This window comes from Maylandia zebra, linkage group LG11, assembly GCF_041146795.1.
Source record: "Maylandia zebra isolate NMK-2024a linkage group LG11, Mzebra_GT3a, whole genome shotgun sequence".
Classification (NCBI taxonomy): domain Eukaryota; kingdom Metazoa; phylum Chordata; class Actinopteri; order Cichliformes; family Cichlidae; genus Maylandia; species Maylandia zebra.
This window is the reverse complement of record NC_135177.1, coordinates 36,644,894-36,786,781: the sequence shown is the minus strand read 5'-3', so window position 1 is coordinate 36,786,781 and position 141,888 is coordinate 36,644,894. Positions and strand designations below refer to the sequence as shown.

The 141,888-nt window shown below is 44.2% G+C and overlaps 8 protein-coding genes and 1 long non-coding RNA gene across 13 annotated transcripts in view; 7 read left to right on the top strand and 2 right to left on the bottom strand.

Moving 5' to 3' along the window:
* Positions 1–10,456, bottom strand: part of LOC143421167 (synaptotagmin-11-like) — a 12,987-nt gene extending 2,531 nt beyond the window's left edge. The window contains exons 1-4 of the mRNA XM_076890322.1: positions 10,152–10,456; positions 2,599–3,539; positions 678–798; positions 1–370 (exon numbers count right to left, since the gene is read on the bottom strand). The exon at positions 1–370 is cut by the window's left edge and continues 2,531 nt beyond it. Coding sequence (XP_076746437.1) covers positions 60–370; positions 678–798; positions 2,599–3,539; positions 10,152–10,185 — 1,407 coding nt within the window. The 5' untranslated portion in view covers positions 10,186–10,456 and the 3' untranslated portion in view covers positions 1–59. The remainder of the gene's footprint in view (positions 371–677; positions 799–2,598; positions 3,540–10,151) is intronic.
* A 21,527-nt stretch (positions 10,457–31,983) lies between these two features.
* On the top strand, positions 31,984–40,423 carry LOC143412294 (methyltransferase-like protein 27). Its single transcript, XM_076890321.1, has 5 exons — positions 31,984–32,172; positions 33,469–33,597; positions 33,989–34,124; positions 34,936–35,028; positions 40,047–40,423. The coding sequence occupies exons 1-5, from the start codon at positions 32,056–32,058 to the stop codon at positions 40,283–40,285; spliced, it is 714 nt and encodes a 237-aa protein (XP_076746436.1). The 5' UTR covers positions 31,984–32,055; the 3' UTR covers positions 40,286–40,423.
* A 195-nt stretch (positions 40,424–40,618) lies between these two features.
* Positions 40,619–50,264, top strand: LOC143421166 (uncharacterized). Of its 3 annotated transcripts, none has more exons than XR_013100915.1 (8): positions 40,619–42,514; positions 44,755–45,129; positions 45,209–45,484; positions 46,127–46,217; positions 47,322–47,376; positions 47,666–47,784; positions 48,347–49,257; positions 49,328–50,264. XR_013100915.1 is itself a non-coding variant. In XM_076890320.1 (8 exons), the coding sequence occupies exons 2-8, from the start codon at positions 42,463–42,465 to the stop codon at positions 48,402–48,404; spliced, it is 1,026 nt and encodes a 341-aa protein (XP_076746435.1). In that variant the 5' UTR covers positions 40,619–41,846; positions 42,415–42,462; the 3' UTR covers positions 48,405–50,264. The 3 variants fall into 3 exon arrangements, 1 of the variants encoding a protein (XP_076746435.1); XR_013100914.1 differs by having other exon boundaries at positions 49,298–50,264; XM_076890320.1 differs by having other exon boundaries at positions 40,619–41,846; positions 42,415–42,514; positions 48,347–50,264.
* A 1,811-nt stretch (positions 50,265–52,075) lies between these two features.
* On the top strand, positions 52,076–65,850 carry LOC143420905 (uncharacterized). Its single transcript, XM_076889551.1, has 7 exons — positions 52,076–52,421; positions 63,506–63,880; positions 63,968–64,231; positions 64,511–64,601; positions 65,210–65,264; positions 65,441–65,568; positions 65,793–65,850. The coding sequence occupies exons 1-7, from the start codon at positions 52,370–52,372 to the stop codon at positions 65,848–65,850; spliced, it is 1,023 nt and encodes a 340-aa protein (XP_076745666.1). The 5' UTR covers positions 52,076–52,369.
* Positions 65,851–68,642: 2,792 nt separating this feature from the next.
* On the bottom strand, positions 68,643–70,110 carry LOC143421165 (uncharacterized). Its single transcript, XR_013100913.1, has 3 exons — positions 69,982–70,110; positions 69,154–69,190; positions 68,643–68,829 (listed from the first exon to the last, which is right to left on the bottom strand). It is a non-coding gene; the product is annotated as an uncharacterized LOC143421165 (long non-coding RNA).
* LOC143412453 (uncharacterized) lies at positions 68,643–73,847 on the top strand. Its single transcript, XM_076890319.1, has 6 exons — positions 68,643–68,724; positions 69,942–70,316; positions 70,405–70,668; positions 72,444–72,528; positions 73,263–73,300; positions 73,557–73,847. Exons 1-6 carry the CDS (start codon positions 68,673–68,675, stop codon positions 73,562–73,564), a joined length of 822 nt encoding a protein of 273 aa, XP_076746434.1. The 5' UTR covers positions 68,643–68,672; the 3' UTR covers positions 73,565–73,847.
* Positions 73,848–78,001: 4,154 nt separating this feature from the next.
* Positions 78,002–90,708, top strand: LOC143421164 (metaxin-1-like). Its single transcript, XM_076890318.1, has 8 exons — positions 78,002–78,121; positions 82,821–82,890; positions 82,976–83,055; positions 85,099–85,191; positions 85,274–85,456; positions 88,006–88,082; positions 88,492–88,649; positions 90,075–90,708. Exons 1-8 carry the CDS (start codon positions 78,041–78,043, stop codon positions 90,308–90,310), a joined length of 978 nt encoding a protein of 325 aa, XP_076746433.1. The 5' UTR covers positions 78,002–78,040; the 3' UTR covers positions 90,311–90,708.
* Positions 90,709–94,016: 3,308 nt separating this feature from the next.
* thbs3a (thrombospondin 3a) lies at positions 94,017–118,735 on the top strand. The gene is made up of 23 exons (XM_004571094.5): positions 94,017–94,488; positions 98,730–98,936; positions 103,598–103,851; positions 104,467–104,569; positions 104,732–104,758; positions 104,848–104,930; positions 106,317–106,368; positions 106,452–106,600; positions 107,021–107,158; positions 107,863–107,937; positions 108,587–108,739; positions 109,604–109,714; positions 109,869–109,976; positions 110,054–110,213; positions 110,433–110,551; positions 110,951–111,003; positions 112,197–112,378; positions 112,908–113,086; positions 113,373–113,421; positions 113,505–113,701; positions 113,868–114,040; positions 115,758–115,897; positions 117,499–118,735. Exons 1-23 carry the CDS (start codon positions 94,407–94,409, stop codon positions 117,558–117,560), a joined length of 2,856 nt encoding a protein of 951 aa, XP_004571151.1. The 5' UTR covers positions 94,017–94,406; the 3' UTR covers positions 117,561–118,735.
* A 2,586-nt stretch (positions 118,736–121,321) lies between these two features.
* On the top strand, positions 121,322–134,098 carry LOC143421163 (hemojuvelin-like). 3 transcript variants are annotated; one of them, XM_076890317.1, is made up of 6 exons: positions 121,322–122,161; positions 122,562–122,807; positions 126,146–126,196; positions 129,264–129,383; positions 131,883–132,421; positions 132,792–134,098. In XM_076890317.1, the coding sequence occupies exons 4-6, from the start codon at positions 129,305–129,307 to the stop codon at positions 133,413–133,415; spliced, it is 1,242 nt and encodes a 413-aa protein (XP_076746432.1). In that variant the 5' UTR covers positions 121,322–122,161; positions 122,562–122,807; positions 126,146–126,196; positions 129,264–129,304; the 3' UTR covers positions 133,416–134,098. The 3 variants fall into 3 exon arrangements, with proteins under 3 accessions (XP_076746432.1, XP_076746430.1, XP_076746431.1); XM_076890315.1 differs by having other exon boundaries at positions 131,877–132,421; XM_076890316.1 differs by lacking the exons at positions 121,322–122,161; positions 122,562–122,807; positions 126,146–126,196 and adding an exon at positions 128,348–129,123 and having other exon boundaries at positions 131,877–132,421.
* Positions 134,099–141,888: the final 7,790 nt, after the last annotated feature.

Sequence of the window (141,888 nt, the reverse complement as noted above, 5' to 3'; positions counted from 1 at the left end):
TCACTGGTGGAGTCCCAGCCAGTGGGTGGTGTCGGCTGGTTTTGGGCGGTGCTCCTCCCTCAGTACTCGCTCAGGTTGTGCCATTTGGAGATCTGCCGGCGGGGGTTTTCGCACACGTCCCTCCAGTGGGAGGCTCCAGAGGGGGAGGGGCTGTGGAGGCCGAGCAGGAGGCGACCCAGGACCTCGTTCTTGGTGGTCCGGTCGAAGTCGACCACCAGGAACTCCACAGAGATCTCGGGCAGAAGCTCGGGCGGGATGTCGTAGATGAAGGACTCATTGAAGACCGGGTTTAGCGTGCACTTCTTCACGTGGGTCTTCTTCTTGGCGATGCGCTTACGGCCATAGAAGACGTTCACCTTCACATAGGGGTCTGAGGACAGAAGGAGAACGGTCTAAGATCAAGCTTCGATGTTTGACAAATATCCTCTTACATCAATATAAGAACAAACAACAATTGCACAGCAGCTCTATAGCATGTTGTTTATCAGGGGGTGTTTGGATATGCGTGGATAGTTTATGAATAAATCAATCAATTCAGGTGCTTTAGGCCGACTCGCTCCATGCTGCATGTTCCAACCACAACATTGACTGTGCCTCAAAAAACAGAAAAATATCTTCTAAGCAAGTCAGACTGAACGCTGAGCGTCTTCCTGCTCTCTGTCCTGCTTTCTACTCACTGGCTGACAGGCCGGTGATGTCCATCTTGGGGAGGTGTCGAGCCTTCAGGACGACCACGCTGAGGCGATGAGACACCGGCTGGTAGGACAGAGACGCCAGCAGCTCTCCACGACTCTCGCACTAAAACACACAACAGAGGGAACAAAGTTAGCGTTGTATCCGGGTGACTGTTTCTTGTTTACGGTGTTTTCTCTCGTCCACTGCTCGCATGTTTGACGATCCAACATTAAACTGATAAGAGACGGAACAACAGCGAGGCTGTCACTGACACAGACTGAGCAGCTGGCTGCCATGGTAACGCAGAGAGCAGACAACAGGGTCAGTTAGTCACGTATGTAAAGTGCCAGGACCACTGCTGTCAATCATGAGTGCAAACACTAACAGGAAGCTTTAGCCTCATGTGACTTCTAACTCTGTCATTTAGGATGGAAACAACCAAAAACAGACCCAACTGTGAACATGATTTTATATTTATTAGAAACTGAGAACTTTATTGGTTAAGAAAAATGGGCTGGACATCACGTCACTATTATGTTGCTGCTTCCTGCTGCATATGAGAGTCACTAACTGTGACTTCAGCTGTATACAAATACAGTACATCAGAAACGTCTTGATGCATCTCCATCATCCAGGAAAGTAAATGGCCTGTATTTGTATAGCGCTTTACTAGTGCCTAAGGACCCCAAAGCGCTCTACACATCCAGTCACACACACATTCACACACACATTCACACACACATTCACACACACGTAGCGTTTTCAGTGGGAGAAACGTTTCGTCACTCATCCAGGTGACGTCTTCAGTCTCAGTCAGCTGAGACTGAAGACGTCACCTGGATGAGTGACGAAACGTTTCTCTGAAAACATCCAGATGAACAGACTCAACTTTTGGAGATTACATCAGAAACATATTTATATGAGGGCACTGTTTCAGTGCTGATCTGGGATAGGGCTGCCACAAACGATTATTTTGATAGTCGACTAGTCACCGATTATTTTTGCGATTAGTCGACTAATCAGATCATCATCCATTGGACATACAGCGTACAGCTTATTGCACCAGCAGCATCTGCTCTTATATAACTATCATTAGCTTACAGCTTTAAGTGTTTAAGGTCTGTGCTAACTAAAAATAAAGACAAGATGATAGTTTATTACATTTTAATGAAATGTGCAGATTGTTTCGGTGGAGTTTAATAAACTCAGCCGATTTACTCAGGAACAAATAAAATACTGAAAAAAGCCAAACAATAACATTTTTAAGTTATCTAAGTGACTCATATATCATGTTTAACCTGAGTAGGGCGGTGGGTTTGAAAACGATTTGCCGGGAGTCCGGTGTTCTCACGGCGCTAGTGACCTAGCCCCCGGCTAGCTATCGAGCTAGTGGGTAACAGACGTCTCCGAAAACGTCGGAGCGCTTTTGAAAATATGTGGTGTCCTGATAAACTGAGCAGATATTTGAGGTTTACACAGCTACATTCTCGCCTGAAAACATGTTAAACGTTTATTTTGTGACCCAGAAAGAATAATAAGAGTAATATTAAAACTAACTAGCTGCCGCCATTGTTGGAAACTAAGCTGGGCTGCGCTATGAATTCTGGGACACAGCTGCTTCTTCTTCGTCGGAGTTTAACGGCAGCTGGCATCCTTGTACATGCAGTGCTGCCATCTTCTGTTTCAGTCCGTTATTACACTCTTAAATCCTGCTACTTATTCCTGCTTTTGTGATCTTACAAAGCTTCAAACGACGCGTCGACTATTAAATCAGTCGTCGACGATTTTGATAGTCGACGTAATCGTGACTAGTCGACTAATCGTGGCAGCCCTAATCTGGGATCAGACTAGAAGTCTGTTCCACGACTGTTTCAAATACAACTACCATTAGTTTTATTACAGCTGCAGCAAAGCCTCGCTCACCTGCATGTTCCTCTTGGTGATCTGCTGGCTCAGGTGGACTCGGCCCGTGCTCGGGTCCACGCCCTTCAGCGGCACCACTGCCTCCCCGATGACATCATCGCGGGCAAAGCGGTCAAAGCTGAGGACCAGGAAGTGCAGGGTGAGCTCAGGCAGCGAGCTGTAGGCCACGCCGTAGAAAGTGAAGGTCTCATCAAACAGTGGGTCCAGGGTCTTCCTCAGGACGCGGGTCTTGACGCGGTGCTTCTTCTCGGGGAGGATGGTCATCTTCACGTAGGGGTCTGAACTACCCGCCTGCTCGTCCATGGCGGGGAGGCCCCGGGCGCCGACGATGGTCACTACCAGAGCCTTCTTGGGGAAGTTGTAGTCGACGGTGAGGCTGATGGAGCCCAGGCTGGGCTCGGGCTCGGGCTCTGAGGAGGCGGGGGTAAAGGGGGACGCCGTCTTACTGCTGGTCTGGCTGCTGCTGGCTGAGCTGCTGTCCAGGCAGCAGTAGTCAGCACGGACCGGTAAAGCCCGCTCCAGCCGACCCTGGCCGTGGGCGGCGTCTGCGCCGGCAGGAGGGACCAGGTGACTCATCTGCAGCTGACCGGGGACATCCAGGATGTTGTTCTCAGCGTCCACAAGCACCATCCCCCTCCCGGCGGTGCCCGCTGTGGTGCAGCCTCGCTCTCCGTCACGGTCGGAACGGTCGGCACGCCGGATGCCGCGCACGATCCTTTTGCTGCTGCTGAGGGATTCTGGGTAAATGCTGATCCCCTTTAGCATGTGGATAAACTTGTAGGGCGGATCCTCCGAGTCATAGTAACGGTCCCCGTGCAGCTTGTAGCGCCCAGAGATTCGGAGGTAACGGCGCTGACAGAAGGACCAGAGCAGCACCAGAACCACCACGACCAAAACCAAAACACCAGCCCCCAGGAAGCCCGCCAGCACCGGAGACATGGCTGCGAGAGAGAGAGCGACAGTGGAGTGAGTCAGACACAACAGGCTGCTGTTCAGTCAACACACAAACACGCAGTTTATCCCAGTGTGACGCCATTTGTAACCCTGAAGTCTGCCATCCACCGCACAGCAGGGTCCAGGACTTTCAGAATAATCCCTCACTGGGAGAACAAACTGCAGTTATCAGGAGGACAAATAATTAAAAACACTAAACCGAGTAACCAAATATAACCGAACGCTTTGCCCAATTAACATCTGTTTGTGGGCGGAGCCAAGAGGACTTTTGAATATCGAGTAATCGGATACGAAGTAGTCGTCTTATTAATCAGCAACAGTAAATATTCAAAACAAATCTTAAATAAACTGTTAATTTTTTCCATTTTAGAAATCGCAGTACTTTGAGTGGTTTACATAACGTGCCAGCGTAACGCTTGTAGTGTGTTTATGTTTATTTTCTCAAGTGCAAAAATAATTAAATAATAAAAACAGTAATTAAATATAAAATGAGACAGAAAATAGTCTTTACTCTGTATTTTGGGAGGCGTATCACTGCCTCGTGTATGATGTAGTAGGGCTGGGCGATATGACCCAAAATTCATATCTCGATATTTTTTAGCTGGATGGCGATATAAGATATATATCTCGATTTTTTTTTAAAGCCATAAGTTAAGAACAAAAAGAGAGTTCTTAGTCACACTGTGTCCCAGATGTCACACGGGCACTTTTATTTACATACAGCGTAGATGTACATGAAGAAATTACTCAAAAATAAATTATCAGCATTTATTAAATAATCATGGTCCATAAATAAAAGAAAACAATGTTGTTTTTGTGCATAACAAAAAGCTCACAATTGTGCAGTCAAAATGTAAACTAATAGACGCTGAGCATAATAACAAAGAGACAGATTTCACAGCTGCACCACGTCTCTGAACAGGTGCCGTTTGTGGTCCTTATACACACACAGTACGTATCACTCCGCGAGGCTCCTCCCCGGTAGCCATAATCCTCCGACAATCCATCAAGCCGTGCAGCTCCGTAGCTTAGCAAAGTCATATTAAAACATTTGACAGATTGCTGACCGCTGTGTACCACATAAAATCGGTTCGCGGTCAGTAAGCACAACCAGAATTCATACATAAGGCGCGCTGTCGATTTTTGAGAAAATGAAAGGATTTTAGGCCGTGCAGCACCTCCTGGCTGCATGTCGTTAGCGCGGTTAGCTCGTTAGCGCGGTTAGCTCGCTAACACGTTGACGCCGTCCAGCCCCACGCACAGTAACTCGCTAACGGAGATTTTCCGCTTTCATCTTGTCATTGCCTGCAGGTGAAGCTATGGGGGAGGCGGAGTTGTGTTCAGTGAAGGAGAGGCGAGGCCGAGTAACATTGTGTAGAGACAAAAGTGGACGAAAGAGAGGCAAACCTGCGGCTCCACAAGTATAATTATAACGTAACATAGACTATATCGATATAAACGATATTGTCACATCTTATATCTCGTATGAAAATATATCGATATTTTTAAAAAACTCGATATATCGCCCAGCCCTATGATGTAGCTTTACTGTCTTCATGTGTGAGTCCTTGTGTGTGTGAGATTTAAAGGAGCATGTGATGACTGCAACAGTGTGTAAAACACATGTTGAGACGGTGTGGATGTTAATAATTAATGTTAATAATACTTCAGTGTTGCACTGACCCATTTGTGTTTTTACTTTATTTACTTAGATTTTATAGAAATGATAATCTGCAGCGTAGTGCCCCCCGTGCCCTCCTTTAGACTCTCCCCTGCTCGCTTCAGGTTCACTGACAGGAAGTAAGAAAGCTGCCGTCTGACTTCAGCTGCCCGATTTGAAGCTAAGTCAAGCTACGTTAACAGTTGGTCTGCAGACGCACACTTTTATTTTAACTTCTGTAGTTAGCTAGTTAGTTATTTGGTGAATCGCTGCAGTCCTCACAGAGACCGTCAGTGTTTCCCTTCCATATAATCCAAATCTAAGAGGTGGAGATATTCGAGCACTGGGACCACCAGAGAGCGCAGACTGTAGCATCCTACAGCAGCTAGGGCAGCGCAGTCGGTGACAGCATATTTAAAAACAGTAACACAGAGTGAAGTCACCACATCGACTCTCCGAGGATCTCATTAGAAACATCTGAGCGGAGGAAGAGCAGAGAGGCGGGGTTTGTGGAGCTCTTTGTTTGCTGGGTATAAAAGAGTATTGTTGTGAGTCACACAAGGGCACACTGATGCTACGCGCGCGCGCGCGCACACACACACACACACACACACACACACACACACACACACACACACACACACACACACACACACACACACACAGTAGCTTTCCCAGAGAAACTGCACTGATGTACTGACTTGGTATTCACTGAATGCTGAGGTAGAATTCAGTGTGCTACCCAGCAGCTAAAGCAAAACGTAGCGAGCTGTAGCTTCAATATGTCGGTGATCAGGCCGGACGCAAAGCATCCACAGAGAGAGGACGCAGTTAGTAAATGTCCATCCCAGAAAACTAGTGCGAGAAAAACCTTTTCAATTGATCCACTGAGTCACTGGGATTCTTGGAAAGCTGCAGGGAGCTCGTGTTTCTGCCACTTTACACACTGTTCTCTGAAAGTCCTCATGTCCCAGAATCTCTCCACCCCAGGTGGAGGATGCAATGTTAGCAGAGTGTATCCACCTCTCATTGGAAGGCTCCAGACTCCTAAACACTGCCACACAGCCTGAAGCAGCCCCGTAGCGCGAGGCTGCCCTTGGCATTTCCACAGCAGCCAAAACATGAAAAGCAACCTCGCTGAATGAAATAAACACACAACCGCAGAACAAAAGCCAAAGAGAGGTGAAAAAACACACAAGAGCAAGAGCAGAACTGAGGTGAAGAACTCCATCAAATCTAAGAAGCTTCATTAGTAAAATCTATTTACTGCAACTTCACCAACATCTGCTATTGTGTCTCCATCACAGCTCAGCAGAGCTGCTCCAGAATGAATGACCTACTTTGTTTGGCTCCTATAGGCTTTAAATTGTGATGAGTAACCAATCAGATTCTTCTGCAGGCGGGACACTGCTGCTGGTGACAGAAACGGCTGCGTCAGAACCACATCAGCGCGTGTTTCAGTCAGATTAAAGGAAACAACGCTAAATAAAATATGAATAAAACAATAAACTGCTCGTGTTGATGAAGTGAACTGTGTGATTAGCTGTGGTTACAGCGTTTACAGCTTCACGCAGTCTGTGCCTGGTACACTGTGTCACACACTTGAAGCCTCCCTGTTTCCTCTTTGCTGTCAGTGTTTTGACTCATATGCAGGTCTGACGTGTTTCTGCTGCTGAGGTGACGGACACAGAGTCGCTGCTCAAAGTGTAAAAGCTGCAGAATCAAAGTCCAGAAAATCCTCCTTCCTGTTTGTTCTCGCTTTTCATTCAGACTCCATCAGATGATGTCATGTTTTGGAAAGAGCTGAAAGCAGCTGAGCTCGCTGCCTGGCAACTCTGGGACACACACACACACATGTTGGGCATTCATATCTTGTGGGGACATCTAATTGACATAATGCTTTCCTGAGCCACTTACCCTAAACTTAACCATAACCCCTCTGCAACCCTGACACTAAAACCACATTTTGAGTCTCAACAATGCCTTCAAACTTGTGGGGACCACGATTTTCGGTCCCTATAAGGGCTGTTGGTCCCCTAAAACTTCCAATTTTTGGTCCCCACAAAGATATGAATACACGCTCCTGCTCACACACACACACACACACACACACACACACACACACACACTGAGGAGAAGCTCACAGTCTCTGATCTGCTCGGTTTATTCTCAGCAGTTTAAATCATCACTTAATGTGATTTCTCACGGAGTAACCAGTTCATCTGTAACCTGTGTCTGTTCTGACCTTTGTCTCTGACTGATTACACTCGATTACAGGAAAAAGTGTCCAATAACTGTAATTGCTCACATCCAGATATTTAATGACTGGAGGATACGACAGGAAGTCCGTGCTGCATGAGACGTATTCGTTTGTCTGATTGTGGAAAGAAACATAATCACAATTTTTCAGGTTTAATTGTGATTATTTAACATATCGATTCACTTAAGTAAATGCAACGAACTTACTGAATATTAAAGATGTGTCTGTACACTTGAACAATACAGATAATAAATAACACAGTGGGAGTTTTTTGGCCCAGATGGACACAGAGCGGCGCCTCAGGTGACCTGCAGGAAGTGGGAGCCACGGGGAAAGAGAAAGAGAGCTCCAGTTAATTAACAACTAACGGGCACCTGAGCTGTGCAGCGCTGAGACCCCCTGCTGACAGCTACAGACAGCTGTCTGCACAGCCGTCCTCAGGCTCCCTGCACACAGCTTCTATGTCTGGTATGTGAGGTGCGTCGAGCTTGTTCTAGTTTGTGGGGAACAACATCTTTATTTTAAGGTTGGAGGTGTAACTATATAATAATTTTACTGAACCCCCCCCCCCCCCCCCCAATTTAAACTGACAATGAAGAGAATTTAATGTCTAATATCAAACTCGTCAGTGGGATTCAGACATTATGAAAAAATGCAGTAAAGTCCAGAATGTATGGATGCTAACTCTGCACTCTGCACAGCCCTTCAGTGGGCCCAGTGACGCCTGTTGGTTTGATTAATCTGGATTAAATTTGCTGACTAAAGGTTCTCTGAGTCATCGGAGCTCAACTAAACTGGGGTTCAACATGAACTCTCGCTCTGCAGGGAAGCAGAACAAACCATTCAAGCGCACAGCTTTGTAGCTTTGCAGCTAAAACGAATGCAGAAGGTGATTGATTGTCTTTACGCTCAATGATTTGTTCACATAATCATTGGAAGCCACAATTTCTTCACACCAAAAGCTCTTTTCCAATCAGCACCGTCCTGAGCTGATCCATAACCTCAGCTGATCAGTATGTGGATCAACGAGCTCCTGAATAATACAGTGGATTGATTCAGAAGTCTTAACCTGTCATTTTAAAGCTCCCTTGTTCTGCTTATTTGCAGCTTCTGTCGGTGAAACCAGATCTTTAGGACAGAACTTCCTGTCACATACTATACGAGCCACTTTATTAGGCACACCCATTCAACTGCTTGGAATTGCAAATATGCAAATATGTCCTCAGCCAAACACGCAGGAGCGACTCAGTGCACTGAGGGATGCAGTCAAGACTCTTTGCTGAATGTGGAAGAGTCCACCAGGCACCGCTCCCGTCAAGAACAGGAAGCCGACTCAGTGGTTCAGCCTGGTGAGGTAAAGGTGTGGTTTGGTTGCACACTTTGGGCTCCTTAACGAAAAAGATCGTTAAAACCCCAAAGCTAACTGAGCACTGTTAGCTGATCTTGTGCATCTCCTTAATACTACCACAGTGGCCCATCTGCCGATGGCTGCTTCCGGCAGCGTAACAGACCACGTCACAAACTGCAGATCACCTCAAACTGGTTTCTTTAACATGATGGTGACTCCACTGGGCTCAGATCTCAGTCCAGTCGAGCACCTCTGGGATGTGGTGAAGCTGGAGATTCTCATCGTGGACACTGCCGGCAAATCTGCAGCAGCTGTGTGATGATGTCATGTGATCATAGACCAAATGTTGAATGTGTGGCATGACGACTTAGAGTAGCTGTGAAGGTAAAAGGGAGCCCAACCCAGTGCTAGCAAGCTGTGCCTAATAAAGTGGCTGAGTGTCTTCTGGGTGGATGTTCAGGCTCACCACAGACAGAGCTCTTTACTGGGTCCTTTAAACCAGCAAACAACAGAAACCTTCAATATAGATTTTTATCTAAAAATGTCAGAAAACTAGGAGCAATTATAATTTTCCACAGAAACACCATCATCCAGTTTTATGATCGCACCACAATCAGCCAATCGATTAACTGCATTTATCAGCCAGTATATATAAGATGTGGTGTAAGTCTGGATCTTCAGCTCATTTGTATTAAAAGGCGCTTCATCGATGACGTAATCGTCGTTTACTTTATTTTCCTTTCGCTGATCAGCTCCCACGCGACGATTAAACTGATTTAAAAGGTTTTTTCACTCGGAGAGCACAGACATGACGTCACCCATACACACCCCGACGGGCGCGCGCTCACGCACGAGAGCGAGGCAGACCGTGCGTGGGAGCGCCGCGAGAACGCCCTGTTTTTCTCCCCCGCGCGGGCTGCTGTTATTTTTAATTTGTCACCGATGATGCAGAGGCACGCGCGAGGCCTCGTTTAAACCCCACGCACTTTTCCGTGGCAGTGAAATGATGACTTAGAGGACGGTCATCTTTCCCCAACACCGTCCACTCAAACATGGCTGCGGTCACAAAATCACCGTGTGAGCTCATTTGACCGGCCTGGCAGTGGTGCCAGTCACGGGAAGATGACCCGCTCCACCCCTGAAGCATGAAAGGAAAGACTGGATGTGATGGGCTGTGCGGCCGCTTTATTCACCTGCTGCAGGCATCCGTTAAATATGGCACAGCATTTGACCCCAGTACACCCCACAGCCTAACGCAGTGAGGCCATTTAAACACGGTGGATGTGGGTGAGATGGAAAAGATACGAAGACCAAAAGGGCCTGGATCTCACCGTAGGCGGGTCCCAGCTCGCTGATATCCGCCATTTTGTGGATCGGGGCAGGATGCGGTCCTGACCGAGCGGGGAGAAAGAGCGCAGAGATGAGAAGACACCGACTGACTACCGCCCGCTTTTACTTCACATCCATAGAGGAGCGACGGATGAGAAGAGAATCACCGAAAACAAGCCGCTGATCCGGGAAAGGAAGCCTTCATACATCGGCTGACGGAGGTGTCGTCCGCTCGCTGCGTCGGTCTCCGTGTCGGTGCGCAGTGATGCTCCCGTTAGGATGCAGGGAGTCTGCGCGGAGGAGCTCGCGATGAGGCTGGCCAAAGGTTGTCTAAAAACAAGATGACTCACTCAAAGCAGGATTCCTGCGCCAACGTGTCTCATTTATTTTTTATTGTTGTGGAATCTTTATTTTTTAAAAGGACAAGGACAAAAAGTACATTCTAAAACCACATATTATCTTTATTTTTCTTTTTACATATAAATATTAAAGAATTAGAAATGTTTAAAATATATATAAATATAAGGAAAAGTACAGATCTTATAAATCTCATAAAACGTTTTTGCTTGCAAATAAGTTTGGCTGCATAATTTTGATGCAGTGTGTGAATGTAAAGGTTTATGCTGAATATGTTTGGTGATTTTTTTACTTTTATTTTTGTAAAATCCTTGTTTGAAAAAAAACCGAGAAACTTCTTAAATGAATTCTGTGCTGTGTTGCAGAGATGTCAGCTAAGCAGACCTTCCCGTCTTTTATTTATTGCTGACAGAACAGGGTTTCCACATTTTCTTCTTTCATAAAAAATAATGACTAGCAAAGAAAATAAATTATAAAATTAAAAGAACGAAAAACAAGCCAAATCTTCTCCTCAAAAACAAATAAAAAACAAAATAATATGTGGTCAACTGTGACAATAAAACTAATAGGAATAAGTTCTGACCTTCGCACTGGTCTCCGTCTCATTCACACAGATGGATTCTGTTTTCTTTCTACTGACTTTAATTTGTCTTGTCTCTAAGAGCAGACCTCCACCTCTCCAGGCTCTCCTCCACCTTCTCCCTACTCTCACTGCAGATCACAGTGTCGTCTGCAAACATCACAGTCCACAGAAGCTCCAGCCTGACCTCATCTGTCAGCCTGCTGCAAACAAGAAGAACCCATGTGTCAGTAATGTGAATTATAACAGTTCAGCTTAGCAGGAATTAACATTTTCAGGTCTAGTCAGACATAGTTTATTTATCTGAGATGTGAACTGTGTGACCTCGAGCCTACAGAGCTTTGCTTTCCACATGAGACCTCTCAGATGAGCATAATAACAATAATGATAACAATAAATGGTAAATGATTCTCATACAGCACCTTTCTGCTCTCCTGGATTACTCAGAGAGATTTATTCAACGTTTTTCAATTCAATTCAGTTTTATTAATAAAGCGCCAAATCCCAGTAACAGTCGCCTCAAGGTGCTTTATATTGTAAGGTCGACCCTACAATAATAGATACAGAGAAAAACCCAACCATCATGTGACCCCCTGTGAACAAGAACTTTGGCGACAGTGGGAAGAAAAACTCCCTTTTAACAGGAAGAAACCTCCGACAGAACCAGGCTCAGGGAGGGGCGGGGCCATCTGCTGTGATTGGTTGAGGTGAGAGAAGGAAGACAGGATAAAGACATGCTGTGGAAGAGAGACAGATATTAATTTCATAAATTCAGTTAGATATTATGCCCCATAACGTAACTTGGATGATACAGATTTTTAAGTGTGGCAGTACTTGTTGATTATGTGACTACAGAAACAAAAGATCAAAACTAAAATGTAGTCAATTCAAAATGTGTCCATATTCTATATAAAGAAAATGTCAATTTCTGTAGTGAAGATTCAAATATATTTATTACATCATATTTAAAGTAAACTAAAAACACAAAAGAGCCTTTTCCTTTAAAATCCGTCTGAAATTTGTGGTTTCCAGAAATGTGAACAGAGTGAGACATCATCACAGCATCCTCATCACTGCGAGGGTCCACTTGGTACTCGCGGGAGCGGAGACCCCGCCCCAGGCTGCGTCATTACAGTGTTAGATAATAAACAGGAAGTGTACTTATATGTCCACAAACCGCTGAAGCAGAATGACAGGAAACAGCTGTACCTGTGTTCTAGGACCAGGTGTGGACCCGGGAACCTGCGGTCCGTCTACACCAAGCGTGCAAGACCAAAGCATGAAGGTCACGATGGACCTCTCCCATCCCAGCAACTCTGGTCACTGAGGTCCGGAAGCGTCTGTGCTCCCCTAAGACCAAAACAGAGAGAATGAGGAGGAGCTTCTTTAGTTTTGTTCTCTGTGTTCTCAAATCTCGTGTTTGTGCATTTTTATGGCTTTATGAGCTTCTGTTCTTGTTATTTTTGTTACCACTGACATGCGAGTTGGTTCTCATTAGTTCCCTTTTGTGTTCTTGGCCATTGATTAAGTTGTAATTTTGAGTTTAAGTCCCGCCTCCCGAGTCCTGCATTTGGGTCCACATCCTTCCTTTCACACTGCTGATCCATGACGTTCAGCGATTAAACTACAACAGGATGCAACAAAAACTCCTTATGAAACAAATTTGAAACTGCAGAATTAACTCAGTTTAGAAAACTTACTCATTGAGTAGGAGCTGATCAATTTGTATGAGAGCCATCACTGCAGTGTTAAATTAGAAAAAAACCTCTGTAAAGTAAAATATTTACACCCGTTCTCACTCCCGACACGTAAAAGATGGTGTCCTGGATCTCTGCCCACATCTGGACCACTGAGCTCCTGAACAGTCTGAGATAAATCCGGGCACATCTCATAGAACTTTATTAATTCTGAAGGCGAATCAGCATTAACAAAGCAAACACAAATTTCCTTACTTTTTGTTCAAGGTTTATAATGCTCACATTCAAAGTTTTGACCAGTTAAAATTACCAGTTAACCTGAGAAGCATCTCTTTGGACTCTTACCAGAAACTCATGCAGACAAACTCCTTTTGTGAACCCTGGAAGCTTGGCACAGAACGAACTGACCAGCAGATTCAAACCAGTAACCTCCTTCCTGTGAGGTACGAGTACTAACCACTGCACCGCGATGATCCATCTTTAAGGGTGGACCTTTGTTATTCTTGTTGTTAGAGCCCACAGCTCTGTTGTGCAGAGTTCCTAAGATTTTTGTCTTTTTTAGTACTTACATGCATTTAACAAAACAAAACACTTCCCAGGTCGATATATTCGCTTCCTGCAGTTTTCAGTTAACTGTAACGTGGAGACGGGTGACTGGAGTATGAATCATTTGATCCAGTTTAAATTTAACGACAAAATGAAGGTTTGAGACAAAGTACGAGCATTTTGTGTTTCCATTAAAATAAGGATTGAGATGTAAATTGTCCCAGGCTGCATCCTCGTCCTGCTCATCACTGATTGGTTCAGAGGAGGAATCGAGCCTGAACACTCCTGTGACAGAATTATCATAATTATAATAATATTCAAATATCACTGAAGTTCTCAGGCAAAAAGATTTTGGGTGTAAAAACACCCAAAAAGCTGCTTTCAGTTCAGAGGACGCCGCCGCCGTTTCCAAACGTTTCCATAGTTACTGACAGATGATGCAGCAGATGTGCTGGTTTGAAACGCACTTTAATAAAGAGGTACGGGAGACATGAAGAAGACACTCCTGACCTCATTTATCTCGCACTATCTCTTCAGCCTGTTTGCATCTGTAATAACATTTGAATAAGTCATCTTCACTTTAAATGACTGCGAGCATCAAATGGACGTTACACGAGGACCTTCTGATAGGCGTGGGAGGAGGAACGATCAGATTTATATCAGATGGAGAGTTTTGATGCTGAACAGAGCGTCGGCATCTTTGTGTCGGGTAAGTTACCAAGTTTTTGTTTCGCATCTTTTTTTGCAGAAGCTCAAGCAGAAGCTCGGGAATCAGATGATGTCATCCTCTATGTCGCACTAAAACCTGTAATAACTACAGTCGGAAAAAGTGTAAACATAACAACATTTTAGTAATAAAAAACATTTAGTCACTTGTAGTTTTCTGTTGCGCTCTGAGCACTTTGAGGTTTTAATTTTGCTTTGTGATAATTTAATTATGAAAGGAAAAATCCTTTATGTCTTATTCGGACAGTATTTTACTTGTAAGCCTGTAATATTATACTTAGTGCCATCGAGAAAGAATTTTGTTCTGTTCAGATTAGACGCTGCTGATATTTTTGTGTTTGTGGTGTGACTTGTCGTATTTACTCAATCAGCCGTGAAAGTTGAATGAAAATAAATTTTTCTGTGAGTCAGAATTTCATGTTGAGGATTCTTCTTTTTTAAAAAGATGAATCTATGTGACTTATTTTATTTATTTTACAGTAGTGTGAAATTCAACTTTGTGCCAAATTGGAACTACAATATTGTTTTTTCCGTGTTCTTGTCATGTTCCTGGGTCATGTGACCCAGTATTCTGAGTTTCTTGGTGTTTTGTTCTTCTTTTTAGTCTCGTTTCATTTCGGTTTATCTGGTTACATTCTGCCATGTTTCATCTCTAAGTTTTCTTTGTTTGTCAAGTTCAAGTCATGTCTGGATCTCCTTATGTTTCCTGTTTTATTTTGAAAGAGTTTTGTGTTTATTATGTTTAGTTTGTCCTGTCATTGTATTAATTGCTGTCAGCTGTTTTCCCCATGTGATTCTACTTCCTTTGGTCATTCCTTATGTGTATTTAGTCTGTGTGTTCCACTCAGTCAGTGTCAGAGCGTCTGTTAACCTCACCACAGCTTTCATAGGTTTACTCCATTGTTTCTCTGTGTTTCTAGTTTACTCAGTGTCCTTGTCATAGTTTTTCACTGAGTGTCACAGCCTTTTTGTTAACAGTGTTCATAGCCTCCTTAGTTTCTCTAGTTCCTTGTTTTTTCTTCTGCAATCAGCCAATAAAGGCTCGCTTTATTTCTGAAACTACGTTTTGTCTCCACCGTGTCTGCATCTGGGTCTACCTCTTTCCTCACACTGGCACACCCCGCCGTGACAGTTCTCTAATATTGTCATTTAAAACAGCAAAATTAATAATAAATGATGAAGCAAACAGGCCTCACATTTGAACACACCAGTCTTCACTGTTCAGGAAAACATCAGATCACTAACGGGACCTTGCAGCTGTTCCACCGATGGGAGCTTTTATTAACTGCTTAAAACTGGAAACATTGCATTGAGCCAAATGTGACAGTCGAGGGATTTAAAACCGAGACTCACAGAGACAAGAGACTAATGAGGTAGACTTTCCATTTAAATGGATCAGTGAAAATATTGCAGTATTGCTTAAGTATTGATGCAGTGCTGCTATGTTCAAACTGTTTGGGTATATTTGTCTTAACCCAACTACTCCTGGTTACAAAAGAGGAACAAGAAGATTACGAGGTGACAGCTCACAGCAACACTCCTCCCAGAGAGGCAAATAAAGACGCTGCGGCAGAGAAACAAACAGTTCAGGAAGTGAAGCAGAGGAGCGTGAGGGAGCAGCGCTCAGTGTACGGGACGTCCTCCAGCAACCTGAACCTGCAGCATAATAATTAAAAGATGACTCAGGGTCACAGTCAAAAGAAGGAAAGTTTAAAGGCCAAACAGCACGCGGTTCCACAGGAGAGCTGATAGCTCAGCCCAACTCTCTCATTCTGAACCTCAAAGAGCCACAAATAAGTCTGCCGTCTGAGAGCGAAGTGCTCTGATAGGACAACACGAAGTCACGAAGATGTGTTGAGGCCTGTATATTCAGGAAAAACATTTAGGTGAGCATAAGTTTACTGGGAACCATTAAAGAGAGATCTGAGAAACACAGGAAAAATCCAAAAATCAAACGGTTTAAAACGGATCGTCCAATCAAAACCTCTGTTGCTCATGAAGGTTTCCTCCTGTGTGAAGTGACCCCGAAGCAGCTGCATGGCGGTCATGATGAGAGCTTAGGAAAGGAGCTTGGATGCTTCCTTTATTCCCTCCTTTAGCAGCGAGAGTAAATAATGCTGTCGCACAGCTGATTACAGCAGCTCTCATAAAGTTCTCCCATTTGTGAATGTTGATCTAAATAAACTCAATCAGACAGTTTTGTGTTTGTAAATAAAGCGAGAAACATGGGTAAATATTCTAATCACAGTACAGCACATCTACATGGATCCTGGTATCTGACACAGCAGACAAACAGCGTGCCAAGAATATTTGTGCTCGTGCTTCTTTATGTTCGCATCATATACAGTCGCAGCATTTTGTGTCTACAGGTATGTGCGACAGTAATGCTTTGACCTAAGGTGATTGTTGAAGTATATGAACTGGGGATGTGATCATGCACTGCTCATCACTGTTTGACTTGACTGGTAACTGAAGTATTGCACTGGAAATAAACTGGTTTATTTTTCCTTATCAAAGGTGTCAAACAGTGTGGCAGCAGCCTGCATATATTTGAGCCCAAGGGCCTGCAAACACAGAATAGAGACAACGTCTCTGTCATGGTCACACATGTGAAACATGACTCGTCCGTAGGAATGGGTATCGTTTAGGTTTTATCCGATACCGGTGCCAAACCGGTACTTTTGAAACGGTGCCGGTGCTTAAACGGTGCTCGAACCGGTGCTTAAAGAATGGAGAACACAAACTTTGTCCAAAAACCTCTCATGTTCAGCTGTTTTTTTTTGTAAAAAGATAACAATGTTAGCCTTTTCTGCAGCTATGGGGCATATATGGCATCACTCTTGGCTGGAAGCAGTGCTTAAACAATGGAAAACACAAACTTTGTCCAAAAACCTCTCATGTTTAACTGTTTTCCACTTTTTCTTTGGTCATTTTAGCCTTTTTGTCCAGGGTGAAGGGAGTATCTGCCATCAAACAAGAGGACAGCTGCATGTAGCTATGATGATGTTTGCTAGTTCACCTTACATGCATTAATGTAATAACGTGGTTAGCCTACTCAACGTAAATTACACGCGAACAACATTAAGCTACTCACGCAGAGAAGAACGGCTGCTGCTGCATCATCATCCTCATCATTTCTGCTACACTGGCAGGGCTAGGGGCCAGGACTCTCCTCTTCGGGTTTTTGGGGGATGTTGCTAACTCCGGGTCCGATAACTGGCAACCCACCCGCAGTAGACGTGCTCGGTGTGAGGTCTCGCAGCAAGCTATCAAATACGACGCATTTCTCGACTTTTTTAAAAACCGCTATGCGTCGCCAGGTGTTTCATCGGATTCGAGGAGTTACCTCCTTTGACAGTATCACAGTATCACCTTAAAGCTCTTGTTGCTGCTGAGTTTGCATATTTTGCTGTGAAGTACAGCCAGACTTTTGACCGCTTCGCTTTGGGCATTTTTAATCTGTAGCTCTGCTCTAAAAGAACGTACGTACCTGGACCCGCCTACTATCCTCGGAAACGTAAAATGATTGGCTAGAATCTAAAGTGTATCACAGCTCAGGAAAAAAAAGCACCGAAATAAAGCACCGAAATGTGCGCTGCTTTTCGGTCTGGTTACTACCGTTTATGACAGATCATGGCACCGGATACTGGTACCCATCCCTACTCGTCCGTTTGAGTTTATCTGAACACTGAGACCAATATGGAGCCTTTCATTCAGCCCGACACAGGAGAGCACATGACCTTTGGGTCGTTCACTGATCACACCAGACAGGTTCTACTTAGACCATCAGGAAGCACGCTGCACAGTGCCGTGGAGGTCGAGTGAGTGGAGCTACTTGAGGGGCACAGTCAGGGTTCTGACCCACTGTGTGTGTGTTAGTCTCCCATAGGGATATGACTCCTCTGCATTGAGCCCATTCACCCAGTGAAGCAGTGGGCAGCCACCAATGCAGCGCCCGGGGAGCAGCGTGTAGGGACGGCACCTTGCTCAGGGGTACCTCAGGGTAGCCGTTCAGTGGAGTCGAACCCCGACCTTCCGATCATGAGGTAACCACTCCACCTACTGACCTGCGCTATCCCCGCTCTGATGAGCGATAAGTTTATCTTCCAGTCACCAGAAAGATGAAACAGTTTACCCAAACATGCGTCACACTCAGTTTGTCTGTCCGCCACGCTAATCTCTGCCGTCGGCTCGACTGTCACCACAAATCAAGGTTTCTGCTACAACCTTACTGACAGTCGTCAAAACAGGCGTAAACTTTATACTCTGTTTTCCTGAAATACTGGGGTTACTGCACCCTGTCGTGACTTCTCTCCAAACCAGATGTGAACACACGGAGACAGCATCGCCCCAGGCCGTAACTATTTCACCTCTTCCAAAAATTAAGGAGATCCTATGGATGCAGTCTGTGAGATGAACAATAGTCTCGTCTCTCATCTCAAAGTAGAAGCTGCAGGATTATAAGTCACGGTCATGTCAGACTCCAGAACCAATATAGATGTAATAAACTAAGCTTCTTTCAGCTGCATCAGTGCATCAAAAACAAATTGTTAGCATTGTTAGTAGTTTTTTTTCCTCCTTTATGAGACAAAGCTGCTGAGAAGAGGCTGTGAGAGCGTTTCACTCATCCGTCACGCAGCAATTTTACAGCCTCAGAAGAGCAACGCTTCTCCTGTTTGATCAATTTATTGATTGTAATGTGTCTCTTTTCTTTCCTTTTTCTTGTAGGGAAGCTTTTTGTCCACAACATGCCAGCATGCTGCCTGATCATTTAAGGACCGCTATCACGGCGCTGCGAACACAAACGTGATGCTGGAGCGTCCCAAACTTTAACAAAACACATGATTAAAAAACAATCAGAAGAAAAATGTTATTCCCATAAAATGTTTATATTTGGTCTCCAGGCCTTTAAATGAGAAACCGGAGAGATGGAAGTCTGTTTTTGTTTTTCTGTGTTTACATGTTTAGTCTGAACTCTTTTGACTCTTTCGTGCATTTATCATTTTACTTTGATGTCACACAAAGTCAGTCACAGCACTGAAGTGGACACAAATCAATCCATGACACACACACACACACACACACACACACACACACACACACACACACACACACACACACACACACACACACACACACACACACACACACACAGTAGTGTATTACATGGAGTGTTGGATCAATCCATCAGGCCTGAGGACGGGCGACGTGTCATCAGACATCGGGAAACTTTTATTTGTATTTATTGATTTATTTTGGACGTAACGTGTTGCAGGTATCAAATTCAACATGAGCAAATATTTCTGATGTCACTTCTTCTTCTTTTTCATTCAGTAAAATGTCAGGTTGATTTCATCGTTGGAGTGAAACTTTGCTTTTTACACAGAAAACCATGTTTGCATAAAACGCATGCAAAGCAAATGATGAATGAAAATTTTATATCTGCAGTTTTCGAATACAACACGAGGAGATGCAGCAACACTAAAATGTTGGAAAACAAATGACTGCTCCAACATCAATGAATGAAGTGAGTGAGCCATTAGGATGTTTTTATGACTAGGATTTAAATGTCTCAGGTTGTGTCTCCATCCTGCTCATCACAGATTTGTTTAGATGATGCGTAAAGCCTTCAAGGGAATTATCTTAATTACAACATTACTCAAATAACCCTGAAGTTGTCAGCCAGAAAGTCTCTAACATCTATGCAAACACAAAAGGCAAACACACAAAATGCTGCTTCCAATTCAAATGAAGACACCAATGTTTCAAGCGTGTCCGTCTTTAAAGACAAACAATGCAGAAGAAACACGGAAAATGTGACGTTTGGATAAAGGTTTGGTAAAGGGACGAGTCTGAGACTTAAAACTGAAGGAAAACTGAGGGAAACTGAGGGAAACTGAGGGAAAACTGAAGGAAAACAGGGAAACTGAGGGAAAACTGAAGGAAAACAGGGAAACTGAGGGAAAACTGAAGGAAAACAGGGAAACTGAGGGAAAACTGAGGGAAACTGAGGGAAACTGAGGGAAACTGAGGGAAACTGAGGGAAACTGAGGGAAACCCCTCGACATCCTGCTTGTTGTGCACGAGCTCCGTCTTTGTTTCACGGATGGACACTTATGACCTCATTTAGCTGTAATTAACAACCCGTTTGCATCTGCAGCAAGTTTGAATATGTCATCTTCTAAACAAATGGACTCTAATGAACGATTACTCACACTTCATCTGGTTTTACATACTTCATGTTGATGTGGGAGGAGGCAGAAACATCAGATTTATATCAGATGGAGAATTTTGAGCGGTCAGTCCATCAGCCCGCCTGCAGCTCCTCGTCTCAGGTACGTCATTGCTCTCATGAACAAACCTCAACAGAAGCTCACTGGACAGAGATGATACCTTTACATGTTTATTATTGTTTTATCATGTAGCTAATCTGGCAGAGCCTCATTGACTTTTCTGTTGTGTATTATTATGATTATTTTTGTTTAACTGGTTATTTCTGACTTCACTCTTACGTCTCTCAGCTTACTTATGACCAGTTCTCTGTTATTAGGCTCCGCTTGTGTCTTTGTCCTTTGTGTCCCTCTCTGTGTGTCTCTGTTTATGTGTGTGTCCTTGTGTCTTCTTCCCCACTTTGTCATGTCCCCTGTGTTTAAGTCTCCCTTTGTGTGTCTCAGTGCTGTCTTTGTCTCCCTCTGGGTCTCGTCTCATCTTGGCTACACGTCTCCCGTCGTGTCCTTCTGTCTGTCATGTGTGTCTCCCTGCTGTCATGTTCTCTGTATTTGTTTCTTAGGCTACGTTCACATTGCAGGCGAAAGCGCATCAAATCCGATTTTTCTGACCCTCTGCGACCCATATCGGATCATGGTATGACAGTGTGAACGGCACAAATCCGATATTTTCAAATCCGATCTGGGTCACTTTCGTATGTGGTCCTGAATCCGATACATATCCGATGTTTTAGAAAGCGGGGCACGTTAACGGCGTCCAGTGGACGGTTGGTGTACTCAAACCTACCTCTGGCGCCGGTGCCCACCTCTCAATTTTAAATCCATGTAGACATTGAGGGTTCTCGGGAGGGGCCGTGCTAACACCTGCTGCTCTCTGGCAGCAGCACCATGCTCTCCCTTGTTTTAAATGCACTTGAGAACAACACGCAGCAACACTACACATGAGCGGGAGGAGGGAGGTGTGTGGTCTTCACACACCCCCGTTCTCTGCTAGCCATCGGGGCAGGGGGGCTGGGAGGAGATGTTGGCTGTCCGATTGGCCTCCCTGCTGCTGCGGAGCCTGGGACGGTCTGCTTGCCTCCACCCCGGGGGGAAGGGTAACATCTCTTGGGTCTGGGTTCTGTTTCCCCCTCTGGGGGCGAGGGTACCTGGACCCGGGGTATAGAGTATGTTTGGGGAGTGTGATTGTGTGTACATGTCCATTTATGTCAATCCTTACGTTGGGTGAGTGCTGAGTGTTTGTATATGTGTGCATGAGGGTGGGAATGCACGTTTGTGTCTGTGTCTATATGTCAGGTCGGGTCTTAGACTCCACCTCTCTGGGAACTCCCAGGCCCTCCAAGGCCTATCTCCCCTCACCACACTCCCTGCCGGTGACTGATGCCCTCAGGGGTCGGTGCATTGGTGGTTCTTGGTGTCCGGGGCTATGGCACTCAGGTATGTACCGGCTCACTCCCGGTGGCTACCTGGCGGGGCCTGGCGCCTGTTGCTCGGTCAGGCCTCCTCCGGGGTGCGGGGGGCCCTCGGGCCTCCGGCCTCTGGGCCTGCGGCTCAATTCACTCTGGCACGCCGGTGCAGCCCCCTCTAGCTTCTGCTCGGTGGCTACTGGGTGACGCCTCGTCTGAGGAACCTCAGCCCTTCCCATGAGGGTGGCACGGATGCCCTTCCGGTGGTCCTCCTTGGGCTCTCGCACTCTGAGGCCTCTGGATGTCTGGAACCTGGATCTCCTCCATGCCTGCTTCATGCCCTGGGGGACGGGGCTATGGCTCGCTACATCCTCTTGCAGACGATTACATGTGGAAACCATTTGAATACAAGCGCGCTGACCCACACAGGTGTGCACACGGGTGTTCACTGCTCGTAGACTTAAATTACACCTTTCTTGGCTGCTACTTCAAAGCACATTGTGCGCTGTCTGTCCTGCGTGCTGCACAACAACATTGAATATTTAGTATTTACTGCTGTTTACACTTAGCTAGATTAATGCGATGGTGTTGTGTTTAGTATGTTGCTTTGGTTTTGTTTTGTTTTTGCTTGTTTTCTATTCTTCTTCTCTCAACAGGTGATCCAGGAGATTTTTTTTTCTTCCCCCCTTTCTTGCTGTCCCTCTCCCCTTCTGTTTTTCTTTTCCTTCCTCTTTCTCTCTCCCTTTCCTATCCCTCACTCATGTCTGTCCCGTCTGTAACATCTGAAAATAAAATATAATAAATAATAAAAACAAAGATCGATCAAATGGACCAATACGGCAATGCCACGATGATCCATTTGGCAAAGTAAATCCATTGGGTCTCCTTGTTGGTCTTCAGACAACAATTCTGATGGCTAAAGAACCAAATGGGACAGGCAAAAAAAAGAAAGAAAGAAAGAAAGAAAGCGACTGCTGTTTGATGGTCATGTCGCATTAAATCTGTCTTTTATGTCACCGACACAAGACAGACGCCAATTATCAGCTCCAGAGAAGACATCGCGAACGCTTCCTGTCCATCCAGTGAAGACAACGTTGGAGAAACGTGAACATTTTCTTTGTACTGTATAAGCTATCCTTTGAAGCAGCGCTCCTCTAAAACAGCAATAAGGATCATTATTTTGTTATTTACGTTATTATGTAAATAACAAAATAACTTAAAGCAAAAATTGGGAAACGTGAAGTCTGAAGTCTTTATATTAACGGCCATCAGTCAAACAATACTGTTGCTCTGGGTCTAAACAGAGCGCGTTGTGTGTGACGTCTTCTTTTGCGCATGCGGGCCGCTTTGAGCGTTCACACTAGAGCGCGTTTGCTGTCGCATTTTATTTGTAGTGTGAACGAGCAGACAAAAAAAATCGGATTTGATCAAAAAATCGGAATTGAGCATCAAGACCTGCAGAGTGAACGCAGCTAAAGTTATGTCCGTGCTCGATCTCCCGTTTCTATTTCCCTGAGGTTATGTCAAGCCTGTGTGTCTCGGGTCTGCTTCTCTGCACTTCCTGTTTTATTTTGACAGTCTCGTATCCCATGTTCAGCGTGTTCAGCTCGCTTCCTCCTGTCTTGCCGTTATGTTCATTCGTCCCAGCTGTGCTCCCCGTGTGTTTCCTTTCCTTTGGTTTAGCTGTCATTCAGTCTTTGTCGGATTGCCTGTTAATCTTCCCATATCTGTAGTGATGGGCAGATGAAGCCTCATGAAGCACTGAAGCTTTTCATCCAATTGGTTCACCCCAACGCGAAGCTTCATGAAGCTTCATTTGCTCTAGCAGGACACCTGCTGGACGTAAAAATATTAGTTGGCATGAATTTGAAGAGTGTGGCCTTTTGCACACAGCCTGTAAATGTCAACAACAAAAGGAGTGTGTAAAACATGTATATTGTAGTGATGGCAGTATACTGTGTATATTTATGCTGGCAGTATGGGAAATGATTATTTGGAAATGCTTAAAATGGAAATGATCATTTACTGTGAGGTGAGGTGTGGACAGTGGTTGTGCTTTTGTAACATTGAGGCAAGGACAGTGATTAGTGTTTAGGGGACACATCATTGGTTTTTATTTAAAAACAACAGTTTCTCCACTGTGGCAGGTCGTAGGCGATTTCTTTTTTTTCTAAACTGTCTCTAACTCTCTCCAAACTGTCTCTAACTCTCTCTAACCGCAACTCTCCATCAAACACCCACATTTTGAATGAAGTCTGAGGGTTTATATCGCTGTCATATCTCGCGGCAAAGTTCGAACCGCTTCCTGAACCAGTCACGTGGTACAGCCGGGCAGCGAGGCTTCGGACGTCATCATTTTCAGCTCCTCCCATAAATGAAGCAAGCCTCGATACGCGCTTCGCGGAAACGCCCCCTCCATTACTCGACACACGCTCCGAAGCCTCGATACAGAACGTCCCATCACTACATATCTGTCTGTGTTCCACGTTCCTCGTGTCCAGGTTTTCATGTCCGTTTGCTTTACCTTAGCTCTGCCAGCTTAGATTATTGTTTAGTTTCATGTTGTTTCACCTTTGCCCCTTTGTTTTGTTTCATCAGCCTTATTAAACGGCTCGCATTTCGTTAGTATCCAGTTCTGTCTTCACGTTTAATTTGTCTGCATTTGGGTCCACTCCTCACTGTGCCCGTGCACAACATGTCCCTGATAAGAATAATGCCCACTTACATCACGTTTCTGTTCCTGTCTGAGCTCTGTGGATGTTTGAAAACTTTGTGCTAATGATGAAAAGAGGTTTTTTTGTATCCATCCTTCTTTTTGTGATACTGACGTCTGTGCAGTTTACTCTGAACCTGCAGTTACATTACTTTGCATCTCAGGTGAGGCTGCTGACTGCGCTGACTGTAGTAACTTGTCTAAAAATGTACCTCCTACATGGGCTAAGTAAACATTTTAATAAAAAGTAATATATTTTAAGTAGAGCTCTGTGTAATTATATTTTGGAGTCTGAGTCTGCTCTGATGCTGCTGCTTTCGTGATCTGCTGCAAATGATATTAATGACGACATCTTCACGGTCTTTCAGCTCTCAGTCATGATTGGACGTGGAGTGATCCTCCTGCTGCTCTCAGGTCAGTGAAATTATTCCATCAAAGAACTGTTGAAGTCACAATGTTGTACCATGACTGTAGAATCTGCCTCCTGTCACCTACCAACTAAACCCTGGGACAAAGTAAAGTTGCAAACTGCTCTTTCAAGGGCTTCAAAAGCACACGCTGCTAGGACATGATAATAAATAAAGCGGACCACACCCATAGCTTGTTCTGCCAAGTTCAAATTCACAGGAACATAATTATATGAAATTCATCTTGACGCGTCTTCAGTGGGAAAAACGTTTCGTCACTCATCCAACTGACTTCTTCAGTCAAGGAGGCCATTTGTGTAAAGACCATCTCTGAGTCGAGGAGGGGGCCCAAGGGTGCATCTGTCATGCTGTGACATACACGCTGTGATTGCAGCCATTCTCCAACTCTCTGTGAATGGTACTCGTGGTTATTGATCAAAGAATTAATCATTGATCAATGGTGTTACGTGCGTGTGTTGGTGGGTTCTCTGTTTCTTAACGTGTGTATGCAGATTCACCTGTGCAGGGCCACGGCCTGATGTAACTGGTTCCTGCTGTGGACATGGACTATAAAAGGGCGACCGAAGAGCTGCGGTGCGGGGGTGTGTGGCAGACTTCCTGTGCACTTGCCTCAGGTCCGGATGGAGCAGCCGCAGCCATAGCTATTTAGATAAAAGGTCGGGCATGTGTGTGAAGTGCGGAGCAAGTAGGGGTGAGCTGCCGATTATTTTGGGAAGCCTTCTTTTCTCCTGTGTTTTTAGACCAGGGAGGTCAGACTGTGTTATTTCTTTCTTTTCCGTAAACAGGTCAGAGGGGAACCGAAGCCTAGGTTGAGTTTTGTTTGTTGTGTTGGCCTTAGCTCACCCCGAAATTATACACTCCCACTACCGTGAGTGCCATTGTTGTGAATAAACCGTTGTTAAAAGTCCGATGCTGTGGCTGTGTCTGTTTGGGCGTGGGAATGTTATGTGACGGCTGTGTGCAGACAGGAAAAGGACCCAAGGTGCAGACTCCAGAGACAGATGTGAACTCAAAACCGCTTTAATGTTACACTCAAATATAACATAACTGGAAACAATCAAAATAAACTAACACCGGAGGACTGACAGAACACACCATTTGGTAAACGGTAGATCACAACACGGACACAGAGAAACACAGGGCTTAAATACACAGAGGGAGCAATCAGGGAATGAATAACAGGAGGGAAACACAGCTGGGGCAAATCAGAACTGACGAGACAAAGGAAGCGTAAACTGAACATACTGAGATAAGACAGAGACCTTCAAAGTAAAACAGGAAACACATAACACAGACTGAACAAAGACACAGACTCACATGCAGGCACTACAGTGGGACCAGGGCAGACACTGACACTGACTGGACACGGGGATATAGGAACTAAGGATACACAGAGACGTGAACTGGAGACAGAGCAACTAGAGAAGACAGACATAAACCATAAGACAGAACTCAAAGAAACCAAAGACTAGAATCAGGGCGATCGTGGCTCAAGAGTTGGGAGTTTGCCTTGTAATCGGAAGGTTGCCGGTTCGAGCCCCGGCTTGGACAGTCTCGGTTGTTGTGTCCTTGGGCAAGACACTTCACCCGTTGCCTACTGGTGGTGGTCAGAGGGCCCGGTGGCGCCAGTGTCTGGCAGCCCCACCTCTGTCAGTGCGCCCCAGGGTGGCTGTGGCTACAATGTAGCTGCCATCACGAATGGGTGGATGACTGGATGTGTAAAGCGCTTTGGGGTCCTTAGGGACTAGTACAGCGCTATATAAATACAGGCCATTTACCATTTAGAAAGTATAAATAATATAATAAACTCAAAAACATCCTAACAGGGAAGTCATGGGACACCCCGCTCTTGTTACGGTCATTTCGAGCCGGGTCATAACAAATGGTCATGACTATTTGGATATTAATGATCAGGGAGCTGACGTCCCAGCCCATTGTTCCCTCAGTTGGCTGGTTTCAGTCATTATGTAAATGTTCTGGTTACAAGGTTGGAGACCTGCAGTCAGCTGATGACGATGAAACGTTTCTCCCGCTGAAAACATCCAGATGAACAGAATCAACTTTCTGGGACTTTTTTCAGATGCTGCTGTGATGGGACCATCGTCCTCTTGCATGACTCAAGTTTCACTCTAGAATACTTTGTTATACGGAGAAGTTCAATGTCAAATTAGCGATTCTGTCCTCAAATCATTAGGCCTCAATCACAGAGTTGGTACTCGAGGTGGTCCATATGATTAAATGATGCACAGATGATATTTCATGTAGAAGGCACCGAATCACAACAGTCACCTCAAGTCGAGACTGAGAGTCCTGTTTGTAACTTTGCATTTCATGTGACTTTATAATGACAAACAAACAAACAAACAACATTTTAAAGGGTTCGAGCACCGTTTTGATTTTTTAATCTACAGAGAATCTTTTGACTGTTTCCCGTGTCGTCGCTCAGGTTGTGTGGTGGTCTGTGATCTTCAGCCTGTTCAGTTCCACTACGTCAGTCAATCACTGAACTGGTATGAAGCTGTCCAAAAGTGCAGACAGACGTACACCGACCTCGCTAACATCCAGGGACCGGCCAATAACTCGGAAGCCCAGCAGGCAGCATCAGGAGGACACATTTGGATCGGACTCTTCAGGAACATGTGGAAATGGTCTCAAACAGGCCTGGTTCAGTCATCCTGGTTCAGGAAATGGGCCGGGAATGAGCCAGGGACGGGACAGTGTGTCATAATATCTCAGTTTGGGTTCTGGTCTACCAGAGATTGTACAGTTCAGAATCATTTCATCTGTTACAGTGGTGAGTTATTTTTAAATTCACCAACATCAGCATCAAACAAAGTCTATACTCATGCAAGATGCTGCACTTAAAAACATCACAAGTGAAAGTACTGCAAACAGAAAAGAACATAAGCATCAGACTGTCTCTAAAGAACAGTCACTGGTGTGAATCTGTCTATTTTTTCCTTGTTCAGGTGCAACACATGATCAAATCCTGGTTCAGACACCAATGAATTGGTCTGCTGCTCAGTCTTACTGCAGGGAGAAGTACACAGACCTGATAAGCATCAACACAGAGCAGGACAACATCAAGATCACTGCTCTGATGCTGTCAAACATTATAAACACCCAAACTGCTTGGATTGGTTTGTACAAAACATCGTGGGGGTGGTTAGATGGAAGCAATGCCACGTACACAAACTGGAAATCTGGAGAGCCTAAGGATGGTAAGGACTGTGCCTTGATGGAAAAGTCATCAGCTTTCTGGTCCGGTGAAGACTGTAACAAGAATCATGAGTTCCTCTGTTACCAAGGTGGGTCCTTCATCACTGCTTCCTCAGAGTATGATCTTCCTGGTCTGGTGACTTCTTATTTCACTGCAGATGTCAAGCCCGCAGAGAAGAACATGACATACAACGTGACGCACAACGTGAAGTACAACGTGAAGGTTCAGCTGAGGGTGGGATCTGCAGACCTGAACGACCCGACAGTGCAAGAATCCATCCTGCAGCAGGTCAGAGGACACGCGATGCCCTGACTCAGTGAGCGCACAGCTATAATAACTGTAATAATAAATGCAGGTACAGGAAGTCGCATTCCTGCAACTATAATCCAATTAAAAAAATAAAATATCAAATGAATGGAGCTCCAGAGAGCGCACGAAGACCAGTCCATGGATTCAAACCCACGATCTTATGCTGCAAAGTGAAACTGCAAGCGCTGCACCACCATGCTGCTTGCTTTAGTTACCGGGTAAATTTAAAAGTATCTCACAATACAGCCGACTAAGAAGCTGCTGAGACCTGGAAAAAGGGAATGGAAGCCCGTTTCTGCCACTAAAAACAATCCTTAACTCGAAATTTCTAGAACAGTAACTTGAAATTTTGACTTACTTTTCTCAAAATTTTGAGTTAGCGCTGCCAATCAGTAATCACTCAAAACCGGATCGCAACAAATTAGCGCATTCGAGAGTTTGCTGATAGTAACGCCATGTGATTCAGCTAATAGCACAGGGATTTCATCATTTGTGAAGCCACGGTGAAAATGATCAGCAATGTTTGCATTCATGACTGGCTGCAGCTGAGGGCTTCAGCTTCCGGCTGACAAGGAAATGACGTCATTCACGTAGATTACTGATCGGCAGCGCTAACTCGAAAATTTCGATTTATTAACTCAAAGTTTTGAAGTAAGTCGAAATTTAAAGTTAATCACTCAAAATTTCAAGTTATTGATACTTTTTTTTTGTAGTGGCAGAGACGGGCTTCCGTAGTTTTGATATCTCTGAGTCTAAACTTATTATTTTTTCCATTTATTCTCCGTGTGCTCGCTATGAATATTTTCACTGGACCCTGATAAAGTCCTTGACCCTTCTTTTCTTTGCAGTTACAGATCAATCTCAACATTGCACACTTTCATATTGCCCTCATTTTAGAATTTGATACTGCTGACCATCGTGTTATCCTTGAAAGGCTGAGATCAGGGTCTGTTCTGGAGCGCTTCTCTGCCTGAATGATGTTTGGCTCTGTGCGCAGGTCCTTCTCCTTCCTGCGGTGTACCGCCAGGTTTTCTTTTGGGGCCTTTATTGCTGCCGGTTGTGATATTTATCATGGGAGGTGTTATATAAACAAAATCTTACTTTTTAACTTTATTTTTGTAAATTATCAAGGAGCATGTGGTGGACATCAAAGAACTGCAGCCAGACCTGTCATCGTGAATCAGTCGCACTTTATAGCGATAAAAACTTCATTCACCTCGACCAGTCAGTGAGGAGCTTCTGTTGATATATGAAAACTGTGTTTCAGCTGAAGGTGAAGCTGGGCGAGGAAGGGATCACGGAGGAGGTGAAGCTGACGTGGAAGACGCAGCCTGATGGGAAGATTTTCCACAGAGTGGGTCCAACGGAGCCTCCTGGATACTCTGGGGAGGAAGACTGTGACACGGTCTAAACGTTTCCTAATTCTTATTGGCTGACGTTCATAGGCTGAATGAATTCATCCCTTAATCTTAAAATAGAGCTTGTCCCCTTGTTCTTTGTCCCCACTTGTGCTGAATGTAGCCTGACAAGGTTTCGGTTTGATTTATTCTCATGTTGATGAATTTTATTGACTGATGTTCTTCTAGCTGTCTTCACTATCATTACATGATCTGTGGATTAAACTTTCTTTAATTCCACAACAGGAACAGGTAATTATTTTATGGCTCCAATATATTCTGCATCATTAATGATATAATCTATAGTATTGATACTGCATTAAGATGTTTATTAAAACCTGCTGGCTTTACATTAACTTTTTATTACAGCTACAGCTAAGACCATTTTATACACATGGCATTTTGTGCTCATTAAAGAAGTGTATTCTGCTCAGTCAATCGAAGGTCTCAAGCTTTGTTTGGGCAGTCTATTGTAGGTGACTTAGAGCAACAGAAGGTTAAAACTGCATACACGCTTACAAAACACATATAGTACATATAATCTAGAAACAGGCTTGAGTGAAGGCCTGAATGTATTCAGCTTCTTGTTGTAGCCTTTGGCATTTGAGTTTGCTTAGTAACAGGTGACAGAAGATGGGTCAAAAGGAAGAAAAGTCCACGGGAACCTCCAGGGCCTGAAATCATCGCCATATTTGGGAAAAGATGTTAGAAAGAGGAACTTCTGTGTCTGACCTTAGCTCTCAAAATTGCTCATTGTCTGTACAAAATGCAAATGATGTTCTTAGAAATACAAAATATGTTATCAGAACGCGTGAAGGGGCGTTTAACGCTGACGTTATATAAACCATTCTCTGTGTATTTGTGGCAGAAGAAGTCCGCAGATGTGATGCTGTGTACTTCTTCCCACACGTGTGTTCTTAATAAACTCTTCATCTGATTGCACTCTACTGGGCCTCCATTGCTTTGTTTTTGTGCCACTTGTCGAATCCGGGACACTGTACTTGTACAACGTCACACCTGCTCGAAAGCATGAAAATGTTCTGAACGTTTTGCTGGAAATAAACTGTCAAACACATGTGCATTACCATGTCTGGGTCTGTTCTTACCTTACCAGACAGCATAGCTTTAGTTACCCGAGCTGAGCACATGTTGTAAGTAGAAAGAGAGCATATTTCTCCTATACTGGCTTCCCTTCAGGTTTTTTCAGGTTTTGACAGGCCTGACTGTGGGAGAATTACAGCAGATCCACAGTTTCTGAAATACCTGCCAACAAAAACTGTTTTGCTGGGTTTGAACTTGGCTTGAGTTGCTTGTAACATGTGAGTCACAGATGATTTACATGAGTAACAAACTGGCAGGCGATTGTGATGTGTTGTGACTTGAAGATCAGCAAAATAAATGACAAAGTATGACATTTGGATTCAAATTAGCAGAGTAAAAGTCAAAAGTAGCACAAATACTTCAACAAAGTACGAGTAGGCTGTGTAAACCTGCTCTTCACTAAAGTAAGTAAAGTAAATTCATGTCTGTAACATCGGTGTCCACGTTTTAAAAAGAGTTGGAACTCGTAACTATTTCATAAATTACAATGAAACCAAGCAGGATGAGAAGTTACAGTCTCACATCTGTAGGGGACTGAATGTCTGACAGATGTGAAGAGAGCAATCAGTCAGGTCAGAGAAAATCTGATTGTGTTTAACTGTAACAAAGTATCTGAAGAGAGCAATCATTTAGTGATCATCACCTGAAGGAAACACATATCAGAAGAACAGACAAATGATTAGTTCGTTTTCAGTGTCACCTCATTGTTCATCTGTTAGAAGCCGCTCACTCTTATCCTCATCGAGTTTAAAGGAGCTGCCATGTTTGGTCTTTTTTACATTACACCATGAGAGGCAGAGAGACTCAGGAATCCATTTCATTTATGCTTCGTATTCTTTCAGATGTGAAGTCACAGCAGCCCAAACCCTGGAATGTGCATGTGTTCAGAAAATAAATGGTTTTATGTTTTTATGAGTGATGTCATCCCTTTAAACAGCTTGGACTGCAGCCTCAGACTCGGAGAATCGTTCGTTTTTATCGATCACTGTAATTAATAAAAACCCACAGCTATCAACCGTCGTCATACTTTACCTTAAACATTTATTTTTCTCCTGCAGTCAGCTAAAACCAACGCAGCCTGTCTGTGTCGAAGATACTTGTGGTGCATACCTGCCCGGCGGGCACAGTCAGGTTAGTCGGGTCTCTACGTGTCAGTGAGTCCGCTGCACTCTCTCCAGGTCTGAGCTCAGCTCCTCATCATGTCGGGCTCCAGAAGAACTGTGGACGATATGAGGGTCATGTTTCAGTCCTGCGAAGGCTTCGATCCGCAGCAGACTACGGATTTTTTCAACAGCTGGGCTGAGACGTACGAACAGGTGAGGAGAAAGAAAGGCCTCCTGGGCTGACTGTGTGAACCAATAAATAAATATCAAACGCGCTTTAACTGGTCTTTGGACTCCGTCTGGCAGTGAAGACCAGTTCTTACCGTTTCTTCTTTGTTTCTTCTCAAATAATCAGAATGTTTCCGCCCTGACCTCAAGCAAAAACCCCCGAAAACTTTCAGATTGGACCTGAGATTTTCTCCCGCTAACCCTAAACTCACAGGTGTGGAGCTGACGGAGTGAGCTGCTGTTCTTGTTCTTCGATAAACCAGATGAAATGTTCACAGTTTATTCGTTTGACATTGAGTTGTAAGAGCAGATTATTTAATCTAAGAAAGTTTTAAATACAAAATGAGCGCTCAGAGCTGGCATCGTCATCTATCGAGCCCAGATTAGGTCGCAGTGCGCTCTGTTCTCTGCTGCCAGAGTTCACCAAAGAGACGCAGCTGTATGACTGAAAGCAGTGGAGCAAATCAGCTAATGATTCATTTATAAAAATGCCAGTTTATATAAAAAGATGCAGTCGGGTGGTTTCATGAGGCAGAAACTCCTGAACGAAATAATAAAGTGTAAGCGCATCTTATTTCTCTCTGAAATGCGTTACAAAGCCCCGACGACGGAGGATCGATCCAGAGGAGAGTTTCATTATTACAGAAGATTGAGCCGTTGAAACCTAAACTCTGTGTGGCACAGCTGACCCGATGAACACCGAACATTCACCATCAGATCTGATTTAGTGGAGACACTCTGAGTGCCAAATGTAAACGCTTCAGAGGATACGTGAGGGAGAGCGACATCTGTCCCACAGGAAAGAGAGCAGGACAGGACACACTCAGGGAGGAGAGCAGCGCGGGAAAACTGATGAAGATGGTTATGATGTCACAGGAGGTCACAAGAAAAAAGCAAGCAGAGCATTGCCGTAAAGAGGCTGCTCATGCTGGAAAACAACTGGAAATTCAAATAATTCTGTAAAGAAGAGTAAGCAGAGCTCCTCCGCAGACACGTGAAAGACTCGTGGCAGGATAACACAAACACTTGACTTCAGGTCTTGTCGCCAAGTGTGGCACAACTAGTTATTATTTATGGGACAATTGTTGCAGGGAGATTTGGGAAGTTTTTCCCCTAATAAATGAAATCATCAATAAAAATGTTCAGTTTACTCGGTTTGTCTAATGTTCACATTTGTTTGATGATCTGAAACATGTGGGTGTGACAAAAACAGCACTGGACAGCCTAAATCCCAACAGCCAATAAGAATACTTTGTTTTTTCCGCTGCTTTATGTTGACAGGATTCAGAGACAATGAAGTACAGAGCACCACAGCTGGCCGTAGATTTTCTGAACGATCACTTCTGTGGAAGTCGTGGAGACGCTCAGGTTCTCGATGTGGCCTGCGGATCTGGACTGGCTGCAAAACTGGTGAACCAATAACTGGAAAACTCTGGAAGGTGGCACCTTCCAATAGCTGGAAGGAGCCGTCACTCCGAGCTGATTTGAGACCTGTAGATGTTTAAAATGCTGATGTCACAAATGGGATTCAGGAAGTTTTACTGTGGTCAGCATTTTTATGAATCACACGTGAGGACATGTTCAGATTGATCTAATTATGGAAAAACAATAACATTTTAATGAATCCCAAATCAGTTTTGTAAAATAGTAAATGCAAACATGAACTCACCGTCTTACGTGTGATTCTTTTTGAAAGTGGGAAATTTCAGCACTTATTCAAAATCTGTGAAATTCATCCTCAAACGAACATCCAGAGTTCATGGAGCAGGCTCAGAACTGATCGTCTTTTCTCTGTATTTAGATGTTTGACCTCGGCTTCAAACACTTTGTGGGAGTGGATGGTAGTAAGGGCATGCTGGAACAAGCTGCTAAGAGTGGCCTTTATCGGGAGCTCAAACTGGCCTTACTGGGAACAGACCCGCTGCCTGCACAGACTGGTACATCACACTCACACTCTGAGCTAACAAAGCAGATAACCCGACAGACACATTAGCACCACAGACAAGAAGACAGCACCGCCAGCTGATAGTAAAACAGCACAATTGAGAATAACAACACCTGAGGTTTTATAGAATATGGGGGACTGAAAGTGCCAAAATAAAAAAACTAAATAAATACATAAGTAATGAAATTGGTCATTAATAACTTAAAAATGTTTTTTTTTTTACTTTAAAAGATAGTTAATTACTTAACTATTAACTATTTGATCATTCATTTGCTACAGTCAGGGGGCGGTGCTAATGCTGATGTAGTCAAAACTTTTGCTACCTATTTAATTTTATAAATATAAAAAATACTTTTATTGAGGATATCGATTAGTTAGATGCTCAAAATATATTTATGTCAATAATGGTCTGAAACTGCAGCGCATCACGGATCAGAAACAGAAGAAAGAGGGGGGGAAGACAAACAGTAAAAGCAAAAACAAGACATGAAAAAACCTCACAGAGTAAAACAGGAAACTATCCATGAGATGAAGATTAAAACTAAAAACACTTACAGAGGAACACAGGAGGCTTTACTGCAAAGACACGATAGAGGAAGGAACACGAGAACATTACACGAGAAAGAAGTGCAAAACAAAAGAGGAACCAAAACGTAGAAAAACCCACAACGTGACAATGCCAACTTTTCACCCCAAAACAACTAACTCCTCTAACTCCTCTGTAACTAACTTCTCTCTAACTAATAACTCTAAATAACTCATTTTACTAACTCCTCTCCCTCCTGGTCTGCTTCTGGTTTCAGGTGGGTTTGATGTGGTGATCATTACTGGTGCTTTACGTGATGATTACGTGCCGGTCAGCGTTATCAGGGAGCTCTGCAAAGCTACTAAACCAGGTAACCAACCAACTTTCAAACAAACAAACTGATGTTAATCTGAGTGAGATATTTTTTTTCCATTTAATCTAAAACCATTTATCTGATGTGATGAACTCAGACTCTTCTTTAGCTTTCAATAATAACATAATCAATGCTGTGATGTGATTTTTAGAAGACGTCTTGATGCATGCATTCAGGTAAGTAAATCTCCAAAAGTGGATTCTGTTCATCCGGACGTTTTCAGTGGGAGAAACGTTTCGTCGCTCATCCAATTGACTTCTTCAGTCTCAGCTGACTGCAGGTTTCCAACCTTATAAACAGCACATTTGCATAATGACTGAAACCAGCCCACTGAAGGAACAATGGGCTGGGAGGTCAGTTCCTTAATCTTAATTATGCAAATTGTCATGACCACTGATCAACAACCACTGATCAAAGGCCATGAGTCCCATTCACAGAGAGTTGGGGAATGGCTGCAATCACAGCATTGTAAGATGGGGACAGATGTACCCTTAGACCCCCTCCTCGATTCAGAGATGGTCTTTCCCTTTTCACATAACTGGCCTCCTTGACTCCGCCCTCAAACCAGCGTTCCTCACTGTCCAGGATGTTACATCCTCATCATTGAAAGAGTGTCCGCTGGCCTGTGGGTGTAAATAGACTGCAGAGTCCTGGCCTGACGAGGTGGCTCTTCTGTGTTGTGCCATCCGCTTTGCCAGAGGTTGTTTGGTTTCCCCGATGTATAAATCCTGGCAATCCTCCTGCACTTAACAGCGTACACTATGTTACTCTGTTTGTGTCGGGGGACCCGATCCTTGGGGTGGACCAGTTTTTGGCGCAGCGTGTTTTGGGGATTGAAAGCCACAGAGACCCGGTGTTTAGAAAAAATGCATCTCAGCTGCTCTGATACTCCTGACACATATGGAATCACTACAGGTTTTCGCTCAGGCAGCGGTTGTCCTTCTCTCCTGGATCAGTTGGAGCTTTCTTTTGGCGCCTTCCCAACTTTGACAAACATCCAGCCGGGATAACCACATTTACTCACTGATGAAACCCAGTTTATCCTCCAGTGGATGATGAGAGTCAGACCTTTAAGTACTGATCTGTATGCGTTGCTGATCAATGGTCATGAGAATTTGCATAATCATAATGAAGGAACTGACCTCCCAGGCCATTGTTCCTTCAGTGGGCTGGTTTCAGTCATTATGCAAATGTACTGTTTATAAGGTTGGAAACCTGCAGTCAGCTGAGACTGAAGAAGTCAATTGGATGAGTGACGAAACGTTTCTCCCACAAAACGCTACGACCAGATGAACAGAATAAACCTTTGGAGATTTTTAGACAGACCACCACACACCTGCTAAGGATATATATAAATAACAAAATAAAAAAAAACAACACCCAGCACGCCGCTGCGGGCGGTTTATCCTTCAAGCTCGAGTCCTCTACCAGAGGCCTGGGAGCTTGAGGGTCCTGCGCAGTATCTTAGCTGTTCCCAGGACTTCGCTCTTCTGGACAGAGATCTCCGATGTTATTCCCGGGATCTGCTGGAGCCACTCGCCTAGCTTGGGAGTCACCGCACCTAGTGCTCCGATTACCACGGGGACCACCATTACCTTCACCCTCCACATCCTCTCGAGCTCTTCTCTGAGCCCTTGGTATTTCTCCAGCTTCTCGTGTTCCTTCTTCCTGATATTGCTGTCATTCGGAACCGCTACATCGATCACTACGGCCGTCTTCTTCTGTTTGTCTACCACCACTATGTCCGGTTGGTTAGCCACCACCATTTTGTCCATCTGTATCTGGAAGTCCCACAGGATCTTAGCTCGGTCATTCTCCACCACCCTTGGGGGCATCTCCCATTTTGACCTCGGGACTTCCAGGTTATACTCGGCACAGATGTTCCTGTACACTATGCCGGCCACTTGGTTATGGCGTTCCATGTATGCCTTGCCTGCTAGCATCTTGCACCCTGCTGTTATGTGCTGGATTGTCTCTGGGGCATCTTTACACAGCCTGCACCTGGGGTCTTGCCTGGTGTGATAGACCCCAGCCTCTATGGATCTTGTGCTCAGAGCTTGTTCTTGTGCTGCCATGATTAGTGCCTCTGTGCTGTCTTTCAGTCCAGCTTTGTCCAGCCACTGGTAGGATTTCTGGATATCAGCCACCTCCTCTATCTGCCGGTGGTACATACCGTGCAGGGGCCTGTCCTTCCATGATGGTTCCTCGTCTTCCTCCTCTTTCTTGGGTTTCTGCTGCCTGAGGTATTCACTGAGCACTCGGTCATTTGGGGCCATCTTCCCAATGTATTCTTGGATGTTCGTTGTCTCATCCTGGACTGTGGTGCTGACACTCACCCGTCCCCGGCCCCCTTCCTTCCGCTTAGCGTACAGCCTCAGGGTGCTGGACTTGGGGTGAAACCCTCCATGCATGGTAAGGAGCTTTCTTGTCTTTATGTCAGTGGCTTCTATCTCCTCCTTTGGCCAGCCTATTACCCCAGCAGGGTACCTGATCACGGGCAGGGCGTACGTGTTGATGGCCCGGATCTTGTTCTTACCATTCAGCTGACTCCTCAGGACTTGCCTGACCCTCTGCAGGTACTTGGTGGTTGCAGCTTTTCTAGCGGCCTCTTCATGGTTCCCATTCGCCTGCGGGATCCCCAGGTACTTGTAACTGTCCTCTATGTCTGCAATGTTGCCTTCTGGTAGTTCAATCCCCTCAGTTCTGACTACCTTCCCTCTCTTTGTTACCATCCGACTACACTTCTCCAGTCCGAACGACATTCCAATGTCATTGCTGTATAGCCTGGTAGTGTGGATCAGTGAATCGATGTCTCGTTCACTCTTGGCATACAGCTTGATGTCATCCATGTACAGGAGGTGGCTGACAACTGCTCCGTTCCGTAGTCGGTATCCGTAGCCAGTCTTGTTAATGATCTCACTGAGGGGGTTCAGGCCTATGCAGAACAGCAGTGGGGACAGAGCATCTCCTTGGTAGATCCCACACTTGATGGTGACTTGTGCTATGGGCTTGGAGTTGGCCTCTAGTGTTGTACGCCACATCCCCATTGAGTTCCTGATGAAGGCTCTTAGGGTCCCATTGATCTTGTACAATTCTAAGCATTCCAGTATCCAGCTGTGGGGCACTGAGTCATAGGCCTTCTTGTAATCAATCCAGGCAGTGCACAGGTTGGTCAGTCTGGTCTTGCAGTCTCGGCTGACTGTTCTGTCTACCAGTAGCTGGTGTTTTGCGCCTCTGGTATTCTTGCCAATTCCTTTCTGTGTCCCGCTCATGTATTGACCCATGTGCCTGTTCATCTTAGCCGATATGATGCCTGACAGGAGCTTCCATGTAGTACTGAGGCAGGTTATTGGTCGGTAGTTGGAGGGGACCGGTCCCTTCTTGGGGTCCTTGGGGATCAGGACCGTTCGACCTTCGGTTAGCCATTCCGGGTGTCTTTCGTTAACTAGCAGCTGGTTCATTTGTGCTGCCAGACGCTCGTGGAGTGCAGTCAGCTTCTTCAGCCAGTAGGCGTGAACCATGTCGGGCCCTGGTGCTGTCCAACTCTTCATACTGGAGACCCTTTCTTGGATATCTGCCACTGTGGTTACTGGACCCTGTTCAGGGAGGTCGCTGTGGTCTGCCCTCAGATCCTCTAGCCACTGAGCATTGCCGTTATGGGTTGCGTCCTTCTCCCATATGCTCTTCCAGTATGCTCCATCTCCGGCCTTGGTGGTGCTGTTCTCTTATTATTATTGTTCCCTTGCCACTGAGAGTACACCTTTGCTGGTTCTGTGGCGAACAGCTGGTTTATTCTCCTGCCTTCTATCTCTCTGGTGTACCTCCTCAAGCGGCTGGCCAAGGCTGTGAGTCTTTGCTTGGCAGTTTCCAAGGCCTCAGGTATGGACAGCTTGCTGTATTTCTTATGCACCTTCTTTGTCGCACCTTTCTGCAACTCCGTTAGTTGGCTAACCTCCCTCCGTGCTACTTTGATCTTGCCCTCTAGCCTCCTTCTCCATGGAGGGTACTGCCCCTTGTGGCTGTTCAACTTATAGCCAAGCATCTCACTGATCACTGTTGCCGTATTGTAGATCAGCTTGTTAGTGTCGGTAATCGTGGTTGTAGGTATTGTCTGTAGTGCTGCATTAACATCATCTAGCAGACCTTCTGAGGGTACTTCACGTAATCTTGGTAACCGGCTACGGGGGATCCAGGTTTCAAGCTTGGCCATGATCCTATTTTTCAGGTCAGTTCCTCTCGCACTCAACGATCCTTCTCCTATCGCACTTGGGGCTATGTACCCAATCTCGGGTGGGGGTGATGATATCTCCCCCCTGACCTGGCGTCCTGACTCCTCCTTGCCGTAGCATTTGTGTTGTACCTCGTCAATCTCTAGCTGTGAGAGCAGTCCCTTCTTTCGAATGTTGGAACACTGAGCTACTAGTTGTTTCGCCGTCATTGTGGATGTTGGGTATCGAAGAATCCATAGGTCCCTCATCCTATTCATGTAGCCCCTTCCGCCGGGGTTACTTGCGTAGTAGCATTCCAACAACGCCCACTTTTCGTCAGGGTGCCCTGGTTCTTCAACACCTGACGCGGACCTTGTTGATCCGGGCAACGTCCGAGCCGGCATGCCTTCATATTTATCTGTCTCGCTCATGTCTGCAGTAGGCTTGCTTAGCATAGCCTTAGGACCCTTACTGGGTCCTGGGAACAGCTAAGATACTGCGCAGGACCCTCATGCTCCCAGGCCTCTGGTAGAGGACCCGAGCTTGAAGGATAAACCGCCCGCAGGGGCGTGCTGGTATATATATATAAAAATAATCTGGTTGTTGTTGGGTCTTCAAATGACAGTAAATGGGACCTCAGATGAATAAAAACACACGATATGTGACAGCATGTGGCAGAGGACTCATGCTCTCCTGACGTTGGAGCACATCCTACAGTGTCCAGCAAACCTGAGCAAACTTTCTGTTTTTCAAAAAAACGAAAAAGGTCATAAATTGTTGTGGTTTTGTTGTTTTTTTCTCCTTCAGGGGGCTACGTCTGCATGTCCAGAGTGGACCCAAAGTCCGAGTCTGGAAACAAATACAAAACATCTATGGAGCATGAACTGCAGCTGATGGTGGAGGAGGGCCTGTGGAGCCCTGTCGATACCAAAGAGATGCACAGATACATGATGGATGTTTATAATGATAAAAGCAAGGATGAGAAAAGGGAGGAATTCCTCCAGGGAACCATGTACCTGTACAGGAAGTCTCTTAATAAGCTGTAAAATTAGGAGTGGAGCCAAAAATGTGAGCTTACATATTCGTCGAGCATGTGCTGGCGTTAGCGTTAGAGTACAGGGTGCCTTGAATGGTTATTGTTGTTTATTGGTGATGTATATAAATTAAACTGAATTGAATCAGAAGTCCAAGTCAAGTCCTTCTAAAATCAAACCTCACCATCATGACAGTGTTATCTATGTAAACCTTTATTTCAGTGGTCAGCACATAAACAACAAGGCTCAAAGTTTTCTGAGTTTTTATTTCTTCCACTGGATGTTTTGCTTATGTTTCAGAATTCTTCAGTAGATTTCAGCTCACGAGTTTTTAATGTCTCTCTCTTACATCGTCTCTGGTCAACACTCAGCATTAGTGTCACTATTTTTACCTTTAACAGGGCCCTTAAACATATCTGCTTCAAGAGCACAGTATCGAGTAGCAAAACCAGTAGAAACCAGAAGTAGCAGGAATTCAATTCAACTAAGTTTTATTTATACAGCACCAAATCACAATAACAGTTGTGTCAAGGTGTTGTATACTGTAAGGTAAATATTCCACAGAGGAAATGGAGAAACCCTATGAGCACTTTGGCGACAGTGGGAAGGAAAAACTCCCTTTTAACAGGAAGAAACCTCCGGCAGAGCCAGGCTCAGGGAGGGGCAGGGCCATCTGCTGTGATTGGTTGGGGTGAAAGAAGGAAGACGGGATAAAGACATGCTGTGGAAGAGAGACAGAGATTAATAACAGGGATGATTTAATGCAGAGAGGTCTGTTAACACATAGTGTTAACTATTAACAACTATTAAAGTTGATATCACTGAAAACAGGTACATACGAAAACCAAATAAGATTTTGTAACCATTAATAACCTGTTTTAAGCAGGAATAAATAACAAGTTAATGTTTCAACTCATTGTAGGATGTTATCAGTAGGGATGGGTATCGAAAACCGGTTCTTGTTGAGAACCGGTTCCCACTGTTTCAATTCCTTGGAATCGTTTGCCATTTTTGCAAACAATTCCCTTATCGATTCCAGTCGCCCCGAATGACGTCACCACGTTGCGGAGCGTCATTTACCTGGCAGGAAACACGGCGCCTAAGCGGCTCAAACACTAAAAAGTTTGGTTACACTTTACGAGAACGGATGACAACAGGGCAACTTGCAATACTTGCAAAGTAGATGTTTCATTTAAGGGAGGAAACACTACGAATATGCAAAAGCATTTGCTCACAAACACGCGATGACCTTAAATGAATGTCGTGTTTTTAATTCTGGACTCGTGAATCTCAACCCAGCAGCAGCGGTAACGTTTGCACGTCCTCTCCCGTTAATGCGGCAGGTAAATAATCAACTAACATATTATGTTAGCGCGATCTGCCTTATTACAAACCTGCCATTACTGTGCATTTAGTGACCATGATGAGACAGAGTCTGGCTCAGATGCTGGCAGTTCTCGCTGCAGTCTACCGGTAGCGTCTCCTTTCAGGCCGGGATAGACGAACGTCACCGAGCAGTGACTCAGTTTGTGGTCAAAGGCTTGCACCCGTTTGCCACAGCAGATGATTTTCGGTAAGTGAATGTGTTTAATTGTAGGCAGGGACATTACTGGATATTCTTGTGTAATTGCTACAGAATAATTTATGTTATACTTTGTTATTGCTACAGAAGAATATTTATTTTATTATTTTACATTTACAATGTTTTTTTCTGGGGACCCTGTGACGCCCCATTGAAGAGCCGCAGGCTGGATCTCTTAAGATCTCACTGTTGGGTTCGTAAGGCCACACAAACTAGGACAAAGTGTGTCCATCAGTGGGGGCGACGCCAACATAACCTGGTCACTGATGTTTCTCCAACCACCACCACAGGTTCAACAGTGGAAAGAAACACCTCTTACTGCTGCATGATGGGAGTTTCTTCACACAGTCACTGTTTTTAGAAATTACGTTAAAAACAGTGACAGCGTTTTGTAAGAAAGGAAGTTACTTTAAAAGAGGGAGTTAGCAACTTTACGAAACAGAGTCAAAGAGAAAAGAGTTGCTGAAATAAAAGGAAGTTTGAAAGTGACATTGGGACAGACAGTCACAAACACCACCAGACAATTGCTTGTTAGCCATCGCTCTCTCTCTCGCTCCAGCAGAAGCAGCAGAAGGTTAAACTGAAGGACGTCAGCAGAGGACTGAGAATGGCAGTTTGCACTGAAAAGACTCTGTGGAGCTTCATGTTCCTCCTGACAGGTGAGACTGAAGTGATGCTTTTATTAGTTTTTAACCTCCAGAGAAAGCCGACACTGTCACAGGAACAGGAAAGAAGAAAGCAGAAGGGCGTCTGAGCAGATTTATTAGTGTAAAAGAATTTATGACCTCATTGTTTTTCTCTTTTTGCTGAAATGATGACCCTGGCTGCACTGCTATGAAACATATTTGCTTTTTTTAACATTTCATTCATTAATGAAAAAACAAAACAAAAAACAGTTTAAACTTACTGTGACAAATGTGACAAAGTAACTGCTGCCTGAGCCTAATAAGTGTTGTGTGGTGTGTGTGACAGCTGTCAGTGAGTCTTACTTCACTCTGCAGGAATTCAGAAAACTCGCAGAAATGTTTACATTCAGTCACACTGGAGATATGTACTAATAATAAAGTAACAAAAGTACATTTTTAAAGTAATATCTATAAATGAATCTCAGTCAAAAGAGGTTGAAGAAAGTTTACTTTAACACAATATTACACAATATCATAAACTCTTCGTGGCACAATCCTAATGTAACACACGAATGATTAAAGCTTTCAGGTAAATGTAGCTGAGTAACTGCTTCAATATTTAATTTTGCAATATAAGTACAGATAGACGTATAATTTCATTTCACAGGCTGTACATCCTCAACTCATCTGCTCGTATGTCAGGCCGGAGATGTGAGGGAGAACAAACACTGGTGTGTGAGGAAATCGATAGACAGAGAGAAAAACACTTTATTTCTTATACATGTTTTTTGTTGCTATACAATAATAAGTCCATGGTTTGAACATCCTTCTAGCTCAGCGCCCTCCATACTCGATAAACTACATGGCCTGATGTCCTCATGTAGGCCTTTCAGTGTCATAGCGACCACTAGATGGCGCTATCAGTGGCCCGCTACCTTAACAGTGAACCATGCAAAGCACACGTGAGCTTTATTCGTTGGAGATTATGTATCAGAATTTCAGGAGCAGGACCACGCCTCTAAACACGCTCCTTCCTGTTGTCATCTATATAGGTTTCTGCAAGCTGTTCATTCTCGTTTACGTGCCCCACTCCATCCTTGGAGGCCTTCCCCAAACCGCAGCTCAATTCATGTCCAAGCATCACCTTTACCTACTCAAACACTGTCAAACCTAAAACGAGGACGTGGGCCCAGCTAGTGAAATGATGGTTTGCATGTTTAATACGTGTTGTGTTCCTTGGAACACTTGCAGGATGTTACGGTGGGCTTCAGCATGTGTTATTGCATCAGTAGTTATAGTGACGAGATGATGAGCTAGCCTTTATTTGTCAGTTGCAGGTCTTTTGCCCACAACCGAGATGACAGACCTTGCCGACCGTACATACAATACAGAAACATCACATTGGGGAGACAGGTCAGGCCAGGTAGCAGGAAAAAAACATCAAAATGTCTAACACAGAAGGATAATACAGGAATGCACAGATATCAACACACCATAGCACAACAAACACAGACAGCAACATGGGGAAGAGTTCCAGTGTGTACATCTGATCTGGGACCGCTGCAATCTTCGACTGCGCCTCCAGCTGACCCGATGTCCACATCAGAGGGGAGGTAAGCGTTGGAGGTGGCGTTGGATCTGGGATAGGGAGGGTGATGCGTCAGTGAGTGCTTATCAGTATCAGTATATGTATGTGTGTGCGTGTCCATAGTTCAGCTGAGACAGTGTCCTTCGTCCTGCCAGGCTAAGTAAACAGTCTTCCAGCCAACCCAGGTGGCCTTGCATGGAATGGGAAGGAACAGACTCAACACAGTCGTCATCAGGGTGTTTTGTTCAGCTCCGGCCTTGCAGCTGGTGCCGAGAGGGTCTCCGCATGAAGTGATGGTATTTTTTACTTTAGTGCGAACAGCTCATATGAATTTCAAAGCAGTTCTACAGTCCAACACCGGTCTCTCAATCTCCCGTCGGAGAGCCGCGAGCTTCGCCATACTTGCGTTCTGTGATGTTGTCATTTCTTGTGCTCAAGGAGCCGATTCTGAGAACTCACGGCAGTGTGCCTCCCCGAGATGTCATCCAATTTGCGCCCAGAGATGTTATTCCGAGCGAGCCCTTCCGAGATGTATCCAGTCTGCAGTCAGAGATCTTATTCTGAGTGTTCACAGCAGCCGTAGCCTCTCCAAGATCTTATCCGTGCTGCACTCAATGAGCCCATTTTGAGAAACTCACGCCTGTGAACATATACATATAATTACTTCTATACCATCTGTTTCCAGGTGCTGTGGGTCAAACTGTGGTCTATCCTTTCACGTCTACCTGTGCTGTCAGAGGGTCCACTGCCACCCTCCCCTGCACCTTCACACCTCTGAAGTCTTTCAGTGATGGTCAGAGAGAAGTTCCTCTAAAGATCGTCAGAGTCCGCTGGTGTAAGAACCATGTGATCTGTCAGGGCAGCACTCCATCTGTGTATGACAGTGACTCAGCAAACATCGATCCTCGTTATCAATATCTGGGAGACAAGAAGACAAACTGCACTTTACAGATCAGAGATGTTCAGCAGAGAGACAACGCAAGCTTTCGCTTCAGGATGGAAGCTGATCGTCCTGAAGGACATTTTACTAACAAGACAGGAGTGAATGTCACGGTTGTTGGTGAGAGAAAAATATCCTGACATTAATAAAAAAAACATAAATGAGCGTTCAATGAAACTAATGATCACTTTGATTTTAGATGGGTCTAAAATGAGAATAATCAGCTCCAGTGATGATAAAAAGGTGAGCAGAGGTGAAACCGTCACACTGCTCTGTGCTTCAGACTGCACTTTCCACCAACTGGAGGTCACCTGGTTCAAAGATGGCCACGCCCTCTCAGACACTGGCTCCTCTCTTGAGCTCGACAATGTGACTGCAGAGGATTCTGGGAACTACACCTGTGCTCTGAAGAGCATCATGGAGACTCTCTCTGAGCCGTACAGCCTGCAGGTGGAGGCGGAGGAACGACAGCCTGGTATCTTTTTCAGATATTACACAAACTGTAAATACACTGCAGGCGTTTCTCTAATACACAGCAGAGGGGGCTGATGTCAGTCAGTAGAGCACTTTATAGAACAGAGAGATTCAAGCATACTTCTATTCGTTCATGGATATTCGGTGTAAAGTAGCCAGAGTGTGAAAGATAAAGGAGAAGTGAGCCTCTAAAAATGAGCTTCAGCTGCTGTTTAAAACAAACCACTAATTCAGCCGTTCTGATGAAGACTGTTTCAGAGGTGCCACAGCTGCAAGCCTGGTCACCTCTGGATTTAAACGCAGAGTATTGAACAGTTAAAACGCAGAGAGGCCACGAGGCTGGAATAAGGTCTCAGCAGGTCTGTTATGTGGGGAGGAGTCGGGCTTTGCAGGGATTTAAATGCAATTAAAATATTTAAAAACATTTGAATTTCCACAGTAAGCCGATGAAGGGAAACCAGACTGGTGTGTGAGGATTTCTAGATATCTTCATGATAAATTATATGGAAAACCACAAACAACGTAACCATAAATGATGCAAAAATAAATAAAAGTTTACAGTTTTTTGGAGAACAAGGGGATTTTTGTCTAGTCTGTTTCTTTATTTGTAAATTTCTTTATGAATTATTTCTGATTTTTACAGTTGATGGTAACCTGCCTCTGATAGTCGGCGTGGTGTCGGGTGTCCTGCTGGCTGTCATCGCATTCATACTCTTCATCTTCATCATCAGAAGGTACAAATCACACTTTATGTTTCTTCTACATTTAAAATTTTTAACATTTTGGTGGTTTTTAATGTGTAAAGAATCTTAAAGGACACACACACACACACACACACACACACACACACACACACACACTGTAAATTATATTTTTTGTTTTATTTTATGAGTGCTATTTTAATGATAATGATCCCAAAAAGTCACAGGAAACACAGACGTGTGTGACATGTTTTGTGTGCAGAAAGTTTTGAACATGAGCGGAAACATATCAGAACTATAAACACGAAGTATTGATGAATACTTGCCTGCATTTTTATATAAGTCATTTCCCCAAATGTAAGTGGGAGAAGCAGCAGCGAGAACTGTCAACTCTGCGTTTATTTTTACACAAGCATTGCAGCTCTGAACTGCTCTAGGATTATGATAGTAATGTATAAAATGAAAGATGTTTAAAGCACACTTTTACACAGAAATCATACAAATCGGTGCATAAACTTTCACCACAGTGCAGAAAAGATATTTTGGGTTCAAAATGTTCTAAACCTCGATCTGAGAAGATGAATTTAGTCTGTTCATTATTAAACTTTTGCATAATGAAAGAATCTGTTGTGCGTAACAGTCAAAAGACAAACAAGTATCCAAGAAAGAATTACATTAAATTATTGTTATGTGCTGATGACCACAACGGAGGAGAAGGGGAAGCGAAGCTGGTCTCTGGCACATAATTGTGATACAATAAGACAAAATAATGTCGAGGCAGCAAGTCAAGGTCAGTTTATGTTTTCTGTGAGTTACATGTGAGAAATGTGGTAAAAACTCTGGTTCAGCACGGCCTCCTGCTCACTCCGTCCGAGCAGCTACTTCTCCTAATTCACACTATTTCCACTGGTGTACACAAAGCAGATAAGCTCCTGCTGTGTTTGTGTGAAAGGACAACCGTGGAAGCTGCCTGAGTTTGTGGGAAATCAGCTGCAGACACACAGAAACAACAAAACACATAAATGTTTTGGGTTTTTTTGCATGATAATGCAATTTCTCTTTGCCCCTGATTTTCTACATTCATGATTTTTGATAGATCTTCTGGTTCCTGTTGACATGACAGTCATATTGTTACAGGAAGCTGGCAGCAGCAGAGCATCAGAGAGCTGATGGAGGTGAGACGGAGCCAAAGGTGAGTTATGATTTCAAAGATAATTTCGGACTCTCGTAGAATATTTCATCTTAAATGAGCACAGAGGGGAGATTATGATCTGTCTACGACTACGTGAAATCTAAATGGTTCTCAGTGACTGTAATCCTAAACGTTGTTTTCCTTTAATGGTTCTCCAAAGTCTTTGCAATTAATGGTCAAAAACATAATAATAGTTGATCGTAAGATATTGGTTCATACGGTTAGGGATCGGGCCGGGGAGCTCGGCAGTGATGGCTTTACACGCGTCTGTATTTCTGGCTGTTTTCAGCATCCTCATGACATCTACAGCAGCATCCAAGAAGAAAGTCACCGACAGGAAACCAGCCGAGCTGTGGAGGACGTCAGCTACGCCTCGGTGCAGTTCAGACACAGCCATGAGAGGAGCAGGTAGGACCGACAGCTGTTCAGCTGTGAGGATGGAAAGACTTTGCTTGATGCTTGTAGTGTTTTAGATTTTCAGGTGAGAAACAGACACGTAAGAAGAAAATCAGAGGAACTAAATTAAAATGAATAAAAGTTACAAACATCATTATTACTTGTTACTTGTTTTTACTTGTTCGTTTACCCTACAAACATAAAACACAGCTAACAGCTAACAGTAGCTACAAACAGCAGTTAATTCTAACTCTTGGACTTCGTGGCTCTTTATTTTTTCACATATGGAATTTTCCAATCATCACAATCAGAATCTTTATTGTCATTGTAGCAACAAAGCATTGAACAACAAAATAGAGACACAAATCTGCAAAAGAAGAATAAAAGAACGCAGTAGACTGACTCACCCCCCCCCAAGAAATGAGTCCCCCCACCGTGGTATCGTCTGCAAACATTACAGTGGTGTAACTGTGGTGCGGGGGGCTCAGCCCTGTTGGGAGCCAGATGTGGGCGCTCACTCTAACCCCAGATGTTTTTATGGCGCTCATGTGGAGTTTTCTCTTGGTTTTCACAGGCACGTGGAGGAAGTCGATAATGCCGTCGTCTACTCTTCACTAGCCAGTCGAGGCTGAAGTCACAATCTCACCCACAAACTGAAAGGAGCCACACTGACCACAGGAGAAGCTGCAGGAAGCTCTGCAGCACTTTGTGTTGATCTGCTGCAGTCTGACTTTCATGCTCTGTGGTGCAGGCAGTTGGATAAATTCATAAATCTCCTTCACAGCCTCCATCAGTACTACAATGGTATTGTTCTAGTGTGATGACCCCGTCCACCCTGCCTGGGGGGCTACGTGTTGGTTTGGCAGCTGCTTCTTGCAGGCCCTGCAGAGGAATCGTGCTTTGTTCAAGATCAGCATCACTGGCAGCGTCAAGGCTCGACGCGTCTCTACTGAAAGCTCAGTTGTTGGGCGTGTCTGCCTTCTGGGTTTTGGTTGCTGTCTGGTTTGTTTTCTCACACTATGAGACATCACATTCACGTACAGTACTGAGTGTACCGAGCTCTGTTGTCAGTCTGTGACGCAGCAAGTTTATTTTGTATATTTGATTTCTTATGATGTATCAGAGTAATGGTAAGTTCGTGTGTTGTTATTAGTGTGTCTTAGTTAGGTTTGTTTAGATACAATTTCATCCATGCTCCCCTGTGTGTGTGTTGTTTTCTGTTTCCTGTGAAAGCCTGTCTTGTCCTCCTGCATGATTTTTAGTTATATCTTCATTCCCCTTATCTGTTTCCATGTTCCTCTCCTTGTGTATCATTCAATCTTCCCAGTGTGCTTTATGCTTCATGTCTGTGTTTCCCACGTCCAGTTGTCAATCAGTCTTGTGTTTCCATGTTCAGTGTGTTTAGTTTTGCTTCCCCTGTGGCATCATGTTCATTTGTGTCAGCTGTGTTTCCAGGTGTTTCCACTTCCCTCATTACTCTTCTGTGTAAGATAAGATAAGATAAGATAAGATAAGATAAGATAAGATAAGATAAGATAAGATAAGATAAGATAAGATAAGATAAGATAAGATAAGATAAGATCCATACCTTGGATGTTCGGTGGTGGCGATGGAGGATGTTTGTGCCTGTGGAGGTCTACCACCAGCTCTGTGGTTTTACTGGTGTTGATCTGGAGGTAGTTCTGCCGGCACCAGTCCACAAAACCATGGGTCAGTTCTTGGTACTCTTTGTCGTCCCCATCAGTGATAAGGCCAACTATTATAGAGACGTCAAATAATTTCTGCAGGAAGCACTGGGTGGAGTTGTGGGAGAAGTCTGCAGTGTAGATGGTGAAGAGGAACGGAGCCAGAAGCGTTCCCTGTGGGGCCCCCGTACTGTCCGACACACAGCCCTGAGTCCTCACATACCGTAGTGAGGTAGTCTAGGATCCATGTAGTGAGGTGACGGTCCACTCCTGAGTCTCCAGCTTGTCCTTCAGGACTGTGGGAAGAATGGTGTTGAAGGCACTGGAGAAATCAAAGAACATGAACACAGTGCTCCCAGCGGTCTCCAGGTGAAGTGGTTCCAGTGATGAGCTCACCAGGGGCTGAACCAGGACCGGTGTCCAGGGTCTTGATCGGGTGGGATGTCAGAGCCACCGGCCTGTAGCTGTTGAGGTCATTGGGATGTGGAGTCCTTGGCACTGGTAGCACACAGGAGGTTTTCCAGACCTGTGGGACTCTTCTCAGCCTCAGGTGATCTGTGCAGGACCTGACGACCTTCAGCTGATGCTAACTGGACCTGCTGCATTTAGGTCCTCTGTCTTCCTCTGTTCAGTGTCACGTCGTCTGTTGTCTTGTGCGTCAAGTCTCCATGTTCCAGGTATCTATGTATGCCAAGTTTCACATTTAGAGTTTTTCATGTTGAGTTTTTCCAGTTTTTGTTGTAGTTGTTTTCTCGGTTCTCCTTGTATTTCTCCATCAGCCATAATAAACGTCTCGCTTTCACGTAATACTGAGTTTGTTTCTGCGCTTTTTGTCTACATTCGGGTGCTGGAGCCTCCTCTCAGCACCGTCTGCGACTGTGACGACTGGAAGTGTGAGTTTGTCTCTTATGTTTGTGTAATTTAAATAATTTCTTCACTGACACTGGTCTGCAAAACATGTCTGACTGAACCCTCTGGAGACCCTCTGTACTCTACTCTGTACTCTGTACTCTACTCTGTACTCTGTACTGTATTCTGTACTCTATTCTGTACTCTACTCTGTACTCTACTCTGTACTCTATACTGTACTCTACTCTGTACTCTGTACTCTGTACACTGTATTCTGCACTGTACTCTGCACTCTTGTTCACATTCTCGCTCAGAGGGAGAAGGATAAATACTGAAAAGCTTCCCTGAGCAGCACTTTTGTTCTTGTTGCATCATTTCGTAAATATGGAATTTTTTAGCAGGAAACATCCGTGCTGATGAAACTGCACCAGCAGGATGCAGCTCAGAAAAAACGGTTTCTTTTTTTAATTTCTCACCTTGAGGACGTGGGCTGATTCGAGCGTGAAAGGCTGTTTTCAGAGGAAGTACCAAAAAAAGAAACGTTTCTGGGCAATTTTGGAGAAGCAGGTCAGCGAGAAAGCAGTTCCTGTAAGATGACTTCACACAATCAAACCCACAAAATAAATAAGTGTATTCTTAGCATCGTTTAGATGTAACGATGAGGCACAACAATGATACAAATACAGGATATAAGAATTTAAGAATCTTGAGGCTTCTGGAGGAGTTTGTTGTCCTAATGATGAACAGGAAGAGCAAAAATGTGAATTTTGTGTTCACTAAAAATGAGCAAAATTCAGGATGCAGAACAACCCTGCAAAGAGTTAACTCCTGAAGAGCGTTCTGTGTTTTTATTTCTGTCTGCGGTCTTCAGCAACGCCCAACACGAAGGTGGCCAACGTGAAAGCAGCCGAGCTGTGGGGGACATCAGCATCTGGACATCATCTCCACCGTCCATGCCAAACAAACGACACAGGAGGACGGGGAGGATGGACAGATGTTTCAGCTGTGCAGATGGAAACTCCACATCTGTATACGTTAACATTTTGTGCTTGTGTGTGTGTGATCTATTCTGACTGAGTGTTGAGTGGATGTCCTCTGATGCATTCATTTGCAGTTTTAGTCCCTTTTATAACTTTGTCCTTTCTTCTGTGGAGGAAGCTGACGTTGCTGTGGTCCGCTCTTCAGTAGCCAGTCGAAGCTGAAGCCACTACTTAGTCACACTCACAGAAGCCGAAGTAAACGCAGCGACCACAGGAGAAGCTGCAGATCGAGCCGATCTGTTTGGCGCTTTGTTGAAGTTGCAGCTTTTTGTGACGTTAGTTTTAGCTGAACTACTGATAAACCTCAGAGAGCTGAACCACAGATGCATCTGATGTGGACCATATCCATAACAAGGGGGATAGGTTCATAAATATAGCTTCATTTTTATGTTTCAGCCTCCATCCAGACTGAAATGCTGTTTCTCTGTCCTGAAAGTCATGTCTGGATTAACCCTCTGGGGTCCCACTGGGTTAAAACCCGTTCTTTGCCTCTTCCTGATCCCCTCTCCTCGTTATGCTGTCTGTCCTTTACTCTGCACTTGTGTCGGTCTGAAACCTTTTTAGATCTATATTTGCTCTGCAGAGCTAATGATTGTGAAAACTCTCTGTCCTCTGTTGCAATATCTCCTTGTGCTTCTGAAATAGAAAAGAGGAAGAAAAAACCTTGCAGAATTTTTCATTTTCAAAGCAGTGCTTCATTTATTTCCAGACTGACAACTCTCTTGTGTTTCTGTGATAAAAACAAACTTCATCTTGTTGAGAATCTTTCAGTCTGTTTGCAATAAACTGATTTTCTTTTCTCGTTTTTTCTTTTTCTTTGCACGAATGATTTCAGGCCTGATCGCATATAAAATGTGAAAGGAAGTAACTCCAAAAGGAGCGGGGCTGGTCAGACTACCAGAGCCAAGTCAGAGAGGAGAGTTCCTCAAAACAAAAACGAGACATCATCATTTCTCAGCTTCGCTCTCTGCCCTCTCCTCTGATTACAGACGAAACCCGGAGAAGCTCAACAGAAACCCGAACATGTCAGTTTGTGGTGAGATGATTCTGTGGAGCTTCGTGTTCCTGCTGGCAGGTAAAACTGAAAAGATGTTTTTATTCTTGTTAATGACGGATCTGTGAAGTTGTGCTTTCGCTCACTCACTGCTGCTCTGCCTGCAAACTGTTTCCAAATCTACAAACGTATTAAATCTGAGAAATGATTCGAATCACGTAGACTTAATAACGATGTGAAACAAGCTGATATTATCACACGGAGGGTTAACGATCGTTTCGAAGAGCTCAAAGCTGCTGGAGGGGAAAGGAGAAGGCTTTCTAAATGAGTTTTTATTCAAACTCGAGTATTTTATAACAGACGGATTATTTCTGTCTGTTAGTGACGGAAACTTTAAACCCACGTTTACTTTAACAGAGTACTTTTACTGCAGTATTATTGGAGCAGTCATATAAAAACTCGTCTGTTCTCATTACTTCTCTTTTCCTTCTTCCCTGTTGTGCTGTCAGTTGTGTAGATAAGCTCTGTAAATAAAAGCTTGTTGCTGTTGGTGCTCTGAAAGCTGGTGCAGCTCTTACACAGGTGAGCTGGGCCTGTTTAATGCCACTTTGCTGCCCGGTGCTTCACCTGTGTTTTCCGGACGACTGATAAATCACCGTTGATCAATAGTCATGCATATCAATGAGCATGAAACTGACCTCTCGGCCCATAGTTTGGTGCCAGTGTCAGTCATTATGTGTAAGGTTGGAAACCTGCAGTCAGCTGAGACTGAAGAAGTCACTTGGATGATGATGATGAAACGTTTCTCCCGCTGAAAACGTCCAGATGAACAGAATCCATGTTTTGGGATTTCCTTGCCTGGAATATTGAGCATGCATCAAGACCAGAGATGGGCAGTAACGCGTTACCTCGTTAAGTAAAGTTACAGGTAACGAGTAAAGTAAGGGATTACTATTGCAAAAACGGTAATTAGATTACCGTTACTTTCCCGTAGGAACGCTGCGTTACTGCGTTACTAAAACTGTGATTTTTTGCGAGAGTGTCTCATGACAGTGACGTAAGCGAGTGCGACGTTCGTGACAACAGCTGTGTGCAGATCAACAGTGGATCACATATCGAGTGCAGAGAGAGTATGAGCGTGCAGCGTTTAAAGCGTGGAAGCACTGACCTTACTTTGAGTTTGATTCCATAAAAAGTGACTAAAACATTAGTGTCCGCTGTGCGTGGGAAGAAAACTTCTTTTTACAGCGAAAAAACCCCTAAACTTCCAACAAGCACCGAGTAGCTACGACGTGATGGGAAACTCACAGAGAAACTCGCGGATTCTTCCACTGACCGCGGCACACCTGCACCAGGGTAACCCTCCGCCTACCCCACTCCTGCTTTACAGGTGAAAATAGAGCAACAGGACCGCTGAGTCTGTGACTTTATTTATTTTCTGCTGTGTTTTACTTGCATCTATTTGAAAGACTGAGTGTAAACACACAAAATATTTTATTTTATGAGCTGGAATGTGCAGAAAATAGGTTTAAATGTTAAACTAATTTCTTCCAGTCAGAGAATGTTGCAGATAATTTCATTTTTGCTTGATGCATAAAGTTAAAAGATTAAAACTAATAAAACAAGTTTTAAAAAGAGACGTTTCCATCTGATTACATTTTGTATGATGGATTATGCAGAAAAAGTAGAATTGGGCTGAAAGATCTATCGCTTTATCACTGTCACGGCTGGCGGAGGGAGCTGTGTGGTGTGGAGGAAAAGGAGGACCCAAGATGCAGCAAACTGATGATACGAGTGACGTTTATTCACAGAGGTGGTGGTGGCAAAAACAATCAACGCAGCATGAGCAATTACAAACCTAAACTGGGAGAAACTAAAGACAAACCTGAGACCATACAAAAGGGGTGCGGGGCAGAGCGACGCAGCGACAGGAACGAAACACCATAGAACGCAGAGGAATGCAGATTAAAGCAGAGACACACAGACGAATGCAGACAAGCCGACGAGGAGCACAGGCAGACACCAACTATAAATACACACACCAGGTAATGAGGAAATGGCACACAGGAGGGGACACAGCTGGAACTAATGGGCATAATGAGACACAGACCTACAAAGTAAAACAGGAAACACCCAGACTGTTTTACAGCACAACACGGGGACATGAACAGATCACCAAGGACAGACACAGGTAGGGCTGACAATACACCAAACTACAGGTTCAACTAGTGATGGGCAGATGAAGCTTCATGAAGCACTGAAGCTTTTCATCCAATTGGTTCACCCCAACGCGAAGCTTCTTGAAGCTTCATTTGCTCTAGCAGGACACCTACTGGACGTAAAAATAATAGCTGGCATGAATTTGAAGAGTGTGGCATTTTGCACACAGCCTGTAAATGTCAACAACAAAAGGAGTGTGTAAAACATGTATATTGTAGTGATGGCAGTATACTGTGTATATTTATAGTGGCAGTATGGGAAATGATTATTTGGAAATGCTTGAAATGGAAATGATCATTTACTGTGAGGTGAGGTGTGGTTGGGGTGTGGACAGTAGTTGTGCTTTTGTAACGTTGAGGTATGGACAGCTACACACTGAGGCTTTGAGCCTCAGTCCTGCCTGTTCACATTTTATTCTGTAAAACCTAAATTTTCACTGCTTTTACGTCCTTTTTAGTGGGGAGAACATAGCTGGGATTTAATGATTTAACAAATCTTTTGAATCCTTTGTCCTCCACAATGCTAAATGGCTGGGAGTCCTCAATCACCATGGTAACCAGGTCTTCATCTATTTGAGATTGTTCTCCTGAGGAAAGACAATAAAGACAAAGCACAGATATAAATATCACGCACGTAACTTATAACAGCTGTATAATATTGTTATATCATTTAGTAACATTACAGCATGAAAGGCAGCAGGCCCAGACAAGGTGTGTCCTAGGATGCTAAAGGCGTGTGCTGCTGAACTTGGGGAGCCGCTACAACGAGTCTTCAACCTCAGTCTGCGACTGGGGAGAGTGCCCGCCCTATGGAAGACATCCTGCATCGTCCCGGTCCCCAAAAAGAACCGGCCCAATGAGCTGAATGACTTCCGACCGGTGGCACTGACGTCACATCTTATGAAGACTCTAGAGCAGCTCTTCCTCAACTTCCTCCGACCACAGGTACAACATGCCCAGGACCCACTACAGTTTGCATACAAGGCGGGTGTCGGAGTGGAGGATGCCATCCTGTACCTCCTACACAGAGCCCACTCACACCTGGATGGGGGAAAAGGCACAGTCAGGATCCTGTTTCTTGACTTTTCCAGTGCCTTTAATACCATCCGGCCCTGTATGCTTCAAGAAAAACTGAACAGGATGGAGGTGGACCCCTGCCTGGTGGCTTGGATCTCCGACTACCTCACCGACAGACCACAGTACGTCAGGCTGAAGGACATCACGTCTGACACAGTGGTCAGCAGCACAGGAGCACCACAGGGAACTGTGCTGTCCCCTCTTCTCTTCACCCTGTACACCTCTGACTTCTGCTACAACTCTGAATTATGCCACATTCAGAAGTTTGCAGACGACACGGCCATCATGGGGTGTATCTGGGATGATCAGGAAGAGGAGTACAGAAGTCTGGTGAGGAACTTTGTCGCATGGAGTCACACAAACCACCTGCAACTCAACACCTCAAAGACTAAGGAACTGGTTGTGGACTTCGGGAGGTCCAGAGAAGGTCCACTGCCAGTTCAGATAGAGGGGGAGGAGGTGGAGGTGGTCAACAAGTACAAGTACCTCGGGCTGTGGGTGGACAATAAACTGGACTGGTCATGCAACACAGAGCACCTGTATAAAAAAGCCCAAAGCCGACTGTACTTCCTCAGGAGGCTGAGGTCTTTTAACATCTGCAGGAAGCTCCTGAGGATGTTTTACCAGTCGGTGGTTGCTGGAGTACTTTTCTATGCTGTGGTGTGCTGGGGGAGCAGCACAGCAAAGAAGGACTCATCCAGGCTGGAGAAACTGATCAGGAGGGCTAGCTCTGTGGTCGGCATGAAGCTGGACACTCTGGTGACAGTGGCAGAGAAAAGGACATTAAAGAAACTGATGGACATTATGGACAATGCTGGGCATCCTCTGCACACGGCCATTAACAATCAGAAGAGTCTGTTCAGTGACAGGTTGCTTCTCCCCAAGACAAGAACTAACAGACTTAAAAACTCCTTTGTCCCACACGCCATCAGACTGTTTAACTCCTCTCTGGAGGGGAGAGGGAGGGGAAACAGGAGGACAAAGGAGGGGGGAACAACTAAGCTGTAGTGCCTCTTCACCTCACTGTACAATACCTTTGTGCAATACTTTTGTAAATAGTCAACAGTGCAATAGACTCAATACTTGAAATGTGCAATTCACTTGTATTTTTATTCCTATTTATTCTATTTATCCCCTTCGTATATTTTATTTATATTTGTCTCTGTATATATATATATATATATATATATATATATATATAGCTGGATAGCGTAGTGGTTAGACTACACGCCTTTGGAACAGAGGATCGCAAGTTCGATTCCTGCCTGGGGCGTCTGTATCCAGTAAGGGTCCTAAGGCTAGACCCCCTATGCTAAGCAAGCCTACCGCAGACATGAGCGAGACAGATAAATATGAAGGCATGCCGGCTCGGACGTCGCCCGGATCAACAAGGTCCGCGTCAGGTGTTGAGGAACCAGGGCACCCTGACGAAAAGTGGGCTACTGGAACAAGAAGGCATCGGTGGGCAAGAGACGAAAACAGGGCGTTGTTGGAATGCTACTATGCAAGTAACCCCGGCGGAAGGGGCTACATGAATAGGATGAGGGACCTATGGATTCTTCGATACCCAACATCCACAATGACGGCGAAACAACTAGTAGCTCAGTGTTCCAACATTCGAAAGAAGGGACTGCTCTCACAGCTAGAGATTGACGAGGTACAACACAAATGCTACGGCAAGGAGGAGTCAGGACGCCAGGTCAGGGGGGAGATATCATCACCCGAGATTGGGTACATAGCCCCAAGTGCGATAGGAGAAGGATCGTTGAGTGCGAGAGATGCTTGGCTACAAGTTGAACAGCGACAAGGGGCAGTACCCTCCATGGAGAAGGAGGCTAGAGGGCAAGATCAAAGTAGCACGGAGGGAGGTTAGCCAACTAACGGAGTTGCAGAAAGGTGCGACAAATAAGGTGCCTAAGAAATACAGCAAGCTGTCCATACCTGAGGCCTTGGAAACTGCCAAGCAAAGACTCACAGCCTTGGCCAGCCGCTTGAGGAGGTACACCAGAGAGATAGAAGGCAGGAGAATAAACCAGCTGTTCTCCACAGAACCAGCAAAGGTGTACTCTCAGTGGCAAGGGAACAATAATAATAAGAGAACAGCACCACCAAGGCTGGAGACGGAGCAATACTGGAAGAGCATATGGGAGAAGGATGCAACCCATAACGGCAATGCTCAGTGGCTAGAGGATCTGAGGGCAGACCACAGCGACCTCCCTGAACAGGGTCCAGTAACCATCACAGTGGCAGATATCCAAGAAAGGGTCTCCAGTATGAAGAGTTGGACAGCACCAGGGCCCGACATGGTTCACGCCTACTGGCTGAAGAAGCTGACTGCACTCCACGAGCGTCTGGCAGCACAAATGAACCAGCTGCTAGTTAACGAGAGACACCCGGAATGGCTAACTGAAGGCCGGACGGTCCTGATCCCCAAGGACCCCAAGAAGGGACCGGTCCCCTCCAACTACCGACCAATAACCTGCCTCAGTACTACATGGAAGCTCCTGTCAGGCATCATATCGGCTAAGATGAACAGGCACATGGGTCAATACATGAGCGGGACACAGAAGGGAATTGGCAAGAATACCAGAGGCGCAAAACACCAGCTACTGGTAGACAGAACAATCAGCCGAGACTGCAAGACCAGACTGACCAACCTGTGCACTGCCTGGATTGATTACAAGAAGGCCTATGACTCAATGCCCCACAGCTGGATACTGGAATGCCTAGAATTGTACAAGATCAATGGGACCCTAAGAGCCTTCATCAGGAACTCAATGGGGATGTGGCGTACAACACTAGAGGCCAACTCCAAGCCCATAGCACAAGTCACCATCAAGTGCGGGATCTACCAAGGAGATGCTCTGTCCCCACTGCTGTTCTGCATAGGCCTGAACCCCCTCAGTGAGATCATTAACAAGACTGGCTACGGATACCGACTACGGAACGGAGCAGTTGTCAGCCACCTCCTGTACATGGATGACATCAAGCTGTATGCCAAGAGTGAACGAGACATCGATTCACTGATCCACACTACCAGGCTATACAGCAATGACATTGGAATGTCGTTCGGACTGGAGAAGTGTAGTCGGATGGTAACAAAGAGAGGGAAGGTAGTCAGAACTGAGGGGATTGAACTACCAGAAGGCAACATTGCAGACATAGAGGACAGTTACAAGTACTTGGGGATCCCACAGGCGAATGGGAACCATGAAGAGGCCGCTAGAAAAGCTGCAACCACCAAGTACCTGCAGAGGGTCAGGCAAGTCCTGAGGAGTCAGCTGAATGGTAAGAACAAGATCCTGCTGGGGTAATAGGCTGGCCAAAGGAGGAGATAGAAGCCACTGACATAAAGACAAGAAAGCTCCTTACCATGCATGGAGGGTTTCACCCCAAATCCAGCACCCTGAGGCTGTACGCTAAGCGGAAGGAAGGGGGCCGGGGACTGGTGAGTGTCAGCACCACAGTCCAGGATGAGACAACGAACATCCAAGAATACATTGGGAAGATGGCCCCAACTGACCGAGTGCTCAGTGAATACCTCAGGCAGCAGAAACCCAAGAAAGAGGAGGGAGACGAGGAACCATCATGGAAGGACAGGCCCCTGCACGGTATGTACCACCGGCAGATAGAGGAGGTGGCTGATATCCAGAAATCCTACCAGTGGCTGGACAAAGCTGGACTGAAAGACAGCACAGAGGCACTAATCATGGCAGCACAAGAACAAGCTCTGAGCACAAGATCCATAGAGTCTGGGGTCTATCACACCAGGCAAGACCCCAGGTGCAGGCTGTGTAAAGATGCCCCAGAGACAATCCAGCACATAACAGCAGGGTGCAAGATGCTAGCAGGCAAGGCATACATGGAACGCCATAACCAAGTGGCCGGCATAGTGTACAGGAACATCTGTGCCGAGTATAACCTGGAAGTCCCGAGGTCAAAATGGGAGATGCCCCCAAGGGTGGTGGAGAATGACCGAGCTAAGATCCTGTGGGACTTCCAGATACAGACGGACAAAATGGTGGTGGCTAACCAACCGGACATAGTGGTGGTAGACAAACAGAAGAAGACGGCCGTAGTGATCGATGTAGCGGTTCCGAATGACAGCAATATCAGGAAGAAGGAACACGAGAAGCTGGAGAAATACCAAGGGCTCAGAGAAGAGCTCGAGAGGATGTGGAGGGTGAAGGTAACGGTGGTCCCCGTGGTAATCGGAGCACTAGGTGCGGTGACTCCCAAGCTAGGCGAGTGGCTCCAGCAGATCCCGGGAACAACATCGGAGATCTCTGTCCAGAAGAGCGCAGTCCTGGGAGCAGCTAAGATACTGCAGGACCCTCAAGCTCCCAGGCCTCTGGTAGAGGACCCGAGCTTGAAGGATAAACCGCCCGCAGGGGCGTGCTGGGTGTTTATATATATATATATATATATATATATATATATATATATATAACAATTCTGTAACTGTAACTTCGGTCGTTGCTGTGCTTTTTGGAAGTCGAATTTCCCAGAGGAACCCACCCGAGGGATTAATAAAGTTCTATCTTATCTTATTATCATTGCATTTGATGGCTCACCTGGTCTTGCTCCACAATCGGTGTTCCTCTTATTCTCATGCAAAGCTCTGTAGTGCCTAAGCATGGATGAGGTGTTGTTGTTATATCCCAGCTCCCTGGCACATAGCAAACACTTCACCTTGTACAAAAGTAAAGCCGCTCAACATAAGTTGTATTGCACCATCAGTATCATTAAAATACATCTTCTGTAGAAATTTACATACCTTGTTGGGAGGAATAGAATCAAAATGTTCCCACACAGGGGAGGACATCCTCCTCTTCTTAGCTGGCTCCATTCTCTCCTGACTTTCTCTCCTCACTCTCATAAACCTCCAAACGGTCTCCAAACTCTCACTAACCGCAACTCTCCATCAAACACCCACATTTTGAATGAAGTCTGAGGGGTTTATATCGCTGTCATATCTCGCGGCAAAGTTCGAACCACTTCATGAACCAGTCACGTGGTACAGCCGGGCAGCGAGGCTTCGGACGTCATCATTTTCAGCTCCTCCCATAAATGAAGCAAGCCTCGATACGCGCATCGCGGAAACGCCCCCTCCATTACTCGACACACGCTCCGAAGCCTCGATACAGAACGTCACATCAACCCTAAACTAATACAAATCAGAATAAACACAAAACGCTGGGTCAACGACCCAGGACCATGACAATCACCTCTTCAGGTTGTAAATCGTGTTTTTAAAAAGTAACTAAGTGATTAATTACTTTTGAAAATAAGCAATCAGTAAAGTAACGGGATTACTTTTTTGGGGAAGTAATCAGTAATTAGTTACTGATTACTTTTTTCAAGTAACTTGACCAACACTGATCAAGACTTTCCAGGATTTATTTGGAATAGCAGGGAGCACGGTCATAAAGAAACACAGAAAACACTGATTGTGATTTTCAGCTGATGTGCATCCCCACGCCCTCGTGCTGATGTGTTACATGAAGAGTTTAAATACAGGTGTGCACTGAAGTTTTATGAAACTGGGCATGAATCCTGGGCTGTTAATGGTTCCTTTGACACGTCCCCAGGCTGAAGGATTTTGCAGCAAACATGTTTAATAACTTCCAAAAACACAAACTGTGCACAGAAGTTGACCATAAGAGTGACCGCCATGTTGAAAGCTGGTAACCAGCCCCACAGCTAACTCGGCAGGTCGGTAAGTCGGGACCATCTCGGTTAAATAAACTTCTGCTTTCCTCCGCGTCGGGCTCAGTCCTGAGCTGCTTTAGCAAAGACTCTGCAGACTTCCTGTTTTTCTTACTTGCATCACTTCTTCTGCTGAATATACAGTAATATTACAGAGTAAGAGCACAGTTTTACTAGTACTGCTGTTGTGGAGATCCAGAAATTCTTTTATTGCTGCCATATAATCTGCATCATTGTAACTGCATTAATAACATTCTTTACAGCATTATTTCATCTAATAATATTTCTCACAGTATTGATACTGCATTACAGCTGTTTATTGAAGATGTCCATTTGAGGATCCTTCCATTATGTTAACTTTTATTACAGGTACGGTTAGAAGTATTTTATACACATTGCCTATCTGTGCTTATTTTGAGTTGATGTTCGGTTCATTGAGGGTCTTAAGCTTCACTGGCGTGACTGTCCAGGTGATCCATGCTGAGGGAAACTAGAACATAGAAGGATAACTGCAATGCATGCTTACAGTACATATAATATATATAATCTAGGAATGTGTCCGGCCTGAGGCCTCAACTCATTTGGTGTCTTAATATATTTTATTCTACTTGGTAACAGATGATCAGAGTCAATAATTAGCCTCAGAGACCCTGAGGGCTTGAAGTTTATTACCTTGTATGGAAGGTGTTATAGAAAAGAGAAGTTCTATGTCTGTTATAGCTATTAAAGATGTACGATTAACTGTGACTAATGTCTGGAACCTATTTTAATCTGTCATTGACGCCATGGGGGGGCGTGTACCCCACTGCTTTATAAGTGTCCACAACATGTATGTTGGTCAGAAGACATATGTTGATGTTTTCTCCGGGCTGTTAATAAACTCATCGTTTGATTGCACTTTTCTGGGGCTTCCATGGTTTGTGACACTGCTCTACATGGATTGATTTCGCGACACTGTCTTAAAATAACTTTTTTAATGATGTATAACCAGTGCTGATGCAGCACTACTGATGAATTTGACATTTTCCTGAAAGACTTTTTTGAATTAGTATATGAGTATTAAATAAAACATGTTTCTGCACTAAGGTGGTGTTAGTACAGTTCAATACACACGGTCTGAATGAACTGGTATTAAGAATTAAACAAATTGGACTCATGCTGCTTGTTTCCAGCTCGAAACTTTATCTTTAGACTCAACTATTCACTTATCTCATGTTGCCCTTTGCTGCAGCCACTCTGTCCATCCATGAAACAAGCTGGTTTAGCTTCTCCTTAGTCTGTGCTCTGGATGCACTGACAGACTGAGAAATCCTTCAGCATGGTGTACTGAGGTTAGCAGCAGCAGCATTATAGGCAGAGAGACAGAGGAGACAAGCAGGCGGAGACAAGAAAGATGAAGGAAGCCTTAAAAAGTCCAGACAGACACTTTAAAATGTGATTTAAGGAGTAAAAGTCTTTTTTAAAAAACAAACAAAAGAACTTAAAATATTTGCTGTGTTAAACTGTCGCCATCTTTGCTGTTGCAGAACGCTCTCACTCATTATTTTACTTTTACTTTGAATGTCGTATTTCTTTCTGAGGATGAGGGTGCAGCGTGGGCGGATGCTCTGCCGGTTTCCAAACATAGACCGCTGTTTGTTGGTTCAGGTTTGGTTTTCCTCAGGGAAACATTGTGGTGTGGTTTAAAACAGGATGAGGTTAGAGGAGCTTCCTGCTCATCATAAACAGCCAGATGAGGTTATCCAGCTGTGATCCTGCTATATTCTCAGCATATATTCCCCATCCTTGTTGCTGCTCTGTCTGTAGGGAATAAACATAATCCTTCAGTGTCCAGAGTTTTTGTAATTTAAAAAAAGAACTTAATCATCAACATAAGCAATAATGACCTATAGAAAGTTTGCAGCCGTTTGTTTATAGCAGGTCACTCTGTGTTTCAGAGTCTGCAGGGCTGCAGTGAACTGCTGCACGTAGCATCATATCACAGCATGAGTGACTGTTTGAAGGTTGAACTGCAGGGTCAGTGTGTAAAAACTGAATTTTGATGCAAACCAATCATAAAAAAGTTGTGTTGATAGTTTGTGTGCAACCATAACAACTACCCAGAATACCCTGCCATGATTCTTTGTTTAATCTGACCAGCTTTGTATATTTCACATACAGGTGCTGTGGCTCAAACTGTGGTCTATCCTTTCACGTCTACCTGTGCTGTCAGAGGGTCCACTGTCACCCTCCCCTGCACCTTCACACCTCTGAAGTCTTTCAGTGATGGTTGGAGAGAAGTTCCTCTAAAGATCGTCAGAGTCCGCTGGTGTAAGAACCATGTACTCTGTCAGGGCAGCACTCCATCTGTGTATGACAGTAACCCAGCAAACATCGATCCTCGTTATCAATATCTGGGAGACAAGAAGACAAACTGCACTTTACAGATCAGAGATGTTCAGCAGAGAGACAACGCAAGCTTTCGCTTCAGGATGGAAGCTGATCGTCCTGAAGGACATTTTACTAACCAGACAGGAGTGAATGTCACGGTTGTTGGTGAGAACAAAAAATCTTAATTCTGCAAATAATCATTCATCATTAAGAATTAATAAGTGTGAAGTAATATGAACACTTTGATTTTAGATTCGTCTAAAATGAGAATAATCAGCTCCAGTGATGATAAAAAGTTGAGCAGAGGTGAAAACGTCACACTGCTCTGTGCTTCAGTCTGCACTTTCCACCAACTGGAGGTCACGTGGTTCAAAGATGGCCACGCCCTCTCAGACACTGGCCCCTCCCTCCGTCTCAGCCCTCTGACTGCAGAGGATTCTGGGAACTACACCTGTGCTCTGAAGAAGAGCATGAAGACTCTCTCTGAGCCGTACAGCCTGCAGGTGGAGGTTGGAGGTTTGTTCAGTTTTCTGAAACAATTTTGAAGACGTCATCAAACTGCAAACACACAATGATGCTCAGCCTGACACCAAATCATCTCCAGATCAACAGCAGAATAAAACTGGGACATTTGTATCTGGAAAAGCTCCTTCATGCACACGCTGTTTTTATACTCAGCTAATGAAAGAACCACATGTAAAACACGTGAAGAGCTTTGTTCACTTTCATGAATTTGTAAATCCCAAATCGCAGCACCCAGTGATGTCACTCATGATCTGTTGTTTGTTCTAACAGCTGATGGTGTCCTTCGTCTGGTACTTGGTGTGGTGTTTGGTCTCCTGCTGGCTGTGATCCTGCTCGTACTCTTCACCTTCATCATCAAAAGGTGCAGAAACAGAGTGTTTGAAGTATTTCATGTTTTTGTGGTTTTACTTTAGCAAAGAAGCAAATTATGTGAAGTTGGTGTGGATTTCAAACTTCATCCTCAGTAAACACGAAGCACACATTCACCTTAAATATATAAAGGTTTATTTTTTTAAATAATTAATAATAAAATAAAACGTGTTTGCTATATATTTATGTCAATCTGGAAAATATCATCTGATCAAATCCCTTTAAATAAATGAGAAAAATGCAGAAGCACAGCGTGATAACGTTTAGAAATTATTATGCTTCCTGATGTTAATATTTTCCTTTACATGAATGAAGACATTTCCACCACAGGCTCATGCAGGAAAGGTACAAACTGCAGCCCAAGAATGAAAGAGCTGATTAAGAGACACTTGGCAAACGTTCTGTTAAATACTTAATAATCTGAGTAGTTTTTCATATTAATAAGAGACAATACAACCAATACAATATCAGCTGATCAAGTCTGACGTCACAGCATGTTTCCTAACTCCTAACCTACTAATGTGTGTGATTTATAATCACATTGTGTCTGTTTTCTACAGTCCTGTTGTGTGATTCTCATAAATACTGATACTGTTGCAGGAAGCTGGCAGCAGCAGAGGATCAGAGGGCTGTGGGAGGTGATCCAGAGCAGAAGGTGAGTGGGTGATGGGAGGACTTTACTATGAATGAATCTTATAGGATGTGACATTCTGTATAGGTTATTATTTTAGCAAGCTCGAGTTCAAAACATGTGCATTGATTGAAAGTGTGCTGCTTTGATTCTGGACCTTCAGTCGTCTGATCTCTTTGTTTCCCTGCTGTGGTTCTCAGCATCCTGATAGCATCTACAGCAACATGGTGACGTCTGCACAAACTGCTCAGCAGCAGGAACCCGGCCGAGCCGCGGAGGACGTCAGCTATGCCTCCGTCCAGTTCAAACAGAAGAAACAGGAGGGCAGGTAGGACCCGGAAACGTTTAAACACTCACGTTTGTGTCGTCACACAAACAACAGACAGCTCAGATTTGTGGCTGTGACACTGAAGCCGCTGCGACAAACAGACAGCGATGAAAGATTAAACTTTATTTCGGCACAACGTATCACAATAACACCGCAGAAGTGTCTGTCTATGCTGCATGCATGAGCTGTCATCAGATCATTTTCTTTTGATCTTTGCTTCGTAGGCGCCTGCAGGCGGCCAGCGATGACGTTGTCTATTCCTCAGTGTCCAGTCGAGGATGAATCGCAGCTCTCTCACTCCCTCCATCCACCAATCAGCTGCAGGAAGCTGTGAGCTGTGGCAGTTTGTGTAAATCTGTTTGATGAAGCTGCGGCTCGACTCTGACTTTATACAGAACTATTAAAAAACTTCAGAGAGATGAGTCGAAGGTGTATCTGCAGCTCTGTGGTGCTGCATGTGTGCTGTAAGGTGGAGGAAGTCATGAATGCAGCTCAGTCCAAACTGGAACGCTGTCCATATCGGGAATAACTCACAATCGAATTATTTGTTTCTGGGCCATGATCTGCTCCACACTCTCTCTGTTATTCCACTTCATTATTTTCTCAGTCATCTGGAAGCTGGTTTGAAACTCGAGTCTGAGTGAAGGACCCAGCACACTTCTTCTTACAGCGCTCATTAAACCAGGACGAGGAAAAATGCAACAATGCAGACTTTGTACTCTTCAGAGTCTGAGCTGCTTTTCTCTGATCAGGTTGTTCTGAGAACAAAAGCTAAAACTTCACGTTGCTGAACCACAACCATCGTCGTGTCCTCCACATGCTGCCTGATCTGAGCCGAGCGATCTGCACACAATTCACTTTTATTTCACGTTGAGGGTCAGAAAGCTTCATTGGTCCCAGGCCTGTATCACTGCCACTCAATTCATTTGATCCTTCATTGTCTCTGTGACTGTCACTCATCTAAAACATTAACCATCACCTGGTTAGTGGTCACACGTCTGCAAAACCTCAATAAGAGGTGAGAAAATGAGCCGAACCTTCACTTAATCTGTGACCTCGTTAAATGTTTCCCAGTGAGTTGAAGGCTCATCTGCAGTTTGAAGCTTTGCTGAATGAAACATGAAGTTCATTTTCCAAGTGCTGATGATGGAGGAGAGTTTGCTTTGTGGGGTTCATTTCCATACTTCTTCTGCTTTACTCGAGCGCTTTAAGCACTTTACACAACACGCCTGATTCACCCTTTCATGAAAGCACTTTGTCTGCATTCACACACATTCAGCCGTCCACGCAGACGCCACATATGCAGAAAAGGAAATGAATAACCGGCTTGTCTTTACCCTGTCATGGCTGCCACAGCTGCACGAGTCCACTTTTTTATACCAGCACTGGCTCAGTGAGATTAGCAACACATTAAGACTTCCTCAGATGTTTTGCAGCTTGATTGCAGAACTTCAGAGGAGGAAGTAGTTCTCCTGTTATTTTCAGGTATCATTTAGTCTATTTTTAATTGATCCAAAAGCCGTACGAGCCTGCGGTGGTCTCGGTTTCACTGTTAGAGCCGCCTCGCTCGATCTCGAGTCAAAATACCAAAACAGAGTCTTAAAAACATGAACCTGCGGCGTCACGATGGGCCTTTGGACATCTTCTATGTACAGTCTGTGTTTCAGTGTCATGACTTCTGTTTTAGTCCAAAATGTTTTGTTTGTTATGAACACATTACTTTATTAAAAATAACTTTCATTTTTCTTCTATGTTAATTGCAATAAAAATAATGATTTTTTTTTAAAATTCGTCTGTTTTGTTGTTGTTTGTTGTAAAAAAGTTTTTATGAAAAATTTTAAGATTTTCTTTAAATTTCTCGAGAGTTCCTGTTTCCTCTTGATAAACAAACAAGAGAAAACATCGACTATATTAATGTTTTAATCTGCTCTGACGTCTGTTTAATCATCCCTCACAAATGCCTTTAGTGTAGGACAAAGTTGTGAAACATTAGATGATGGCACAAGCTTCTGAGGATGAGCAGACAGGACGTGATGTCAGACTCTGCCTGCAGGGACGGAAACGTGTTTGAGACTAAACCTGTCGTAAAAACAACAAAACATAAATATTTCAGAATTATGTAAAAAAAAAAAAACTAAACTAAAACTAAAATCTTGACAGTTTTTAATTCGACAAACAGGAAGCTGAATTTACAATTTTATATCTATATTTGAGCAGCACGTCAGAAATTAATCAATCATAAAGTTTAACCACTAAAACTATCGAAATGTGAAAATTCATGCATGACAACAATAATCAGATTTTAGCTTTAAAATGTAATTTTCATTAAAGAGCTTCTAAATGCTGCTGAATTAACCTTTACAGAAATATAAAAAGAAAAAACTAAAGAAGTGAAATAAAATCATGACGGAGACACTGAAAATAAACCTGAAGAAGTAACCGCGATGACTTCATCCATCACATCTGTGTGTTCAAACACAAAAAAGCTCCTGTGTACAGGATCCTCGGTGCAGGTTAGATGAGAGAAAATCTACTGATCATAACAATCTTTATTTGTTTTGATGCAGCCAATGCAAAAAAATAAAGAGATAAAAATAATATGTCATGTATTCACGTTAACGCATTTCACTGGATAAACGTGTTAATTACCATCGTCAGTCGTCAGCTCTGACGATTGGTGCTGACACATGAAACCAACATCTGGAGCTTCTGCACATCAGACTGGGACACTTCCTAGATTGTTAGCGATGAACTACTGAAACAATCTTCTTTCTTTGTGTCCACACTTGTTTTCAATGTTCAGCAGAGATTTCATGCAAATGATGAAACAGAGAACTTTGAATAAAACAAGAAACAAAGATTTTTACACAACATTCTTGTTCTCTTTGTTGCATGTTGCAAATCTAATGAACATGAAACCCTCCTCCTGCAGCTCAGAGTGCTTTGGTCTCTGAGTTTCTGCAAACTGTTTCTATTTTTTAAATGAATCACGTGGTTTCAGGTTTCAGATTCACAAAGACAACTCTTCAGCCTCATTTCATCATCCAGCTCTTTACTCTCTGCTCGCTCCTCTGACTGCAGCAGAGCCTCAGCAGAAACTAAGGATGGCAGTTTGGGACAAACAGCTTCTGTGGAGCTTCATGTTCCTGCTGGCAGGTAAGACTGAAATCTTATTTTGATCCTGTTTTAGTGACGATCAGTGGAAACAGGGTTCAGAGTTTTCCTTTGACTCGCTCGCTGCTGCTGCTCTGCATCCAAATCCTGTTTAAAGGCACAAAAGCAGAAACCACATGTCAGAGATGTGAGTGTGAATGTAGAAGATCAATAAGTGATCGAGCAGCTGGATGTGATCATTGTAGCCACCTTAAAGCTGCTGAGGGGAAATCAAAAGGAGAAGTTATTTTACGTTACTTTGTTTTCACACAAACATTTTGTAGCAGACTCATTATTTCTGACTGACGTCACATTTACTTGATAGAAAAACTTTACAGTTAATATTGAAGACAGCAGGTTTCAATGAATGCAGTCATTGATTTTATTATTGGCACTTATTTATTTTTTATTTGCTCATGGATCTTCTCGTACCTCCTTCCTGAGATCGGTGCTGCTCGGCGCTGGGAACCTGGTGAACAGTCAGGCAGTTATTTGAGGAAGTTGTTGGGACACTCGAGTTCCTTCATTCTTCTTTTTTCCGGCCAACGTTTTCCTGCTTATCAGATGTGTTTCTGTCTTCATCTCTACAGTTTGTCTTATTTACTTATTTTGCATCGTATCAAAAACTCTTGTTAGAAAGTAGAGGAACTACCGTTGTTTGTGTGCTGGTGTCTAAAACTGGTTTTATGGAGTTTAAATTGTGGGTATTTTTGTTTTTCGAAACACCCTGTTTCAGTTTAATCAGTGTTTTCAATAAATTGCATGTTCAAAAAATGTTTTGTTTCACTCTCATTTCTCCTTGTTTCATGTTGAAGCTCGACCTGGAACCTTGTTAAGATCCAACCATGCAAAACATGATTTTTTGCCATTTTTCAAGTGATCTTAACCCTCTGATCTGGACTGCACGAAGCCTTTAATATCACAGTCGCCCTCTAGTGGCTTGCTGCAGTACAGGTGATGAGAAAATATAAAATACACAATTAGTAACCGCTAACTCATCAGTACCTGACTTTGTTCCTGTCAGTATAACAGCAGACACTACAGTATGGAAGCCCGTAGTGTCAAAAACCAGAAATTTTGAGAAAAGTAACTCGAAATTTGGAGTTATGTTCATAAAAAAAAGTTGTGTTGATAGTTTGTGTGCAACCATAACAACTACCCAGAATACCCTGCCATGATTCTTTGTTTAATCTGACCAGCTTTGTATATTTCACACACAGGTGCTGTGGCTCAAACTGTGGTCTATCCTTTCACGTCTACCTGTGCTGTCAGAGGGTCCACTGTCACCCTCCCCTGCACCTTCACACCTCGGAAGTCTTTCAGTGATGGTCAGAGAGAAGTTCCTCTAAAGATCGTCAGAGTCCGCTGGTGTAAGAACCATGTGATCTGTCAGGACAAAATTCCATCTGTGTATGACAGTAACCCAGCAAACATTGATCCTCGTTATCAATATCTGGGAGACAAGAAGACAAACTGCACTTTACAGATCAGAGATGTTCAGCAGAGAGACAACGCAAGCTTTCGCTTCAGGATGGAAGCTGATCGTCCTGAAGGACATTTTACTAACCAGACAGGAGTGAATGTCACAGTTGTTGGTGAGAACAAAAAAATCTTAATTCTGCAAATAATCATTCATCATTAAGAATTAATAAGTGTGAAGTAATATGAACACTTTGATTTTAGATTCGTCTAAAATGAGAATAATCAGCTCCAGTGATGATAAAAAGTTGAGCAGAGGTGAAAACGTCACACTGCTCTGCACTTCAGTCTGCACTTTCCACCAACTGGAGGTCACCTGGTTCAAAGATGGCCACGCCCTCTCAGACACTGGCCCCTCCCTCCATCTCAGCCCTCTGACTGCAGAGGATTCTGGGAACTACACCTGTGCTCTGAATAACATCATGGAGACTCTCTCTGAGCCGTACAGCCTGCAGGTGGAGGCTGGAGGTTTGTTCAGTTTTCTGAAACCTTTTAAGACGTCATCAAACTGAGAACACAAACTCTACAGAGATGTGGGAGCGATCTCCGGCCACAATTTCAAACTGAAAAAAGAAGCTTTGAAAAGTTAGAAGATGCTTAAAATTAAGTTGTTAAATGAAACAAAGACTGGTAAAGTGTTTTGATAGGATGAACCTCAAATTTGATTCTTTTAGGTTTCAAGTAACTTTAAATGATAAACTTTGCCTTTAGTAAACGATGTTCTAAAAACTGATAACACACATTGGGAAATTATTTAAATACTGACACTTCTTCCACAGAGTCGCCTCACAGCTGTGACTTTATGAGCTACGTGGTGTTTGGCAGGAAGGAACCTCAAATAATAATAATAATCATTTTTGCAAACATTCAAGTTTTGTTTTAACATATCAAAGGATTTTATGAGCCTCCAAAACTTATTGTGACTTTTGCAAACCCTTAAAAAAATAAAATCACTTTTTCCCCCAAACACAGACTTTCAGACACAAAAAGTGAAACATCTGAAGAACTCAAATGACTTGAATACAAATGAAAATGTATTTGTTGAGTCCTGCCGTGGTTTGTATGTTTCAGCAATGTTAGCCTGTTTTAAACATCACAGGTGGACTCACCTGTGCATCCTCTGTCCTCAGATGATCTAATGAGATCTGCAGCAGAATTAAAAAGCATGGCTACTGGATCTCAAGCACAGACACAGTTCTTTGCACACAAACGAAGGCAGTTTATTTACAATATGGAACACCTCAGAGGGGCCGATGGCGCGATATGGCAGCCTCGCTTCTGTCAGTCTGCCCCAGGGCAGCTGTGGCTACAACTGTAGCTGCCTCCACCAGTGTGTGAATGCGAGAGTGAATGAATAGTGGTATTGTAAAGCGCTTTGGGTGCCTTGATTTGGGTGCTATATAAATCCAATCCATTATTATTATTATTATTATTATTATACAGTGAGTTGGGAGGGGCTCCAGGGAGAAGGGGGTAATCCACACACACTCACTCCTCTTCAGCCGCAATCGCTCCAAAACTCCACTCACACCGCCACACACACGATAGGTCTGTAATCTGGTCCAGGAGGGGGATATCTACATACAGGAAACAGTAGTTAGTACCACAGGTAAATACACACAGGGACTTCTTTAAAGAAGCTGAGAGAACGAACTCAGGAGACTCTGCGTTCCAGCGGAGAGCTGCTCTGTGCAACTGCCTTCAATAGTAGCTGGGGAATCAGCCAGAACAGCAGCAGGTGGTGACAATCACACAGGTGCGTGGGCCAAGAGCAAGAGCCCGTAACAAGCTCCGCCCAGGCAGAGGGGAGTGAGGGAGAGGGAAAGAAAGAAAAGAAAACCTCTAACCAGAGAGACACGGGGACCATGTCCCCTCTATTTATGTCCGAGTGGATGAATTCTTTTATCACTAGTTTTTCTATTTAGTCAATAAAGTTACAACATGTGAGTAAAACGTTTTTCTTTTTTCTTTTTTTTAGCAAAACACCACCTCGACAGCACCCAGTGACATTCTGTGAAAACTAAAGTTAGTAGAAACATGATCGGACGCTCAGGTCACTTCACTGACAGCACAAACTCATCACTCAGGATAAATTACATGCAGGATGAAAACTGACTTAAACATATATAAATACATAAAAACAGGTTGTTTCAAAGCTATATTTCTATCAGAGCTTTCTCACTTCCAACCCGTAACATACCGACAGTTTGTGCTGATTTCTACATATGTTTCTGTTTTCACAGCTGGTGGAAACCTTCCTCCGATACCTGGTGTGGTGTTTGTTGTCCTGCTGGTTGTGATCGCGCTCGTGCTCTTCATCGTCGAAAGGTACAAATCAGTCTGAGTTCCTCTTCAGCAGCAGCTGAAGGTGGCTGTGCTGAACCTGAGTTATATTACGTTTTAGTGATTTTACTTGTGTTCATGTAAAGTACACGTATGTAACATTACATCACCTGTGTGATTAACAGTATAACAGTAAAGCTTTCTCTGCCAACACTTCCACACAAAGAGCTGAAGAGACGGACAGCTGAGCTTTGGTTCAGCAGCCTGTGTAAGTGTTAGCATCAAGCCCACAGCACAGGTGGAGGTCTGATGTCAGGAAACAGAAATGATCTGAAGTACAAATGTGAAATCAGCCTCCGTCTCTCACGCCTCGTGTATATATGTGCGTTGACTCGTCTGCCCTGAACCTCCCACAGCTCCCTCACCTAAACAGAGCATTTCCTGCTGTTTCTTACATGATAAAACACATGTGGGGGAAATATCTCAATTCCATCGTCACACCTGTGAAAACAATTTTACATCAAATCATTTTTCATACTCAGATCTCACAAATACACAATAACACCCAACACGCTTCACTTTCTCAGTTTGTGGGTTTGTTTAACTGATTCTTACTGTTTATTCTTTTAAACACTTAATGATTTTGTTAAATATGTTCACAGCATATTATGAATAATTATAATCTTAACCCTGACTCACATGTCATCCTTCTTTATCCACATGTTTGTTTTCTTTGTAGTTTTTGATATTTGATTGTAAAATCAGTCATATTGTTACAGGAGGCTGAGAGCAGCAGAGGGTCAGAGAGCTGCTGAAGGTGAGTTACTGATGGGAGGAACTGTTTAACACACTTTACCCCTTTTATTGAGGATAATGGGATGGATTAAGATATATTTATAATGTGATGACTTGGTAAGAATAATAAGCAGACGATGCAGTAGGCTAAGTGGGGTGAGATGACGTCTAATGGGAGAAAGAAGAAGAGATCAGTGATTCCTTTACGGAGCAAACTAACAGCCATCTTCCTGTGTTTCTGTCCTCTTCACTGTTTTCACATCTGTCTGTGGTTTCAGCTTCCTAATAACGTCTACAGCAGCGTTCAAGAACAACACGACCAACAGGAAACTACAGTCGGCTACACCTGTGTCCAGCTCACACAGGAGAAATAGAATAGAATAGAATAGAATAGGTCTTTATTGTCATTGTACATGTACAATGAAACGATATGTGGCTGAGTGTGCAAGAGTAAAAAATAAATATCTAAATAGTAAAGACAGCAGGAATTGGGGGTCTTTCCCCGTCTCCCTTGCTATCTACAGTGGAAAAAGAGACAAAAGACTCCCCCCCCCCCCACTCCTTTGTGTGTGGATGCTTCCCTCCAACTTCCTGAGATACCATCTGTCAACAGGGCTTTGGAGTTGACGTAACGCCGCAATGCATTGTGGGAGCGCAGCTCCATTTTCGGGGTCTACGAATCAAAACAAACACACTGTGTTGGAACGACGACGACAAGAAACATGCTTAAAAGCAGCTCAAAAGAAAACGGACGGTATAGAGACCGATTGCGTCCAGAGGCGAAGCAGCGGTACTTGAAAAAAAATAGAGTGCATCGCAAATCTGGACCCATATGAAATACGGCAGTGGAGTAAAGACCCAGACGACTTACCGCCACTGTCCTACCCCGATATCTTCACCTATCTTGTTTGTGGAGTAAGCGCTTACACAGCGAACCAGTTTCGTAATTACAAGTCATCCAATTTACAAATGGCTGGGTGCAAGATTTGGCTATTTTCAAGCCGCCAAACTCTGAGTACGTCGTCAAAGTAAGTCAGCTGGAGTGCATCGAGTGAAATAGCCATTTTTCACCCCCCACCATAATTAATGTTACACATTTATCATTTAACTGCTAAAATATCGTTATCATATTATATGCCCATAATTGTAAAGTACATGCAAGTTAACACATTGATAATCGGGTAAATTATTAACGCCAATTTGTGTCCTTCCTGTCTCATTTCATTTATTGTCTTTACATCAACCAATCAAGTCACTCCGATGTTTGATCGCAATTTCTATAACTTCCGAGACCACCAACGATGATATTATTCAGCTATAAAGTGTGATGTGAACATATTTAGAACTTACCGGAATGAAAATGTCTTGAGCACACCAGCTGATATCTGGAGACGTAACAGAACTTGATATCAGCTCGTCTCACGGCTGCTATCCAGGCTAGACGCCTTCGTTTGGTAATATCCGATACATGAGCTCCTTCATGTTGCTTCCAGGTTGGGAAAGCATAAAAAGACAATCCAAACTTATTCCCGTGCCGGTCGTAAGATCGAACATTGCAGCCGACCGCACAGCAAGTACGAACCATGGCTATGCTTTTGCTCCTTACTTAGAACCCCAAAATGGCGGATCGGGCCAAAATCCTTTCCACGCCCACCCCCGTGACATCACGCTCCAAAGCCCTACAGTAAGTGTGAGAGACATGCTAAGGCTACGTCCACACGAGCCCGGATAAATTTGAAAACGTCGTTTTAGTCTGAAAACGCTCTGCGTCCACACCATCGTTTTCAGCCGTTTCCACAGAGTTAGCACAGAGGCTACGTCCACACGTATGCCGGTATTTTTGAAAATGCAGATTTTTCTACGCGTTTGCACCTTTCGTCCACGTGTAAACAGCTTTTTCGGCCAATGAAAACGGAGATTTTTAAAAACGCAGTTTTTGCGTTTACGTGTGGACGAGGAAAACGGAGAAAATGCAGCGTCAAAGGTGTGCGCCTTTTTTGACGTCACGCTGTGCGCCATCATTTCTACAATGATGGACTTAGACAAAATACTGTTGCTGTTCATTTTACTCTCTGCATTGTTTAAATGCTTACAAACACACACAGTTACTGTCGCTCTACACAGAGGACTCAGTCCTGCTTTTATGCGCCATCTTTAGAGAAAAAGAAGAAAAAAGGAATAAACAGCAAACAGAGGAGATGTTTACAGTCTAGAGGAATATAGACATAAATAAGAGAAAGGCAGCCAATGGAGACACACGTGTTTGAGAGCAGTGCAAAGACAGGGCTGAGTATAGAGTCTGGGAGTGTCCTGTGACCATGGCTCAGATTGGTGAGGTGGGTGGGCAGGATGGGGTGTGGGGGGAAGGAGCTGTTAGTGAGTCTGGAGGTGTCAAACAGTTGGTGGGCGGGGTTTGAGGGTTCAGCTGTGATGGCCCTGGTTTACCTGAGACAGGAGGATCTGACGATGACCTCTGGGGGGACAAAGATGATTGGACAGATTGAGGCCAGTTGGTGAGGAAGTGTCTGATCCAGGAGCTGGGGGGTCTAAAGGCGTTCCAGTTTGGTGGTGAGGCTGTCTGAGACGATGGCGTTGAACGCTGAGCCGTAGTCACCTCTCACAGAGACCAGAGGAGGAGCTGCAGGAAGCAGTCTGACTTTCATAACGCAGCTCGTTGATCATTGTGGCCGAACTACTGAAAGCATTTACAAAACTAAAGATTTGCCTCCAAATAAAAGAAAATATCTTTGTGGACTCTCTCAGCACAGATCGTGTTTATATTAACGTGAATAATTCAGACATGATCATGTTAGAAATATTAACTGGTTAGAAAGCCTGAGTGTGTTTTTGTGGCCTCACACTCTTTATAAGGGAAATAAGTATTGCATTATTTGTCATTAGTTACTTTGTTGCTGTGTTAAATGTGGTGTTGTGTAATGAAATGAATGAATAATTCCGTTATGGGTTCCTATCTCGAGTTAAGAAACATCCATATCTACCACCTGACTTCTCATTTTAATCTGCTCCGAGTTCTGATTGAGGAAGATTTAGTTGTGCAACATTTGAGCTTTAGAGTGGAAGCTGCTGAAAACCAACAACGCCACAGTTTCCCCACTCGAGACGCAGCAGAGGACGTTTCCTTCATCCTGTTGTTTCACACAGCACACGATGAAAGACGGCAGCTTGTGTTTACAGTGAGAGACTGATTGTTGAACTGTCGATCGGTAAAAAATCAAACGCATGAACACGTCTACTTTCATTTCTACATCGTAAAATTAATCCAAAATAAAATAAGATGGGATTGTGTCACTAAATTAATGAAATAAAGATTAAAATAAAGGCCAGGGTTGCCAAGGCTGTATCACTTTGACTCATCACTGCTTTAAATAAAGGTTGGTTCTACACTGGATCAGTTGAAAGGTCACTCTGCTCTCCCGTGATTGGCTGGTTTCTGTCCGGTAACTGTTGATGCTCTGGACTTTCTTAAAGGTGGTTCAGGAGTGAAACAGCTGAGTTGTGGACTCTGTCTGAGTGTCCTGCTTCATGTTTTCTAAGAATAAATAAATAACTGTATTTATCTGACCTCCTGCTGTGAACGCCTGCTGAGTTTTCCAGGGTGCTAACATGACCTCACCCGCACTCTAAAATTTCTCCTGCACTGAGGCAGCTCTGCATAGCTGGAGTTGAATTTGGTGACAGCAGGTTTACAAACAAAGTGATCAGGAATATTTTGATAAACGAAATTTGCCTTAATCCGGTTAAAAGAAATTATATCCTTAAAGAATTTGAGACCATGGAGGTTAAGGCGATAAGAAAAAAGTATATTTCACTTCCTCTTTCCCCTAAAGTAAAAGAGGTTCACTTTAAAATCATTAATGAGGTTTATCCAACCAATGAATTCTTAAGACGGAAATTTAATTTAGATGTGAACGCATGCACATTTTGTGAAAATGATATTGAAAGTCTGGATCACTTGTTTTTCTACTGTGAATCAGTGCACTCCTTCTGGACTGACATGTGGAGCTGGCTACAGTCCAGGAGAATTCAGTTACCACATTTGACGGTGACAGTAATAAAATTTGGAATACTTGCTGAGAATGCAGATTTTGACCTGTTGATTAGGACGTTTTTGTTAATGGGAAAATTTTTATTCACAAATGCAGATACTTTAAAGCTAAACCTTGTATAAACAGATGGCTGAATGACTTTAGACTCTGGGCTAAATCGCTGAAACTTGTGAATAACAAGAAAGCCCATAAACTTGTTGTTTTATTTAAAGAGTTTAACCTATGTTAAAAAAAAAAAAAAACTCCCTATTTTATAATCACGACTGCCCTTTTTTTGCACGTTAGTTTTTGCCTTTGGTTCGAATCCTTCAATGACTGTTCTTTCTTTTTGTGCTAACTCTTTTAACTTTGTGCTTATTGTTGTTGTTTTTGGTTTTTTTGTTCGTTTTGTTTGTTTGTTTGTTTTGCTATAATGCTCAACCGAGGATGTAACATAATCGGATTAATGATGGTGCCTTGTATGTTATACTGTTGTTTGTAAATAAAGTTTAATTAAAAAAAAACAAAAAAAAACATGACCTCACCCTGAGTTTTGCTAGTGGTGCTGATGATAAGTACTTGTTCTTCTCTACGGATTACTTCTCTGGATCGAAAAAGAAAACATTTTATTAATCCTTTTACTTTGAAATGCGTTTTTACAAAAGACTTCATTTGATAGCTACTTCCGGTGTGAGAGGTCACCATCCGGGGTGAAGATGGCGGCGCCCGATGAGTTGTTTTGCTGGGAAGGAGACTGGGGTTTGCCGTCGGTCAGTACCGACTGCCTGGTGGTTCTGGTGAGTGTCCGCTAACACCGGGCCCGGTCCCGGCTCTGTGCACGGGCGCGTTCACGCTCAGGGGCGTGGGCCGGCTCTGTGCTAACGGCTGCTAATGCTAACGCCTCAGTAAGCGTGCGTTAGCGAGGTTTCATCATAAAACTGCCGGCTGCACGGAGCGTGATCGATTACTCACGTAAACGGTAAAGTGATGACTCCACAACCAGACTGCAATAAACCGACTTTAGGCGGAAACGGAGTTTTTCTTTCATTTGTTCTCAAAATAAGTAAGCTTGATGTCCATGTGGCTCAGCTGGAGGTGAAACGGGAAGTTTTCTGACCGATCAGCGGTAACATAATAACAATATTCAACAATGATTGGCATGGTTCCTCTCGGCTCCTGTAGAGGTGGACGGATCGATCCAAGTATCGATAGTGTCGATACTAAAGCTGGTATTGGTGTCGGCTCGATAGTAGTGCGATAGGATCGATACTTTGTTTCTATCTGCTAAGTTTAATGTAAGTAGATCTCATAAATCATAGCACACTGCTCTCTTGTACATCATCTGCGTTCATGAGTTAAAAGTATTGGTATCAGCAGTACTGGCTCTTTATCTACTCGGCATCTACATTTGCAGTATCACACAGCACTAGCTCGCCGTGGAGCTTTGGAAGGTGGAAATGCTCCACGTTCAGTCTGGAGCTGATCTGATTAAAACATGAATTTCATGGTTCGTGAAGCAGTGCTTCTGGTTGATGTGCAGGAAAGTCTGACTCCATGGAGGACTTTGGATTTTGTGTGTTGGGTCTTTTCCTTCTGTGGTGTTTTGAATGACAGCAGGGTCTGTTTTTGTTGTGTGACAGTGAGTTTTAGAGCGCAGTGATGAGCAGAAAAAACGGCCGATCGTTTGGAGTTGTGCCTGTGTGCTGACTGAAGCCAGATCTCTGGCTCGCATCCTCATGAAGAAGGATGATGGTGGAAACCAGCTCTTTCAGTGCCGGCTGTAGTGACTCCAGCTCACCTGTAGGAAGTGAAGTACAGCTCAGATGAAAAAAGCTTCTGATGATTAATACAGTAAAAATCTTTCTCATTCATACCCTCAAAATTAGATTATGATGTTTCATTTGCAGTAATTATATTTCTGATGCTATGGACAAAAATGATGTTTATTCATATGTGGGTCACATCACCAGCTCCTCATTTCTCACAGTTGCTCCCTTTTTTGATGCTAAATCACCATCAGAGGCCGACGTGGCTTTTGTCCCAGGATCGTCTCGCTGTTGCGTGTCCTAGAGAACTTGAGCACAAGGCGTTGCTACAGCAGTAACAGATATTTTGATATCACATAAAAATTAATTGTGGACGATCTGACATGACACAGCTGTACAAGTCCCTAAATGTTCTATTTCTTCAGTCAGCAGAGCAGTGTTGTTACAGGCCTAACAGGACCTGCTGTGATTTTGCTCCAGTGGGCATGTCTCACCCTCCTGCTTTGGTCCTGAGCCCAGAGAGAGAGGGCAGAGCTGCAGTGCTGCGTGCCATGGTTCCTGCAGTGTGACTGTTTACTCGTCCTCAGTGGACGGGAGGAAGAACTGCCTGTTATTTTAAGCTTTCTACTGTTATCTAATCTATTTTTTATTACACACTGTATTCAGAGTCCAGATGTAATAATCCATCCATCTGTTTTCTTTGCCTTTAATTAATAATATAATATTAATAAATTAATTCTAAATCTGTCTCTTACCGAATAGTCATTGACCTGTAGTTCCTTATATGACCACCAGATGGCACCAGAGGTTCTTTTATCGACACGTTGGTCAGACATCAGCCTCAGTTTCAGTTTTACATCAGTCTAGTGGTTCAAATGTGTTTTTAAAAGTGCTTTAAGTCGCTGTGTGTATTAAGCTGCACTTTGTGCTGCTGGTGTAAGGGCGAGGACAGCTGGTGATGTAACGGGGAAGCATTGGCTGTTTCATGACTGTGTCCCTGAAAAGTTTTATCTTCTGAATTGAGAAACACCCAAACGTCTCCATAATTCCATCTGGACACGCCTCAGTGCCTCACAAAGGAGGCGCTCAGGAGGAGTCCTGGTCAGAAGCTGGAACCGTCCCCCTCTGAGCTCCTCCCACCTGACCAGCTCCTTACCCTGTGTCCTGATGATGCAGGCATTCACCAGCAGACGCAAACAGTCACACTGCTGAGTGAAAAACTAAACTTATGGACAGTGCAAAAATGTCTTCTTGCCTTTTTGTAGACATATTTTCTTTTCTTATGTTTTATAATCAGCAGCAGCAGCCCTGTGTGCGCAGCCCTGTGTGCGCAGCAGTGTGTGTGCAGCAGTGTGTGTGCGCAGCAGTGTGCTGCTGCTAATGCACTTGCACTTGTCTTAATTTTAAACAGCAGAACTGCGTCATCCACAAAGGCAAAGAAACGAGTCTGTTCTGTAGGAGCAGAGCTGTGACTTTCTACCGTCCTATAAAAGCAGCTTCCCTCATCATTCATTCAGTTCATGCTTAAAAACGGGGACTTGTCCTTTAAGTGGAGGCATTAGGTGTAGTTAAAGACTCGCGACCACCCAGAATGCTTTGTGGCTGCAGAGTTTCCATTACTGCCGTGGTCCAGAGACTCTGGTGACAGTGTGGGTACGATGATCCCCGCCTGCAGACCGCGCTGAGGGCCTCAGAGCTCTGCTGAGTGATTAAAGCTGATTGAAACATGTTTGTGTTGGACTGAAATCACACAGCAGAGCAGCAGTGCATGCTGGGTAATGACGGGCTCCTCAGCAGCGGTTGGAAAACACTAATGTGTCACTGCTGCTGTTTTTCCAAACCACCGGAGAAATGTGAATCCACCACTGCACTTTACACTCAATCAGAGCTTTCTTGGTTTTCTTATTGTGGTCTCAGCAGATAGGAGGCGGAGCTTCAGCCGTCCACACAGGTGAAGTGAAAGACTTTCAGCACTTCATCGTGACAAATGATGTCTTCCTGTTGTGTGTTTTCTTTTAAGCGTCTCTCAGTCCAAGTTGTTATCTCAGCGTCCAGCTGTGACCCCGGCGCTCGCAGCCTGTTCTTAACCGAGGTCACGAACAGGCTGCATTTATTCAGATTAAACACATTTATCACCATTTTGCTCACATTCAGCTTCTATCATTTGTGAGATGCAGTGTTATGAAGCGTTTGGTTTTACTGGGAGTCATGAGGACTCTTTCCCTTTGTTTCTGCATGTAACTGTTTAGCAGAGGAGTGGACGACACTCTTCTGTTTTCAGCACATCCAGCGCGTCCATCGCGCCTGGAGAGTGACTGTGCAGCCTGTGTTACTGAGATCAGCTCACGCTCTGCCACAGCTGCGTGGAACAAACAGCTCCACTTTCATCGTCCTCTGACTTCAGTGCTGCACATTTATGGGGAAATTCTTCCTCATTTTTTCTGGTTGTAAAAGCAGAACGAGGCTCTCGACTCTGAGCGAAGCTTTTATTCTTTCTTTCCAGAAGAATTGAGTCACCTCCAGCTTTTACTGTAAGAGCAGTCGGTCCCAATCCCCCGCTGCTCATTACTAATTATCCTCTGACCGTTACAGTAGTTTTTTTTTTAAATTGCAGGCAATTGACAAAAGACAGAGAACATAAAAAACCATTGTGTGATGTTACATTTTGGTTATTTTCAATCATAACTGCATATTTTTGAGGCAAAACACTCCAGGAAAACATGAAGTTCTATGAACACAAATGCACTAATAACGATCACCAATATACTCGGGGAAATATCGCTCCGTTTCTTGTATCCAGCATTACGCGCCTCTTGTTTTTCACAGCTTCCCAACTTTTTATAAACCTTTTAATATTCAGGGAATCCAGCTTCCAAGTTTGGCCACGCCCACCTTTAGAGGAATGTGTGGGCATAGTAATTCAAAAACTCTTCGTGTGAGCGGGACCTTGTTATAAGGTTGTTTTTGTTTCTGTCTGGCAGAAATAATTGGGTCAGTGATTTTCTGACTGAAGAGAGGAACAGAGAGGCTTCAGGAAGCTTTCAGGTGTTTGTCTTACAGCAGCTCTTTGAGCCTCGGGTCAGCAGGTCTCCGGATAATGAGCGTCCTTGTCCTCGGTGACTGACGGTTCTCTCGGTCTGCAGCTTTGTTTTCAGAGGTTTTCTGGTCCCAACTCTGGAAAGTCTGATCTGATCGTAACATCGGGGCTGTAGTTTCTGCTGAACGAGTCCTTGAACTCGTCTGAGTTTCCCGTGAAGACATCATGTCAGTGTGGTCTGAGTGGGTTTGCTCAGGCTGCCTGCTTGGCTCCACACATGGAAATGTTGCTCAGTCCAACACTGCGGTTCAGACTGAAATGTCTCAACGACCGTCGGATGGATTGTGATGAAATCAGGTCCAGACGGTCTGTTTCCTGGATGCTTTTCTTCTGACAGGTCCATCAGCAGGTCAGCGCTCCCACAGGCACAAAGAAGGAAGCAAAACTAAACACCAGGGTAAACAATAAATAACGTTTGTTTAGAGTGTGGAGCGTAAAATGCAGATTCTGGACTCCTGAAAGTTCACTTTCATTCATCTGGGGTCATTTTTGCCGCGGTCATAGGGGTCGTCCTTTGTTGCGGGCCTTCACAATACAGAGCAGCTTGACTGTTGCTGTGAGTTGGTGCTGTATAAAAAAAAAAGTTTGAATTGTGTTTCTCATGTGTTGTCGTGTTTTCTTCTTTTTTTTCAGGCCTACGCCCAGTTCGCTGGAGCTCCTCTCAAACTTCGAAAGATCTCCAACCCCTGGAGGAGTCCCAGCGGTGAGGCGGCTGCGCTGCAGACACACGAAGAAGAAACTCTGACTTGTTGAAAGCGCTTATTGATTTTTGTTTTTCCTGTCTTCAGGTTCTCTTCCTGCTCTGAGGACCAATCAGAAAGAAACTCTGTCCCGACCCTCTGACATCATCATCCACCTCAGAAAACAGGTAAAACCTCGTTCCCAGGGTTACGGTCCGACAGAAGAAACAAACGTCTTTAACATTCAAATGTTCTGTTGGACATTGGAGAATGAAATCATCACTCTCAGGACTGATGGAAAACAAAAGCAGAGCTGCGAGGAATAAAACTCTGATTGCCACTTGTTGTTTCTGCAGTCAAAACTTTTCCCTTTGCTGTGTGTGTGTGTGTGTGTGTGTGCGTGCGTGCGTGCGTGCGTGTGTGTGTGTGTGCGCGCGCGTGTGTGTGTGTGTGTGTGCATGTGTGCGTGCGTGCGTGCGTGCGTGCGTGTGTGTGTGCGCGCGCGTGTGTGTGTGTGCGTGTGTGTGTGTGTGTGTGTGTGTGTGTGTGTGTGTGCATGTGCGTGTGTGTGCATGTGTGTGTGTGTGTGTGTGTGCGCGCGCACGCGCCAGTTGGAAAAACTCATTAAACAACAGGAAGCTGCAGCCAGAGACACATTCCAGCTGTTAAACCTCAGCAGGAGAAAGAAGGTAGAAAGAAAGGTGGACCTCCACCTTTGTACAGTGTGGATGCTGAAGGAGCTTTTTCAGGCACTTTCACGCCGACCTGGACACGTTGTCATAAATATTTCACAGTCGTGCACGTGAAGAGTGGCGTGCATTACTCAGACTTGTTCAGCCTGCAGGGGTTTGATATGCTTTCTGATCACATGTTGTCATGATTGTTAGTGTGGGTGTGTCTCTGCACCTGCTCACTGGAATAAAATGAGCTAAAGCTGCTGTCGAGCTTCCAGGTTTGCTTCAGCGTCGTGCGGCCTGCTGTTAAAGCAGCATCGTAAGCCCAAACTGGAAGCGCGTCTTTGACATTTGCTCCTGAATATCTTTGAGGAAGCAACTCTCAAACCCAGTGATAACAGCAGTTTCTGGCCCACACCCCCCTCGCTGAGGAGCTCGGCCTTCGTTCAGCAGCTGGAACACATTACCCAGCATGCTCGGTGCCTTCTCCATGTGGTGGGTTGTTCAGAAACCACAGCGACAGGAAAGCTGTTGAAGAAGCTCGGAGGAGAAAACTGCTGGAAGGAAAAACCGTCAGCCCTTCAGCTCCTCTCTTTCTTTACAGAACTTGTTGCTGTTTTGCATCTTCTTGTGGTGTTCTTGCCCCTCGGGGCCCCGCTCGTGTACGAGGAGGACCTGTTAAGTGTTCTCTTAATGCTGCGTGCACTCAGCTGTTGATCAGAGCGGCTCATTGAGCGTGAATTCAGCAGCAGCTCGTTCTGGTTTCCCTGCTGCTGCCACTGTATGCAGCTGCTTGTGCTAATGAGGAAACATGGAAGCGGTTCAAACCGCAGAGACGGCAGCAGCCTGTAAACCCTCCAACACACACTAAAACAAACACCTTCAGCTCCTCTCGAGCCGTTCCTGCAGACGACCGAAGCTTCAGAAACTGAACTTGACTCTAAGAGCAGCTGAAACTCTCACATTTTGTTTGCTGTTATTCAAATAAAGCTGGAACTGTAATCCGTTTACAGCTTGTTGTAAAACTGACGCATAATGCAAATGAATTTTGCACTGACATTCCTGCTAACATGGAGCACGCTCCCGTTCCCAGCTCTCATTCCTTCAAACAGCATCTTAACTGCAGTATTGTGCGTGTCCTAAAACCTGCTGCTACCCCAGTCCTTCCAGTACTCCCAGTGACTCGATAGCTTGTAGAACCACCTTCAGCAGGAATCATCTTGTGCATGGCTTCATCAGTGTCTCACATTGTTGTGGAGCAACTCTTCTTCATGCCGTAGCTTCAGTTCATGGAGGTTCAGGGAGGCAGTAGATAATATGAGACAACGAGGACGCTAAGATGTGATGTGGTAAATAAACTCAGACTGTGCAGCCAGTTCTTGTTTTTTAAAGTCGTTGAACATTCAGGCACAAATCACTGACAAAAACAGATTCTAAGTGTTTAGAAGCGACTGCAGTGAGCTCCTTTTCCTTTCATTGGAGCATCATTAACTTGCTCCACTCTTTGTTCCTGTTTTATCGACGTTTAATCCTGATGTACTTTTTTTTTCTTCCCAGAAGTTCAATGCAGACTACGACCTGTCGGCCAAGGAAGGCGCCGACAGCCTGGCCTTCATCTCTCTGATGGAGGAAAAACTCATGCCGGCTCTGGTGAGACGAGTTTCTCTGCTAACGAACCGAGAGTGCGTTTCTCCTGAGCTCGTCCCTGAATCTCTGGATCAATCCTCTGCAGATTTACGCTTTCTGGATCGAGCCAAAGAACTACGTGGACGTGACTCGGCGCTGGTACGCCGAGCACATGCCGTTCCCCCTGAACTTCTTCCTGCCGGGACGAATGCAGCGGCAACAGCTGGAGAAACTGCGACTGCTGCGAGGAGACGAGAGGCTGGAGGCCGGAGAGGAGCTGGAGAAGGAGGTGAGCGCTCGGAGGGGGAGGAGGTCAGAAGAGATCGAGCCTCCTCTGATTTACCAGCTTCAGAATAAAACAGCTGATCGAGATCAAGATGATCCAGATGCCATACTGTGAAGTCATTCTTTAACATTTTATAGGCAGTAAATTCATCTTCGATACATACGTAAAGCCTGTTATCTAATCTAACTTGTGCATTTCTTTCTTCCCTTCCTCCTCGCTCTCTTTTTCCCAACTTCCTTCCTTTCTCAATAAATCCCAGCCTTCTCTTTGTCCTTGTGTTTATAAAAGAAGTGAACGAATTTCCCCTGAATTGAAACTCCAGCATGAGAATAAAAAGTGAGGTCACCGTGTCTGTGGAGCGTCCACCAGACCCCCCGCTTTTGTGAAGGAAACACTGACTTTCAGCCGACTGCAGTGACAGCAGAACATGCAGAAGCTCCGCGGTTTTCCACTTCAGACGCAGATATCGTTTCCATGTGTTCGGGCTGCTGAAGTGGTTGGAACGAATCTAGACTGAAAGGAAAACTTTTTGTCAGCGGAGCTTTCTGTTGGAAAAGTGCACATGCAGAACAACCAGTCCGCTTTGGACAAAGGTCAGAGGGCACGCTGCGTTCAGGGGAAGGTAGTTAAAAAGCAATTTGTTCCTGTCAGTGCGGAAACCTTCAGAGTCGACTTTTCAGGAATGAACGATCGCCGAAGTCGCCTATTTTCCAGGGTTGTTTCCTCTGAGTTTGACTCCCCTTCAGGTCGTAACCAAGATAAAGACGTCACGGTGGATGGTTCATAGAGACGTAGTCTGGCTTGTCAAGCAGAAACCAGTGAGGCTGGAATTTTGAGTATGTACAGAAAGGGGAATAGAGATGCCAGGAAGCAGAGTGAACTAGAGGGAAAAAGTCAGTCATGGAGCCTGAGGGTGATAGCATCAGTTGGTCTGATGGTTCATCCAAGAAGAGGATCTGGACAACATCTGAATCACAGTTTGGATATTTGTGATCCCAGGAGAAACTCTGGTGGCGTTTCAAGCCTGTAACTGATTTTTAAACCACAGTACCGCTTCACGATGATCGTTGTGGGTGTAGACTATCAGATGGTAACTGAAAGCCTCGAGGGCTTCTCTCTTTGCTTCACACATGCACTCATGCAGACACGAATTGAAATTCGGTGCCCGTTTCGCCCGCTGTGTTCAAGGCGGCAGAGCAGCGTGGCGGCTGTATTTATAATGGATTCAATCAAAGTTTGAGAAAGTCTCATTTTATTGGAAGTTACGCATTACGTCGACATGGTCATCTGGATGAACCGGCCCTTTAAATGTCCATAGTACCCGATGCAAATGGAAACTCTGGGCCAAAAACACGCCTCCAGTCCAACAGCATAATATTAACATCCAGATAATTCAGTTATTAATTTGATGTCACGCTCTTTAAAATACTGACTGGGTAAAATATGAATGTACTGCCGAGTGTTTCCGTCATCTGGAGGGAAACCGTAGAAGAACTGCCTGAAATGTTGCACAGAGTCGACATTTTTTGTGGTCGGCACTGATGAAGTCTGAGGTGTGTTTGGATGCTCCAGAAAAGTGAGTTCGTCAGACACTTTTCCCCTGGAGATTATAAACACGTCACACAAATAAATCCTGATGACTTTGGTGAACATTTGGCTGTGCTTGAGGCTATAACGCTCATGTTTGAGAAGCCCTTTCTAAGTGACCGTACCAAAGACGTTTGGTATAACCCGACCTCAGCAGTCAGTCGCAGGAGTTTCTAAGGCATGAAGAAACGAATTGATGTGCTCTCTTCGGAGGTGTCCAGTGGAGATATTAACAGCTCTCAGTGGTCGTAAAAGGCATCACACCGTGCAGACTTTCAGCACAGGAGTTGGACACGGACCTTTGGCCTTGGCCATGTTAGTTCCTTGCTTTAGCTTTCACAGTTAAATTTATGGTGGCCCTTGGCTTTTTAATGCTTGGTTTCAATAGCACTAAGTCAGAGGAGCTGGTAATGGAACAGCTGTGTACACAGTGAGAGGAGGAACAATGAACTGCAGGAAATTTACTCCAGACAAGGAGGACCAAGGTCACAAGCATGACATCCAGGCAGCTCGAGACTCCATTGTAGCCTTGGCAGATTTAAGGTTAAAGGTTGGGAATCGGGGGCAAGTAATCGAGACTTTAGAACTGAAGAAGCTTCTCGGATGAGAGGTGAAACATCTTCAAGCAACTTAAAGAAGTCCAGACGCTTTTCTTTCCAAGCTCCTTAGACTACTCGAGACTTTCCATCTTGTGAAGTCTGGTGGGACAAAGGGCCACATATGAACACACCTCTGGGTATCCTAAGGCCTCTCTTCTACCGTCCCAGTACCAGGAACAGAAAAAGCCCCAAAAGCTCCAGCACGAGACAACAAAACTGGCTCGGAGTTTTTTTGTTTACAGCTTTTTAGCAGAACCAGACTTCCTGCACCTTTTGAGCCTTTTTTACAGATATTGTTGATCTATAAACTGAAGCTTCTGGCTTTGACCCAGTTTTGTCTTTCTGTGTCTGTCTTGTGGTTTTCAGTTGTACCGAGATGCTGCCGAGTGCATGAACCTGCTGTCCCAGCGACTCGGCTCTCACAAATTCTTCTTTGGAGACTCGTAAGTTCATCCACACGTTAACGTGAAAACACGAAGTTGGCTTTTCTCACAGGCAGCGCACTTGTATTACTCTGGGGAAACTTTGAAGATGGTCATTAAGTTAAAAGCTTTTCTAGAGGTGTTTCAGGCACCTCCACCCAGGAGGAGACCCGGGGCCGCTGGAGGGTTCGGGAGAAGGAGGTCAAATATACGTTAGACGATAGATTGATGGCTATCATTTTGAAAAACACTGTGTATCATGTTAACTGTGGTAAAAACTCTTGTAGACACCCTGTGTTCATGCACGTCTGTCCTCCTTATGTACCTTACTGCACTGCATACAGTGATGCACTCAGTAATTGTCACTGGGAGTTGCAGTGGTGACACCAGATTATTGGACTTTGACCCTAATAAGCTTTTCTCCCTGCAGGCCTTCCTCTCTCGATGCCTATGTGTTTGGTCACCTGGCGCCCATCCTGAAGTGCAAACTGCCCAATGGGAAACTACAACAGCATCTGAAGTCTCTCGACAACCTGACCAACTTCTGCACCAACATCCTGCAGCTCTACTTCCCCAAAGACGGCCGAGGTGAGGCACACAACAGTCCGAGAGCAGACTTCTCGAGTCCAGGACGAGGCTGGACGCCGTCCCGCTCACTTCAGGACGTTTTAATCTTCTGACAAATTGTTCGCAGACTTTAAAGTGAAACTCTGAGAGCGAGATGTCTGAAACCATTAATAAGAGAAGTAACAACAGTTCAAGCCCGTCAGCATTTTTTGCCTCTGAGATGTTTTGGAATCGTTTATCCGTCTGAGATTGATGTGACATCGTGTAAACCGTCACTCTAAACAGATTGTCTCATTTTAGTCTGAAACGTGTTTTCTGCTGTTTGACTTCTGCCATCACTAACGAGGAACGAAGATGACATCAGGCACACATGTTGTAACACTTAGGGGGAAAAGACCCGGGATGCTTATCGGAGCGCTGTCACAAAGACGATGTTTGTTTTATTGGAGAGATTTTTGTTGTTGGTGCCTTTTAGAAAGTTTTGGTTGTGAACTTGACACCGTCTGAAACGCTCCCAGCTCGCTTTCATTTCAGCACACAGAGTATTTCCAGTAGTCGGAGTCTTGTGTGGACCGTTTCCTGCTGTGTGAGCGGGGACACCAGTGGAAAAGTTCCCAGTTCAATTCAGATTTAATTATAAAGCACCAGTTCACCACAACAGTCCTGCTTTATGCTCTAAAGTAAAGAGACTACAGCATCAACCCACAAATCTGTGACGCAGCACTTTACTACTACTTTACTTCTTTAGTTACAGTGTTTCACTTGAAAGAACAACTTTTAAAAGCCCACTCACATGTTCTAAGAGCATGGGGTCAAGGGTCAGGGTGCTTGTCATTGATGGTTCAGCTTTAAACCTAAACCATAGCCACAAACCCTGTGAAGGATCCTGGGAGCTTTTGAATTGTAGCTCGTGTTAATGCAACCTGCAGCGGTTCCTGATGGTCTACACAACTTCGTCTCATGCTTCAGTAATGTGACATTGACACGTTGTTGTGGTTGACATTTTGTTTATTGCTCCTGGAAACTCTGACATTAGTGTTCAAACTGGTGCTCGAAGCGCGCCGGGCTCTCTGGAGCTGCTGGAGGATCACAGCTCAGGAAAGAAATGAAGCGCTTCGCCTCTTCGATAGGAAGACGAGAAGCAAAGTTTTCCACAGGAATTCTCGTTTCCAACTGCTGCGGTGATTTCCTTATGTGTCCTGTGGGAATCCCTGCATTGATACGGCAGCAGACCCGGTCCGCACACTCGTATTTCCACCCCAACCGAGGCAGAAAAAGTCAGAATGTGCACGATGAGCCAAAATGGCACCAAAGTGCACCAGCAGCTGTGATGTAGTGTTTCACGCTGCGGTTAGCGAAGCCACCGTGAGCGAGCAGAAACCGCCTAGAGTAGAAACACAGTAGAAACACGGCTGACATTCTCCCCGTTGTTGTTTTTTGGTTCAGAGAGCTTCAGTCAGAAGACTTCCCCCCACTCTGAAGGCGGAGACTTCGACCACGTTCCCAACAAGCGGAGGAAGCAGTTCCTGTCTGCTCTGGTGGCTCTGGGCGCCATGCTGAGCTACGCCCTCCTGACAGGCATGGTGTCAATCCAGCACGCCCATCACGAGGCGCTGGAGGAGCCGCCGGACCTGCAGGACATCGGCTCCCATCACGACCACGAGGACGAAGGAGACGGCTGAGGACGACGGGCAGAGGCCGCCGTGGGACTCCGCGGACAGCAGTGAAAATGTTCAGGATAAGATCCAGGTGCAGTTAGACAAAGTTTGGGTCCATCTGACCAAACAGGAAGCGTCAGTGTGAAGTTTATCAAATGAAAAAATAATTTATCGACACAAACGAGCCTCTGTGGACAGGAAGTGGAGTTTAGTGCTGGTGTATGTACAGAAATGAATTAAAGGAAAAGTGGAGTCACATGGTTTTGTTTAGTTTTCATGTGTTCTGTTTTATTTTCAACATAATATGAAGCAAAAGGAGAAGAAATGTTGACAGCGTTCACTACTGATGCATCTTTGTTCTGAACATGTTTCAGTGTAAGTTTCATGTGACGACGACACAAGAGAATAAAGCTTTAAATGCAGACGGATGGCTCCGTACTCATGGAGGATTCAAACAAAGCTTATTTGGGTTCATTTGTTGTTTTGTGGCTTAAATGATTTTTTTTCTCCATATAATCAAAGTCACCAGCAGCTGCCTTCACTTCATCTGTGGAAGTTATCAGCGAATGACAGAGGGGAGGTGCACAGAAGCAGAAGAGCGCCTAAACCAGCACATATAACAATGACTCGTTACCAGTTGTTATTCATGCTGGAATTCTACCGGCTTTCAACCTGGAGTTTCATTGATTTTGGTCCAAATTACCACATTTCCAGCGTGGTTCCAGTCACCAACTACTACTTTTTCTTCTGGTTGCTCGCTGTAGGGGGCGCCACAGCAGATCATCTGCCTCCATCTCCTCCTATCCCAGCATCCTCCTCTGTCATGCTTCTGCATGTCCTCCTTCATCCATGCTCTTCTCTTCCTGCCTGAAAGCTCCATCCCCGCCTCCCTCCTCTGCACGCGCTCATTTCTAATCCCGTCCATCCCGCTCAAGAACATCTTCAGTTCGGCCTCCGGCGTCTCCAAACGATACATCACAGCAGGTCTTGCCTCCATCTTTAAACTATCCTGTCACAATAAACGGCTCCCGTCTCCACCCACTCCTCTTCACCTCTCTTGTGTGCTGTCTGTTGCTTTGGAGCCCAGGTATTTAAACTCCTCTGTCTCTCCTTCCCTGCTTCTGTCTCATTCACACACATGGATTCGTTCCCAAATCCGAACCCGAGCTTCACCGTCTTGGTTCCACGACAGCACGGTGACTCTTCCGCTCATTTCCGTGACCTCTGATGGAGTTTGTTATCTCCAACAGCAATTTAAGGTCTTATTTAATACAACGTGATGTTTATTTGATCAAGTATGCTCCCTTCTCGCTTCTGTTCAAATCTTCTGAGCCAGTCAGAATAAAGTTTCCACAGTGCGCTGTAAGATAAATAAGGATTATTGTTTGAGCTGGTAATCATGCTAAGCCACTCTACTAGTTTAGGAATGAAAACATGTTGCTGAAAATGAGAAGTAAGAATCATCTGGACTCACTCTGACTGAAACGAGAGGTCACGAGAGGTGATTTTACCGTAAACTGGACAATGAAACAACAGCAGACAACATCCACATGTCAGGATAATAGAAATGAATGTTTTTGACCCACCCCTCCGCCCCGAGACTCCACCCATCCTGACCGGGTCTGGACCCCGGGGACGTACAGCTGCACATGACGCCACCTCACAGGAATCCTGGCCTGGCTTCTGTGCTGCGTGCTGTTAACGTGCGTGCCCCCCCCCCCCCTCCTGCTCTGCTGGGCTTAATGAGCTGATCTGGAAGCAGTTTGAGGAGCTGGATTCTTTCTCCAGACGCAGTTAAGACAGAATTACAAACTCTGTGTGACACTTTTTCACTCCTCACACACTTCTGCTTCAGACTGAGGAGGCAAAAAGGAGCCGGAGGTCTGGAGGTGGAGAGGTGGCGTTTCCTTCCTCCCCTCACCTGCTGTTAAACACGAGTTTCCATGGCAACGTGCTGGAGTCAGAAACAAACAGTCTGAAAGCGTGAGAGGAGGCATGCAGGGAGGACCGCAGCAGAAACCGAGAGCTCGCCTTCTTTGTGTTGCTGATTTCATCGAGAATCACTCCCACGTTACGTTTTCACTGAAGTTCGCTTCTCTCCTTTACATCAGGACGGGAGCCTGGAAACCTCCAGCGCTTCATGTTCAGTCATGTTTGTGATGAGGACTTTAGAAACATTAAAATCATGAATCCATGGATGTTTTCATGTGTGTTTGTTTGGCTGCAGGGCCCTGCGACCTCTTGATGCCTCTCAGTCTGTGCCAGCTTGGCCTTGAGTAATTCTTCACACATGAATCCTTCAGTAGAGCCTGCCCATCTAAGACACGCCCACCCATCTAAGACACGCCCACCCACCAACCAAACAATTTAGTTCAGACAGCTTAAAAAAGTAATTAGTAACTAATTACTGATTACTTCTTCAAAAGTAAGTAATCCAGTTGCTTTACTGATTACTTACAGTTTTTGCTGATCAAAAGTAATTAGTTACTTAGTTACTTTTTAAAAACATGATACACAACCTGAATACGTAATAAAGCAACAGACCTTTCAGCCCAATTCTAATTTTTATGCCTAATCGTCATATAAAATTGAATCAAATGGAAAGCCTCTTTTTAAAACTTGTTTAATTACTTTTAAACTTTTAATTTTATGCATCAAGCAGAAAATAAATTATATTCAACAGTCTTTGACTTGAAGAAATTGTTTAACATTTAAACCTATTTCCTGCATATAAAATAAAATAATGTCATCATAACGCAGCTTGCTTACGGGAAAGTAACAGTAATCAAATTACTTTTTTTGCAATAGTAATCCCTTACATTACTTGTTACTTGAAAAAGTAATCGGATTACAGTAATGCATTACTGCCCATCGCTGGAGATCACACACAGACTTTAGACTGAGGTCTCAGCCTGTAAAGACGATCCCCCAACCGCCCCTCCCTGAGCCTGGTTCTGCTGGAGGTTTCTTCCTGTTAAAAGGGAGTTTTTCCTTCCCACTGTCGCCAAAGTGCTTTCTCACAGGGGGTCATACGATTGTTGGGTTTTTCTCTGTGTGTACTATTGTAGGGTCTTTATGTTACAATATAAAGAACCTTAAGCTGACTTGTGATTTGGCGCTGTATAAATATAATTGAATTAAATTGCAAATCACTGCAGTATCAGGCTAATAAAATCCGTATGGACACTGAAGTACAAACACGTGGGACGTATCGCACAGCATGCCATGTGTGTTTTTTCAGCTAGTTCCATTAGCCATCCAAAAGGATTCAACAGAGGTCCACTTCCTGAACTTCCGGACGTTTTTCTTCTAATTCTTCTTGTAAATTATTTTCTGAACTCACACAAGGACCCTGCACCCGGGGGTGTCACAGTCTGGCCCTGGACCCTCAGCTGGCCCCCTGCAGGACTGAATGAGGGTCCCAGAACACAAAGGTGGTACGGACATCAGAGCTCCTGGGAGGCAGCTCCTGACCTCTGACACCTGACCTCTGACCTGCTGTGATGGATGGAGGAGTGATCTGTTTACTGCCCTCACAGCTGCAGCCATCAGGCACTAAACTGATTCTCGACCCCTTATTCGCTGTTATGTAATCTGATCCGAGCTGCTTCTCTGTTTGTTATCCAAAAAAGTGAAGTGCAGATGTTTCACTTCAAGAAAAGAAAACTTTAACCTATGAAAAAAAACTTCCTTTCTCTGTTTTTACTTTGTTGTTGTTTTTAAAGTTGAATTAATTTGATTTTCTTTTATTGTTATTGTTGCTCTCGGGTCGCGCGCACGACTTGAGCGCGCGCCAGCAGCAGTTTCCAGCTGTGCTCGTGAACCCGCCCGTCAGTTGCTCGGTTTGTCCTGCGGTGCTTCGGCTCCTCTCCTCACCGCTCACCGCTGCTGTTCGTCGGTGTGGATACAGCCTGCTCTCTCGGTCCTCTTGCTCCTTCCTCCTGGCTGAAACTGCCCCTGCTCCCCTCTCCGTCCTCCAGCTTCTCCGACCTTCTTTGGAGAGCTCCTCCGGTTCTCCTTCGGTTCCCCCAAGTCCAGCATCGCGTGGGACCTGCACGGGTTTCTGTACCTCCGGGATCTCCGGTTTAAAGTTTCCAGAGCCGGTTCTTTGAGGTCCAGCATGGGTTGGTGTGTCCCGGTTCTGCTGTCACTCATCGGCGCTCAGCTCGCTGCGGGAGTCCCGGACGGACCGGACGTCCAAGGTCAGAGAACCGAACCAACCTGCAGCTGATGCTGTAACTGAAACCGAGTAAAACGGGATGGGAAGTAGTTGTAATCCTCGAGTACTGCACTGAAGTACTGCTTTAGTACACTTCGTAGTGACACATTAACTATAGCTGCTGATTTTATTAACTCCGAGCACGTTACTAATATTGTTTCGACGCTACACGTTACCAGTTTTCATATTACAGTTTTAGCAAACTTAGCAAATACATTGAAAAACTGCTCTTTAATAAATGGTGTTTATTAATGTTAATACCAGGTTTGTGTTACTAATATTGCACGACCAGCTTTCAGGTTATGAGTTCATAGCAAACGGGTTTATTAATAACAAATAAATCATTACTGATACTGTTTTAGTGTTGGTCTTACGATTTTATGGAAAAAAGGTAAATGTGTTCTACATTTATATTAAATGTATTAATAAGCTTTTCATTATTACACCTTCTAACCAGGTGGTGTAAAATCTCCCTTTCTGTTCTTAAACCTATTAAAAACTAATCTATACTCATGAATTACTCAAATTAAAATGTTTTATTTCTTTAATAAAAGTTCTTGAGACTGTATCAGATATCAGTCGATCACCTGAAGTCAGAAATTTTAGTACCGGAGACAGAGTGAGATGGTCTAAAACATCCCGAGGACGTGTTCGGCTCAGGATGCTGTTTCTGTGAAACAAAGTGTGCTGCTGAGGAAGTTTGAACAGCAGGTGGAAGCTGACGAAGGTCTCACCTCAGGCCTCACGTCCATGATGGAGCGTTTAGTTATCTGAATAATAGTCTGATAATAACATCAGTGCCTGCTAAAGACTCCAGTCCTGCTGAGTGCGTTATTAGTCCATTATAGTAATAAATAGTGATGCAGCCAGCTGGCAAAGGGAGCCAGCTAGCACTAGCTGATAACTGAATGAGGTCGTTTCTAAGTCACTAACACTGAACCTTTAAAATGTGGAGTCCAAAACCAGTGGATGATGTCATGGCAGCCATGTCCATCTTCTACATACAGTCTGTGGTCTTAGAGATCCAGATTTTTAATCATACCTAACTTTCCAAAGTCCTTTTTGGAATAATACAGAAAACATTAAAGAACACAAAAGGTGTCCATATTGCACATGCTGTGTAATCCACAGTGACAGCAGCTGCTGCTCACCGATGAATGTTACATAAAACACAGCAGCTGCATATTGGGGTGAATTGTAATGATTTTATTTTTTTGTGAGGACAGATTCACTCAGACTAAAGAGAAACACAGACACAGACACAGACACCAAATAAAAACCGAGCAAGGAGTTCAGGACTGAGGTGCGGACCTCTGCTGACTCTGGGCTGAGAGACCATCTTCACAGTGGCCTAATAAAGAGGAACAGATGTTATAGATCAGCAGGATCACTGCTCCTATTTTTCAAGTGTTTAAAACAATCTGATGAGAAGAAAGCTTCCTCAGTGTGTCAGCGCTTTCACTGCTTTCTTCCACTTTGGGATTGTTTATAGTAACTTTCTGGGTTTCCAACAACATTTTTTTTAATCTTTTCAATTTTATCTTCTGGAAAACAGCTGCAAGAGATTTGGACTAAAAGCGAGGACTTGAAAGGGGTTCCCCGTCTGCTAAGGATTCATTTTCTGTGACGTAAGCCCAGTGCAGACAGAGATCATCTTTAAATCTTTCATTTTATTAACAAATACTTTATTACCATTAAAACATGGAAAACAGGGTTTTGGAGGCGAGGCAGAGATTCTGTTGCTTTTAAGAAACGACCAACAAACTATCAAAAAGAAACTGTACTCAGTCAAGTGATCTGAGAAAAGGTGTTTAACGTTTGCAGGAGTGACTTTATTTAGGACCAAGTGTTAAGTCTGCAGACTGAAAGGTGGGCGTGGCCACTGTGGGGTCGCCTGCTGGTTTCACGACTCTTCTGCGTTTTAAAGCCTCTGCACTGGGATCAGTTTTAGCGTCAGCTGTGTCTGCGTGATGCTCTGACCTGTTACTGTGTCTAACACTGAGCCACCTTTGTGAAACCAGTAAATTGAGCTTAAACTGGTTCCAGCCAGATGTTTATGGTCTGAGCCCCCTCCTGCGGGCTGCATGGAGCTGACTCCTCTTTCTGCGGAGGTTCAGGTGCTACACTAGTCTCCAGTTTGAAGATTGTTGGGGTTTGTTTTAAAACATCAGGAGTCATCTGTTGTTATTGGACTAAGACATCCTGGCTGGTGTGAGGGTGGAGGGGCGGCAGGATTATCAGCTGTCTGTGTTGTTCTTCCTCTGTGGTGTTTGTGTTCAGCAGATGGACTGATCAGAAACTTCCTGAGTCGAGCTCACCAACGTAGCTTAGTTTCACAATAAAAACCTGGAAGCTGCACGTTGAAGTTTGCTGCGTCGGTTCATGTATCAGCAGGTAAAGTGAGTCACTGCTTTCAGCATAGCCGACAGCACCTCGCACACTGCTCTGCTCTGTGTGCTGATTAGTGTCAATCAAGGCAAGCCGGCCCTTGCCCTGATTGATCTCTATCTCGCCTTCTGTCATCAGACCGTAGCTGCTTGGAAAGAGCCGTTCTGCTGAGCAGCTTCACTTTTGTGTTCCTGCATTGGTGGTCCCTAATCGGTTTCGTATGCAGCTCACTCAGGGTAGAGATTTCTTAGGTACTCCTGAACCACGCCTATTCTGTGTAAGGATACGGGTTAACTTTTGTATTTTTATTTGTCACGAAAGAGCATTCATGGAGCACAGGTTCCATTTATCTTAGATCAGGCGAGGTTTTTTCTTTGAGTCAAGTATTAAAGAACAATATTCTTGCATCCTTTGCGATGTTCAGACAATATTTTAGCTCCCAGAGGAATCTCATCTATTTGTCTCGGTGACATTAAACCGCAGCAGCCGCTCTGACTCATGTGATCCTCGCCCAGAATTTTCTGGTGTGTTTGAAATCACCACTGTTAAATCCACAGTGGGAGGAGCAACAATTAGAGACACCCAGTGAGAACAAGAGGGGAGATGTAAACCACCTTCATGCGTCTGTACAAATCCAGCTGAGGTGCAGAAATGCATCTGTTGTCTCGTTTTGCAGTCTGAGCAGTTGAGTGATTGCAGGAAGTTTCAGATGTTAAAAAGGAAGCTTTAACTCAGTATTGTTGTGACTTGGAGTCTAATTTAAACGTGCAAAGGTCACAAGAAAGTCAGATATTAGCTGTTAGATGCTCAGATCCTCATATGATTCTAATAAAAAAAATGAAGAAGAAACCAATAAAGATGGTCTTTAAGGAAAATGGGGGCGACGGTGGGTCTCCTACATCTTTCTAAATGATTTCCATTTATCCTTCAGTTATGTCTGCTTTATTCTGGAGAGCGTCCTGAGGGCAGGAGCTGATCCCAGCTGGCTGGAGAGAGAGGCGGCATGTACCTTGGACAGCTCAGCAGGCGATCACAGAGTTTATGATTTTTAGTGTTGAACTTTCAGCCTTAGCATCAATCATTTCGAGGCAGTATCTGTTTCTACGTCACCACAGAACGTCTTAAAATATGCTGCCAGGCTTTGGCATCGACCTGACGCCGCCCGGCACTTTTCCAGATGTTAAAAGTGTGCTGATTGTATGTAAAGGTTCTGAAACTGAGACCAAAACCTAACGCGTTTCATGTTGTCGACGATCAAAACAAAAGAGACTTGCCAAACATCTGCCCTGGTGTTGAATGTAATAAAAAGAAAAAAGTTCTTCTATTTGACGACTTTCTCAACAAATCGAAAACATCTGGAAATGAGCGAATTCCCTCATCGCTTTATTTCTTAGTTTTGATGCCTGTTATAACCAGATGTTTTTATTGTGTCATTCTTTACTTATGGTTGTTGTTGTTGGTTATCTTTTTATACAAGTTACATTTCTGTGACATGTGGATTAATTAGTAGTGACGAGAAAGTAAAACAGGATTCTTCTCTGCATCTTTGCTAAGATAATCAGTACAGAGATATCTCTGCGATCACACGGTGGGTCTTTGTCCACAGCTGTCACTACAACATGATTTCTAATTTCCAGTTTGGCCGTTGATTGGCTGTTTGGGGCAGTGGTTCGATTCCTGTGTGAGTCCTTTGAGTGTCAGATTTGTCTCACGGTGTCTCTGATGAAATCTGAACAGGAGTCAAAAACCAGTTCAGCTTTTTTCTCTTTGAGGTTTCTGAGCTAACGGACTCTCGTGTTAACGAAACACTTGTGTGCACTCTTTCCTGCTCCTCAGTGATCGACGTGTTGGGTCTGCAGGACTCGAAGCAGAGCGTTGCAGCGGTGGAGAAGCTGTCTGGTGGTCTGAGCGCACTCAGTGACATCTACGTGGTGTCCACGTTCAGGCTGCCGGCAAAGCTCGGAGGAGTTCTGCTGGGCATCTACAGCAAGCAGGACAACAGGAAGTACCTGGAGGTCGCCATCATGGGGAAGATCAACAAAGGTTGGTGGACGTGTAGCAGCTCACCCTCATCTGACTCCAGCTCTGATCCAAACACCATCCAAATCCTCTTTATTTTAAACTCTGCTGGAAATCTTAAACTTTCCACAGATCCCAAAAGTGTCAGGATGGATTTTGTTGAAATGAAACAGCAGAGCTGTAAAAGCTTTACATGAAAGCATGAAGGCTGCGGTTCGAATACTTCACTGAGAGGAAACACCTCACCAAGAGGGTCGACGTAGCAGGTTCAGGACAAGGAAAGAAAGGAAGGAAATGTGGCGTCTTTAGCTTAGCAGCTGGTCCACAGTGTTTCTGTGACATCTGACAGAAACGTTTTATTTTACCTTTGAACCCACGGGGCCCTGGAGAGTAACGCACCGTACTGTGGAGCAGTAAGGAGGTTCCACAGATCACTGAGGAATCCCGAGACTCTGTGGGGTTCTTCAGGAGGTGTGATGGTCACTGCAAAGGTTTTAGTTGTTGTTGAAGATGTTTCATTAAAATCATTCAGCTGATGATGATGATGGAGGAAGTAAAAACCGTTATGACAGGCTTGTTAGAGTTATTCACACCGTTTCCACCAATCATCCTGCACACTCCACTCACCAGAGAGACACTGAACAATCTGGGGACAAAAGCAGTCTTTAATATTCCACAGGTTAAACTACACTTTAATTTCCTGTGCTCCAGGGGTGGGGAACTCCAGGCCTCGGGGGCCGGTGTCCTGCAGGTTTTAGATGTGCCCTTGATCCAACACAGCTGATTTAAACGGCTAAATGACCTCCTCAACATGTCTTGAAGTCCTCCGGAGGCCTGGTAGTGAACTAATCATGTAATTCAGGTGTGTTGGCCCAGGGTGATATTAACTCATTCACTGCCATTGACGTTTATAGACGTCAATTTCGTTTTTCAATGGGAGGGGCCAGAATACAACCTCGGGCAGCTTGTCAGTGAATTTTATTTTTTCATATATTTGTAAATAAATTGTTTTGATAAAACATAACCTTTCTCAGTGTTATTTCTGTTTTATAGAAGTGAAAAACTATTTTATATGTTAGAGGTGTCACAAAGCAAGAAATATTAGTGTCAAAGGCACTTTTCTGCTTGAAATGTATTTTTCACAAAAAGCTCGTTTTCTCCCTTTTTTTGGTCAAAACAGGCATTTTTGGTGGAACCCACCTCTCTTCTACAGCTGATTACTAAAGAATGGAAAATGGTAGAAACAAGCTTTTTTTTTTTGGATGAAAGAAGAGAGTCTGTTCTTCATTTTGGTAGGTTCAGCGTTTATATGATCATAACACACAGTTTTCTGTGGCTCTTCAAAAATGAGTAAAAATGCTCAAAAACCCTGGCAGTGGGGAGTTACCTGATTTGAAAATGGCTGGCAGTGAATGAGTTAAAAGCTGCAGGACACCGGCTCTCGAGGCCTGGAGTTCCCCAGAGTCAGACTCTGACCTAAACAGCTCATCAGAAAGGGCACAGAGTTTTCCGTCACACTTGTTTGTTCATCTGTTTCTTCCACAGCATGTCTTTATCCTGTCTTCCTTCTCTCACCCCAACCAATCACAGCAGATGGCCCCGCCCCTCCCTGAGCCTGGTTCTGCTGGAGGTTTCTTCCTGTTAAAAGGGAGTTTTTCCTTCCCACTGTCGCCAAAGTGCTGCTCACAGGGGGTCATATGATTGTTGGGTTTTCCCTGTATGTTATTGTAGGGTCTACCTTACAATATAAAGCACCTTGAGGCGACTTTGTGATCTGGCACTGTGTGAATAAAATTGAATTGAATGTATTGGAATTTCTGGTTCTGCACAGGCCGCTCTCTCAGGTTTCAGTTTGTGACATCAGTCTCTTGCACGCCCTCTTGTCTTTGCTATAGATGAAAATGTATATAACTTCAGGACTACGTCACCATCTACGTCCACTCGAGGTGCAGCGTCTCCTTCTTACCTGTCATAAAGGTTGAACAGCAGAAATTTCTCACAGATTGTCCACTGACAGTTAGACATGGAGGAAAAATCTGTTGTCAAAAAATCAAATATGAACCTATTGATACATTCTGATGTAGTTTCCCCACAAGTGGCAAATAAAATACATCAGCTGGTCCAGGAGCACATGGGCTGTAAAGATGCAGACACTAAGATGTGACGTTTCCACTGAGTGACACATTTAACCTGCAGACTCCACGCATGTCTGCCACATCAAACACACAGCTGAGCCTGACAGACTGAAGATCTGTGGAAACTCTGAGTCCTGCAGAACTGAGACGGTGGCTGATTACAGAGCTGGTAATCACGCCGAGCTCAATGATGTTTAATGAAGCTGAAACTGAACACTGCGCTCTGATGGTTCAGCTCTGAATGACGTTCACGTGGCTCTGTGCTGGGCGGGTGCAGTCTGGTCTGATCAGCTGGTCTCCGCCGGGCCGGCACAGGAATCTGGTTCTGTTGTCGTTTTATAATCTTCTTCATCCTGATAATGACAGACTGCGAGTTCAGCCTGCAGCTGCTCTAACTACATGATTGCTGTAATCAGACTCCATGTTTCATAAACTACTCTGTGTTTGTGTTTTGGCTTAGGCCGACCTTTGACCTCGTGATTTAGCTGTCTCAAAATGCTTTAGTCTGAATATGATCCACACAAATTTTCCAGAGAGCCTCCTCGCCTTGAAAATAGGCCAATAATGGGACTATTTCCAGCAGCGGATGAATCTGCACTGGGTTCTCTGGTGACAGTAATTTATGTTGAACTGAGCGCAGCTCTGTGGGACAGAGAAATAAGATACAACTATAACTTTTATCTTTACGCCACCACAGTTATTTTATCCTGGTAGTTTTATTTTCTTGGTGCTTCTCATGTTTTTATTGGTCAGCAGAGCTCCTTCTTCCTGCTGCTGCGAGCTGCCAGCCATCCGCTCCTTCAGACTGTTTATTCTTTTTAATTTTTTCCGTTACGCTTCTTCCATTTTCTCATCCACGGAACCGTTGCCCTGATCGCCTACTTTCAAACAAAAGCATTTAGAAATTAGAGCATGGGCAGTTCCTGTCTTTATGAGTAAGCTGTGGATGATTTCCTCCTGTTGACCCTCATAAATAACTTTCTTATTTGTATCTTAGTAACACTTTCTGTGTAGAAGACAGATAGGAGTTAAAGACTGGATTAATATTTGCTCAGTACTGCAGTCTAATATCGATGAGTTCTATTTTTCTTTCATCAACATCTCTCAGGTTTGTTCTCATCTGCAGAGCTGTCCTCTATAACCTCCTGAGACCCGAACTCTCCCACAGCAGCATTTTTAATTTCTCTTTGATATTTGGGCTGATTGGGACCTGATGAATGTAAAAACAAAGAATTACCAGATTTTTACCTTATTAAGAGCCACATATGAGGATATTCATTTAAAATATTTGATAGAACAGTAGCAGGATAATGTTCTTGTAAGTGGATATCAGGCCCTTGTAGAACAAAATTGAGTTTTTTGGTCTAAATAACCCAAAATGTGATGTCCAGGAGGTTAAAGCCCATTTGTGTAACTATTTCTAAATCCCGTTAGAATTGCAGCCACATAAGCTAGCGCAATAATTAATTTTTTTGCATATGAAACCGGAGGAGCGTACTTAAGCAACACGCATTCAGCTTGTCTCAGGTCACAGTTTCCTTCCAGAAATGTCTTTTTTTAAAAACCGCATAAAAAGCGCTGGAAACAACAAAAACATTATAATCGAGAAACACGCTTTGCCGAGCCGATCAACGTTGGAATAAACGTCAGCGCAAGCTATCGCACGACCGCCCTCACTTGCCAAAATCGGAAGTGATGTCATTTTTGCGGGAAACATAGTTTTTCCCTGCGGGGCCTTTCGAAGGTTTGCTGGTGTTTGTGAGTCATGTTGGCCTGTCTGTGTCATTTTGTTGGAGGCTCAGGACTTAAACTGCACTGTTGTTGGAAATAGTTTATTTTGATGCTTTTTTTTGCAAAATGTTCACAAATTATTTATTTTCATTTTTCCTGCAGTTTATAAAAATTGGTGCATCTCAAAAATGTAAAGACACTCAAAATAAATTTCCAGTGTTTGGAAAATATTTCATGCAACTAAATATAAACCTAGTTTATTGCACTTTGTTTTGTAATTTATGTAGTTACTATGGACTTAATGCAAACATATTATTAACATCTGGGATATAATGGCTGTATTGACATATAGCAACTCAAAATGCTGCCACAAATGGCACTACAGCAGGTAATATATGAAAATAAAATCTGGCCGACTTGGTTCTCTGACATGTGACAGAAAATGCCGCTTAACACTAAACCTTCATGATACTTCTGTATCATTATTGTGTCTAATTATAGGTGTTGTTGCAATGACTTAATACTGCCACTGTTAGATCAAACTGCAAATTACAAGGTGGTCATCTATAATCTCTAACCAGCGGCTCTGCGTTATCTTAATATAAACCCTATAAAAACAGAGCTATGCTTTATATGTAAGTCTATAAAATACCTGATGCCGTGTTTGTGATCATGATGCATTTAAACCAAACGTCAAACTGTTCATTTTTTTCTCCTCTTCTTCTACTCCATCTATTTCTGCTCCAACTGCGACTTCTCTCTCCTCTCCTTTCTTTTACTATCTTTTGTTCTACCGTCCATGTTCTTCTGGTTCTTCAGTCCTGGTTCGTTACGTCAAAGCTGACGGGAAGGTCCACACCGTGAACATGCAGAACGCTAACCTGGCTGATGGACGGACTCATTCCATCATCCTGAGAGTCGGTGGCCTGCAGCGTAACAACATCAACATGGAGCTGTATGTTGACTGCCGACTGGCTGACTCCAGCCAGGGCCTGCCGCCGCTGGTTCCCCTGCCCAGAGAGGTGGAGATGGTGGAGATTAGACACGGGCAGAAGACTTACGCCCGACTCCAGGTTGGAGCAGCAGAAAATTAACGATCTGTTCAGTGATTAAGGAAATATTATGAGTGTTTTTGAAATAGAAGGATGTGTCAGGGGTAACTGCTGGTTGGACTAAACTGGATTTTTGAAGACACTGCTTCAGGCTGTGGAAATACAGATGAGACTTTTACTGTGAAGTAGAAGAACAGGGTTTAAATTACCTGACGAGCAGCCAGTTTGCTGAAAAAGCAGGAGGTAATTATTTGTGAAAGAGGGGGTGAAAAATGAGTCGCATAAACTCTGGATTAAAATCACTAAGTGGGGCAGGTAATATTAAAATCACTCCACCTCCCTCAGAGAAATAAATCCCATCTGAAAGGGCCTTTGTGCATGAGCCAGCACGGGGACGAGCACAGAGGAGAGTGAATAAAGCAGTGATGGGCAGCACCGCCAGTGGAACATTCGTCAGTGTCTGCACTTCACATGAGGAAAAAACCCAATTAAAGGGCGTGCTAATTACAGCCCTCTGCCAGTTTAACTGCGTCTGAGCTTCAACGTGAGAGTGAGGAACACATTTTGATAAATGAAGGGAACGGTTCCCTCACAGTTCTTGCTCTGTTCCACACTTTCTCTTCTTCTTTGTTTCAGGGGGCTTTGGTGTCCCTCATGATGGCTTTAGGGGGCAGCGTTGCTAAAGCTGGATCTCTGACTGACTGCCCGTTCCAAGGAGACTCGTCATCCTATAACTCAGGTCAGCTCACTGAGATCTCACTCAGTGTGGCTCTCTGCACTCAGACCTTCAGAGAGAGCTGGTTTCTCCTGCAGCTTTACACTCCAGCTGATCATTTTCTAACTGTAATCAATTATACCCTGTGTGACATTAATAAACAGTGATGAATTCTTTCTCTTCCAGTGAGCGGCGAGGTGAACTCCATCCTGGGTGAGATTTGCTTTTTTTTATGCAAATAATCAAAACCAATAATCACATTTGAGCTGATTTCTGATCACTGACTATACGTTTCCTGTCAGGTGACCACACCAAGGCTCTGATTGGCCAGCTCATTATCTTTAATCAGATCCTGGGAGAGCTGCGACAGGACATCAGAGAACAGGTGAGGCAGACAGACAGGTGAGAAAAAGTCTTCTGTTGGTAGACTTTCATGTTTCAGGGAGTACATCCATCCATCCGTCCGTCCATCTGTCCATCCATCCATCCATCTGTCCATCCATCCATCCATCCATCCATCTGTCCATCCATCCATCCATCCATCCATCTGTCCATCCATCCATCCAACCATCCGTCCATCCATCTGTCCATCCATCCATCCATCCATCTGTCCATCCGTCCATCCATCCATCCATCCATCCATCCATCCAACCATCCGTCCGTCCATCCATCCATCTGTCCGTCCATCCATCCATCCATCCATCCATCCATCCATCCATCCATCCATCCAACCATCTGTCCGTCCATCCATCCATCTGTCCGTCCATCCATCCATCCATCCATCCATCCATCCATCCATCCATCCATCCATCCATCCATCCATCCATCCATCTGTCCGTCCATCCACCCATCTGTCCGTCCATCCATCCATCCATCCATCCATCCATCCATCCATCCATCCAACCATCTGTCCGTCCATCCACCCATCTGTCCGTCCATCCATCCATCCATCCATCCATCCAACCATCTGTCCGTCCATCCACCCATCTGTCCGTCCATCCATCCATCCATCCATCCATCCATCCATCCAACCATCTGTCCGTCCATCCATCCATCTGTCCGTCCATCCATCCATCCATCCATCCATCCATCCATCCATCCATCCATCCAACCATCTGTCCGTCCATCCACCCATCCATCCATCCAACCATCTGTCCGTCCATCCATCCATCTGTCCGTCCATCCATCCATCCATCCATCCATCCATCCATCCATCCATCCATCCATCCATCCATCCGTCCGTCCGTCCGTCCGTCCGTCCGTCCATCCATCCATCCATCCATCCATCCATCCATCCATCCATCCAACCATCTGTCCGTCCATCCATCCATCCATCCATCCATCCAACCATCTGTCCGTCCATCCACCCATCCATCCATCCAACCATCTGTCAATCCATCCATCCATACAACCATCTGTCCGTCCATCCATCCATCTTTACATCCATGATCAACTAATTTATCCCATGCGCAGCCAGTACACAGTGGATTAAAACAATGTCAAATAACAAACTAAAAACTTGCAATACAACCAAATTTCCACTGTGTGACATATCCCTGATCTCAGTTTGCAGTCACTACCCAGAGCTCATAACCACAGGTGAGGGTTGGGACGTAGCTCAACCAGTAAACTGAGGACCTTTCTTTTATGCTCAGCTCTCAGTTCACCAAGAGTGAGATGTATAAATTTAAATACACACAAATACAGTGAGGTAAAGGGAGAGAAGTGGCATAACCTGAAAAGCTTATTGGTGTGTTGTCATGGTCCGCAGGTGAAGGAGATGTCTCTGATCAGGAACACCATCCTGGAGTGTCAGGTTTGCGGTGAGATGGCGGTGCTCTTTGTCCTCCTCGTAGTTTGAGTTTGAAATGCGAGGAAGCTCTGACTCTCAGCGTCTCTGTCGCAGGTTTCCATGAGCCTCGTTCCCGCTGCTTTCCTAACCCTTGTCACAAAGGCGTGTCCTGCATGGAGAGTCTGCACTACCCTGGATACACCTGTGGTCCCTGTCCACCTGGAACCACTGGCAATGGGACACACTGCAGGGACATTGATGAGGTAACAATGCAACTACACTTCAACAGACAACAATGCCAGTACTGCACATTGGGGGTGTGCTCGGCCTATTTCCAGCTCTGTGTTTTTATTCTCAGACCGTACTGTTTTAACTCCTCCTTCTTTGAATCAAATCTTTTCTGATTGGCTGCCCTTCACAAACAGCAGGCAGATGACCATATTAGGGATATCCTCACTTACTGACATCATACAGATGTAGGAGTAGAAAAAATGAATCCTTGGCTTTTGGCTTTCGCATAAACTGACCTCATTATTTGAACATTGATCACTGGAATAGTACATACATAATACGGAAAAGAAGGAAAAGAAGAAGCTGTCACTTTAGAATAAGCACAACTACACACGGTATATGTTTGTAAAGCCAGATGTGTGTTTCAGTAACACCCGTCTTCTCTGTCTTAGTGCGATGTGCAGCCATGTTTCTCTCCCCAAGCCTGTGTGAACACAGCTGGGGGGTTCAGCTGTCAGCCATGTCCTCCAGGCCTGTGGGGGGCGCCACTGTCAGGAACTGGACTGGACTACGCTAAGACGCACAAACAGGTCAGGCAATAGACTGCACTTACTTTTAATTTTCCACTGGCACTCAGTTTAACTCTTTTTTTTTTAACTTCAACTCTGGATTTATTTCTCTGTCCCGGGGTCTCTCTCTCTCTCTTACACACACACACACACACACACACACACACACACACACACACACACACACACACAAAGGTGTGCTTGTTTTCTCTCTTTCACTGTACCTTTATGGGTGGATACAGTTTTGTGTCAGCATGTCTGCTGTATCCAGACTTCACACTGTTTTACAGCCCGAGCGCTGGATGTGTTTATAAAAGGAAAATGCAGCTGGAAACAATTAAAAATAACTTTTGGAGAAAAGAATAAACGGAAACAATAGAAAAAAATAGAAAGTTTGAGTACATATGGCAAAATTCACTGTAAATGACCACTGTGTGCGTACTCATATCTATCTATCTATCTATCTATATATATATATATATATATATATATATATATATATATATATATATAGAGAGAGAGAGAGAGAGAGAGCATTTTTGTAGTTTTTTAAACTTGTTTTTAACAAGTACATCAGGTGTCCCTGTAAATGAGCCCCGACAGTGAGCAGCACTCTGGCCGTGCTTCACATAAGTGGAAAAACAGTTCGACCTGTGCTTTTCCTGCACGATGAGCCAACGTGTCTGCAGAGAAAAGTGTTCTGAAAACCTGAATCTGTTTCTCAGGACTGTGTGGACATTGATGAATGTGTTGATCTACCTGACGCCTGCGTGCCAAACTCTGTGTGCGTCAACACTGTGGTGAGTTCACATCTCTGTTCTCTTCACACAGATAAAAATTCCTGTGATGTCTTTGCCGAGAACATAAATTTACTTGCACGTTGTTCTCTTCAGCCCCTTTTCCATTAGTACCTATTCGGATGGACTTGCCACAGTTTTCCATAGTCATAGTACCTGGTACCAGCTAATAAATTAGTACCTGCTCAACCGGAGTTCCAAGTGATCTGAGCAGGTACTAAAAGGTGACATCATCAGACTGTGTGCAATTGGCTGCTTAGTGGCGTCACTCGATGAGTCATGAGAGCGTCTCGTTCAGGAAAATCAAAACTGCCATTTTTGAAACCCGACAACGAGAGAAGCAGCTACAGAAACAATGCCGTGTTCCCGATTTTGACGAAAAGCCGCAGACCGAGCAGCAGGTATATTGTTAACTGGATGTTGCATACTAATTTTGTCACGGGATGCTCTGCCATGTTGCTATGACGATGACCACACACATCAGGTGGTACTCGATTGTAATGGAAAACCAGTCGATCCGAGTCGAGCAGTGGCAAGCCGTGGCGACTCGATCCGAGTAGCTACTACTGGAAAAGGGGCTTTAGCTGAGAAACAGCGCCCTCTGGTGGAGATCCAGCTGTAACTGCTACGTTATATTTCTCTCTCTCCTCAGGGCTCGTACAAATGTGGAGGCTGTAAACCTGGTTTTCTCGGTAACCAAACATCAGGATGCTTCCCTAGGAAGTCCTGTGCTGCACTGACCTTTAACCCCTGTGACATCAACGCCCACTGTGCCATGGAGAGGAACGGAGAGGTTGCCTGCAGGGTGAGGACATCAGACCTGATTGTTTCGAGTTTATGTAACTGTCATGTAACGATCCATGTTTCCACACAAATTACCTTTATGAACATGATGTTCCTCAGAGGAGCAATGACACCAAACCTAAAAAACTTCCAAACAGTCGACTACATCTGCATTGTTTACTACTAACTGTCATCACGCTTCACAGCTCACTGAGCTCAGCTCAATGTAAACTAATCCACACCGCCCTCTAGTGGCATTTTGGAGTAGTGCTTTATGAAAAGTGACCAGAAAAAATGAAAACCAACACATATATACGTGACGTTTCTTTGGGTTTAGTGTTTTTAATTTGGTCAAACTTGTTCAATGGTGGATCTTTTTTTGATACTGTGTTTTAATACCGCTTCGTCTTAAATATTCCTCTGTCAATACGACATAGATTACAAAATTATGGATATAACGAGTTAAAACAAACCCACTCATGATTAGGGTTGAAAATAAAAACTAATGAAAAATGCAGAAGCGTTAATTAACCTTTTTGATTTAGTTAAACAGAAAGAAAAGCTTCGGTTTTATGATAGCACCGATAAGGTCGTATTGCCTCAAGTCTGTCCTGAGCTGTCACAAAGTTCTCAACATTTAGAGCATATAATCATCCTCCTGGTGCACACATTGTCAGTAAATGAGGCGGTGGTTCATCTGAAGTTGGAAAAGGTCAGACAAACCATTAACAGCTAATAAAGTACGGTGGACGTCCACCGTAATGTTGTCTTTACAATAAGAAGTTTTACGCCTTTGTACTTAGTTTTTCAGATATATTTGCAGTTTCATGTAAACAGACCAGAGAATCACCTGGATGATCCTGTTTTGTCACGTATGTGTTTCCAGTGTAATGTGGGCTGGGCCGGCAACGGGAACACGTGCGGTATGGACACGGACATTGACGGGTATCCCGACCGCTCTCTGCCCTGCATGGACAACGACAAACACTGCAAACAGGTCAGACATATGACACTATCACTGTATCGTGTCACATGCGATCAGCTGTTGTTGACTGATAATAGGTCATTTGATTAATTTAGTAATTAAACTCTAAAAAGTAATTTGGACTGTGATGTATGTGTGTGTGTTACCTGCTGTCTTTGTCCACCAGGACAACTGTGTGTTCACACCAAACTCTGGCCAAGAGGACGCCGATAACGACGGGATCGGAGACCAGTGTGATGAGGACGCTGACGGGGACGGCATCAAAAACGTGGAGGTTAGAGACCGCGAATGCGTCTGTCAGTGGCTGTCGTGGCTGTGATGTGGTCATGTGACATGTCCTCTGGCCTTCAGGATAACTGTCGTTTGGTTCCTAACAAAGACCAGCAGAACTCGGACAGCGACTCATTCGGAGATGCCTGTGATAACTGTCCCAACGTCCCCAACAGCGACCAGAAAGACACAGACAACAACGGACAGGGAGACGCCTGCGACCAGGATATCGACGGAGACGGTTAGAAACCGCCATCAGACCTCGCAGGAGACACGTGACTCTATATTGCCCTCTAGAGACAAAGAACAGGAACTACAAGAGCTGTGAAGCAAATTAAGCTCTAGAAGTTTGTCTTTAAGGCTGTTTATTTACAAAAACATGCAAACTGGTGAAGCCACAGTGCTGCATGAATGCCATTTATAACCATTAAACAAGACTGGTGAATGGCTTTGTGTCCAGGTATTCCCAACGTTCTGGATAACTGTCCAAAGGTACCGAACCCGATGCAGACAGACAGAGACAGAGATGGAGTCGGAGACGCCTGCGACAGCTGTCCTGAGCTCAGCAACCCAATGCAGGTACAAACACTCAGGCCCTGTGGCACGCTACGTTTTATTGGACATAAATAATCACACATGGAATTTAAATTTGTTTTAATAAAAATCGCAAACAAAAAACACTAAATGTTAATGCTGAGAAATGTTTTGAAAAGTATTTGCGTATTGCATCTTTGTTGTTGTTGTGACTTTTTTAGTTGTGAGAAAGTCAAAAGAATTAAAAGGTCACACCAACAACTCACAACTGAGGCGGCTGATGAATAACAGCTCGATGTAAAAACAGCATTTCTGTGCGTTTCAGCAGTAAACAGAGACAGTGTAACACGGTGTGCACAAATAACTCAGTAACAACTGTTTTGTGTTTGTAACTAGCAATAGCAGAAAGGTCAGAGGTTACAGTCTGTCTTCTTTCTTCTTCAGACTGATGTAGACAACGACCTGGTCGGAGACGTTTGCGACACCAACCTGGACACGTATGTTTGGAAAACACGCACACACGCACACACACACACACACACACACACGCACACACGCACACACACACACACACACACACACACACACACACATACACACACGCACACACGCACACACACACACACACACACACACACACACACAAAACCCCCTTCAGCTATCTTAGTGAGGACCTTCATTGACATAATGGTTTCCCTAGCCCCTTACCTTAACCCTAACCATTAAAAATGAATGCCTAACCCTTACTCTAAACCTAACCATAACCTAATTGTAACCCTGACACTAAAACCTCATTTTGAGCCTCAAAAACACCTTCAAACTTGTGAGGACCGGTGAGTGTGTCCTCACAAGTATAGTAGAATGCAGATTTCAGTCCTCACAAAGATAGCTAGACAGGAACACACACACACACAGATCTATTTTAGTTTTCTATTTTTTGATGCCATAAAACATTTAAAAATGCAATGAAAATTAAAAAATGATGTAAACTTGTTTTCTAGTTGCAGTTGAGTTTTCATGGGATCCATTCAATGTTATTTTATTTATTCAGCGCCAAATCACAACAACAGTCGCCTCAAGGCGCTTTATATTGTACAGTAGACCGTACAATAATACATACAGAGAAAAACCCAACAATCATATGACCCCCTATGAGCAGCACTTTGGTGACAGTGGGAAGGAAAAACTCCCTTTTAACAGGAAGAAACCTCCGACAGAACCAGGCTCAGGGAGGGGCGGGGCCATCTGCTCAGGGAGGGGGCTTTATATTGTAAGGTAAATGAAATTGGGAATAAATGGGATTACTTTGGATCTAAATTACACTGTAGATTAAAAAATGAAAATGTCTTTGTTTGAAGTGATTTCATTTTTATTTTCAATTAGTTTCAATTCCTGTCAAACAGGCTGTTTCTGATAAATGTAAGTATGTTTTATTAACATACATTTAAGGGTAGGAATACAGTATATCAGTCTTATGTCTTATGACAGCCTCGAGCTACAAGCCAGCTGTGTCACTAAAATTGGCCACACCTCTAATTAGAAGAAAATATTGAAGTCTATGGAGACTGACTCACTTTCATAGCCAGGCTTTAGTGGGCACACAGTTCCATGTTTAAAAATGGACAGTAATTCTAAAAACAGAAACCTGCTCATTAAAGGCGAAACACGGTCGCTTATTTAACATCTGTAGGGACGGCGACGGTCACCAGGACAGCAGAGACAACTGTCCAGACATCCCCAACAGCTCCCAGCTGGACTCCGATAACGACGGCCTGGGAGATGACTGCGACCACGACGATGACAACGACGGCATCCTCGATGACTACGACAACTGCAGACTGATCGTTAACCCCAATCAGAAAGACTCAGATGGTAACAATCATATAAAAGCCCACAAAGGCTAAACAACCAGAACCTGCTGCTGTGTACCATCCATTTATTCTTTTTTAAAGAGCAGAAAATATGATAGAAAATTAGACTCGGGTTAGTTACAATTAACCTCTTGAAGTTTACATTTTCTGTGTGATTATTACTTTTATATTCTTACTGAATAGTTTATTATAAAATGTATACTTTTAGTTTCCAAGGATTTTAACATCCTGGTTACATATCGGTGTAGTAATGTCTGCATTCAGATGTGGCCCAAGTTCCCTGATGCGTTTACCACAAGTCTTTTGTTGGAGCTACATTCATGTTGTTTTGTTGTATTTGCCATCAAAGTGTTTCTAATGTTGGTATTACCCTCAGTGAATTTTGAATGTACAGGTCAACAGTAGCAAAGCTGTGAACTGTGTTTTTCTGGCAGTAAATAGAACTGTGTCGTCTGCACAGAGAAGTAACTTTATTCATAGAAATCCTGCGAAGGTCTAGATTTAAACCGCTCCATCGTGTCCGTCTGCAGTGAACGGTATCGGAGATGTCTGTGAGAACGACTTTGATAACGACGCTGTGATGGATTTGTTCGATGTGTGCCCGGAGAGTGCCGAGGTCACTCTGACAGACTTCAGAGCCTATCAGACTGTCATCCTGGACCCGGAGGGTGACGCACAGATTGACCCCAACTGGGTGGTGCTGAATCAGGTAACTTTGGTAGTCTTATGTGAATATGGCTGGTTATCAAGTACAACTGTTTCTCCACCTGTTCTTTACTAGAAAATGTGTATAATCGCTTGTCCATTGGTGTTAAACAGTCGGTAAAAGCATTAACAAGAAGATGTAACTGATACTAACGTTTCTTTCTGGTGGACTGGAAGCACAACAAGGGTGCCTATTTTGCTCATTTCCAGCACCAGCTGGACTCTACTACCATATTTGTCTCAGGCTATAAACAATAACTGCCTGTGTGATCTCGATGCTCTTTCATCAGGGTATGGAGATTGTCCAGACGATGAACAGCGATCCTGGTTTAGCCGTAGGTACGAGTTCCACTTTAAAGTGGAGAATTCACAGCTGTCCTCTGGTCCTCGAGCAGATCATCACCTCCTCCGTTTGTCTGCAGGCTACACGGCATTTAATGGCGTTGACTTCGAGGGAACGTTCCACGTCAACACGGTTACGGACGACGACTACGCTGGCTTCATCTTTGGCTACCAGGATTCATCCAGCTTCTATGTGGTGATGTGGAAACAGACAGAGCAGGCTTACTGGCAATCCATACCTTTCAGAGCCATGGCCCAGCCCGCACTGCAGCTCAAGGTTTCTACTCTCTTCTACTGTCCTTTAATGCACATTTAATCAGCAGAAACCAGTATTGCATCATGTGTTGGCAGGTTGTAATGCCTGCTGGTCATTCTTGAAGAGTTCAGTTGTCTCATTCAGGACGTTGCACCCCCTGAACTTTCTCCCTGTGTTCATCCTGCAGGCGGTAAAGTCTCGGACCGGACCAGGTGAGTTCCTGAGGAATGCCTTGTGGCACACGGGAGATACATCTGGAGAGGTGAAGCTGCTCTGGAAGGACCCGCGAAACACCGGCTGGATGGACAAAACGTCCTACCGCTGGCAGCTCAGCCACCGACCGCAGGTGGGATACATCAGGTGAGAGCACAGGCAGACCCTCAGGGAGGTCTGACTAAAGTATCTTAAATACTGCAGTGTGACAGTATCCTGTACTACACTCTTATTTGGATGTACTCCATAGCACATGCAGAGTGCAGGACTGGAACTTGAGTACTATGTAGTACTCTCGCTCTGTGGTTTTAACTCTGTTTTTTAGTGTAGTACTAAAGCCTGCAGTATATATTCTGCTGTAGTAAAGATATGAATAATCTGTAGAACAAATACTGCAGTAGCCTCGATATACTCTGTTGTACTCACACCTTGCAGCTTTGTTAAAAGATCTTCACTTGTGCAGATACTACAGTAGTCTGTAACAGTGAGTACTCATGTTGTAGCACAAATTTATTATATATACTAAGTGCAGATACTGCAGTACTCTGTAACAGTGAGTACTCATGTTGTAGCACAAATTTATTATATATACTAAGTGCAGATACTGCAGTACTCTGTAGTACTCCCTCAGCCTGCAGCTGTGTCCCTCACGCTCATCTATTTTCTGTCTCTTTCTTTCTTTTCTCTTTACTGCATTCTTCACCCTCTGAAACTTCTTTGTGGCTTCGGGGCCCCCCGGTACTCCATTGTACTCGTCTCCATGACGACCAAAGCCCTGGCAAGAATCCACCTCCGAGACCATTGATATGCAGATCATACGGAGAGACGGCGACACACTGAAAAACTTTATCCCGTAAAATATCTACTGTACCCACTCGAAGTGCTAAATCAGTCGTTGATAAGACCTCGAGTCACGTTACCGAAAAGTGAGCCTGACGCAGATCGACTCAAAGTTACACTCTTCCTCCGTGCTGTTTTATTTCTGTAATACATTTGTATATATTAGATTGATTGATATTAAATGTTACAGTGTCGCAACGCTCACTGAAGGATAAATGATCGGATTCTGGTTCTTCCAGTGAGTGTCACGATTCTCAAAACGTTTACGTTTTTGGAAATGGCAGCAGATTAAAAAAAGGTCTGGATTCACATTCTTCAGCCGGTCAGGAGGAGAAAGAGAAAAGCAAAGAAATAAAGGCAGCGAGGCAGGAGGAGGAGGAGGTTTTCAGAAAGTCTCTTCAGAGAGTCGTTAAAGAGAGAGAGTCCCAGGTTGTTCGCACTCTGTCTTTGCATTTTTCAGCTCAGTACTTCAGAGCTGCTGCTGAGACTTTCTGTGCAGTTTGGACATGTGACTGAAAATAAAGAGTGCAGAAATGAAGGTTTTACCTCCAATCTGTTTGCATCGTTTCATTAAAACTTAGTACGTCTGATGATTTGTCCAAATGTGGCACAAATATTCAGAAAATGAGAAAAAAACCGTTTACTTATTTATTACAGACATTATGTGAAAATTAGGTTTTCATCCTACTTCATACACTCTATCCACGTAATTCCCAGTCCGATCTATTATTTATCCCAAGCAATGTTTGGTTTCTAACAGGCTTGTATTTCAAGCTTGGGTTCGGGTTCTGCGGGAGCGTTCCAGAGTTCATGTTTATCTTTAGGAAACTTCTGTCTCCAAACATCACAGCAGTTATCTTCTGGAGTGTTTGCATTTTCATCTCTGAAGCTGCTGGATTTACAATCCTTACCGATCATTTACCCGAGAATCATTTATTTGCTCGCCTGATGCCTGATGCTAGTATTCATCCATAGGAATGATTGGCTTCTAACCTGGAGCATCGCCGTGTTCCTGTGGTTTTAGGGTAAAGCTGTTTGAAGGGACACGCGTGGTGGCAGACTCTGGCGTTGTGGTCGACACCACCATGAGAGGAGGACGGCTCGGTGTCTTCTGCTTCTCCCAGGAAAACATCATCTGGTCCAACCTGCGCTACAGATGCAATGGTAGGACCGCCGACCCTGCTTGGCATTATTTTGTCGTTTTATTTGTTTCTGGGGAGTCCTGGAATATTTTGATAAGCCTTTTACGGTGCTAATATGTCACTGCCGTGTTGAAGTGGACGATTGTGTTACCAGTGACACCGATTCACCTTCAGACTTTTCAGTTTTTCCCGAACATACAAGAAGTTCTTAAAACAAGCCCATAAAATCCCAAAACCTTGCCTGATTTAAATACCACTGATCCAAGATCATCTTCTCGCATGGCTGGATGACTTCCTGGAAGCTCGTTCTGACCACAAACATGCAAACACCAGCTTCTGTCCTGAAGGGATCCTAGCGTTGTTTCAAGGATCATCACGACTGATGAGAGCTGGATCTGCAGCTGCCACCAAGCAGTTTTCAGCTCAAGAGTCCACAGTTCCCAAGTACAGAGGCACCTTGTCAGGAACCTGGTGAGGACTGACCCAAGAGTTTGATGATTCATGGAGTTGTGAAAATCTGTGAAATGTGAACACTTTTTATTTCCCTGCTGTTACACCAACTTAGTCTTTGCTCACCACTTGGAGCTGTTGTCCCATTTGGCTCGTTGTGACTTCATCCACAAAGTGAACACTTGTTAAAGGATCACTGTTTTGACGCACAGGTCCAGCGCATATCACAGTTACACCAGTACAAGTGCAGTGCACCTCTGTACTGGCCCAGAGGAAGGAAGATGATCTTGAATGGGAGATTGGCTAATCTGTAGTGAGGCAGGGTTTTTACTTTTGGCCGTAAAAGGCTGATGAACGTTGTCGTCTCCCTGCTGATGTCTACTGAAAATCTCAGTCACCTCGACCTCAAGGTTGGGGGCCAGGTTTTCTGAAAAGCTTGTAAATGTGATAATTGAGGAGGAACCAGTATTTTGGAATTTTAGAAGCTTTTTTGAACTTTTAAAAATATTATTAATCTAAACAATCCTCCTGCTATCATTTTTACCCCTCGGCCGTAAAAGGCTGACTGAATACTGTCAGCACTCCTTGGATCTACAGAAAGGGTGCACATCCTAGTTGGTAAATACGATAACTAGAGAACGAGTCAATGTAGGATTTTCAAATTGTTACCATGCATCTACTAGTCCAGAGGTCAAGTTTTCTGAAAGGTTTGTGAACACACTGATAACTCCATAAAGATGTCTTTAAGATTTTCAAATTGATGCCATAGTTTCATCTACAAGCAGGCTGAGGGGCAACACTGGCTCAGGAGATCCACGCTGACCCGCTCTAACCAGAACCTGACCATGTGCAGTCCAGTTCTGCTCCGCTGAGCTCAGAGTCTGCAGAGCCCCCTGCAGTCCAAGATGGTGGAGCTGGTGTTTGTTCCTGAAATGAAATACTCAGAGGAAAGGCCCAAAATTATGCACAATTAGAAGCTCACATGCATTAATATTTAATAACCCATCGTCCTTCCTATTCATTTTACCTCTCATGTCTGCAGAACTAAAAAAAATCCCAATGAGATCAGGGCTTAAAGACTTGTGTCCACTTTTCAGTCGGTATCTGCAGGAAGTACAACCTGCTGACTCTGACAACTGATGAACTTTCTGCTCATTTCCTTCTTTATTCCAGACACGGTGCCTGAAGACTTCCAGACTCATCGTAAACAAGTTCTGATGCACATTCAGGTCTGAGAGCTGCAGAGGGACTGTTAACACAACCCCACACACACCATTAAAACGAGTACACACACAGCTTCTCTGAACCCACTTTAACTGTAGTCTGAACGCCAGCTGAGAAAGTCCAGTCTGAATGAGTGTGTTTATGTGTGTGTCACGAATGAAGCGAAGGAGAGAAAGCAACCAAAGAGCGAACAGTCTGGGGGAAGCACCTGAACGCATCATCGGGGTCCTTCTACGTGACGTTTGAGTGTCTCGGTTTTTTAATATAAACATGGAAACATACGACAGAAACTAAAGAGAAGAAGAATAGGTCCACGTTAACATTTAGTGTATGATAGTAATGATATGTACCTTTTTTTAACTGTAGGAGAAGCTGCGCATCTCAGTCTGTCTCATTAATAACCGGAGCGAAATGGAGAACGAGTTCGAACCAAAATGTGTCAGTATGCACGTCACGTACACGTGACATCACTAAACCTTTGGAGGGTTTATCTTGAATTTCTTTGGAAGCCAAAGTCACAACTGCCGCTAAAATCACATTAGCGCCCTCACGGTGGTTCTAGGACTTTTCCATCTGCAGCTGAAGCTAAGTAAGAGTGAAGAACAGCAGCTTCACTCCGTGAATATTCCTGTTTCATTTTTCTCGTGAGCCTGCATCCTCGATCATCTCCTGTCCAGTTTGCTGTGAAGCTCTAGCGAACGAAATAATCCAGATTTGCTTCTTTTATATCTGAACAGCGATGCAGCGTGAAAGCTTGTTGCTTCATCTCGATGACATGTCGGCGCGCTCGTCGTGTTCCCCCAGACTCTCCTCTCTCTGCTTGTTACTGATCTGGGTTTATTTCACGTTCATGTTCATCACCGATGTTTAAATCAGACAAAGACGTATAAATCAGCATCCTGACAGCCAGAAACACACACACAGACTTCATTTCCAAAACAGTGTGCGTCCTCTTAAACAAAGAAGAAGGAACAAAGATTTCTGAATTCTTTTTGGACCTTTTTAAAAAAATCAGATTGTGTCAGTTTAACTGAGCAGCAAACACAAACCTCTCGTGCTGAGACCTGATAAGCTAACGTTACAGAGAAGTCTGATTCAAACAAAAAGTGAAATGTATGTTTTGTGTTTCTTCAAATGTAATGTAATATGTTTGTTGAAATAAACCCAACCATGACTTTTCCTACAATCCTGGTTTCACGTTTCATGATTTCTTAGCAGAGGCGCTCAGACTGATGCACCTGCTGCTGCACGTTTTGCATCTTTGCATCTGCCTGCAGCGCTGCCCTGCGCACAGAGATCAGCGCATGCACATGCGTTTGCACATGAAGCAAATCGCTCCTTAAACTATTCAGCTGTCACAATTATCAACCACACAGACGATTCAAAAGGCTACTTCTGTTTGAAATGACCAATTCGTTTTTATTTAGAGACAAAGATATTATCACACACGTGTTATGGTTGACAGATGATGACAAAAAAAAGTAAATAATTCAATCACACGTACGAGCTAACTGAAGCACTGACGAGCAGCTTTCTTCTTGCTGTCAGTGTTTCTGCATTGGAGGACGCGTAAGAAGCCACGAGCAGAAAGCAGCTGTTCATAGGCTGCGTTCACACTGCAGGTCTTGATGCTCAATTCAGATTTTTTGATCAAATCCGATTTTTTTGTCTGCTCGTTCACACTACAAATAAAATGCGACAGCAAACGCGCTCTAGTGTGAACGCTCAAAGCGGCCGCATGCGCAAAAGAAGACGTCACACACAACGCGCTCTGTTTAGACCCAGAACAAACAGTATGTTTGACTGATGGCCTTAATATAAAGACTTCGGACTTCACGTTTCCCAATTTTTGCTTTAAGTTATTTTGTTATTTACATAATGATGTAAATAACCTAATAATGATCCTTATTGCTGTTTGAGAGGAGCGCTGCTTCAAAGGATAGATTTCTGTCAGAATCTGCAGATTATACAGTACAAATAAAATGTTCACGTTTCTCCAACGTTGTCTTACCAACAGTTTCACCGGATGGCCAGGAAGCGTTCGCGATGTCTTCTCCGGCGCTGATAATTGGCGTCTGTCTTGTGTCAGTGACATAAAAGGCGGATTTAATGCGACATGACCATCAAACAGCAGTCGCTTTCTGAAACATCGGATATGTATCGGATTCAGGACCACATACGAAAGTGGCAGATCGGATTTGAAAATAGCGGATTTGTGCCGTTCACACTGTCAGACCATGATCGGATAGATGGTCGCAGAGGGTCAGAAAAATCGGATTTGAAGCGCTTTCGCCTGCAGTGTGAACGTAGCCTTAGTGGCATCACTGAAGGCGCCTCTGGTGCCATGTTTTGCTAAAAAGAAATGTATGGACTGCAAAATGTATTTAGGAACAGGTGTGTGAAAAAGAGGCGTTAAAAGAATCAGCCTTTGTTTTCCCAACAAGCTGTTTGATATCACAGCGACGCAAGTGCAGCCTCGTCTCTGCCGCACAGCTTTGCTGTCACTCTGATGACGTAAAGGCAGCGTCACTCTAATGACGTGAAAGCTGTCTGCGTCTCCAAACAAGCTAAACACTTTGCTCAGGCTAAATATCCACCACGTCTCATCGTTGCTCTTAAGCTTTGGGAGCTATTTCAGTCAGGCGGCCTCATCACTGGAAATGAAACGATGAAAGCTTTTTGTTTAAGCTTTTAAACTTCGTAACAACGTGGAGGACAAAACTGTGGGTTAGCTCGTGATTTGTAATCTACCTCGTCTCTGAGCTCCAGCGCTGCTTTTGCTCTCTCGCTGGCCTGGAGGGGAGGGGGCGGGGTCGTGACCCCTGGGCCGGGGAGGCCGGGACGAGTGCAATATTGGAGGGGAGATATGACAACAGCGCACCACATCCCGGACCTGCCCGACCCCGGGAGGAAACTCGCCACACACCCTGAAACGCACAGCCGTGTTTCCGTGACTACAGAGGATATTACATCATAGCTGACATTGTTGAACAAGCTCATTTTAATAACCTCGTAATCCTAATCTCTCCTCAGACTAAACCCTGATGCACACTTTGCTTTCAACACACAAAGTTTGGATTACTGCATGTAATAATAGTAATTGTATACAACTCAGAAATGCATGCATCTGAGTAGCAATATTATGCAGTATTATTTTGTTTAAAGCTACACGTTAATTTTAAGATTGTTGTACATTTATCAGGTTTTATTTGTTTGTTTTTAATTTTTAACCAAACACAAAACATTCAGCTGCCAGTAATACAACTTATAACTTATTTATCGTCCATTAGTTATCATGACTTTACAGAAAGTTACAGGTAAATAAGAGAAAAGTAAAGTTAGGATTGCGATTCCGCATGTGACACATAAGGGATCTTCACAGGATTTATGTGTGTGTGTGAAGGTTACACACGTCTTTCTTTAAAGTTGTCTGTGGAACACATGTCGCTATCTTTAATTTATTTTAAACGGTAACACTGAGGAAAAACACAGCTGAAAACAAGTTTTGCACTTTTGTACCTTGATAAATACACTTGTACTTAACAACTTGTTCTTTTAGTTAAACATCTTCCAGCGAAAGATGTTATAAAAACTAAATGAACATGTTATACAGAAAATGATGAGTTTTATATTCAATGCAAAAAGTCATTTTCCGATTGGACATAAACATTTATAAACATTTAGCCATCACAATTATATTATAACAAACTAATGAAGTAGAACCCCCCCCCCCCCCCCCCCCCCCCCCCCCTAAAAATGTAGAGCAGCCACTCAGATACTGATGATTAAAAAGCGTTTGATAAAAACGCACTTTTTCTGGCGGGTATAGAGTTTCCTTTCAGCTGTTTGTGATTCAGCTGACCCATCCGCGGTTAGGAGCTCCTGGATGTCCTGGATGTTTAACATTTCGCCTCTGAGGTTCACAGAGACGCGAGTCATGACGAGTGTTTAAAAGGTTCCGCTTCTCCCTCCTGACGTGATTTTACCAGATCATCGTCACATGCTGACGTGATGAGTTCAGGTTCTTGTGATAAAAGCGAAAACGAAGAAGAGCTCACCTCTGTGCAGCCTCCCTCTGCCTGTCCATGTCGCCTTGTTGTTTCAGGTCTGTGGAGGGTCCCAGTCAGTCAGTGCTGGTTTTAATCCGAACCCCCACCCACACCCACAAACCCCCACTTCTAAACACTAACAAAGGCTCTGGGAGCTGCTCAGTGAGGCGTAGAGGGGCCCCGCTTCACGCTTAAAGGGCCAACAACTTAACCTGGGAAGCCCTGCGGCAGCGTCCATCTGCACTCGCTTACATCCTCGTTCACACTCGCAGAACTTCACCCAGGGCCGATGGAGCAGGAGCCAATCACCTGTGTTTACCTGCAGACGCAGTGTTTGATTGTAGCTCCCACCTGCCTAAGCTCTGACGTCATCAGCCGCAAGTCTGAATGACGATGACATTAAAACAGCAGCAGGTGATTTTCTGCATCCTCAAAGTGACAGTGCTGCCCCCTGCTGCCGCTACGTGGAACCGCGTTTGCCCCCAGCACCACCGGCCCTCCCCCTCATTACCCTCACAGGGGTGGCCTGTTGTGTCCCCAGCTAGCTGACCCCCTAGCAGCAGGTATGTCTACATTAAAACACTTTATACTTTTTCTTCCTCGACTAATCTGCATAATAAAGATATCGTACTCCATATGGTTAATGTTAAAGCTTACTTTAAAATAAAATGTATTTTAAACACTTTGTACTGTAGTAAAATTATACTTCTTTCACTGCATTGTACAAAAAGAAGCTTAAAGTCTTGTGCAGCCACTTTTCATATTCTACATCTAATGCTCTATCTACATATGTCAGCCACACATATGCATGCTTATAAAGATGTGAAAAAAGGAACAGCAAGTAAAACAGCAGCAGGATGCAAATAGAGTTTGACTTATGGAGGTCTGAAATATAAATAAACTGTGTGTGTGTGTGTGTGTGCGTGTGTGTGTGTGTGTGTGTGCGTGTGCCCGCGAGGACAGTTGTCGTGCAGCAGGTGGTTGTTGCAGACTTATTTAGGAACAACTGAAGCTCCCAGTGTGAACGCACCACAAGTTCCAGACCAGGACCTGGGGTGGGTCGATCCTCAGACACTAACCTGGACTGAGTCTGAGATCTGAGTCGAGTCTAGGAGAGTTTTGGACCGAGACCTTTAGCAGCAGGTTCAGGAGCTCGGATCGATTTCCCTTCGATAAACTGCAGACATGGACGGACAGAACCGGCAGAAGGTAAGAGACAAAAAACAAAGTACATAATTAGAAAATTACAAACTTGGATCAGATTTTTATTATTATTTGTTAGGATTTTACCTGAGGCTGTATCGCTAATTTACCTTCAACATAAAGAATATAAAATCATTGTGTGTTTTCAGCAGCATTTGAATATTTATGGTTTAGTATCACCTCTAACACTTCCAGACGTCACAGAACAGAGTTTTTCTTACACTGAAGAAACCACCTACATGTAGTTTTGGACTGTAATATGAATTATGGAAAACTTTTTGTTCACACCTCTAGCAAATTTCATTTCAGGCTCTAAAAGTATAAAAAATATAGAATTATGTTTTTCTTCTTTTGGCTATGGTAAATGGCCTGTATTTATATAGCGCTTTACTTGGCCCTAAGGACCCCAAAGCGCTTTACATATCCAGTCATCCACACATTCACACACTGGTGATGGCAGCTACATTGTAGCCACAGCCACCCTGGGGCGCACTGACAGAGGCGAGGCTGCCGGACACTGGCGCCACCGGGCCCTCTGACCACCACCAGTAGGCAACGGCTGAAGTGTCTTGCCCAAGGACACAACGACCGGCGCTCGAACCGGCAACCTTCCTATTACAAGACGAACTGCCAACTCTTGAGCCACGATCGCCTTCATGGCTTAAGTGAGACTCTTTGTAGTTTCACCATCACGTTGGTGTAATTGTTAAACCCTGACACACTTTTTCACTTTTTGTTTGATGAATACAGTCTCGCAGAAGTGAATTCATGTGGTTTAATAATTAGCAGCTGCTGTCCAACAGAAAACACTTTAGTTACGCGATTTCACTGTAAACTGGTTGCGTGTGATTTCGCAGCACACCACAGTACTGCTATGAAAGCAGATATTGTCTGACTTCTCCAGAGTAGTTCCCCAAAGACTTTATCCAAATTATTTCTGTTTATTTACCAAAAGTGTTTTTAGTGCATTTGTCCAACAACAAAGACAAGAAAATTTTAATTACTATATTTCTTAATATTCTTATTTTAATCATGAGTTTTAAGGTAAACTGCTTTGGCGTACTTTCATAAGACATTTTATTCATTTGTGTATCACCAAAATGTACATTTTGTCAACTGCTTTTATTGTGAAAGGCAAGAACGTGAGGAAGCTTCTGGTATAGATTAAGCTGTGCCCCAACACAGCGGGCAGCTCTCTAACCCTTCAGTGTTGCTTTCTCTGTGCAGAGAGTCATTCACCCTGTTTCAAAGTTAGTGGCAGCTAGTAATGCTCACTGAGACGAGAGACACTGAAGAGCACAACAATCACATCCTTTGGATTTTTAAACCCGCCGGTCACACAGATGTTACTCTGATGGCTATTAGAGGGTTGGTAAAGGTTACGTTTTACATTCGGACACCAGCGATGAAAACGTGAGAAACACGAACAAATTACCTGTGACTCAGCCTGGGTAGAATTCTGTGACCAGTATGACCAGTGAGACTCATGCTCAAAAAATATTCCCAGTGTGTGTGTGTGTGTGTGCTCATACATATAAACTGCTCATATTGTGTGTGGGTATTTATAAGCCTGTGTGACTGTAACTCTGCAGAGCAACTGAGGTTTAAATTTAGCCTCACACTCCAAAACACACACACACAGTCATGTTTGCATTACTGGAAACACAGGACGCTGACCAGGAGCATTTGCAGCAGACCTAACGTTGCATATTAATATTAATGTATCGCATTAGACCTTAAACCGAGGACACACCTTCAGATTTAATCATTCACCTTATAGGGACTCGCTTATCAACAGGAGGTCGAGTCCTCACCATGCAGTTGTGTAAACAGACGAGTACAACAAGCTCACGCGCACACACACACAGCTGTTAAAGAGGGCTAAAGGTCAGCTGACAGCTGTCTGTCACCGTTCATGCTGGTCATTATTTTAAAGGACCAGTTCAGTGTTTTTATATAAATCCTTTGATTGACTGAGGATCAATTTCAAGCCCCCAAAGCTCAATTTAAAGACTGGAAATGCTGGAAACAGCCGGCATGCTCCCTGTTCAGCGTCACATATTTGGAACCTACCCGGGGGCCCCTGCTGAGGCCCCTCATTCCCACATTCCCAAGTGTGTGTGTGTCCCAGTAACCAACTCCAGAGAGCAGTCTGGTCACCTTTCTGTAGTCACAGCCTTAGCGTCTCCCGGTCAGACCTGGTGACACCGTTATTCCTTATTTGCTGCTTTTATGAAGCACTGAAGTAGTTCCACATTTGTGCTGACTTCATGTGTTTGTGGAGGTTTTTGAACAAACTAGTTGCCTTCAGGTTGATCTGTGGTGGCAGCTAAAACCCAACGGAACAGGCAACAACATCAATCATTTATTGAGGTGTTCAACGTATTTTTGACACTGCCTCCTGCTAACAGCACACGGGGACGACGTGTAGGCGACGGTCCGCAAAGTTCTGTGTGGAACCATCGCAGTAAGCCCCGCCCACTGACCGCTGCTGTTTGTTCTGTAGGAAAAAACACAGACAAACAGACAAGAGTCCATTTTACAGCGCAGAGAGAAAAAAAGGAGGCAGGTTGACCTGAATGAATCACTCGGGCTGAATATTTATCGTTCTTTTATTAATACTTAGATCTGCTTAACTTGGAGGAAACTGCAGAAACAGGATATTTAAGGATCTAAAGTAATTTTGTTATTGAGTTTATCAGTGAGGACCAACTCTGAGCAGGTAGGCCTCATATTAAAGCTTCTGACCAAATTTCACATCTTTAACTTCTTTATTCCACAAAAACTAGCGTGAAACAGATAAAAGTGATAAATCATCATTAATTAACAAAAGATAATCAGTTGCTTACATTTTTTAAGCAGCATTTGCATTGAACATATAAATAACGTTAACAGAGAGAAATGGGACAATAAATGTGGTTTGGAGAGAACAGAGAAAACAGCTGTTTTTAGCCCCTCCCCTTCAAGCCAGCAAATCAAATGCCAACAACAGTTAGCTCACGGGTGAGTAAACAGAAAACCCCAACAATCACACGATCCGTATGAGAAAGCGCTTTGGCATCAGTGGGAACCAGACTCGGGGAGGTCCAGTCATCTGCCAGAGTGTGATCTAAATCACAGACTGGAAAAACACGTTTAATAATAAAAATGCAGACAACCAAAAACTACACAGACAATAAAAGAATGTAACAGGAATGGAATCCATGAACGTCACAGTCTACAGTGAAAGTGTCGGTGCAGCTTCGGCTAAGTTGACCATGACATAAAAAAATCAATCAAAGGGTTGAAAAAATGTTAAAGAATCGTTCAGGTGATCACGAGTCATGTGACATTTGTGTGTGCAGGTTTTCTAATGGCTCCTGGAGAAGAAGGTGGTTCCAGCGAGCATCATGCAGGTGAGCTGAAGGTCCCGATGGTGGCGCTCTGTCACATCTGTGTTACTGTGAGAAAACAGTCACACGATTCCACAGAAAGTCAAAAAAAGGAATGTGACTCTTATGTTTTATCCTCAGATGTGTGAATCGCTGTTTGAAAAGATCCGTCTGTATATTTGTTTAGAGGGGGGGAAACTCACACCGAAGGCCCCAAACATTGTTGCACAAGGCTCAAAATGTGTTGTTTTTTTCTGCTGTAAAAGTCGGGACACTTTCACAGAGGAGTCTTTGGTGGCTGACTCACAGTACAGGAACTGGTCATTCTTCCGTTCCTGAGGTTTTCATGAATAGGATAAGATAACTCTTTGTTTCCGTTGCACAGTCATGCTTAGCACAATAGTACAATGGAACTGGAAAATGTCCCACGCTGGCATAAGCACAACTAAGCACAACAAACACAACAGAGGAATTTAAGTGGATTTGTCCAAGTGCAAGAAAGGTTTGAGCAAAAAAAGTAATGATTTAATAAAAAATAAAAGAGTGAGTGAAAGTTTATTGCACATTATTATTGTTATTGTTATTGCCCACCCAAAAAGTCCAGGGATGTAGCCAATCAGGTCAGCTGTTAGCATTGATTAGGGCTGTCGCCCTGTTGTAAAAGCTGTCCTTGAGTCTGTTGGTCCGGGACCTCAGCAGCCTGAACCTCCAGCCAGACGGCAGCAGCGTAAACACCCGCTGTCCTGGGTGTGTGCAGTCCCGTAGGATGCTGCGTGTCCTCCTGAGACAGCGAGTGCTGCACAGGTCCTTCAGGGAGGGAAGAGGATGTTTTGGGCCATAATAATGATCCTCTGAAGTGCCTTTTTGTGTGCCATGGTGCAGCTGGAGAACCACACAGATGCAGGATGTCAGCACACTTTCATGGAGACGATCAGGTCAGAGAGGTATAATAATGGAAAATGCACAACATGAGGAAAGACGAGGAGAAAAAAGAACTCCCCCCAGACTGAGCTCCAACAGGGAGATCAGTTTGAGAACAGAAAAAAAAACACCACAGCGCATACAAAAAGCACATGACTATCATCTGAGAAGCTTCTTCAGTTCTAAGGTCAAATGGTGGAGAGTCCCAGATTTAAACCCAGTGGGAGTTTCCCCCCACAGAGGGACAAAGGACCCTCTGATGATCCTCCACCTAATCACATGAGCCAAGGGGTGAAAATGGGTGTGGGTTACAATCAGGTGAGCTCATTGTGAAACCTGGCCCCACCCTATCATGTGAATTCCTGAGGTCAGATGGCCCAGGATGTGAGTGGGCGTTAAGGCGTCTGGGAGGATCTCAAAACTGGATCATAGATGGCAGAGAGTTGGTGTCGTAAACCCCGCCTCTGTTCAAAGATGGTCGCTCACAGTGGACATAGATGCTTCTTTCACTCCTCTTTCAAACCATCTGTCCTCTCTGTCCAAAATGTGAACATTGGCATCCTCGAAAGAGTGACCTTTGACCTTTAGATGCAGATGGACTGCTGAGTCTTGTCCTGTGAAGTTTGTGTTTAGGAGTTTTGTCTTTCGGGTGAACCAGTTTTTGTCTGAGTGTGTTGCTGGGTCTGAAGTACACCAGGATGTCGTCATCTTCTTTTCTGTGCATCAGAAGAGAAGATCAGACACCAGCGAGGGAGGATAAGAACGACAGACTCAACAACACTGTCATCCCCTATGTAGCCGGTGTATCAGAGAAACTCAGGAGAGTTTTCTCCAAGCATGACATCCCAGTGCATTTGTTTTTTATGTCTATCTGAATTCTTGTTCACATGAATAGTTTATATAAAAGATGTCCAACTCAGAGACAAAAAGGCTGAAAGGAGGGATTCATGCCTGGAAGTAGGGCTGGGCGATATGGCCTAAAAGCCATATCGCGACATAATTTGAAGCACGTGCGGTAACGATATATATCGCAATATATTCTTTTCTTCTGTATAACGTATTTTCCACACTATAAGGACTTAAAATCCTTTAATTTTCTCAAAAATCGAGAGTGTTCCTTATGTATGAATTCTGGTTGTGCTTACTGACCTCGGACCGATTTTGGCTGCAGATTTTTGAAACTAATTCAAACGTACAGCTCTGTTATCACTTCTAACATAAAGACAGGAAACTAAACAGCAGTGGGTTTGCAGGGTTACTGAAGTTGGACTACCTGGTATATAATGTTGTGCTACGTGATTGCTAGCGACACAGCTATGTTAGCATAACATTAGCACAGTGAAGCTGGAGGATGAAGCCAACTTTTTTTCCACTCGATAAAAGTTAACGTGAGGGATTCTGGTGGTCAGGGACAAATGCAATCGCATAGCAGGATGCTGTACACGGGGCAACTTCAGTCAGGAGAACAACTGAGATCATTCATCCACAATACGAGGTTAGTTATTAATATACTGCAACAACATGGGAACAGAACAGCTGCGAGAGAATTCAACATTAATGAATCAATGTTACGGAAGTGGAGGAAGCGCAGTTTTTGGCTTTCCCCACATTTCAAAAGTGCTTCACCTCTTTGCTATGACTGTCGCCCGCCATAATTTGCAGATGATAATGGTTTTAGCCGCTGCGATGCTTTCAACCAAAACAGGCGCCGCTTGGTGACGTCATCAACATGCGCTATCGGGATAGAGCGATATAGTCAAAATCTCTGTCGTTGGCCAAATTTATATCGTTTTTATCATATATCGTGTATATCGCCCACCCCTACCTGGAAGTCAAAATTATGTTAGTGACTGGTTTCAGTCAACCACAGAATTAATACGAACTCTGATGATCAGTTTTAAAGAGAATGATGATTGCAATCAGACAGATGAACTCATGTGCAGTGAAATCACTGATGGACTGTAATATTTAATTATCACATGAGCCTGCCAGTGAATCATGCTGAGTAGCATCATGAGAGGGGAAGAGAGGTACCAGTTCCCACTCAGAGCATCATCATGATCAGAAATCCTTATCAGAGCAAACGAACCAGCTCATTTACAAGTGGAGGCGGGTTACAGGGTTTGGCTGCTAACAGGTGAGTGTGGCACATGTCTGTGGCATTTTTCAGACTGGTGCTGATTGACTGAACGACCTGCTGTGAGCCTGCTGATGGCGCTCTGGGCTGCCTTGCTGTGGAAGTGCTGGATCCACTTGACTCTGCTGCTCATCCAGGTTTCTTTACCTGAAGGTACACACACACACACACACACACACACACACACACACACACACACACACACACACAAAGATAAACAAAAGACTGCCCAGTACATTACAGACAAAACAGGAGAGTTCTTCATCTTGAGAGCCCAACAGGAAGTGGAAAGCCATTAGCGATAATAACCACAAACTGTTATTTTGATCCTTTAAATATTTATTTGCCAACATGTAAGAATATGGATTTTTAACCAGCAGCCTTTCAGCTGAGCATTAATCAATGCATGTCTCAGGTATCAGTCTTTAGCAGCAGCTTAGGGCCTTCAAAATAAAAGCTTCCCATTAGAGAGACAGAGTGCCAGTGGATTCTTAAAAGCTTGTGTTTTTCTCCTGAAGATTTATTTTTTGCTAGAATTTTCGGACTTTCCGAGCAACAACACCACTCCACACCTGCTCCAGAGCAGACTCTGTCATAGATCAGCATGTATGAAAGCACCACCTGCTGACCAGTTCTCCCGAAAATAGCAGAATTCCTGGAAGATCCATCAAACACGGATGTATGGCTGGAAATGCATCCCAAACAGTCTTTGTCTTAGATGCTCAGATGTGTCTGTATGCCTGTTGTTTTTTTAAATTTAACTGCAAGCAGTAAAGAGTTTTAAACCGCTGTGGTTAGCAAGAAGGTCTTGGGTTCAAATCCTTGTTTTGTGTGGCATGTACGGGTCCTCTCCCAGCCCCACAGTCCAAAGACATGCAGTTAGTGCGGTTAGGTTAATGGTGATTCTATACCAGGGGTCTCAAACTCAAATGAGCCGTGGGCCGCTGCTGGCACCGTCATCTCATTGGAGGACCACTTTAGTGCTTAAGTAGTACAAAAAATCAAACAAACAAGAAACCACCCACTGATATTTCCTGAAATGTAGTGTTTTGTTTGTTTGCTTCAAATAAATTTCAAATATTGTATAACACGACAAAACTGCAAACGTGAATTGTTTTCTCACTCCTTTTCTCAACTAACTGAAGCCTTTCACTGGTCCACCAACTAAACAAAGCTCCTTCTCCTCGTGGCAGCACTTCTATCATTTTGTTCGTACTTAACAAAATAAAAATGCAGACATCAGTGTACACATTAATCTGAACTAACACAGCCAATCCCTCAACATGTTTGTACTTTACTGTACCTCAGACAGGTGCGCGGCTCCGAGCCATAGTAAATGGCCTGTATTTGTATAGCGCTTTACTAGCTTTACTAGTCCCTAAGGACCCCAAAGCGCTTTACACATCCAGTCATCCATCCATTCACACACTGGTGATGGCAGCTACATTGTAGCCACAGCCGTCCTGACCACCACCAGTAGGCAACGGGTGAAGTGTCTTGCTCAAGGACACAACGACCGAGACCGACAACCTTCCGATTACAAGGCGAACTCCCAACTCTTGAGCCACGATCGCCACGGTAGTAAAGAGACCTCTGGCTAATACGTCGGGCTCGTAGCTGAAAACTAGCTTTACTTTGTTGTCTGGGTCAACTTTGCTAGCGAGAGACAGAGAGAGGCGTTGAAAGGCTGCTTATTGTTTCGGAGGAAAACAGGAACACGGTGTACAGTCGAGTCTTAACAGCTTACTTACAGCTGGGCTCGTCAGGCTCTCTTCTTGGCTGCAGGTTATTATTATATTTACATGCTTCCAGCTCCCGTTTCTGCTCGGTGACAGCTCGTACTTTTCCTTTCTCTCCCTCCCTCGCTCACAGACACATAACAGCAGTCCATGCTCCCTGCAGCACGGACTACACTGCCCATGCCTGTAGCACTCTGCTCATATTGCCTTCATATTAATAGAATTTTTGAATAATGATTAAAAAAAATTTCTTCACACCAAGTAGAGGTTAAGGGAGCTGCAAGTGACCCGCGGCCGAGAGTTTGAGACCTGGACTGTCCATAGGTGTGAGTGTGAGTGCCCATTGTTGTCTTTCTCTCTCTGTTAGTGATGCGACCTGTCTGGTCTATTTACCATTTACCAAATCAAATTTCAAAGTAAGCTAGTCCTACATTTGAAATGTATTTTTATATTTATTCTTCACATCATTTCAGTCCAGAAAATGCTGAGACTGCAGTATTATTGTATTACAGGCTCCTGGAGACTAAACTAGGAAGCCAGTTCAGTACACCCAGGATAGCTTTTCCTTATTTGGCTTCACTTGCATGAAGCTGGTTTTCAGCAACCTCCAGAACTGTGACGGTAAAAGTCTAAAAGTCAATGTGGACGTGGCAAAACTTGCAGTTCCAGTGTCCACTTGTGTCTCCAGGGTCAACCCCGTATAAGAAGAAGCTACTTTGAGCTTCTCCTTTATTCACAAAGGATTGCCACAGCAGTTCTGATGTTCTCCCTGATGCAATTCCAGAGGGATTTGTATCTCCTTCCAGAATTTGCTGATCAGGCAAATGTGAAAACTGCTGCATGGTGGTAGCCCTAGTTCGAGTGTCCGTAAGCCTGTTTATGCTAAACACTTTCTCCTTCTTATCAGTTACAGCTTCCTGTCATATCCTGAGGTGTAACTCGGATTTTGTGGCTGCAACGCTGGACCTGGGCAGCAGCAGTAGTGGCAGCGGCGGCGGGGCAGCAGGAGGAGGAGCAGCAGCTGTCAGCAGGCAGGCAGCGAACGCCGGTTACTGCAGCGCCCTGCGCTCGTACGCCATGTGCACCAAGAGGCTGTCGCGAGCGTGTCGTGGTGACCTCGCTTACCACTCTGCGGTCCAAGGAATCGAAGATCTGCTCATCCAGCATCGCTGCCCCCGGGTCGGGCCCACGGCACAGCCCCGGGCCCCCCCTGCTGAAACGCTGTCGGGGGACACCTGCCTGTATGAGAGGAGCTTCTTCAGCAGGGAGGGGCAGACACCCGAATACCTGCACTGCAGCGTGTTCGGAGACCCGCACATCAGAACTTTCAACAATGACTTCCACACATGTGCCGTTCCGGGGGCGTGGCCTCTCATTGACAATGAGTATCTGTACGTACAAGCCACCAGCTCACCAGCCAGGGGAGGCATGTACGCCACAGTTCTCACCAAGGTGAGTGCTGACACTTACAGGAGCAGTCAAATGCACCATCAGCTTCTCATGTAAACCTCAACTTACGGTCAGGGGGGGGGATCCGAGCAGAGGGTGAGGTGGGGTACACCCTGCATGCCGTCAGTCTGCTGCAGGGCTGACCGATAGAGCGCCGTCGCATTGTGCTCAAACTACAGCCCAGTGCACAAAATGCAGTTTACTGTGAAAAGAGAGAAATGAATGTCAGACATGCTGAAAACTGACAAAATGTCCCAATAACAGCAAATAAAAATGTAACAGTGAGCAGAAATAAACATTTACGACCCCAAAATGAAAATAATCACAGAGCTATTATGGAAAACGGCATTTAACGTCTTCTTTTTCCTCTCAGATCACCATCATCTTCAAGAACTGGCGTCAGTGTATCGACCAGCAGCTGTACCAGGCCGAACTGGACAACGTCCCCGCCGCCTTCGCTGACGGCTCGATGTGGAGCGGCGAGTGGCGAGGTCATCGCAGCCTCACGGTTCGGTCTCTGAATCCCGGCCGGCACGCCGAGATCCGAGCGGTGCACGTCGGCACGGTCTTGGTGGTGCGTCAGAGCGGCCGCTCGCTCGGCCTCTCAGTCCTCTCGCCACGTGGCGTCGTTGAGGCGTTCAGGCCTGAGCAGGACCTCCAGCTGTGCGTGTGGGGCTGCCCCCCCTCCCAGAGACTCAACACGCTTCACCCACCACCATCAGACCCTTTGATGTCCACCGCCATCAGCGCTGAGGACCACTGCGCGGCTCTGCTTCCAGCTCGAGACGTCTACTATCAGGCCTGCGTGTTCGACTTGATCGCCAGCGGAGACCTGAACTCCAGCATGGCCGCTGTCAGTGCACTGCAGGATGCCCAAACCATGATCCCAGACAGGGAGGGGGTTCACCTGCTGCTGGTTGGATCTGCAGGGCACACACGACCTCACCTCACGCTGCTGCTGCTGCTTAGCATTTTGGGAACTCTTAGCAGGCCCTGAGAAACAGGAAGTGACCTCAGACTGTGAAGCTGAAGGAAATGTTTGGAAAATTTCCCAAACACAGCACCTGGAAGAGGACCTAAACGTGACGTCCCAGACGCTGACATCACTGCTGACACCTGAAGCTGGTTTCATGGTCCCACAGAGGAAGCTCCCGTGCGGGCGTGGCCCGTCTGCCTGTCTTTGTGCTGTTGTTGGTCCGTTAGCTAGCCACGGAGAAAAGTCAAGCTCTAAAACACAAAGAGCTGAATTGAAACTGAGAGTGTCACTGCAGCCTGTTTGTTTCGCTCTTTGAACTTTATGCTACGGTTCTCCCGTTAAACTCTTTTTTCACTCCCTCTTGTATCCAGACCAGTCGACATTAGGCAGTTACTCACATCATGTAATTTCAGCATTGCGCTACATCTTGGAGGACTGCATGGAAGTGTGTCTACTGTGGATGAAAACCCCACAGAGACATTTGTGGGACCATAAAACCAGCAGATGGCGTCCTGATGGTGACAGTCTGGATGGAACGGAGCCGCTTGGAAACTTTCCGGGGCCGCAGACTTTAATCGGAGCCCCGAATGTTTGTGGATCACTGCAGCTGATCCAGAACCTTAAAAAAATCTGTGTGCAAAAGAAAAAAGAAATTCATTTAGCTGCTAATTAACAATCTGATAATAAAGATTTCCTCGTGAAATGTTGAATAGTTTGTGATTTTGTTTTATTTTGATGTTCCAGTGCAGTACAAGAGCACTTCGCTCTCGCTCTGCAGGCCTACTTGTTGTTCCTAGAGTATTTAAAAGTAGAATGGGAGGCAGAGCCTTCAGTTTTCAGGCCCCTCTTCTGTGGAACCAGCTTCCAGTTTGGATTCGGGAGACAGACACTATCTCTACTTTCAAGATTAGGCTTCAAACTTTCCTTTTTGCTAAAGCATATAGTTAGGGCTGGACCAGGTGACCCTGAATCCTCCCTTAGTTATGTTGCAATAGACGCAGGCTGCCGGGGATTCTCATGATGCACATGAGTAGTTCTTCTTTACTCACTGCATGTGATCTGAGTTATTTTTCATCTCTGGCTCTCTTCTGCTGCGAGTCTTTGTCTGCTTTTACTATTTAGACAAACGGCATCAAATGAAGTTCAGACGAGACAGTTTCAGCTGCTCTACCATAATGAACTGAAATGTCCTGATGCAAAACATTGAACCCAAATTTCCATCAACTCCACTCCTGATGTGTTTGTGGCTGAATGAGGACCCAGGATAAAAAAGAAGCCCTTTGTTACCCCGGTTCTTTTTTTTACTGTTTGTTCAGTAAACCTCCCCCGGAGCTTGGAGGACTGCACTGCAGTGTGTCTACTTTGGGTGAAAAACAGAAGCTCTATTTCCTGAGAAACCTCAGGAAAATTAATACCAGATAAACCTTTATTAGTCCCACGAGTGGGAAATGTTTTGATCACGGTTACAATTTAAGAGCAGCAAAGATTAAGAAACAGAAGAACAGCAACAATAGAATAAGATTAGAAATAATATCATACTATACAAAACAAAATAGAATACATTAAAAATAACATCCGTCAAAAGCTGCCGGTGTCCTGCTATCGATGTTTATCGAGAGCATCCTGTGCTACTGCCTCTGTGTGCGCTGTCGACATCTCGTTGTCTTTCTGTCTCACTTTGGGTTTTTTCTAGCGACAGAGTCTCTCTCTGCTTGCTTTGCATCTTTTTGTGTGTCTTTGGATTCTTTCACGTTCCCGGAGGAGCCACCAGCCGAAGTGCTCGCACACAGCTGCAGTGGCCTGAAAACAAAGAGAGTGTAAGAGTGTGCTTCAGTGTAAGAATAGCAGGGGACAGGTCCTGGTCACAGAGGCAGAGACACACGGGGTTGTTATGTGTTTGTCTGAAACATTATGAAGCTAAAAGCCTCAGACTTCCAAAGAATCACATCCAAGCAGGGAAAATGACGACATGGCATTCCAGCAGCCTGAAACGTTTCCTCTACAAATTTAAATGTAATTTCATCATCACTCAGATCTGATTAATCGCTGAATCAGAGTAATGTTGAACAGAAGTGCACAGCAAACCGAGCAGGATGACTGAGTGAGCTGCATCACGTTCGTGCCCACCACAAAAAGCTGCAGTAAAAGTGAAGTGCTTGTAAACCCTCATTTCCAAGGAAAAGCTACTTTAAAATCACAAAGTGAAAGGGAACGTGGGTCAAACAACGTGACTCACCATGAGAAAACAAAGACACACAATGAATTAATAAGCAGGCTGGATTATTCAGGGGTTATTCAAACAGTCAGCAAAGTCCTGCGAGTATAATCCAGGATGTTCATGTCAAATGTGTCAGTTTAAAAAGAAAAATGGTGACACTTTTATTTTTCTTCTTCATAATTTTACTTCATTTGTTTTTTTAAAGATTTTTTGTCATAATTTCATTTCAGGCTGATGATCCACCTTCATTTAATCAGAAGTGAACATGAACCTGGACCCAAATCACCCTGCAGCCATCTTTCAACACTTACTGTAAGTTTTCAAACTGTCTCACAAAGCCGACAGCCCTGCTCCTCGCTCTCTTTTAGGGGAGCGCTGACGCAATCCCAAGCTGAGACATCTAATCTCTCCAGCATTCCTGAGGTCTTTTCCTCAGACGTATGACTTATTTCCAAATTTGGATCCGCTGAGCCTGCAGGTGTTCATTCGAGGACTGAAAAACTTCACGACCACCCAAATGTTCATTATTTGCATAAAACAGCGCTCTGATCACATTTTTGGTGCTACTGTAGCAAAGCTCTGCAGACACTCCTCTACTTGTCCTCTACTTGGGGCAAAAATTCCTTTCCACTATTTTCAGCTCCCTATATGCTTTTTTTTACTATTAAAAAGCCCTAAAGGCAACTATTTTCCAGCTTCATCATTTCCTGTGATGGTGACTATATTGTCGTGTATATGTAATACATAAACACGCTCCATCCATTCTCTTCCGCTTATCCTGTTTCAGCTGTCTTAGGGCGAGAGGCGCGGTACAGCTGGACAGCTCACCAGCCTGTCACATAGACGCAGACAGCCATCCACACTGTGCCGCCTGCACTTAAACACTATTAATAAAATAAATCCCTGCATGCGTGCAGTGTGAAGTGTTTTTGAATGTCAGTGACACTAGAAATGCCAGTCCACTTACCAAGTGCAGCAAACAGTGGTTTGCAAAACGTGTGAATGAAATGTGTGAATTTTAAGGCTTTCAAATATTTTCCAATCAGCATTTTCTCTGAAAGCATGTCTTTATGTGCCATGTACGATATTCTCTACTAGAAGTTTTTTATTGAAAAGGTTGTCACCATCAGGGCTCTTATCACAGCTCCTGACTCTGACCCCTCTGTCTCTGTCCCTTGCGCTGCTGTTTTCACTCAGTTTGAGCTTGTGACGCTCTCCTCTTTAGAGGATGTGGTTCGCCATATTAAGCCCACAGGTTCCCCTCGGGATCCTGTCCCTCCACAATTCTTTAAAGAAATTTTTCCTAGTATACAACAGTATGTCCTTGACATTATTAACAGCAGTCTGTCTTCTGGTGTGGTTCCTGCAAATTTCAAACACGCAGTAGTACAGCCACTGCTTAAGAAACCTGGCCTTGATCACACAGTTTTAGCTAACTATAGGCCTATTTCCAAGCTGCCTTTAGTCTCCAAGGTTTTAGAGAAAATTGTTTTTAGTCAACTGAAAGATTTTCTAGATGAAAATGGAATCTTTGAGGTTTTTCAGTCAGGTTTTAAAACCCTTCACAGCACAGAATCTGCATTACTAAGGGTTTTTAATGACATCCTTCTGGCATGTGATTCTGGTAACCATGTTGTTCTTGTCTTGCTTGACCTAACTGCTGCCTTTGACACAGTAGACCACAATATTTTAATTTCTCGATTACATGATGTAGTGGGTATTGGTGGCACTGCACTCAATTGGTTTAGGTCTTATTTGTCAGATAGAACTTTCTCTGTCAGCCTTCTCGGTTACGAATCGTCTTCTGCTCCTCTGTCATGTGGTGTCCCACAGGGCTCAATTTTAGGGCCACTGCTCTTTTCTCTGTATCTACTGCCTCTGGGTTCTATCCTTAGAAGGCATGGGATCTCATTTCACTGTTATGCCGATGACTGCCAAATTTATTTGACACTAAAACACAAGGATGGCATCTCCATAAAACCTCTCTTGACATGTCTAGATGACATTAAAGCTTGGTTGGCTCTAAACTTTTTAAATTTTAATGAAAAGAAAACAGAAGTGTTGGTGTTTGGACCCAGTGGTCCCTGTGAGTCCTCCTCTGTTGTTTTAGGATCCCTGGAAGTCTATTTTAAATCTGTTGTTACTGACCTTGGTTTTAAGTTGGACAGTGATTTTAAATTGGACAACCAAATCAGAGCAGTGGTGAAGTCCAGTTTTTATCATTTCAGGCGACTGGCAAGAGTAAAATCTTGTCTTTCGAGGCAGCACCTTGACACAGTGATCCATGCTTTTATTTCTTCCCGCCTGGACTGTAACTCACTTTATGTGGGGGTCAGTGAGTCATTGCTCTCACGTCTGCAGCTGGTTCAAAATGCGGCTGCACGACTCCTAACAGGAACTCGAAAAAGAGAGCATATAACCCCCGTGCTGGCCTCTCTGCACTGGCTGCCTGTGTCTTTTAGAGTTCATTTTAAAATTCTTATGTTTGTTTTTAAATGCCTTCACAGTCTTGCCCCGCCTTACCTCTCTGAGCTTCTTCATCCCCACATACCCTGTCGGTCTCTCAGGTCAGCTGACCAGCTGCTCCTGGACGTACCGAGATCCAGGAGGAAGCTCAGAGGGGAGAGGGCCTTCTCTATTGTGGCTCCAAAATTATGGAATGATTTGCCCATGCATGTTAGAGAGGCCCCTTCACGGTCCACTTTTAAATCACGTCTTAAAACCCACTTTTATTCCTTGGCTTTTAACCTCAGTGAGACTTAGTTTCTTTTTTTAATGCAGTAGTTATTTAATTAATGATTTCACTCTTCTTTTATTTGTTTTTTATTTATATCTCATGTAATTTTATTTTACAGTTCCAATGTACAGCACTTTGTGCCAGCTGTGGTTGTTTTAAAGTGCTTTATAAATAAAGTTGATGATGATGATGATGATGATGATGATGAAGAGTGAAAAAAGTATTAAAGTATTGTTTTCCTTTTACATCCCTGTGCCTGTGCTTTGTGGTTATTTAATGTATGTATGAGTAAGTGCCTCACTACAAGTATGAAACGCAGAGTTATTGTGAAATGTGAATAATAAGGAAGATCAGGAAATCCCCTTATTTAATGATGTGATATAACGTGCAGGCAGTAAACACCTTCAGTGTAACTCTGACTCAGCTCTGAGAGTCTCCGGATTGTCCTGGAAAGTGACTTAGCAGAAAAAAAAACTGATGTCAAACCTTCTGAGAAGCGAGCCGACGGCTTCCTCGGAATCTGCTTCAACACACGACGGACGGAGCTTAAATATGAGCATCAGGAGCATGAAGACCTCACATCACAGCCTCCACAGGACAGGACCACAGACCAGAGGAGCAGGGACCAAACTGAAGTCTGGACCATCACAGGATAACAAGTCAGTTTTAAATGTCTTTCTTACCTTTGCTTACCTTTTATTTCAAACATTTAAAACTAGTATTCTTGATATTTTTGCACCATTTTTTAGAGTTTGTGCTTGAATTTCAATATTTGTCTGCCAACTAAATGCATGTCTATTCCCAGCAGCTGGGATAAGCTGCACAGCTAAACATCTGCATGCTTGAACAAGCAGAAATACCTGAAATGAATGTAAAAGAAACAATGGCAAAAAGGAAAGCGCTCGAAGGTAAATCAGGAGAATGATACAGAAGGGCAAAAACTAAGAATTGATTTAATGGAGCTTATTATTATTATTATCTCAAAAAGATGCTGTCATGCACAAGAAGTGTGTGCAGTTTTCCCAGTGACAGGCACTGTTATATAAAGTATGTGAGATCTTGGTGTAGTTTGAAATGCCCTGATCGTTGCTTAGAATAAACATTAAATGAAAATATGTGATACAGTCATCAGTGGTCACCTATATGTGCAAAGTGGTTCCATCAGTTTTTGGATTCATGATGACAAATAAACTGGTTTTCATTAGCAAATATCTGAGGCTGCTTTGATTAGAAAATGATTTAAAGAAAATAAGAATATTGTGCCACCAGTGTTTAAATGCACACTGAGTTGGTGTTTGCTGTGGATTCTTGGAATCTCATTGTGGAATACGAAACGAATTATTATTTGAATGAAGTCTGAAAAAGGCCGAACAGATTCTTTGATTTAGGAGACATGAAGTTTGGGGAGAGTCAAACTTTGACTTCGTGACTTTCTGATTTCATTATTGAGCCTGGAATTACTCAGATTACACGATATATTTTATAAGCCTGACACTGAAACTAAAAACTAAAAAAAATTCTTTCACTTTAATTTCCGCAGCACAGAAAAGTTTGTGCTTTTCTTTTGGTGGAGTTTTTGCAAAACACTTCAGAAATCCGACAAATAATTCCTCTACACTTTATAGATTTATGGTTTATTTGGAAGGAGGTAAAAACGTCCATTTGCTTTGTATTTTTCCACTTTTTGTGTTTTGAATATGAAGCGAGATTAAAGTTGGTCTTTTTTAATCTGACAGGTGCAGCAATGTCACCGAATTATTTTTTAATTATTTGAAAATTTCACATTTACTAACAACCTGACGGTGAGCAGAGCAGGGGTCCGCGGGTCGTTGTGACCCCGCTGACCGATATGTCAGGGTGATGTTCTCGCCAGCAGCGCGCGTGTGTGCGCGTAAATTGCGCACAGAACGTGCCCCTCTCTCTGTGGTTCAAGACCAGGTGCGCAGAGTCCGCAAAGGTCTTTCTATTTCACTAAATAAAACTACACCACAAACTAGTGATGACAAAAAAAATGTTTTTAAATGATATTGCGCATGAATAAAATTCAACAGGAAACGTCCTTAATTTATTCTTTCTTAGTTTGGTCAAATTTAACTCCCACGTACCCTTAAACAGACGCATGGAGCGTGTGTCGAAATCTACATTCTGATATTTCTTCCGCTCGCCACGGTGATGAAACAAGCAAAGGCACCGAAACTAAAAACAACTAAACACTAAAGTAAATGAAACTGAACTGAAAACGAAACTCCACAAAATAAAGCAATGAAAGAAAAAACTGAAAATACATTACAAATATGTTCGATGTCTGTTTTTCTGCGCGTAAAGTTAAAGTCGAGTGAAGGACGAGCTGAGAAAAACACATTTTAAAAAGCGCAGCGACGGAGCAGGTCGATCAAAAATAGTCAAAAAGCGCCTGTATGTGCTGTGACTGTGTTTGAGGGTTCACCTACTTACATTTGTAGTCTGAAGAACTTTCACTGCAGACAAACAAGGTAGAGAAATTTGAGCTTTATAACAGTCACTATAAACTTGTAATTACCACGATATTCGAAAAATATGCGAATGACACAATATGTCCTAAGAAATCGTTCTCCCTTTTTCTTTCCCTTTAATTTTGTAGTTATAGATTTAAATTCTTTACAGCTTCAGTCTTTAACTGAAGGGAGACAGCTGACAGACAACACTTTGTTTTTATTCATAGGTAAAATAACGTCGTTGAAGTAAAATGTTTTAATGTGTGGGGGACACAGGATAGCGTGACGGCCCTACACGACCCGGGGAGGGGTCTCATTCCCATACTGAATTAGACTTAAACTCCACCACTGACAGTAAAGTATTTTTTACAGTATATCCTGTTCACTGTGAGTCATTAGTGCCTAATAGACTGTTATCACCCAATAAAGCCAAAGACATCCTACGGAATGTTTGTTTAGCAGAGTCATTCGTGAAATGGCAGCATCTGTTTTTAATATCTCCATCTCACAGCCGGTGGCTGACTGAGTCAGCGGTCACAGGATTTTATGTAAAGCCCACAAACACCCCGGTTATCTCAGGGTCAGGTGGCATTAACAAGTCTCGCTTCTGCGGTTTGAAACCAAAGCCCTCTTCTTTCTGTTGCAGTGCATTGTGAGTACCTGCTCATCCTGTTTCTTGGGGGTTTGGTGGAGCTTGCTGCAGGTCGGGCATTACCACCAAACGCTGAAATGAAGAGCATCGTTGAGGACCTCCACGGGGCGCTGGAAAAATACAACAGCTACTTGAAAGAGGATGTGAGACACGAGCCGTGCAGGCGTCCACACAACACTCTCTTTGAATAAATGTGCATTTTTACCCATTTGAAACAATTTAATGAGTCTCGCTCACACCTGTGTTTTTGCTGCAGGCGCATCTGAAAGGTCTGCCATTTGAGCCTTGCAAAGAGACGCCTGCTTACCTGAACCAGGTACGACTCAAATCATATGTCTTTATTTAACAGCAGGAGGCACATTAAAAATCCAAATCCAGATTAGATGTATCAAAATAATTGTTGCTATTACACA

Excerpts from the sequence above, each read along its gene's own strand:
- LOC143412294 (XM_076890321.1), top strand. The coding sequence starts at position 32,056 with ATGTCGGGCTCCAGAAGAACTGTGGACGATATGAGGGTCATGTTTCAG. Across the intron at positions 33,598-33,988 it reads CTGGACTGGCTGCAAAACTG|ATGTTTGACCTCGGCTTCAA; the intron begins GTGAACCAATAA and ends CTCTGTATTTAG. Across the intron at positions 34,125-34,935 it reads CCCGCTGCCTGCACAGACTG|GTGGGTTTGATGTGGTGATC; the intron begins GTACATCACACT and ends TTCTGGTTTCAG.
- LOC143421166 (XM_076890320.1), top strand. The coding sequence starts at position 42,463 with ATGGCAGTTTGCACTGAAAAGACTCTGTGGAGCTTCATGTTCCTCCTG. Across the intron at positions 42,515-44,754 it reads CTTCATGTTCCTCCTGACAG|GTGCTGTGGGTCAAACTGTG; the intron begins GTGAGACTGAAG and ends ATCTGTTTCCAG. Across the intron at positions 47,377-47,665 it reads GAGGTGAGACGGAGCCAAAG|CATCCTCATGACATCTACAG; the intron begins GTGAGTTATGAT and ends GGCTGTTTTCAG.
- LOC143420905 (XM_076889551.1), top strand. The coding sequence starts at position 52,370 with ATGTCAGTTTGTGGTGAGATGATTCTGTGGAGCTTCGTGTTCCTGCTG. Across the intron at positions 52,422-63,505 it reads CTTCGTGTTCCTGCTGGCAG|GTGCTGTGGCTCAAACTGTG; the intron begins GTAAAACTGAAA and ends TTTCACATACAG. Across the intron at positions 65,265-65,440 it reads GAGGTGATCCAGAGCAGAAG|CATCCTGATAGCATCTACAG; the intron begins GTGAGTGGGTGA and ends TGTGGTTCTCAG.
- LOC143412453 (XM_076890319.1), top strand. The coding sequence starts at position 68,673 with ATGGCAGTTTGGGACAAACAGCTTCTGTGGAGCTTCATGTTCCTGCTG. Across the intron at positions 68,725-69,941 it reads CTTCATGTTCCTGCTGGCAG|GTGCTGTGGCTCAAACTGTG; the intron begins GTAAGACTGAAA and ends TTTCACACACAG. Across the intron at positions 70,669-72,443 it reads CCTGCAGGTGGAGGCTGGAG|CTGGTGGAAACCTTCCTCCG; the intron begins GTTTGTTCAGTT and ends CTGTTTTCACAG.
- LOC143421164 (XM_076890318.1), top strand. The coding sequence starts at position 78,041 with ATGGCGGCGCCCGATGAGTTGTTTTGCTGGGAAGGAGACTGGGGTTTG. Across the intron at positions 83,056-85,098 it reads TCATCCACCTCAGAAAACAG|AAGTTCAATGCAGACTACGA; the intron begins GTAAAACCTCGT and ends TTTTCTTCCCAG. Across the intron at positions 88,650-90,074 it reads CTTCCCCAAAGACGGCCGAG|AGAGCTTCAGTCAGAAGACT; the intron begins GTGAGGCACACA and ends TTTTTGGTTCAG.
- thbs3a (XM_004571094.5), top strand. The coding sequence starts at position 94,407 with ATGGGTTGGTGTGTCCCGGTTCTGCTGTCACTCATCGGCGCTCAGCTC. Across the intron at positions 98,937-103,597 it reads CATGGGGAAGATCAACAAAG|TCCTGGTTCGTTACGTCAAA; the intron begins GTTGGTGGACGT and ends CTGGTTCTTCAG. Across the intron at positions 111,004-112,196 it reads TGCGACACCAACCTGGACAC|GGACGGCGACGGTCACCAGG; the intron begins GTATGTTTGGAA and ends TAACATCTGTAG.
- LOC143421163 (XM_076890315.1), top strand. The coding sequence starts at position 129,305 with ATGGCGCTCTGGGCTGCCTTGCTGTGGAAGTGCTGGATCCACTTGACT. Across the intron at positions 129,384-131,876 it reads CCAGGTTTCTTTACCTGAAG|TTACAGCTTCCTGTCATATC; the intron begins GTACACACACAC and ends CCTTCTTATCAG. Across the intron at positions 132,422-132,791 it reads ACGCCACAGTTCTCACCAAG|ATCACCATCATCTTCAAGAA; the intron begins GTGAGTGCTGAC and ends TTTTCCTCTCAG.